Source organism: Sus scrofa, chromosome 7, assembly GCF_000003025.6.
Source record: "Sus scrofa isolate TJ Tabasco breed Duroc chromosome 7, Sscrofa11.1, whole genome shotgun sequence".
Taxonomy (NCBI): Eukaryota; Metazoa; Chordata; class Mammalia; order Artiodactyla; family Suidae; genus Sus; species Sus scrofa.
Window position 1 is genome coordinate 53008303 of NC_010449.5, and position 128177 is coordinate 53136479.

Below are 128177 nucleotides of genomic sequence, written 5' to 3' on the forward strand. Positions count from 1 at the left end.
CATACGTGACAAAGGAAGAGAGTATTTATAATGCCTCTCACCAAAAGTGTCTACTGATTCCCCAAGCAGCAACCCTTTGTACCAAAGGAAAGAGAAGGTCATACCCCCTGTAAGGATGGGACATCTTCTCAAAGAGGTACTGTGTGGACTTTTTTTTTTTTTTTTTTTTTTAGGGCCGAACCTGTGGCATATGGAGATTCCCAGGCTAGGGGTCTAATCAGAGCTACAGCTGCCGGCCTACACCACAGTCACAGCAATGCAGGATCCAAGCCACGTCTGCAGCCTGCACCACAGCTCACAGAAACACCAGATCCTTAACCCACTGAGCAAGGCCAGGGAGCAAGCCCGCAACCTCATGGTTTCTAGTAGGATTTGTTTCCACTGAGCCACAACGGCAACTCCTGCTTGGACTTTTCGAAGCATCATGTGGCCTCTGCTCTTTTTTTTCTTTAATATATATATATAATGATTTTTATTTTTTCCATTATAGCTGGTTTACAGTGTTCTGTCAATTTTAGAAGGCTGGAATGACATGAGCTAGGAAGTAAGCAGGGCACACACACACACACACACACACACACACACACACACGCCCATACATCATACATTTTCACAATTTCCTGACTTTGTTTACACTGTTTCTCCAACTTGTGCTTTCTCACCCTTTCCCCTGCTGTTCCCTGGAAGGCTTACTTAAATGACACCCATTCTAGGAAATCATCATATATCATCTAGTAAAAATCATTTGTTCTCTGACTGGTGCTACCTCTTCTGTCTTGATGTCTGAAGAGCTCCTTGGGAGTTGCTTTGTTGTATCTGTGCATCATTTCCTTTGACAGATGGGGCTTCACAAATCTTTCAGCTTGGCTCACGAGGTGGCCACTACCACGGACTAGGATGGGCACATCCACACACAGCAGTGTTCATATATATACACAGGCTTTGGGTCAAACGCAATTTGAATCCTGGCTATGTCACTAAGTATGTGTGTAATCTTTGGAAAATTAGTTTGCCTTTCTGAGTCTCAGTTTTCTCATCCTTAAATTGGAGAATTTTAGTATAATTGACCCTCGAATAACTCTCAGGTTAATCTTCATGCAATTTTTTTCTTTTTTGGCTGCACCCACGGCATGTAAAATTTCCTGGGGAGTTCCTGCTGTGGCGCAGTGGAAATAAACCCGACTAGTGTCTTATGAGGGTGTAGGTTTGATCCCTGGCCTCTCTCAGTGGGTTAAGGGTCCAATGTTGCAGTGAACTGTGGTGTAGGTTGCCGATGCGGCTCAGACCCTGCGTTGCTGTAGCTGTGGCGTAGGCCAGTGGCTACAGCTCTGATTCCACCCCTAGGCCAGGGATTGAACTGTGCTGCCACAGAGACAATGCCAGGTCTTTAACCTGCTGCTCCACAGTGGGAATTCCACTCTTCATGTAATGTACAGTTGGCCCTTTGTTTTTTTTTTTGTTTTTTTTTTGTCTTTTTGTCTTTTTTTGTCTTTTGTTGTTGTTGTTGCTATTTCTTGGGCCGCTCCCGCGGCATATGGAGGTTCCCAGGCTAGGGGTCGAATCGGAGCTGTAGCCACCGGCCTACGCCAGAGCCACAGCAACGCGGGATCCGAGCCGCGTCTGCAACCTACACCACAGCTCACGGCAACGCCGGATCGTTAACCCACTGAACAAGGGCAGGGACCGAACCTGCAACCTCATGGTTCCTAGTCGGATTTGTTAACCACTGTGCCACGACGGGAACTCCCCAGTTGGCCCTTTGTATCCCCGGTTCCTCCATATCTGAGGGTTCAACCAATCACCAACCATGTAGTTCTGTGGTATTTATTATTGAAAAATATCCACATGTAAATGGATCTATGCATTTCAAACCCATGTTGTTCAAGGGTTAACTGCAGCCTGCCTCATACACCTGTTGTGAAGAGCAAAAAGGTAAGGCACATCAAACATTTAGAACTGGACCCGAAGGGCACTCATTACAAGTTGCCTTTTGTTACCGATAAGCTATTGTCATCCTTGTAGATGTCTAAGTGTCATGCCATGACGGGATCCTACTCATGCAGGCTTGTTTCAGGATCCTGTCCCTTGAAGGAATGGCTTGTTTAGTCCTCTTTTCTCCATACTTTGATCTGGACACCTCCTGAGCTCATGGTTCCTAAAATTACTTTTTTTTCCTTTTTAGGGCTGCACTTGTGGCATATGGAAGTTCCCAGGCTAGGGGTCGAATTGGAGCTGCAGCTGCTAGGCTATGCCACAGCCACAGCAACTCAGGATCAGAGCCATGTAACGTCTGCAAGCTACACCGCAGCTCACGGCAATGCCGGATCCTTTACACACTGATCGAGGCCAGGGATCAAACTGACATCCTCATGGATCCTAGTTGGGTTCATTACTGCTGAACCACAATGGGAACTCCCCTAACATGACTCTTGATGTGTCTTTGTATCGCCCTTTGGCTATAGCTTTGAGACTGTAGTAATGCCTTGTGGCTTATTCTAACCCCAGCCAGGAAACCAAGGCCCCAACTCCTTTCTGGGCTGACTTCCTGGCTCTCTTCTGCAACTTCTGAGCCTATTGTTGTCAGCTATCCCTACACCAGGCCACAGGTGTGCAGCAATGTTTGTTGAAAGGTTTCCAGAGTCTATTAGGCATGTGCAAGAAGTGAATGAATACCTTCTCATTGATATGATGTCTATAAATGTGAGCTGGTGTTGAAAACTTATTTGCCAGTGATTTTTCTTTTCTTTTCACGGATATGCCTGGGGCATATGGATGTTCCCAGGCTAGGGGAACAGCACAGCCACAGCAAGGTGGGACACCAGCCTCATCTGCTACTACGCACCAGTTTGCAGCCACACTGGATTCCTAACCCACTGAATGAGGCCTGGGATTGAACCCAAGTCCTCACAAACACTATGTCAGGTTCTTAACCTGCTAAGCCAGAATGGGAGCTCCCGGAATGGTTATTTGCCAGAGATTTTAGAATCAGAAAGATCTAGGCTTGATTCTCAATTCTGAATCTTTGGAGTTCCTGTCCTGGCTGGAGTTCCCATCGTGGTTCAGTGGAAACGAATTTGACTAGTATCCATGAGGATGCAGGTTCGATACTTGGCCTTGCTCAGTGGGTTAAAGATCCAGTGTTGCGGTGAGCTGTGGTGTAGGTCTCAGACCCGGCTTGGGTCCTGCCTTGCTGTGGCTGTGGTTGTAGGCCAGCGGCTCTAGCTCTGATTTAACCCTAGCTTAGGAACCTCCATATACCTTGGTTGTGGCCCTAAAAAGACCAAAAAACCCCCCAAAACAAAACAAAACAAAAACCTAATTCTGAATCTTACAACCTTTAACAAAGTTCCTAACTTCTCTGTGCCTATTTCCTCATTTATAAAATGGGAATAACTATCTCTTTGTCATAGGGTTATTGTGAGGATTAAATGAGACAATATATATAAAATAACTAGCATGTTTTGGAGCATGCTGAACAGTTGGTAAATGGTTGCAATTATACACAGCTAAAAATTTTGCTTCTTTCTGAAAAACCATGAAGTCAAAATGTCAAAAGTCAAAATACCTAGCGCAAAATATGCTCAGATACAAGGTCCAGGATATCTGAATACTTGAAGTACAAGGCAAAACAAATTTTCTTCACATGAAAATGTAAAGAAGAGTTAAACAGTGATAAATAATACTTAAAGCTTAATGAAGATAGAAATTGGCTTTTAACAGAGACCCACATCATGGTATTCTGTTATTGGCTATATGTTGTCTCCTTTGTTCTAGCTCTAGCCTTAGTTTACTTAATCAGATTGTTTAGTCTATAGGAAGACAGAGAAAGGAGGTCAGAGACTGCATAGATCAAATAGAGTACTCACTTTATTAATGGTTACATCTGCTCAAAAGGCTCACTCACTATAAGGAGATGGTCTTGTCGGAGGATTAGGGTGTACAGCTAGCTCATAGTTCTTTTTTTTTTTTTTTTTTTTTTTTTTGTCTTTTCTAGGGCCGCACCCGCGGCATATGGAGGTTCCCAGCCTAGGGGTCTAATCAGAGCTGTAGCCACTGGCTTACGCCACAGCCACAGCAATGCCAGATCCTTAACCCACTGAGTGAGGCCAGGGATCGAACCTGCAACCTCATGGATCCTAGTTGGATTCGTTAACCACTGAGCCACGACGGGAACTCCTCATAGTTCTTTTAATGCAAAATTTTATAATCAGCAGGTTTGGCAATACTACCAAATAAGGGGAACCACCTTATTCCCCTCTGCATACACCCAAATGTCCCTGGGCCTGTGTATTAGTTTTCTGTTGATGTCTGAGCAAGCTTGACTGGATTCTTTGCTCAAGGTCTTACAAGACCAAAGTAAAAATGTCCACTGGACTAGGCTCTTATCTTGAGGATCTTGGGAAGAATCCACTCCCAAGCTCATTTAGGTTGTTGACAGAATCAAAGTTTCTTGCATTTATAGATTTAAGATCTCCGTTTTCTTGCTGGCTTTTGGTCAGGGGTCACTCTCAGCTCCTCAAGGATGCTTTCCAGTCCTTTCCACGTGCCCTCTCACTCCATCTTTAAAGCTGGCAATGTTCCATCAAATACTTTCAGCCCTTTGAGTGTCTTTGACTTCTGCTCACAGCTAAAGAAACTCTCTTCTTTTAAAGGGCTCATGTGATTTCCTGGATAATCTCCCTATCTATTTTTTTCAGTCATACTTATAGCAGGCAGAAATTCCTGGGCCTGGGATTGAACCCATGTCACAGCAGTAACCAGAGCCACAGTGATGACAATGTTGGATCCTTAATCCTCTGAGCCATCAGGAAACTCCTAGTCTATCTTAAGATCAATTGATTAGTAACCTTAATTACACCTGCAAGGTCTCTTCAAAATAGTACCTCGATTAGTGTTCGAATGGATAACCAGGGACAGAATCTTGGGCAACAAGCTTAGAAAACTGCCTACCACAGCATAGCCACAACCCCCCTGCCCCCCAAAAGGCAATCCCTCAAAGTCCTTGACATTTGATCTTTAAGAGTGCTGAGAAGCTATAGCCTCAAAATTTTCAGCCTCTTCTATGAGATGCTGAGATGCTGGTATCCAGAGCCCTATATGTATTCATACAAGACAAGGGACCAAATCAAACTGTTATTGTCTGTCCTAGGGAATCCATTCTTTTGTAAAATTTTTCCTTCTTTCTTTCTTTCTTTCTTTCTTTCTTTCTTTCTTTCTTTCTTTCTTTCTTTCTTTCTTTCTTTCTTTTTTCTTTCTTTCTCTTTCTTTCTTTCTCTCTCTTTCTTTCTTTCTTTCTTTCTTTCTTTCTTTCTTTCTTTCTTTCCTTTTTTTTTGGCTTTTTTAGGGCTGCACTGGTGGCATATGGAGTTTCCCAGCCTAGGGGTCCAATCGGAGCTGTTGCTACCAGCCTATGCCACAGCCACAGCAATGCTGGATCCAAGCCTCATCTGTGACCTACACCACAGCTCATGGCAATGCTGGATCCTAACCCACTAAGCAAGGTCAGGGATGGAACCCACATCCTCATGGATGCTAGTCGGGTTTGTTAACTGCTGAGCCATGATGGAAATCCCTCTTCCAGAAAATTTCTATATGAACTATATAAAAAGTAAATCTTAAAATTCCAACAGTAAGGATGCTACATTTGTTAACTATTCACACTGAGTTTATTCACCCAAATTTCTATCTTTGAGATGTTAATGATCTGTCTGGAAAGACGGACAGGTAAATAACTAATTGTAATTCTATGAGTTAAGTGCTGTAATAGAGCTATGTAAAGGTACACAATTCCTAGAATTGAAGACACTTTTGATTGTGTGGTGTGCAAATTCCAACAGCTTTTTGAGAACAATTATCAAATGTGTATATTTTAAAAATCTTTATTGACCATAGAGTACATTAATCACTGGGGTTATTTACTAGCCTCTTCTCTAAATCAAAGTTGGAGCCAAGCTTTTTGTGAAGAGGCTAACTCCATTTGGGACCACTTAGCCATTCCAAAAGCATGAATTTGTCATCAGTTTTAGTTCTGAAAGTTCTCTGACATTTCCTGAGAAATTAGTTAAATTAACATATCTGCCATGACAATTATATTACTTTCCCATCTACTTCTCCACCTGGCAGCTGGCTAGTTTCTTTTAATACTGATTATAAGTCTGTCCTTAAAAAAAAAAAAAGAAAAGAAAAACCAAACCACCAAAAAAAACAAAAAACAACCTAACTGGGAGTTCCCATCGTGGCTCAGTGGAAAAGAATCTGACTAGTATTCATGAGGGCACAGGTTCCATCCCTGGCCTTGCTCAGTGGGTTAAGGATCTGGTGTTGCTGTGAGCTGTGGTGTAGGTTGCAACACTGCTCAGATCCTACATTGCTGTGGCTGTGGCATAAACCTGCAGCTGTAGCTCAAATTCGACCCCTACCCTGGGAACCTCCATACGCCCAGGGATACAGCCCTAAAAAGACAATACATAAATAAATGAGGCTGTCCTGATTTCAGAAGTATTAAAATGTGGAAAAACTTGGTACTTATTTTTGAAGACATATGGTTTCTAAGAGCTATGGGAAATAAATGAGGAAGTGATTAATTTTGCTTAGGGAGGAGGTGACATTTGAGTCGAGGCTGGGAAGTTGAGTAGGAGTTTCCCAGGCAGATAAGAGGCTAAAAGTTATTCAAGGCCAAGAGAAATCTCTATTATGGTGCTTATCTGAAGCTATTCTGTCAGTATTGCTCCACTCCCATGAGTCTAAATTCCTTGAGGTCACGAACCAATTCTATCTCCAAAATGGCCCACCAGGTCATAATTTTGCCATTTAGTTTTTGTTTTTTCATTTCTTATTTACTAGCTTTATTCATATATATACTTATTAACAAAATAGTATTTTGATTAGCTCATTGTAGAAAACTTGATAAATACAAAGAAGCAAATAAACACATCCCCTATAAATCCACTGTAATTCCCCATTTGGAGAAACCGCTGTAAATATATTGGTGTGTATGCTTCAAGCCTTTTTTTCTGTTCATATATACATCTAAATCGGTCTACCTATACCTTTTTTTTTGCCATGTTCTTGGCATGAGGAGGTTCCCAGGCCAAGGATCTAACTCATGCCACAGTAGTGACCTGAGCCATAGCAATAACAAGGCGGGATCCTTAACCTGCTACGCCACCAGGAAACTCCAACCTATACTATATTTTAAAACTATACTATACTTTAAAACTACCTATACTTTTTTTTTTTTTTTTTTTGTCTTTTTGCTATTTCTTGGGCCGCTCCCGCGGCATATGGAGGTTCCCAGGCTAGGGGTCCAATCGGAGCTGTAGCCACCGGCCTACGCCAGAGCCACAGCAACGCGGGATCCGAGCCGCGTCTGCAACCTACACCACAGCTCACGGCAACGCCGGATCGTTAACCCACTGAACAAGGGCAGGGACCGAACCTGCAACCTCATGGTTCCTAGTCGGATTCGTTAACCACTGTGCCACGACGGGAACTCCTACCTATACTTTTAAAACAAAAGTGGTATCATAAGTGGGATGGACTTGGAATTTGGGGTTCATAGATACAAACTATTACATTTAGAATGGATAGACAATAAGGTCCTACTGTATAGCACAGGGAACTATATCCAATCTCCTGGGATAGACCATGATGGAAAATAATAAAAATTTATATAAAAAAGGATTGTATGTATATGTATGACTGAGTCACTTTGCTGTACAGCAGAAATTGGCACAACATTGAACATCAACTATAATTTTGAAAATATCAAATCACTGTATTGTAAAAAAAAAAAAAGGGAGCGAAAGATCTCTATGGAAATGCAAACTTGACCACAAAAAAGTAGTATCATAATATATTTATTAGTTGATAGTATTATTTTCTCTTAACTATCATATTAAAAATCATTGTTGGAGTTCCTGTTGTGGCTCAGCAGAAATGAATCTGACTAGTATCTATAAGGATGCAGCTTCCATCCTTGGCCCCCATGATGGGTGGGGGGGTTCAGTGTTGCCGTGAGCTGTGATGTAGGTTGACTATGTGACTCAGATTCCACGTTGCTGTGGCTGTGGGGTAGGCTGGCAGCTGCAGCTCTGATTTGACCGCTAGCCTGGGAACTTCCATATGCCTCAGGTGCTGCCCTAAAAATAAAAACAAACAAACAAACAAACAAACAAACCTTGTTTGTCTACATACACTCCCATGGAAGGAAAAAATGCCAGCTTCCAATTTTCTATTTTTATTTGGCTGATCTCCTAACCCCAGCTAATTGAGCTAGAGGCTTGGCATCTGATCCAAGGACAGCCCACCTGTAGGCAGTCAGAGACATACTCATGGGGTGAAAAGATGAACTGGGCCAATCAGATTTCACTGGATAATGCAATTGAGCAACATATCCTCAGTAGAGCTGATGCTGTAAGGATGCCAAAGTCTTGCCTCAAACAAAAGCCAGAGTTGTGAGAGGGCAGAAGATATTAGAATGGAGGAAGCTGGTTGTCAAAGAGAGGAGGGCAGAGCAGACCTGTGTAAAAGCAGGGATGCCCAGGCGGAGAGAGTCATGCCTTCAAGCTTCTGTTAATGCTGCTTTTTCTTGCTCCAGTTTCAGTCTATACATATATTTATTATAAATGCCTCTCTTCTAGACTTTTCCCACTAAAATAAAAAGAGTAGGTCACTATTCCTTTTTTTTTTTTTTTTTTGTCTTTTTGGCTTTTCTAGGGCAGCTCCCTCGGCATATGGAGGTTCCCAGACCAGGGGTCAAATCAGAGCTTTTGCTGCTGGCCTACGCCTGCGCCACAGCAACGCTGGATCCAAGCTAAGTCTGCGACCTACACCACGGCTCATGGCAACACCGGATCCTTAATCCACTAAGCAAGGCCAGGGATCGAACCCCGAAACCTCATGGTTCCTAGTCAGATTCATTAACCACTGCACCACGATGGGAACTCCTAGATCTCTGTTCCTTGTCAAACCTTTTCAGAACCACAAATCATCGCTCTTATGGCTGTATAACATTCCATCGTTTGGAGGTGCCATAACAGAGTAAAAAACAATACCCCTCCCTGCCCCCCAGGGATGGGCATTTAAGGCATTTCCAATGAGCAGCTTCATTACTAATTTTTGCATATTAAAAGATAACTTTGTTATGATACATTCCAAGAAGTGAAATTGTTTGAATGATGGCTGCATAATGCAAAGTTGGACTTCAGAAAGATTGTCCAACCAGAAGCGTCTTTCACCCTTTTGCCAATACTATCAATTAAAAAACCAAACCGTTACCACTCTTATGCCAGTTATATCCTTAATGTGCATTTCTATGAAACTTGTGTTTATTGATCTGGCATGTGGGTTCGGTCATTAGACAGACCTGGGTTTGAGCTCTGCCTCTTGCTATGTGTTCTACTTAATTCTCCATTTTCTCATCGTGGAGATAAGAATAGTTCTTTTTTTTTTTTTGTCTTTTTGCTATTTCTTTGGGCCACTTCTGCGGCGTATGGAAGTTCCCAGGCTAGGGGTCTAATCGGAGCTGTAGTCGCTGGCCTATGCCAGAGCCACAGCAACGCGGGATCCGAGCCGCGTCTGCAACCTACACCACAGCTCACGGCAACACCGGATCGTTAACCCACTAAGCATGAGCAGGGACCGAACCCGCAACCTCATGGTTCCTAGTCAGATTCATTAACCACTGCGCCACGACGGGAACTCCAGAATAGTTCGTTATAGGATCATTATAAGGCTCAGATGAGAAAATAAATACAAAACAGAGTCCAGTAAAGCCTCAGTACATCTCAGTTATTATAGCTATGCAGAATGACTTAATTTGTAACCATGAGATAAAGCTGTGTGAGACATCTGAAACTCAGTGGGATATTAATTTAAATACCTGTTAGAAATACAGGGTCCTAGAAATAAGAAAGAATGAAAGAGCCCATTCGTTTTACAACCTTTATGATTCAAGAGAAAGTACATTTACGTATTTGAATTTTATCCATTGAAAAGCTCTTTTGAATGAAAATAAGAACATATATATGTATTTTAAAGGCCAAGAAATATAAAATAAAATCAAAAGATAAGCTGGGTAGGACTCGCATATTTCTAAGAGTAGTCAGAAGAGGTAATGAGTTTTGAAGTCCATGGCATAATATAAAAAGGGGCTCAAAATGACAGTTGGTACAGTGAGAAGAATGGCTCTGAAAATCTGCAGCTCCAGAACTTATGTTTGGCAGAAATCTCTGATCAAAAGTAGTCTTAGTTAACTAGGCTGAAACTGTCTTTCTTAGCAGCTCTGTGTCTTTCAACTCAGACGCTTTAGAACTAAGCACTAAGTTTTTTCTTGGACAAAAACTATGGGATTAATATGTGGAATTTAGAAGAAATGTGTGCTTATTTCACATTTAATGCACTTGCGATGTTTAAGAAAGTTTGTCTTGTTTGGCTTATTATTATAATAAACTTATTAAATTTAAAAATGAGTTATAATAATTATATAATTGTTATATTACTATAATTCTTATTTTAAATAAAATTGAGTTAGCTTCAGACTTAAGATCTTGAGTTGGAATTTTACCAAGTTTACAAATGGAACTGGGTCATCTAAGAAAACTGAAGATTCATTATATTTGTATGTTTATTTCATTTATAGGGATTATTAAGGCTTGAAAAGATTCTAGGCTAAACAATTGAAGAAATTAAAAAGACAAGCTAATAAATTAAGTTTATAGACATAATTTTAAATGTTGGAAGATGTTGAATTAACTGTTTGTGAATGGGACCAAAAATCATTCAAAGTTTTTGAAAAGTGATTGGTAAAATATGCCAATATGGCAATATGACTTATAAACAGAATAAAATTTGTATGGTAAACTTAAGAGCTTAAGCACTAATTTCTGATTTTGTAATAAACTTTTGCCTGTTTTTCAATGAGGGTATTTTGTTTTCATAGGTTTTCAAGTATCTCACTTTAATATTTTGAAGGAAGAGTGGATAAACTAAAAATTGCTTGAGCAAAAAGCCCGGGGCCAGGTTGTGAAGTAGCTTATTTGGCATGCTAAGGAAGTTGGACCACATCCTGAAGGGAGTATTAGCAAAAGACTATAAAATGGAGGAACACGGCCGTGTTTGCACTTTAGAAAGAACAGGGAGTTGGTTGGCATGAGGGAAAACAGAGGTGATGACAATCTAAACAATGTAATCACAGTAGTGATGGAGACAAAATCAAGACACTTCAGAAAAAAATACCGATTGCCTGTAGGGCGTGAACCAAGCGCGAAGTTTCGACTGAGAACTGAGCACCATTAACAGATTTTAACAGGAGGAGGGTCAGTGTTTGACACGTTTAAAATGTTCGTGGGCTTCACAGGTTAAAATGTCCATTACACAGCGGAAAACGATGAGCCAGGGCTTCTAGAAAGTCTGGTCTGAGAATTACATTTAGAGTTCCTTAGCATTTTAAGGTGAGCGTGGATAAAGCGGGCAAAGAAAAAACAGAAGAGGGCTGAGCACAAAATTCCGTTGAATTCCAATATTTTCAGGGCAGGCCACAAGTTGCAAGGGAAGAGGCATCCCTAAAAGAGGCAAAGAGTGCCCTAAAAAGAACTTGCAAAGAATAGTGGCAAGGAAACTAAGGGAAGGAAGTCTGGACAATTCTCCTGCTCTAGCATCCACTTCTCAAATACTTAGGGGAGTTAAGCAGTTCAAATCTGGCGACTGCTGGCGAATCTGGGAGAAGACTGAGTCAGACTGCCAGACTGTGCAGCCCCTTAAGGCAGTTTGGGTCTTGCCTCTGTTCACAACAACACGCTGAGCCACTTCAAAGGAGGCCTTCCCTGAGCACTCGGGTGCAGAAGAGTTTGGCTAGGCAAGCAGGAGAAGGAGGGTGCCCACATTTTTTATTTCAAGCTACCGACACTGGTGGCCTTTTTGTAGGAGGTGCGGTTGGGGCGGCGGCCGGCGAGGGCAGGGATCCAGAACGGGTCGGGGCCTTGTCAGTGGAGCGGAGCTGACAGCAAGATTGGCGGGCAGGCTCCACCTTCTTCCTTCCGCCTCTTGAGGGCGTAGCGGGCGCAGGGCGGGGGCTAGTGGAGGCGTTGGGAGGGTCAGGCCCCGCCTCCTTTCGCTCACTCTGGTCAGCGCGGCAAGGCGGGGCCGCTGGGGCGGGGCCTGCGGGTGGGGCCGGCGGTGTGGGGCGTGGCCTTCGGGTGGGGCCGGTGGCGTGGGGCGGGGCCTGCGGGACCAGGGCAGCCCGCGCACTGTGCAGGAGCAGCAGCCGCCGCCGCCCTCGCCTCCAAGGTTTTGCTGCTTCCTGAGCAGAGACCCGGGCTCGGCCGCCATGTCCGCCACGGACGAAGTTGACGGACTGGGCGTGGCTCGGCCACACTATGGCTGTGAGTGCGGGCTCCGCAGCGCGGGGGTCTCGGGGCCGGGCTCGCTGCTTCCGAGGCGCCGTTTACCCGGGGGCTCGCTGGGCGGGTGGGGCAGGGTGGCTGTGGGCCGCGCGTACCCGGAAGAGCCGGTGTCGCGGGGTGGCGGACGGCAAGGACCCTAACCCGCGCCCCCTCGGTCTCCGAGGCGGCGGCGGGGGGGACCCAGGCGACCTCCCCGCCTTCTCCCGGGCGCTGCGGCTGGAGGGCCCCACCCAGCGCCTCCCGCTACTCAGCTTGGCCAAGATTGGGGAGACGGCCTAGGGTGAGGTGGCAGGAGGACGGGGCAGGGCGTGTCCCAGGGACCGGAGACGCGGGCTCTGCACGGGCGTAGTGAGAAGGTGCTGCCCGAGTGCTGCCTGCGAGGTAGACTCAGGGTCCAGACCTGCCCGGCCCCAGGCTAGCTGAAAGGTGCGGTCTTGGGCAGGTCACTTCAGCTTTCTCGGGATCCCTCTGCAGGATTTCAAAAGTGGAGGGGAAAAAACCCCAAACCTCCGACTTCCTCATTTTCCGAACCTCATTTTCTGTACCTGTCCCACTGAACTGCGGGCGGATTAGTTACCACTGGGCAAAGGAGAGGCCTTTGGAGTCTGGAGGTTTTCGATTTTATTTTATATTCTATGAATAATGTTGTGTTTTCAGATACTTTCACTCAACAGTTATATACGACGAGGTATTGTGTCACGTTGGTGACAAAGATGAGTAAGACCAGACCCTGCCTTGAAAGAATGTTTTTATCAGAGAGACAGGCAGGTGTACTATCTAATGATAATAAGGAGTGATAGAGATGCCCTGCACCAGCTGGACTTACACTATAAGGTGGGGGTGGGGGAGGGGCCTGGGGAAGGCAGGAGGAACCCAGAGAGGACTTTTGAACAGAGCCCTGCAGGATGCTGTGCGTTTTGACAGGGCAGGGTGGGGCCTGAGACGTGACCTGAAGAGGAAGAGTGTGAACTAAGGTATTGACGAGCAGAAGAGCCCTGTGCGGGTTGGGAACTGAGCGGTGTGGAGTGCACAGTGGTAGGGGGAGGGGAGGGAGAGGAGTTTCCCAAAGCAGTCCGGCTAAACTGGGACAGGCATTGAATGCCAACCCCAGGAATTTGGAGTTTATTCCATATCCTGGGTGCCCATAAAGGGAAGCAGATTCCTTTGAAGTTAAGCTCATAGGCTTTTGAGACAGACTGGGTGTGAATCCAGGCCCCACCATTTAGAAGCCATGGGGCTAAGATCACCCAGCCTCACTTTCCTCATTTGTAAAATGGGAGTGATAATCACAGGATTGTTGTGGGGCTTCCCTAAGAGAATGCATGTAAAATGCAGATCACAATTACACCACTTAGTTTCTCAATGACTGCTGGCTGTAATTATTAATACAAGAGGGAAAAACATGAAGAGCTCTGGATTTAGAAGGAGTCTGGCGGATAGACCAGCACAGATTTGGACCAAAATCTCAAGTCAGTATTTTTCAAGTCACCCTGAAATTTAGTACATGTTCATAATATTGTAGTTTTAAACAAAGATTAGGATGCATATGGTCGAACTCTGTGGTTCCTGTCTTAGGAAAGTCCCTGTAGGATGCCTGGCTGTGCACACATTACCCTGACTCTAGGTGGCTAGCAGGAATTTGATGCTGTGGCATTCTTTTATCACTCAGGAAGGGTACAGATTCTTGTGCTGACCTTCTTTCTTTCATGTTCTAGCTGTCCTGGATAATGAGAGACTTACTGCAGAGGAGATGGATGAAAGGAGACGTCAAAATGTGGCTTATGAGTACCTGTGTCATTTGGAAGAAGCAAAGAGGTAAAGATTGGCTGGCTGGAGAGAAGATTGGGAGAAGGGAGCTGATAATGGTGTGAACAAAAATAAAGATCTCTGGGTATGTTGTAGATGTGCCTGTAGGAGGCTGGTAGTTGGAAGAAATAAGTAAGTATAGATAGGATAGGGTATTTTTCTTTGTTTCTTTTTTTTTTGTCTTTTTGCCTTTTCTTGGGCTGCTCCCATGGCATATGGAGGTCCCCAGGCTAGGGGTCTAATCGGAGCTGTTGCTGCCAGCCTACGCCACAGCCACAGCAACAGCAACGTGGGATCTGAGCCTTACCTTTGACCTACACCACAGCTCATGGCAATGCCAGATCCTCAACCCACTGAGCAAGGCCAGGGATTGAACCGCAACCCCATGGTTCCTAGTCGGATTTGTTAACTATTGAGCCACGATGGGAACTCCGAGGATACGGTATTTTTCACAGGAGCAAGTAGCCTTCATGGCACTTTATCATGAAACAATCTGATGGGCACATACGTATCCTAAAAATTTCCATATTTGTGTTTTGCAGTTTTATGCTTATGGTGCATGTTTTGGGCACTACCAGCTCTAGGGGAGAAATAGCATTTTTAAGATTTGAAGTTTTTGGCCTTACCATTTCACTGGTTCTTCACCGGTTTTGTTTTATATATGAATTGGGTCTCTTCTCCCCTTGGTAGTGCTCTGGGTATAGGTCCATCCATTTGGCAATATTCAAAGGCTGTTTACCAAGGGCAATGTCCTCTGCATTCTTTGTGAAGTAAATGTACAACTGCTGTTTTCCTTTTTCACATGCTCCAAGACCTTGTGGTCTTATTCTTAAAAGTGTGGATTTGCTGTCAGTGGTTCATTTCTTTTGTTCTGGTGCTTAAGTTTCTTTCAAGGCCCCAGGGTAGACAGATGTAATTACAGATCATGTACCCTATAAGTGAGCTTTGGTAGAGAAGGCCAGCAAGGGATAGTGGGAGGTTTTTGTTGTTAAGTCTAATGAAAATCAAGGATGTTTCAAACAGTGCTAATAAACAAGAGTGTTTTTGTCTTATTTTGTCTTTTTAATCCTAAATATCTTAAAACGCTGCAGGAAAGTCCAGAGAACAATACAACAAAATCCATGTATTTCAAAACACGCAGATGTTAGCCCTTCAGATTTTTCCATTTTTCTCTCAAAAGACACAATTGGAGTTCCCTTTGCACCCTTTCCTGGTCCCAGTCCCCTCAGTTCCATTCCTGGAGGTACCACTAACATGCATTTGATGCATCTTTTTGAATCCAGGCTTCTTTTCTGAGCTTACAGTCCTTCCATTAGACTGGGGGCGGGTTGTGAGGGGATTAGTGGTGATTTAGGTGGAGAGAATGATAATAGCACTTGTTTCTCTAAATAGAAGGTTAGACCCTAGGAGCTGAATATGTTGTTAGAAACGGGGATGTTTCTCATACAAGGTTTGTAAGGGTCCTGTGAGCAAAAATATTAAGTCTTTTGCTACTTAATCTGTGGACTAGATAAAGTCCACAGTTTGGAAGGTAAAGAATTTGAAAGCTGCAGCTGATGTGAGAGGCCATCTTGTGCTCTGTGAAGTCTTGGTGTCTTTGTTGCGGTGACCTGGGAGTGAGAGAGAAGGTCCTCACCCTGCCTAAAGCATATCTATTTTTTTGGCTTTTTGCCATTTCTTGGGCCGCTTCCGCGGCATAAGGAGTTTCCCAGGCTAGGGGTCGAATCGGAGCTGTAGCCACAGCAACTCTGGATCTGAGCCGCGTCTGCGACCTACACCACAGCTCACGGCAATGCCAGATCCTTAACCCACTGAGCAAGGCCAGGGATGGAACCCGCAACCTCATGGTTCCTAGTCGGATTCGTTAACCACTGCTCCACGACGGGAACTCCAAGCATTTCTATTTTTAATAATAGATTTCCACAGTAAAATTTCCTTTCTACAGAGGGTATCCTGACTAACATCTCCTTGCTACCACTAATAGTTCCGTTTCTAATCTATTTCAACCATCCTATTTCAGCAAGTAAACTGAGGCCTGCCTTTTCATAGTCTACTATAGTTTTCTTGATTGAAGAATAGCTGTCAACATTTTATACAATGGTTTTTTTTTTTTAGTCTTTTTTAGGGCTGTACCTGTGGCATATATGGAGTTCCCAGGCTGGGGGGTCAAATTGGAGCTGTAGCTGCGGCCTACACCACAGTCACAGCAACGCCAGATCCAAGCCGCATCTGCAATCTACGCCACAGCTCACGCCAATGCCAGATCCTTAACCTTGAGCAAGGCCAGGGATTGAACCTGCGACCCTCATGGATACTAGTCAGATTCTTTTCCGTTGAGCCACAGCAGGAACTCCCAGTATAGTGGTTCTTAACTGGGGTTATACGTTAGAATCACCTGGGGAACTTTAAAAAAAAAAATAGACCCAGAATCTCTGGGTCTTGCCACAGAGATTCTGGTATAGTAGATCTGGGCTGGAAGGTCTAGATACCTGTATATTTTATTTGTTTACTCATTCATTTATTTATTTTTAAAATTATAGTTGATTTATGATTGCCTCCATAAAATAAACCTTGTATAATTTCTGCTGTACAAAGTGATCCAGTTATACATTTATGTACTTTTTTCCCCACATTATCCTCCATCCTGTTCCATTGTTAAATGATTAGATATAGTTCCCTGTGCTCTACAGCAGGATCTCATTGCTTATCCATTCTAAATGCAATAGTTTGCATCTACCTGTATGGTTTTTTTTTTTTTTGTCTTTTTGCCATTTCTTGGGCTGCTCCCTCGGCATATGGAGGTTCCCATGCTAGGGGTCTAATCGGAGCTGTAGCCGCCAGCCTCCGCCAGAGCCACAGCAACGCAGGATCGGAGCCGCGTCTGCAACCTACACCACAGCTCACTGCAACGCCGGACCCTTAACCCACTGAGCAAGGCCAGGGATCAAACCCGCAACCTCATGGTTCCTAGTCGGATTCGCTAACCACTGCGCCACGACAGGAACTCCCCTACCTGTATATTTTAAATGCGTTTAGTGGTTCCGATGGTCCCATTTCTCACCTGCCCCTCCCCCCACTCTCACCCAGTAGAGAAACAAGATTTAAAACATTTTTGGAACTCTACCTTATGCTGGGTTATGATAGCCTGAATAGGATGGTTCTCTTCATCATGTTTCCTTCAAGTGCTGTACTAGAAAGGTCGTTCATTTCCGTCTCCTCTAGAGCATGTTCCTTGCTGTCAGGTATAAAAATTTTTTGCCCAGAATAGAAATGGAGCCTATTTCTTTTAAAATCCATCCAGGGCAGTCCACAGTCCCCTGGGACTAAAAAAGTTGGGTGCTTTTGCATACTTAGGAAGTGACTAAGGCAGTGAGACATTTATGACTTATTTTTTATACTTTGCGTTTTGGCCTTGCATTGAGGAAATTGTGCCTGGTTTATTTTATGGAGGCAATCATAAAATCCGGATGCAGTGTTTTTGTTTTTGTTTAAGGCTTTGATTAGAAAATCAACTGGGGAAGCACCTATTTAGACTTTACAACCAGAGTGGGCTAGAACAAGAAGCCAAGGAATGTCATGCTGAGAAAAGAAGAGGGGGATTCCTCCTGGCCACCTGATGTGGCCACTGCCACTCTAAGAAGTATTGGAGGTGTACCACAGCCAGATCACATGCTCTTCCTTATTAGCTGGGGCTTCAGCACCCAGTCATGTCTCCTACCCTGGTGAGCTGCACTGTACCTTGTGTGCTGCTGGGTCCCCCTTTCCTCTCTAGCACAAGTCCATTTTGCCTTTTTGGATTGGCCCCATCTCATTTCCTTCATAACCTCCACCCCTCCCAAGTTGGAGGAGTCCCAAGGTTTGGAATTTATACCAGTTCCAAAGCCAGGAAGAAAGATCAGAGAGCTCCTAGGGAGAAAAGGTTCCCCTCTTTAGTTCTATTTATAATACTGCTACTCCTCCCACTGAAAGCTCCACCTTCTAGCACAGTGGCCCCATTGTGCGTCCTAGGCCACTCCATTTTCTCTGTACCTGTAACAGAGCCCTTACGTGGGAAGAGAGGAGAGTGTGGAGAAAAAGAGCATATAAATGTGTGCAGACAGGGAGTGTAAGTAAGAGTGTAAATAGAGAAATGAGAGTGTGCTCTGGTGTGAGTTTCTGTTTCCCCAAAAGGTCAAGTGGGAAAGTTTAGGAGTGATTCCGTAAAAATATGCACTGGGAGTGGTTGGGAAATAGAAAATGCAGATATTCTGCTTTTCTTTATCGTTTGAAGAGTAGCTTTAATATGGAAGTTAAGTTAGTCTAATGAAATATCATCTAAAGCTTCAGGGTTTTAAGCTAAGGGCTGCAGAGCAGACCAAGAACTTATAAGCAGGATATCTTAAATTATGTATTTATGTTTAAATATGAGTTTATTTTTATCCTTTGGTCCTTTCTGATTGGGCTTTATGTTTGGGCTAAGGAGCAGTTGTATTATAGAGAGGAATGGCATTTTCACTCAGTTGAAGGAGGCGAGGTTTAAATATGTGAGGCGTGGTAGGTGCCCAGGTCTTGGACAAGAGGAAGTAATAGATCAGCAGGTTCAGGTGAAAAGAACCAAGAAAAGACCATAACAGGTAGAGCAGGACAGGGCAGTCTGCAGGTGAGGAGAATTTATGTGTATTATTAGAAATGGAAAAAAATTCAGTTAAAGGTCCTAGTAGGAAGGTGAATTCCAGCACCCCCCAAATTTGACAATTTAGGATTCCTTCTTTCAGAGGCTGGCTAGTGTGCCTCTTTGAGCCTGTTATGGGCCACCTTCCTTCTGCTCAGTGTCCAGACCCCAGCTCAAGGGGCTGGACACATCCCCCTTATAGAAGGGAAAGTGAGGGCTAGGGCTGACTGGAGACTGTCAGAAACCACGTGATATTGACAAGCAGTTAGCACTAAATAGAGGCGCTTTACCTTCTGTAATTTAGGGGAATTAAAAAAGTATCTTGGAAAGAAATCATGGAAACAAATTCCCTTTTGTGCACATGTCTTTGTTACTGGCATCAAATGCTTTCCAGGATGGGCTCTTCAGATCTCTTTCCCTTTAAGTGGGGTCAGAATTCCAGTAACATCTGGATATATCCAGACTGGCACACCGTGATCATGAAAAGAGACGTTAAAGACATTTAACTAGAAGCTTGCCTACCAGCTCCCATAATTCTCAAATGGAGGAATATTGCTTAAAGATCGAGGAGGATCATTTTTAGGAGCTTGACTCAAAAGTTTCCTTTTACAGATGAGAAAACTAATTTAATTGCTTCATGAGATCCAGTGTGGTTAGTAAACATAGCTTTTTAATGGTACTTTGGGATTACAAGCTGGATGCATTTATGTATTTATGATTATCAAGGAGAAATATGGGGTGGGACTTATTTTTAACTTTTAAAATGGTGACAAAGATGACAATCTTTTTTTCTGCAACTTGCCTTAGTGCAGCTGCTTTGGACAGACTCCATGGTAAGAAGTGGGTTGTGTTTAAAAGTGATAAAAATGATTCAAACTAAGAGTGCTTTTTCACTTTGTAATAATGTTACAAACGGGAGGATTAGTTCCTAGTATGGCCATGAGAAGCTATCCTACAGTGTAGCTGGGACACTTAGCAAAATTTACAGTTAAGAAATGTGGAGACGGAGTTCCCGTCGTGGCGCAGTGGTTAACGAATCCGACTAGGAACCATGAGGTTGCGGGTTCGATCCCTGCCCTTGCTCAGTGGGTTAACGATCCGGCGTTGCCGTGAGCTGTGGTGTAGGTTGCAGACACGGCTCGGATCCCGCGTTGCTGTGGCTCTGGCGTAGGCCGGTGGCTACAGCTCCGATTCAACCCCTAGCCTGGGAACCTCCATATGCCGCGGGAGCGGCCCAAGAAATAGCAACAATAACAACAACAACAACAAAAAGACAAAAGACAAAAAAAAAAAAAAAAAGAAATGTGGAGAGTAATATGGTATACATGAGGCAGTCAACTAGTTAGTAGCTCTCCTAATTACTAACAAAAGTCACATGGCTATAAAACTTTAGTGAAACAAATTTTAAAAGCCTGAATAAAACGTCTTTGAAAATCCTGACTGTTGAGGTATATGAAGTGTAAAGAACAAAGACTTTCAGTTTTGGCAGGTGTGAGTTCTGATTTTGGTTTTGCAAGTTGCTTAACCTTAAGTAGTATAGCCTAAATTTGTACTTTGCAGAATGGAGATACTGTGCATCTTAGAGAGTAACTGTGAAGGTTAAGCACCTGGCACAGTGTCTGAAATACAGTAGGCACCCCATAAATGTATCTTTATCCTGGTCCTTGGGGCAAGAGCAGATTTTATATGAAGATGATGAGGCATGTGTAAAGTTTTCTGGGGAATTTTCTGGATACTTTCAAGGTCCTAAAGGTTGGTAGCTTTAGTTTTTTCACTTCAGATTTAAGCTCTTGTCTGAAAGGAAACACCAGAAACAGAGAATACCTCTGGGGATTGGAGGGTGCGAGAAGACTTTTCCTTTTTACTTACTGCTTTTCCTTATATTTAAAAATGTGGGAGGTCCTGTCCTGACTCAGTGGAAATGAATCTGACTAGTATCCATGAGGATGCAGTTTCCATCCCTGACTTTGCTCAGTGGGATCCAGCATTGCCATGAGCTGTGGTGAAGTTTGCAAATGTGGCTCGGATCTGGCATTGCTGTGGCTGTGGTGTAGGCCGGCGGCTACAGCTCTGATTTGACCCCTAGCTTGGGAACCTCCATGTGCCACAGGTACAGCCCTAAAACGACCAATAAAATAAAATAAAAATAAAAACATGCTTTTTAGGAGTTCCTGTTGTAGCTCAGCAGTTAACAAACCCGATTAGCATCCATGAGGATGTGGGTTCGATCCCTCACCTCATTTGGTGGGTTAAGGATCTGGCGTTGCTGTGAGCTGTGGTGTAGGCTGCAGACGAGGCTCAGATCTTGCATCGCTGTGGCTGGGAACTTCCATAATACTGTGGGTACGACCCTTAAAAAAAAAAAAAAATGCTTTTTACAACGATCATGAATGTTATAATAAAGAAAAAAGGAATAGAATAAGGAAACAGAAAAACTGTCCAAGTATATAACTTTTAGAGATAATCACAAATTTAGATTTTTAAATTGCTGTATTGTCATCTTAATTTTCAGTTGATAAATGATAATGTCTATCATTTATTTAGGCTTATCCCAAAAGTTATATTGCTTTGATTTCTGGAAGAATTAAACATTTCCCCATATTTGCTTACTGTTTTTTTATTTTATTATGCAAATTGTTGATGAGGTATGTCTGTCTTCTAGGGTCATGATGTTGACTTTCATGAGCTCTCTTATGAGTCTCAACCTGTCTTATTGCTACATTTTCTCTTGATTTTCCATTTTATTTGTTACAGTACAGAAGTTTTAAATTTTATGCAGTTTGTGTTAATCTTTCTCTGTGTAATTTCTTCTATCTATCTAGATAGTTTAATTTCTGTAAAAACCTTGCTAAAATTTGAAGTTTTATATTCTGTTAGCTTTTGATTTAGTTATTGAATTTTTAAAGCATCTTAGTCTTTAAAATTCCATGGTGTTTCTAAATTATTCTGATATACTTAAAAATAGTCTTTCAGAGTTCCCTTGTGTCTTAGTAGGTTAAGGATCCAGCTTGTCACTGCTGTAGCTCAGGTCACTGCTGTGGCGTGGCTTCAGTCCGTGGCCCAGGAATTTGCACATGCCACGGGCATGGCCAAAAAGAGGGGGAAAAAATCTACTACTTATTAGCATTTGATAACTACTAAGTCAAGTATTGAATTGCACATAGTTTTATTTTCAGACCTTTTATTCTGTTATGGCGAACTGTTTTTTCATTTTTCTTGAAAGAATGTGTTATTTCATTTTCTTGTACTTGCTATTGAGAAACAATGTTTGATTTTTAGCTCCAAGACAAGTAGCCTTTTTAAAATTCATTTTCACTATTTGAAACTTGTAAAATTCTTGTTTTTTGAAGTTTACCCCGTGTTTCATATTAGAGTTGATATAGGCTTACCTGTAAAGTGGACACTCTTCTTATTTATTTTTTTGTTTATTTTAGCTTTAGGAAATTGTTATGCTTTTAATAATTGGTTCTGATTCATTAGTTCTGTCTTGGGGAGTGGTGCCTCTTGGTAGGTTAGATCTGTACATTGTTTTATGGCTGATCTTCCTTTTGTGCATTAAGTCAGCATTCTAGATATGTGTTACATATATATTTCCTGTTTCACTAACTTGATTTTCTGCCTTCTTGATTTTTTTCCTTTGTTCTGTTAATGCTAGTTTCTTTGTCTTTTTACAGTTTTCGTTTTGAACTAACTCCTTTTTCCCTCTCTACTCTTGTTAATAGATCAAGTGTTCTCTGAATATTTCATGAAGAAAAGTGTGACACCTATAGGATCCTATCAGGTGGAAAAAAGGAGCTTGTAGCCAAGAGAGTTATTTACTTATTTTCCATTTACTTATTTTTCAGTAAGTTTTGGAGTGAATATGACTACAGGAGATCAGTATTAACTGGATTGCCCATCAGTCAAAGTTAGGAAAGTCTGGTTGGGCTAAGTAGATCATTAATTTGACCTGACGTATATTTCTTTTGGTCTTAGATATCTAAGCAATATATGTGTTTATATATTTTGATGTTGCCAGTTGAAAAAAAAAATACTTGAGGACCTAAGTTGTCTTGTTCTAGGGATGTGATTTTCTGGCTTTGCATGATGATCTGTCTCTGTTTATAATTCGTTCTCTTTCACAGTTTAGCAATTAGGGATACCTGTTGATAGCAGGACCTGTTTTAAACATTTTAAAGCCATGCAGTATTTGATTGACGCGCTGTTGTTTCCACCTAGGGCTGCTGAATAAACCCGTTCACAGGAAGTGTTTGTGTAAGAAAGTGCTGGTAGGCAAAGTGAGACCATCCGGAAGTGATTCATAAGACTGGGGTTGTTTGTTTAATTCCGGACTTGGTTGCCTAGAGACCATATCTTTGAGCTAGCTGAGTGAAGTGCTACTTCAGTGCAGAGCTCCCCATTGCCTTGCCTTTTACCTGATCAAATCAGGACTCTTCCATTTGATTTTTCTTCTGGAAGAGCTTCTGGTAATCTGATTGATGCCTGTGCTTTTGCAGTGTGTGAATCAAAAAATATTAAGTATATGAATGAGGAGTTCCTGCTGTGGCGCAGTGGGATTGGAGGCATCTTGGGAGTGCTGGGACGCAGACTGTATCCCCAATCGGGCACAGCGGGTTAAGGATCTGGTGTTGCCCCAGCTTCAGCTTAGGTCGCAACTGAAGCTCGGATCTGATCCCTGGTCCCAGAACTCCAGCTTGGATCTGGTGTTGCTGTGGCTGTGGTGTAGGCCAGCAGTTGCACCTTGATTCTACCCCCAGCCTGGGATCTTCCATGTGCCGCACCTGTGGCCCTAAGAAGCAAAAAAAAGAGAGAGAGAGAGAACAATGCTTACGTAAAGTTTGAATGTTTAACATTTTTTTTACTCTTGTAATTGTTGGCAAGAATTAATTTATTTTTCAATTAGGTATATTATTATGGAAACCTCAAAACCTCAAATACAACAGCTAAGAGGAGGCAAAACAGAACAAAAGCCCCCAAACCATAAACCAACCCTGCAGTTTGCAAGAGCATTATGATATGCATTGTTTCCTGTCTGCCCTAAGATCAGTGTCCTCCTGCTTTCTCCCTCTCCATCATCCTCATCATCAGTACCATTTACTGAGCACTTAGCAAGTACCAGGCACTGTGCTAAGCACCTTATATGCATTGTCTAATTAGCTATTCTAGAAGTCCCATGAGGTGCTTTCTTATCTACATTTAACAAAAAAGAAAGGAAAGCTCAGAGAGGTTGACTCACCCATCTCTTAAGTGGTAGATCTAGATTTCAGACTTGGTGAGGACTCCAAAGCCCTTGCTGTTCCCCAGATTAGTCTGTCACTGCAGTACTTACTATTTCTGCTTTTAAAAATAATAATGACAGCAACAGTAATTACCAATAATTAAGCAGAACGATCATGTACTTTATATGCAGCATTACTCTGCAATATGCATTTTTTTTTTTTTATTTTAAAGAGGGAGAAACTGACTTAGTATCACGTTTTGAGGTCATGTAACTGTCTGTGGAATTAAAGCCCAGACCAGTTTGACACCATTGCTACTGCTGTCAACTTCTCCAGGCACCGAAGGGACATTTAATACCAAAATTAAGTCAGGTAGATTCCAGAGACATTTAACAATTGCTTAGCTGTCAAGTGGGTGAGGGAACATGAGCTATTTCCTGCTTTTTATTGCAGGATCTCTTTTCCTTGCCATTCTGCCTATGCATGAAGGCAGTTCTCTGAATGGTCTCATGTATTTTTGCAGCTAACAAATTGTTGGACGCCCTTCTTAACTTTTTCTTACTGCAGAGCTAAAGATGGTGATAGATAAGTAACTGTTAACTGTTGATTGATGAAAAATTTGTGCATGAATCCTTCCAAGAAATACAGTAAATATAAAATCCAAGTTAAGTGATTTGTTATAGGAGTCTAGAAACATGACTGGTCTGTGATATATGTGTATATTAACTTTTTTGACCTGAGTCCTGCTCACTGAGACCGTCTCCTGGAATTGAAAATGGATGAAGAGATCATATGGTTACATATAGTGACTCTGGGGAGACTAAAGAGTGCCTGATTGGTTTTCTTCTTTATAACCTGGCACCTACTTTTGATTAAACTTACAAAATCTTTGCTTCTTCCCAGTTGCTTGTTTTTTAACTAGTGACCTCATGCAGACAGGAGTGGCAAATTGGATTGGAAATTGCCTTGGATTGTTTGGCAAGAATTGTACTTTTTGGTGTTGTGGGTGGAGGAAAGTCCTGTCTGAAGACTTCTATTTCTTCTTTACTCTGAATACCTTCCTGTTGACTCATTGGAAATCATAACGAAAAGCAGAAGGAGCGTTGGAGAGGCAGCTGCCAGGCCAGAGCTTGGCTTCTTTTGGGGCAGATGTTTGGGGACTGAGAGAACTCTGGCTTTAAGAAAAATTGCAAGACTTTAGTAGAAGGAAATGCTATTATTTTGATAGGTATTGTCCATAAGGTAGAAAGTATCAGCCTGTTATTAGAGATCATTAATCAGCAACATAAAAAACTAAAAATATTCTCGCTCGCTCTTTTTTTTTTTTTTTTTGTCTTTTTGTCTTTTTTTTAGGGCCGCACCTGGTGCATATGGAGTTTCCCAGGCTAGGAGTCGAATTGGAGCTATAGCTGCCAGCCTATGCCAGGGCCACAGCAACGCCAGATCCGAGCTGTGTCTGCGACCTGCACCACAGCTCACGGCAACGCCGGATCCTTAACCCACTGAGCAAGGCTAGGGATCAAACCCACAACCTCATGGTTATTAGTCGGGTTCGTTAACCACTGAGCCACTATGGGAACTCCTAAAAATATTTGCTTGACTAGGATTAATTAGTATTCCTAAAAATAGCAGCAGAGGAACTGAAGTATGAAAAGAGGGAATGGGGCAAAATTAGAAAATTGAAAAGAAGGAAAAAAACTATGATCATTAAATTAGAAAAATGATATAGGAGTTCCCGTCGTGGAGCAGTGGTTAATGAGTCTGACTAGGAACCATGAGGCTGCCGGTTCGATCCCTGCCCTTGCTCAGTGGGTTAACAATCCAGTATTGCCGTGAGCTGTGGTGTAGGTGGCAGACGAGGCTCGGATCCCGCGTTGCTGTGTCTCTGGTGTAGGCCAGCGGCTACAGCTCCGATTAGACCCCTAGCCTAGGAACCTCCATATGCCTCGGGATCGGCCCAAGAAATGGCAGAAAGAAAAAAAAAAAAAAAGATATAAAAATAAATTTTCGGAGTTCCCATTGTGGCGCAGTGGTTAATGAATCCGACTAGGAACCATGAGGTTGTGGGTCGATCCCTGGCCTTGCTCAGTGGGTTAATGATCCGGCGTTGCCGTGAGCTGTGGTGTAGGTTGCAGATGCGGCTTGGATCCTTCGTTGCTGTGGCTCTGGCTTAGGCCGGTGGCTACAGCTCCAATTCGACCCCTAGCCTGGGAACCTCCATATGCCTCAGGAGTGGCTCAAGAAAAAATGCAAAAAGACAAAAAAATAATAATAATAATAAAATAAAATAAATAAATTTTAAATAGAAAAAGTATCATAGTATAGTAGATCATTTTATTACAAATAACATATCTCAGATGACCTTTAAAATTTTTTTTATTAAAGTATACTTGATTTGCAATGTCAGATGACCTGTAAAACAGATAAAAGTAGACAAAAGTTACTTAGTTGCTTACCATTTACATGACTGTTATAACAAAATATTTTTCCGCCCTGAAGACATAATACTGTGTCATTACTTTGGACAGTGTTTTTTATTTTTGCTTTTTTTTTGCTTTTCAGGGCTGCACCTGTGGCCTGTGGAAGTTTCCAGGCTAGGGGTCGAATCAGAGCTACAGCTGCTGGCCTGCAGCACAGCTAAAGCAATGCAGGATCCTTAACCCACTAAGCGAGGCCAGGGATTGAACCCAGGTCCTCATGGGTACTAGTTTGGTTCGTTACCGCTGAGCCACAACGGGAACTCCTGGACAGTGCTTCTTAATCATTCAGAGTTTGAAGAGGTGGTGCTTGACAACAGCTTGACTTTGGGGATTTTCCTTTAAAAACTCAGGAATAACCACAAAAATGTTTTTAGACAGATTTAGTCTTAGTTTTTTTTAATTAAAACTTTTTCCCTTTATCATTTAAAAAATAGATAATATGCGGACATGATACTTAATTCAGAGGCTCTTCCCCGCAGACAGCCCCAAAACAAACAGCCCCCCCCCCCCCCCCGCAGACAGCCCAAAACAAACAGCACCCCCCCCCCCCCCCCGCCCCAGTCCTGTTTCCCAGCCACCCAAATTTCCCGACTGGAATCACTATTACGATTGTGTGTCCTTCCAGAGAGAGTCCATGCATATGAATACAAATTGCATTTGTTTCTTTGTGTAGCTAGCACTATACATTCTGCTTTGTATCTTGTAGCATATTCCAGGTGAATACATTATAATGCTTCATTTTTTTCCTTTCACAGTTACATAGTTTTTCAGTGCAAAGGTTTAGCCTGTCAGTGGAGTTTTTACTCTTTTTTTTTTTTTTTTGTCTTTTGTCTTTTTTGGTGGTTGTTGTTGTTATTGTTGCTATTTCTTGGGCCGCTCCCACAGCATATGGAGGTTCCCAGGCTAGGGGTCGAATCGGAGCTGTAGCCACCGGCCTACGCCAGAGCCACAGCAATGCGGGATCCGAGCCGCGTCTGCAATCTACACCACAGCTCACGGCAACGCCGGATCGTTAACCCACTGACCAAGGGCAGGGACCGAACCCGCAACCTCATGGTTCCTAGTCGGATTCGTTAACCACTGCGCCACGACGGGAACTCCTGGAGTTTTTACTCTTATAGTGTTATAGTTAGCATACAGTCTGCCCTCTTGCACTTATGAGTAGTGTAGGATAAATTTCTAAAAGTAGAATTTCTAAGTCAACAGGAATATATACATTTAATATTGTCAACTTGCTCTCTCTGGAGGTTGTACCAGTTTATATATCCATCAATCTATGAGACGGCTCCCTTCCCTATGATTTCACTAACCTAGAGTATCATATATTTTTTTTCATATTTGTGAATTTCATAGGTGAAAATGGTATTTTGATTATTGTTTAATTTTCAGATTATCTTATTCTGAGTGAAGCTGAACATCTTTACATATGTTTAAAACAATTTGTATTTCCTTTTCTGTCAATTGTTTTGGCAGAATCCTTTGCTCATTTTTCTATTATGTTATTGGTCTTATCCATATAAGAACTTTTTTTTTGCTTTTTAGGGCTACACTGCGGTGTATGGAGGTTCCCAGGCTAAGGGTCTAATCGGAGCTGTAGCTGCCTGCCTACACCACAGCCACAGCAATGCCAGATCCGAGCCAAGCAGGTCTGCGACCTACACCACAGCTCAAGGCAACGCTGGATCTTTAACCCACTGAGCGAAGCCAGGGATCGAACCTGCAACCTCATGGTTCCTAGTTGGATTCATTTCTGCTGCGCCCTGATGGGAACTCCAAAACTCTTTTATATTGAGGAGGTCAATCCTTTGGATGCCATACATGTAGGAAATAATTATTCCAGCTTATCTTTTAACTTTTGCTTTTAAGGTGTTTAAAATAATTTAGAGTTTTAAACCATATTTGATTTCACTGATCCTTTATTTTTAGCTTTGGAACTTTGTATCATTTTAAGAGAGATCTTATCTGTACTGAGATTATACAAAAACATTCCCCCAGGCTTTCTTCTAGTATTTTTAGGATGTAAAGAATTTTAACATTTGACCCTTTGATCCATTTGGAATTTATTTTTTTGTGAGGAATGAAGTAGAGCTTTTTTTTCTTTTTTTCTTTAGATGATGTTGGGTAGTGTCTTTAATATTGAGCATCAGCAAAGGCTCTCTTAGGAAACGTACTCTGGAGTTTGCCATACTCTCTGGTCTTAACTTTTTTTTTTCCAGAACAAAGCAGCTTCAACTTTTGAGCTTTTTGAAACATGTGGCTTAAGTATCCTTTTAGAAAAGTCAGCTAGAAGTTTCCAGAGTGCTTTCAAGCAAGTTGTATTATGTTAAAGAGATTAATAGTATAATGAAGTTGACATTGAGAGAACAGGTTTTGGATTAACAGCTTTGACATATGCACTGTGAAGAAATGAATAAACTTGTCAAACTAACATAATATATTCTTTGTGGTAAAGGAGAGTATAGTTTTGAAGAACTTTGAAATCTGTGTAGCTTACTCCTGTATCACTATTTTTCGAGGTGTGTTCTATTAATGTCACATTAAGGAGGAATTTGGTGGTCAAATGTGTTTCAGAAATAATTGGATTAAAACAAGTGCGACAGATTATTTAACCGATGGGCTATTTAGACTATCAGGGGCTGTAAATTCTGAATCTCCAAGGGAGAGGGTAGTATAAGCAATATTCCTCGAACCTAGTTTATTATCAGACTCTTTCCTCAAAGATCATCTTTCTCAGGACTAGTGTTCCAGGGTCTTCTTGTGTGGGAAACACTATTCTCTATCAGAATAGTGGATTTGAGAGGCTATTTCAGTAAGAATTTGAAATCTGTTCATGGTCAGTTCTTAACTGTTTTTTGTTTTATTTGTAGTTTCTTTCCTTTCTCCATTGAATTCCCATATTCTTGGTTTATAGAGCTTAAATTAAAGCCATTAGGAGTTCCCATTGTGGCACAGCGGAAACGAATCCGACTAGGAATCATGAGGTTGTGGGTTTGATCCCTGGCCTCCCTCAGTGGGTTAGGGATCCGGCGTTGCCATGAGCTGTGGTGTAGGTCACAGACATGGCTAGGATCTGGCATTGCTGTAGCTGTGGCATAGGCTGGCAGCAACATCTCCGATTAGACCCCTAGCCTGGGAACCTCCATATGCTGTGGGTACAGCCCTGAAAAGACAAAAAGGACCAAAAAAAAAAAAAATTAAAGCCATTATTGTACTGATTGTGTAGGTATAGTTGCTGAACTATCACCAGTTATCTTTAAGACATTGTGAAGCACAGGAGTGTGGTTTTTAAAAAAGAGGGATTGCAAATGTACTTGTTATTAAAAAGGAGAAGATATCACAAATTCTAGTCTAGTGAACTAGTCTCTGGCAAAATTCCATTGCATATATTTTGTGAAATAGATGGCTTATGAGCACTTGGTGAGAAAAGAAGGGATTCTTTGGAGTCAACCAGGATTCCCTGAGGAAGGCCCTGTCACAGTAGCATCATTGCCTTTTGGTCAGGGTCACCAGATTGGTGAATCAGAGAAAGGGAGTAATGTCTGGATTTCGGTAAGGCATTTAAAAGTATGTCTTGTGATACTTTTGCAGACAGATTGGATAAATATGGACTTCATGGTAATGTAATTAAGATTTGTAGCCAGTTGAGTAAATCATATTCAAAAAGACCTGCTAGATGAGTGACTGCTTACTGGGTGTGGGGTTCCTTTTTGAGTGGTGAACATTTTCTGGAGTTAGGTAGTCATGGTGGTTGCACAACATTATGAATACACTAAAAACCACTGAATTGCATACTTTAAAAAGGTTTAAAATAGTAGATTTATGTTTTATAAATTTTATCTCAGGAGCTCCCTCATAACTCTGCAGGTTAAGGATCTGGTGTTATAACTGTTGTGGCTCTGGTTACATCCACGGATCAGGTTGAATCCCTGGCCTGGGAACTTCTGCATGCCTTTGGTGTGGCCAAAAAAAGTTTTTTAGCTTAAAAAAGGAGCTGCTAGGTTTTCTTACTTCCTTCCTTCCTTTCTTTCTTTTTTTTTTTTGTCTTTTTAGGGCCATACCCACAGCATATGGAGACTCCCGGGCTACGGATCGAATCGGAGCTATAACTGCAACATCAGATTTGAGCCACATCTTCGACCTGCACCATAGCTCATGGCAATGCCAGATCCTTAACACACTGAGCTAGGCCAGGGATTGAACCCCCATCCTCATGGATACTACTCAGATTTGTTTCTGCTGAGCCACAATGGAAACTCTGAGCTGCTAGGTTTTTAACTCAAAAGAGTTCTTCAAGGCATGTTACATGTAAAACATTTGCATTGGTACTTATGAATCCATATACCATCAGTGGTATATGGATCAAACTTCTTTTGTGTGGTTGGGATGGTTAAATAGACTGCATGACATAGTTTGCTTTCAGAAGAACTTGACTCTAATGATGAGATTCAATAGTGATAAATGTGACATCCTGCATTAGGATTCAAAAACTGAAGTGTCTAAATACAGAATAGAGAGAGAAGTAGCATTAGTGGGAATAGGATTAGTGGGAAAATAGGATGAATCAAACCATAAGATGTTTATTAACTCACTAATAGAAATGTGGTATATGCAGCAAAGGAAGAGATGGTTCCATTGTCATTGGAACTGATCAGAGCCTGGTTTTCAGTTCCGGAGGCTATGCTTTCAGAGGAACCTTGATGGTCTAGAGCAGGGGTCATAGGTGTGTGGTGGGATTCTTTCACACCCACAGCAGGTGCTGCTAATAGTTCAGAATCCTTACCTGAGGAAGCATTCCCAATTAGTGGGTGTCCATCCACTAGTTGAGACTTGGTTATTGCTCCAGGCCTAGAGCATATTGGATGAGCATGACCAGGATTAAAAAGGGTCTATAGATGATGATGTGTGAAGAATAATTGAAAAGACCGAGATTATTTAATATGGAAACAAGATTTAGAGCGAATCAGAATCTCAGATCAGTCTCTCATCCAGTATAGGAATTCATTCAACTGTTAACATTTTGCCTATATTTTAAAATTCCTAAGAAATGGAGGAGGGTTTCAGTTTATCATGTGTGGTACCGAAGGAACAGAACTAGGCAATGGAAATCTACTTAATATGAGGAAAAACTTTATAGCAATAAGAAATTTACAAAAAAATTTCTCCAAAGCTTGCTTTGGGAAAACCCACGTTGCAGAGATTTTCAAGCACAGACTGCATAATAGTTAATGGAAGATTATGTTCTAACCTAAGTGCTTTCTCAAGTTACTTAAAACGGTTTTTTGTTTTTATTTTTTGTCTGCCTCCATGATGGCATGTGGAAGTTTCCAGGCCAGGGATTGAACCCAAGCCTACAGCTGTAACCAAAATCATAGCAGTGACAACACCAGATCCTTAACCCACTGTGCCATGAAGGAACTCCTTAAAATAGTTTTTATTTATTGTATTATTAAAAGAGTATTTTTAAATTTTTAAAATTTATTTTTATTAAAGTATAATTGATTTATAGTGTTGTGTCAATTTCTGCTGTAGTGATCCAGTCATGCTATCTTCCATTATGTTCTCTCCCAGGAGATTGGATATAGTTCCCTGTGATTGAACATAGTAGGACCTCATTGCTTATTCATTCTAAAAGTAATAGTTTGCGTCTATTAATCCCAAACTCTCAGTCCATCCCACTCCCTCCCCCTTGTCAACCACAAGTCTGTTCTCTATGTCTGTGAGTGTTTTCTGTTTTGTAGATAGGTTCATTTGTGCCATATTTTAGAATCCACATATAAGTGATATCATAGGGTATTTGTCCTTCTCTTTCTGACTTAGTTCACTTAGTATGAGAGTTTCTAGTTGCATCCATGTTCCCACAAATGGCATTATTTCATTCCTTTTTAATGGCTGAGTTGTATATATGTACCACATCTTCTTAGTCCATTCATCTGTTGGAGATTTTTATTTTGAATGATTTGATACTATTCCATTGCTCTTTTTTTTTTTCTGACTTGCCAAAAAAAGTTGGAGAAAACACCTCCAATACAGTAAAGCAGGTAAAAAATGTTTTAGTACCTCTGTTTTTTAGGTCTCTTTAGTGGAACTAGAGAAGATGTGAAAGTATAACCCAGTCCTGCCCTTATGGGGCTTACAGATTAATTGGACAGACAGGGCATAACCATTTGAAAAGTTACTCAGCATCAGAGGATGAAAAATCTAATGTCACAAGGCAATATAGATTGCCAAGGAAATGATGCAAACCGCTCATTTTTGAGGGTTTAGCTAAGGGAAAGATTATTTTATGGCTGAGTTTTGAAATATAGTCTGAAATTATATGGGTGAAAAGGGAAGGCATAACAATATGTGTATTTGTCTTGTTCTTGTGTCCTCCTTTGGAGGTGAGACTGTCATTTTCTACTTCTTGGTATCCAACGGCACCTCCTTCCACAGTGCTTTCCCCAAAGCAGATGCCTAGAATATCAGTCAGTTGAATTGGTGCAAAGTTGTGTGGAATGTTGGGGCTGTGTGGTTGAGAGAGTTTCAGTATTGATGGTGATGAGCGTTTAGGGTAATTTCTTTTTCTTTTATTACTTGGTTGTAGTTGAGACCAGGATTTTGGTCCTTAAGAAAGAAGAGTTTGTGTCATTCAGCTTCAAATTAAATCAGAAAAGGATTCCACTCTTTTACTTTAATAACAAAAAGAGGTAAAGAGATACAAAGTGCCATAAGAAAGCTTTGAGGAAGTCTGGAGGAAGAAGAGATTATTTCCAGTGGTAGATTATGGAAGAATTCATGGAAGAGGTGATTTTTGGAAGTAGCATTTGAATTGTCAGAGATGGGTGGGCTGATCAAAAGTTTTACCCACCTTCATTCCTAGTAGACATCTTCGTCCCTAGCTTCTCATATCACAACTCGATGACCTCTAATTTCTCTACAAACTCCCTCAATTTTTCTGGCCCTAACAAATTTATCCCATCTCATTTAACATGCCGACTTGACCTCCTTCCCTGTAGCAACAGGAGAACTATTTTTCTTCCTTTTTCTTCTCTCTGTGGGCTGCATCCTATCCCTTCTTGTCTTCTAGGATTCTTATCTGCTATTATTTTCTTAACTATAACTTGAACTTTATCCTGACAATTCGGTCTCTTTAGCACATAAACATCATCACCCATTCAAGATATATTCCCTTAATCCTAGACCCTTGCCTGGTTATTGTCCCTTCTTTTCTCCTTCAAGGAAAACTTGTCTTTATTCCCTCTATCCACTGTTTTATCTTAACTCTTGTGGGGGTGATTCATGGGCCCTGCTTTCCCTCGCTGAAATCTTTCTTGCACAGATCTCCAGTGACTTAATTGCTGTGCCCATTGGAAAACTTTCAGTACTTATCTTACTTAATCTCTGCAGCACATGACACTCTTATCTATTCACCTCCTGAGGTTTTCTTCCTTTTTAACTATCTTTTTATTTATTATTTTTTTGCTTTTCACTGTTCTATTATACTTCATTCATCAAGTACATGTTGAATATCTATATATATCAGGCACTGATTTGGTGCTGGGCATGCAGCATCCATTATTATTATTTTAAATTATTATTTCCGTAGATCCCAAAGTGGCTCAGTGGTTAACGAATCTGACTAGGAACCATGAGGTTGCGGGTTCGATCCCTGCCCTTGCTCAGTGGGTTAACAATCCGGCGTTGCCGTGAGCTGTGGTGTGGGTTGCAGACGCAGCTCGGATTCCACGTTGCTGTAGCTCTGGTATAGGCCTGCGGCTACAGCTCCGATTCAACTCCTAGCCTGGGAACCTCCATATACTGCAGGAGCGGTCTAGCAATGGCAAAAAGACAAAAAGACAAAAAGACAAAAAAAAAAAAATTATTTCCCCAATACAATTTTTTTTCTACTGTACAGCATGGTGACCCAGTTAAACATACATGTACACATTCTATTTTCGCACATTATCATGCTCCATCATAAATGACTAGACATAGTTCCCAGGGCTACACAGCAGGATCTCATTGTTAATCCATTCCAAAGGCAATAGTTTGTACCTATTAACCCTAAGCTCCCCAACCACCCCACTCCCTCCCCCTCCCCCTTGGCAACCACAAGTCTATTCTCCAAGTCCATGATTTTCTTTTCTGTGGAAAGGTTCAATTGTGCCTCATATTAGATTCCAGATATAGGTGATATCATATGGTATTTGTCTTTCTCTTTCTGACTTCACTCAGTATGAGAATCTCTAGTTCCATCCATGTTGCTGGAAGTGGCATTATTTTGTTCTTTTTTTTTTTTTTTTTTTTTTGTCTTTTTGCCTTTTCTTGAGTGCTCCTGCAGCATATGGAGGTTCCCAGGCTAGGGGTCTAATCGGAACTGTAGCCACCAGCCTACATCACAGCCACAGCAACGCGAGATCCGAGCCATGTCTGCGACCTACACCATAGCTCATGGCAATGCTGATCCTTAACGCACTGAGCAAGGCCAGGGATCGAACCTGCAACCTCATGGTTCCTAGTTGGATTCATTTCCACTGTGCCACAATGGGAACTCCTATTTCGTTCTTTTTTAATGGCTGAGTAGCATTCCATTGTGTATATATACTACATCTTCCCAATCCAATCGTCTGTTGATGGACATTTGGGTTGTTTCCATGTCTTGGCTATTGTGAATAGAGCTGCAGTGAACATGTGGGTGCATGTGTCTTTTTTAAGGAATATTTTGTCCAGGTATATGCCCAAGAGTGGGATTCCTGGGTCATATGGTAGTTCTATGTATAGATTTCTAAGGTATCTCCATACTGATCTCCATAGTGGTTGTACAACTATCTTTTTATACTTTTAAAATTTTGACCTGTGTAGATATATTGCCTATATAAGAAAACAAATCCATGCGGTACCTCCTTTAGGAAGCTTATCTGGACACCCACTCTTACCCTAGGTCCTAGTTAGATACCCGTCTCTTGTGTCTCTATAGCCTATACACCCCACCCTGGCCCATATATTTTTATTGTAGCTTTTCACAATATGTTGTAAGTGCTTTATATTTTTCTCTTCCCTAATTTACTGTAGGCTTAGAGGGCAAGGGCTATGTCCTCAATGATTATCATAGTTAATCCCACTTCCTGACATGTTCTCACTAAAGACTAGATCTGGAAAATTAATTTTTTGGCATATTTCTTGCTCTACAGGCTTTCTTTGTTTCCCCGGGCTCTAGCAGCTGTGGCATTTGGCAGTGACTCAGAGAATTGTTTTTTGCAAAGGAATACGTACCTGTTTTCCACCTAGTTGGGGACGCTCACCTTTTCTCTCCTCAAGATCTGCTCACATCCAGCAGTTGTGAGCAGATAAAGGCTTAGACTTTTTTTTTTTTTTTTGTCTTTTTGCCATTTCTTGGACCGCTCCCACGGCATATGGAGGTTCCCAGGCTAGGGGTCTAATCGGAGCGGTAGCTGCCAGCCCACGCCAGAGCCACAGCAACATGGGATCCGAGCCACGTCTGCGACCTACACCACAGCTCACGGCAACGCCGGATTGTTAACCCACTGAGCAAGGGCAGGGATCGAACCCGCAACCTCATGGTTCCTAGTCAGATTCGTTAACCACTGCGCCACGACGGGAACTCCAAGGCTTAGACTTTAACTCACTTTGAAAAAAAAATTTTTTTCCCCGTTTAGGGTTAAAGGGTCTTTCATGCTTCTTGATATGGTAGAGAGGGATGGGATGGATTGACCGTGGTAATGTCTCACTAGGCTCTGCACGTGAAGACTTGGTCTGGGAGTAAGTTAATCCTGTTTACCCAGGGACCTTTTTTTAAAAACTTCATTGAAGTGTAATTTATGTATCATAAAATTCTCTCATTTTAAAATGTAACTCAGGAGTTCCCGTCATGGCGCAGTGGTTAACGAATCCAACTAGGAACCATGAGGTTGTGGGTTCAATTCCTGGCCTTGCTCAGTGGGTTAACGATCTGGCGTTGCCGTGAGCTGTGGTGTAGGTTGCAGACGTGGCTCGGATCCAGCATTGCTGTGGCTCTGGCGTAGGCCGGTGGCTACAGCTCCGATTGGACCCCTAGCCTGGGAACCTCCATATGCCGCAGGAGCGGCCCAAGAAATAGCAACAACAACAACAAAAGACAAAAAGACAAAAAAAAAAAAAAATGTAACTCAATGATTTTTAGTAATTTTACCAAGTGGTACAGCCATCATCATAGTCTAGTTTCTACCACTCTAGCAAGACCAGGGACTCTTTTTAAATATGATAGCAATTAGACATTTAATTTTGGCAAATAAATTTGACATACTTTATCCAACTCAGCAGGGTGAGATGATTTGCTTGGGAGGGTCTCTATTTGGTAACAAGAAGCACAGAGGTTAAATAAGTTGCTTAAGATGAAGAAAAAAAAATTCCCTTCCATTTCTCATTTATTCCTATAACTGTTCAGATTGACTTAATCATACTCAGAAGCTTCTTGTAAAACAGATTCTATCAAGATTTCCATTTTGGAGTTCCCTGGTAGCCTAGTGGTTGAGGATTCAGAGTTGTCACAGATGTGGCACGGGTTTGATCCCTGGTCTGGGAACTTCTGTATGCCGGGGATGTGACCAAAAAAAAGTTTGTTTGTTTGTTTTTAATGTATCTAGGATTTGTTTTAAAAAAATTTCTCATTTTGCTTGTATGGCTTGAAAGAACTAGCCTTTATCATTTCTTGCCTGAATTTCTGCCACTCTTTCTTTGGTACTTCCTCACCCTGTGTAGTCTCCCCTCCTTATCCATTCTGCTTAGAGGGATCTTTTAAATCAGATCTGATTACTTCCTTCCCATTTCAGATCCTTCAAAGGGTCTGTACATTCTCTTCCCTTGGCTTGACATGTTCTCCCCTGTCAACACACACACACACACACTTCAAGACCTAACACACACACACACACACACACACACACACACACACACCCACACACCCTTCAAGACCTAAATGCCATTTTCTCTGGGAAACCAGCCCTAATTCCTCTCCCTTGTCATGTGCTGGGGAATGCTTTATTGAATATTGTACACCTTTTTCTCAAGACTTAGTCTTACCACACGATGTTGCAAACACTAGGCTGTTTCTAGTCCTCAGATGTGTTACTGGCTAGTAAAATCCTTAATAATGAGAGACGGCCCAACTTGGGGACTTTTAGCAGTGAGTAACGCTGGCATGAGGGGGCATTTGGTCTGCAAGCTGGGTGTGGTGCCCGCAGAGCTGCTCCTGGAGGAACTGAATCTCGGTGGTTTGGAGTAGTCAGTTCCGGCATTGGTGTGTTCCTCTTCTGTATTGCACAGAGCTGGGAAACCACTGAGGTCATGTGCTCTGCAGAACTTGTTCAACTGGTTTCCTCTTCACAGACCCCTAATTCAGATTCCCACCCCGATTCTTTTCTCCATATGCTCTTGGTCTGGGCTTGTCTTAAGGCTTACCACACTAGGATTCTCTCAAGAGTCGTTTCTTTGTCTTGCTGAGTGGTGGAATGGGTAGGGCTGAGTCTATGCTCCCTTTGACAAATGTTATCAGTGAGACAAGGTAGACAGATATTACGCAAGTTACTGAGTGTCAGACTGTAGAGGCAGGTTTATTTCTGGGACCTAGCTGTCCCACACATACATAAACACATGTTGTTTAGAGCCTATCAGTGCCTCGTATAGGTTATCTCAGTTAATCTTAACAGCAATCTGCTGAGAGTAGGTGCTGCTCCTAATCCTGTTTTACAGACAGGAAACTGAAGCTCAGAGAGGTTAGTTAGATATCATTGTTGCTCATTCTTATTTCCTTCCCTCTTTTCTCAAGGAAGAAGCAGGTATGTTCCTCTCCATAGCTGACTGCCTACTGTGTTCTTCAGAACCTTATTATTATTTTTTTAATTCCCTATTTCTTGTGTCTTTAGTCCCTCATTCTTTTCTTGCAGGGTGCAAATGTGTGCCTGTTATTCAATTATTTAAAAAAAGAGACAGAGACACACCTTCCCTTAGATTGTGAGGCCAGGGATCAAACCCGCATCCATGTGGGTACTAGTTGGGTTCTTAACTTGCTGAGCTACAACAGGAACTCCTAGATTTCTTTAAAAACTCTACATTTGCTGTCTCTAGTTGCCCAGTTGTAGTTACTCTTTTGGTTTTAGTAATCTGATCCTCCTTCCTCACTGCTCCACTGAGACTCCCCCACTGGGGTCCCAGAAGACTTTTCTTCCTTATTTGCTGCCCATCCCTCCACAGCATTTGAAGTTGAAGTTGACCTCTCCTAGCTTCCTAAAAATTTTTTCTTCCTTGATTGCCATCATGTGATTCTTTCATAGTTCTCATTTTACCGTAGTAAACTGTTCTTTCTCTGTAATATTTGCCTCTGAATTTTGGGTATTTTCTAAGGCCAACATTAACATTTTTCTGTGCAGTCTTTCTCTAGTGAGTTCATCAACTCCTGTGGCACCGCTTTTCAAATCTGGGTCTCCAACCTGGTCTCTCTCCTGAGTTTTTCAGACTTACATTTCTAACGGCTTGCAGAATGTCTTTACCTGGATGTCTCATTGGCTTTTCAAGCTAAACATGTTTCAGGCATGAATTTATCATTTTGGCCTCCTTCTCCTGGTGCTCCCAGCCTTGTTTAATGACATCATCTTTTAGCCATCCATGCCACAAGTCACCAAGTCATCTTTTAAAACAACTTTTTTTTTCCTTATGTAGAAGTTTTTGCAAGTTTGCTATAGAGGGTACATGTTGCCAGATTTTCTTCTGGAACAGTGTGAGAATGTGGAGTTTCCCCACATACTGCACAATAAGTTATAACATTCTTTTTTTTTTTTTTTTTTTTCCTTTTTTTCTTTTTTTCTTTTTAGGGCCACACCCGAGGCATCTGGAGGTTCCTGGGCTAGGGGTCCAATCGGAGCTACAGTTGCTGGTCTACACCACAGCCACAGCAACTAAGCATCCGAGCCACATCTGGGATCTATACCACAGCTCACGGCAGCACTGGATCCCTAACCCACTGAGCGACACCAGGGATGGAACTGATATCTTCATGGATCCTAGTCAGGTTTGTTAGCTGATGAGCTACAAAGGGAACTCCAATTATATCATTTTTTTTTTTTTATCTTTGCCAGTCTCATAGCTGAAAATAGTGTTATTGTTACTTTAATTTGCATTCCTTTGATTAGTAGTGAGATTGAGAACTTTTCCTATAATTACTTAGTATTTATATTCTTTTGTGACTTGCCTGTTTGTGCTTCTAGTACATTTTCCTAGGGAAATATTTGTCATTTTATTTATTTCAAGCATTAAAATATCTACATGTACACACAAAGATTATGGGACATTATTAGCTCCTTGTTGTGTGTTGCAAAAATTTCCTCCTATTTATCCAATTTATTTCCCTCTTTTTATTGTTTAAAATGATTTCTGCCTCCACAATACTTTTTATTTTTTCCTTATTTTTTTTTCTTTTTTGGCTGCCCTGCGGCATATGGAGTTCCCAGGCCAGGGATCAGATCCGAGCTGCAGTTTTTTTTTGTTTTTGTTTTTTTTTGTCTTTTTGCCATTTCTTGGACCGCTCCCACGGCACATGGAGGTTCCCAGGCTTGGGGTCGAATCGGAGCTGTAGCTACCAGCCTACGCCAGAGCCACAGCAATGCGGGATCTGAGCCGTGTCTGCGACCTACACCACAGCTCACGGCAACGCCGGATCCTTAACCCACTGAGCAAGGCCAGGGACTGAACCAGCAACCTCATGGTTCCTCGTCAAATTTGTTAACCACTGCGCCACGATGGGAACTCCCCAAGCTGCAGTTTTGGCTACACTGCAGCAGTGCTAGACCCTTAACCTGGATGTTGAACCTGCATCTTCGTGCTGCAGAGATGCCACTAATCCTCTTGCACCATAGTGGGAACTCTGTCCACCGGCTTTTTTGGAAAGGCCTTTCTCATTTCAAGAGTATACAACCATTCATTTATATTTTTTCCTCCTCTTTTTTTTTTTTTTTTGTTTTTATTTTTAAATTATTTATTTTTTTCTTTTTAGGGCCATACCTGTGGCATATGGAAGTTCTCAGGCTTGGGGCTGAATCGGAGCTGTAGCTGCCAGGCTACATTACAGCCACAGCAATGCAGGATCCGAGCTGCATCTGTGACCTATACTCCTGCTTGCAGCATTGCCAGATCCTCAACCCACTGAGCAAGGCCAGGGATCAAACCCGCATTCTTACAGACATTATGTTGAGTTCTTAACCTGCTGAGCCACAGCTTCTTTTTATGTTTTTAAATCTCTAATCTACTTGATGTTTAATGTCAGTAGCAAAATGTGAGGTCAGGAGCTAACTCTGCTTTTTCTATTTTTTCTTTTCCTATTGTCTGTTAACTCTTCATCTTCCCTAGTGTCCTTCTGACCCCCACTCCCAGCCATCTAACAGATTGTCAGATGGGGTCAGTTCTTCCTTTGAAATTACTCATTTTTCTTTCTTTCTCTTTTTTTTTTTTTTTTTTGCCTTTTTTTAAGGGCCACACCCACGGCATATGGAGGTTCCCAGGCTAGGGGTCCAGTCGGAGCTGCAGCTGCCTGCCTACACCAGAGCCACAACAATGCAGGATCTGAGCCATGTCTGCAACCTACACCACAGCTCTTGACAATGCCAGATCCTTAACCCACTGAGTAAGGCCAGGGATGGAACTCATGTCCTCATGGATGCTAGTTGGGTTTGTTAACCTCTGAACTACGACAGGAACTCTCATTTTTCTTTCTTTCTTTCACCGTTGTCCTAGTTGAAGACCTTATTATCTCTCTCACCTGGATTCCTGAAGTAGTTGCCTAATATTTCTCTCGAATCTGTCTTCCCTGCTCTTGTCCTAGTTACTGTGTTAATCGTTATATATGATCAAGCCACTTTTCTGTTGGAAAACTTTTGTGGTTCCCATTGCCTGCAGATTAAAATTCTAATATTCTGGGAGTGTCCTGGTAGCCTAACAGTTAAGGATCTGGTGTTGTCACTGCTGTGGCTTGGGTCACTGCTCTGGCGTGAGTTTGATTCCTGGCCCGGGAACTTCCCCATGCCTGGGGTTACAGCTAAAAAATAAAAAATGAAATAAAATTCTAACATTCCAGATACCACCCCCCCACTCCTCTACCGTAATGATTTGTCATTCCCTAAATAAGCCTTGTTTTCATGTCTTTTTGCTCTTTTTTATGCTGTCTCCATTATCTTAAATGTCTTTTTCCTATTTTCACCTCTCCAAATAAAATTTATCTTACAAAGTCTAGCTAGTAATTTAAGCATCTCTGTTCCCATAGAGTGATCTCCAGGTATTCAGCACATTTTATGTCACTGATAAGTGTCGCACAGAGTGATCCATTAGAAATGTCTCCTGGAGTTCCCATTGTGGCGCGTTGGAGATGAATCCGACTAGGAACCATAAGGTTGAGGGTTTGATCCCTGGCCTCGATCAGTGGGTTAAGGATCTGGCGTTGTCCTGAGCTGTGGTGTAGGTCGCAGATGTGGCTTGGATCTTGCGTTGCTGTGGCTGTGGTGTAGGCTGGCAGCTGTAGCTCTGATTGGACCCCTAGCCTGGTTACCTCCATGTGCTGCAGGTGCAGCCCCCCTCCCCCCAAAAAAAGAAAAAAAAAAGAAACATTTCCTATGAATGAATATGTAGCTGTCGGAGTAGAATTTTTTTTTTTTTTTGGAAAATTGCTTGAAAATAGATATAAAACAAAGCTTTTTCAACATAGGTTAAATATGAAAGGTATATCAGGACTATTTATAAGAATTATTATGCAAATAAAGATAGGCTTTTATATGCACACTCATTTTTCACACTACTGTGTCACCTTCAATGTTTAATGTTAATAGGCCTCTCTCGGTACTTGAGGTCATGTGATGTAGTTTAGGGTGCTTCAGGAAGCCCAGCTTCAGAATGTGAGCTTTTATTAGTGAGTATTAAGTAGGTGGTAGCTGTTATTATTTCTGAAGGAGGCAATATATTGTAGCAATTGAGTTTAGGCTTTAGAATTATACCAACTTGGGTTCAGGTGTGAGCTTAGCCTTTTACTAATGGAGTAATCTTGGACAGGTTGTTTTACTTTGAGGAGCCCCTGGTTTTCTTGTCAGTAAAATAGGAATAATGTGACTACTTACCTTATGGGGTTTTTGCAAGGATCAAGTGAGATGATGCATGTGAAGTATTTAGCTTAATATCTGCCAAGTGGTCTTTTAGTGTTATTTATATTGAAAACAAATCACTCCAATGTTACTGTTTTCCTCTTTGATAGTTGTATTTCAGATCAAATATCACTTAACATTTTTAAAAATAGTTTTTATTTGAGTAAGATTTGTTAAAGCAGTTCTGGGGTTGAACTTGAGGAGAACTTTTTGTGAGAGGAAGGACTCAGGACCCTAGTTTCCATTTCCTTCGTGTGAGAGTTTTGTTGCTGAGTTCTATTTGTGGCCATGGCTTGTCCTGATCACAGATATGGTGTGCTGATGTCACCACTTGGTATCATATTCTCAGAACTTTTTTTTTTTTTAAGTGACTTATGTGTTAAAACTTTTGTGCTTGTCAGAGTTCCCGTCGTGGCAGCGGAAAAGAATCCAACTAGGAACCAATGGTTGGCGTTGCAGGTTTGATCCTTGGCCTCGCTCAGTGAGTTAAGGATCTGGTGTTGCCGTGAGCTGTGGTGTAAGTCGCAGACGTGGTTCGGATCCCACATTGCTGTGGCTGTGGTGTAGGCCAGCAGCTGTAGCTTCAATTCAACCCCTAGCCTGGGAACCTCCTCCATATGCAGCGGGCATGGCCCTTAAAAGCAAAACAAAAACAAAAACAAAAAACCCAAAAAACAAAAGCAAACAAACAAAAAAACACTTTCGTGTTTGTAGAAACATTTGTTCTTGAAGAAAAAAATTTAAAACTCCACATTGTTGCTAAGGTGATTTTCTGAAACCCACAGATCTGATCAGGTCACCTCCCACTTAAAACCCTTCAGTGTCTCTCATGACAAGGGTGAAGGAAAGGTTTCTTAGCATGACAGACAGGCCTTGCACCATCCAGCCTGATCATCTTTTTCCATCTTCACCTCCCATTGTTCCTCATACTTTCCCTTCCAGCAATGGCAGTGCTGGCGACTGGCCTGGTTTTCTCAGGTCTCCCTGCCTTTGTTCATAGTATTTCTTCTGTTTGGAGGCCTTCTTTGCCTTGGCCATTTAGTTAACTGATCATTCTTTAAAACCCATCAGTATTTGTAGATGATGTGGAACTGGAGGAGAAATTAATATTTTGGATATTAGACTCAGGGTCCGCCAAAGATGTTGGCATTCAGAATAATGGGCTGAATCAAACATGAAGAAATACAATAGATATGAGTGCAAATAATGGTTCTAATATGGAATTGTAGAGAGAGGGCTTAGCAGCTATGTATTTAGGAGAAAATATTAAGAACCTCTGTTGATTCTAAGGGTGTTATAAAATAATTTGAGACTTTGTCTGTGGTTGTGGAGTGTTCGGAATGAAGTTCAGGCCAGCCAAACCACACCTGAGACACAGTGTTCAGAGGTGAGTGAGAAAGAGGCGAGGGGAGTCATGTCAGACACTCTAGTAGTACCTGCTAATGTTCTGAGTGCTCACTCTCTTTCAGGCCCTGTCCTTAACGCTTTGTGTTATCTCTTTTAATCCTCACAGTGGTCTTAGGAGGTAGGTGCTTTTCTTCCTCCCTTTTTATGAAGAGTACTTGATGGAACTGGAATCATTTTAATGTGTCAGCATGTGACTCATCATATGAGGGGAAAGGAGGAAAAGCACAAATATTTTAAAAATATGTAGCCAAGCACTGTGCTAATTAGCACTGCATTATAGGTGTAATCTTGTTTAATCCTCAACAACAGACCTATTTGGAAAATACTGTTATTCACTTTTAACCAACGAAGACACTGGCTGAGTGATTTGCTATCTTGATAACTAACAGAGACAGGATGTAAATTTAGGTCTTTTAAGGTCCCTAGTCAGTGCTTATTTTTAATTCCATATGTTGTCTTGCTTCAGAAGGCACCTTAGGGTGCCAGTGGGGAACTGGTGCTGGCTTAATAAAAAACTTTCTGGCTACCAGAATCCAGAAATGAAATGGGTTAACTTGAATATGTGATTCCATGTCAGCATCAGTGTTCAGGGTCAGCTTACATTGTGATTTGGCCGAGATGTTTTGGGAGCATTCAGACACTGAGATGGGGAAAGGAGTGGTAGATGAGAGGGAAGTAGAGGAGTTGGGATAGACTGGGAGTGATTCTTTGTTTGTTTGTTTATTTGTTTGTTTGTTTTTGCTGTGCCTGTGGCAAGTGGAAGTTCCTGGACCGGGGATCAACCCCCCCCACAGCAGTGACTTGAGCCATGACAGTGACAATGCTGGATCCTTAACCCTCTGAGCCACAAGAGAATTCCTGGAAGATCTTTAATGAGCTTCCAACTATGAAATTCTATGGATATATGAAAGTTTTAAACATGAGAATTGATAACATGAGAATTGTATTGGCGAATGACTTTTGTGCATAGATTGATTTTTTTTTTTTTTTTTTTTTTTTTTTTTTGTCTTTTGTCTTTTGTTGTTGTTGTTGTTGTTGCTATTTCTTGGGCAGCTCCCGCGGCATATGGAGGTTCCCAGGCTAGGGGTTGAATCGGAGCTGTAGCCACCGGCCCACGCCAGAGCCACAGCAACGCGGGATCCAAGCCACGTCTGCAACCTACACCACAGCTCACGGCAACGCCGGATCGTTAACCCACTGAGCAAGGGCAGGGACCGAACCCGCAACCTCATGGTTCCTAGTCGGATTCGTTAACCACTGAGCCACGACAGGAACTCCTGATTTATTTTTTAATGTCAGCTTTATCAAGGTATAAATAGCATATGAAATTGTAAGATATTTGAAGTAAGTATGTTATGGTGATTAGATGTATGTATACATTATGAAGGGGTTCCCTCCATCTAGTTAGTTAACATATCCATCACCTCACATATTTATCTTTTTTATTTTTTTGGTGTAAGAACATTTAAGTTCTACTCTTAGTAAATTTCAATTATACAATACTGTTATCAACTATAGTCACTGTTTTACCTTAGATCCTCAGATCTTACTCATCTTTTTTTTTTTAAATGTTTTCAACCTTATTAGAAAGTTTATAGATTTTTATTTAGTTTAAAACAGAGGTACTACCAAATTCAATCTGCTTACCTGCTGATAAGGATTTTAGTTTTTGTTTGTTTTTTTCTTTTTAGGGCCTCACCTCTGGCATATGGAAGTTCCCAGGTTAGGGGTCAAATGGGAGCTATAGCTACCGGCCTATACCACAGCCACAGCAACGCAGGATCTGAGCCTTGTCTGTGACTTATGCCACAGCTCACAATAATGCCAGATCCTTAACCCAATGAATGAGGCCAAGGATCGAACCTGCATCCTCATGGATCCTAGTTGGGTTTGTTAAAGGCTGAGCCATGAAGGGAATTCCCAGATCTTCCTCATCTTATAGCTGAAAGTTTGTATCCTCTCACTACTTTCCCTACCCGCTACCCCTGGCAACCACTAAAAATTTGGCTTTTTTTTTTAGATTCCAATATAGGTGATACCATGTAGTATTTGTCTTTCTTGGTATGGTTTATTTCACTTGGCATAATGCCCTCAAGGTCCATCCATATTGTCACAAATGGCAGGATTTCCTTTCTCATGGCTGAGTAATATTTCTTTGTATGCACATGCAATGACTTTATTCATTTATCCATTTATGGTCAGTTAGGTTGTTTCCATATCTTGTCTGCTATGAATAATGCTGTAAAGAACATGAGAGTGCAGATATAGCTTGACTGTCCTGTTTTCATTTCCTTTGGCTATACAGTCATCCCTCCATAGCCATAGGTTCAGCATCTGTGGATTCAACCAACTGTGGATTGAAAATATTCAGGGAAAAAAATGATTCCACAAAGTTCCAAAAAGTAAAATTTGAATTTGCAGTCTGACATCATCTATTTAAATAGCATGTACATTGTATTTATAACTATTTACATCATATTAGGTGTTATAAGTAAGCTACAGATCATTTGAAGTATATAGGAGGGTGTGTTTAGGTTGTATGGACACACTATGACATTTTATATATGGGACTTGAGCATCCTTGGATTTTGGTGCCCATTCACCTGGAACCATCCCATGCTGATAACCAGGGGTGACTGTATACCCAGAAGTGGGATTGCTGGATGATATGGCAGTTCTATTTTTAATTTTTTGAGGAATCTCCATATTGCCTCCACAGTGGCTGTGCCAATTTGCATTCCCATTGTCAACTGGGAGAAAAAAGGAAAACCTAAAAATTGAGAATTGTATTTTATTTGATGGACTTGATGAAGACTTACACCCAGGAGGCAGCCTCTCAGATAGCTCTGTAGGACTGATCTGAAGCGGTAAGGGAGGAGCAAGGACAAATAGGGGTTTTGAAAAATACCCAAGTAGTGAACATCAAAAGATTACTGCTATTTAAAGAGAACCAGACATCTTAAGTTAATGAATTTAGTGCTTTTCTACGTATGGGAAGATGCAAGGGTTTATTGAAATTATTCCTTTGATATGCACCTAATCTAGGGCCAGTATCTCCTATTTTCTCTATCCTCAATCTCCTCAAGTTGTACGGTTGGGGGTGGCTGCAGAGGCTGATGGCTCGGTGGCAGGTAACCTGTTTTTCTCCTTCCTCAGTTCCCCTCAGGGTATAAGTCAGGGGTGGCTGCAGTGGCTGATGGCTCCATGGCCTCAACATTCTTTGTTTACTGAAGTGGTAGGTGATGTTCTTTGTCCACACCACCAGCGGTACACAAGGGTTCCCTTTTCTTCACGTCCTCACCAACACTTGTTTTCTTGATAATAGCTATTCTAACAGGTGTGAGGTGATAGCTCATTGTGGTTTTGATTTGCATTTCCCTGATGATTTAATGATGTTGAGTATCTTTATGTGCCTTTTGGCCATTTGTATGTCTTCTTTGGAAAATTTATCTATCCAGTTCCTTTGCCCATTTAAAAATTGGATTGCTTGGAAGTTTGTTTGTTTGTTTTTCTGTTTTGTGAGTTCCTCATATATTTTGGATGTTAACCCCTTATCAGATATGATTTGCAAATATTTTCTGTCACCTTTTCATTTTGCTGTAGTTTCTTTTTCTTTTCAGAACCCTTTTAGTTTGATATAGTCTTCTTTGTTTATTTTTGCTTTTGATGCCTCTGCTTTTGGTAACAAATCAGAAAAATCATCTCCACAATGGATGTCAGGGTCCTTTCCTCTGTGTTGTTTTTTTTTTTTCTTTTTTCTTTTTTCTTTTTTCTTTTTTAGGGCCACACCTGCAGCATATGGAGTTTTCCAGGCTAGGTGTCGAATCAGAGCTGAAGCCACCGGCCTACGCACAGCCGCAGCAACGCGGGATCCAAGCCACGTCTGTGACCTACACCACAGCTCACGGCAACACCGGATCCTTAACACACTGAGTGGGGCCAGGAATTAAACCCGCAATCTCATGGTTCCCAGTCGGATTCATTTCTGCTATTCCACGACGGGAACTTTCCCCTGTGTTTTCTTAAAGGGGTTTATTGTCTTGCATTCAAGTCTTTAATCCATTTCAGGTTGATTTTCATGTCTGGTTTAAGATAGGAATCAATGCAAAGATTTATTTTTTAATGTATTTATAAAGTTAAATGCTCAAATTTTATAAGGAGGCTTTGTATCTTAAGTTGAGAATGATGGGTAGGCTTAACAGTTAAATTTTTTAAAGCCCTATTAAGTGGACTGAACATGGAGAGATACCAACCTTTTTCCTGCATGTAATATCTGAAACTTTGTCCTGTTTAGATGGCTCTGGGGAGTTCAGCCCGATTAGGCTTCTGGGGTGATGTGGTAAGAGCAACAGTGGTACAGTAAGGATTCTAAACTGGGAAATCAGGGTCCTCTTATCCCACCTTTGCCACTAGCTAGCAGGTAACCTTGGATAGGCCTTACTCTTATTTGTAAAATGAGAGGGTTGCGCAGATAGGTACAGCCTCTGGGTAAGCATTTGGGCAAGACAATGTTTTGTTTTGGAGTTACACTTCTAAGATCTCTCCAAAGGAATTAATTATAGGTACAGAAGAACATTGTGTACAAAGACCTTCCTTGCACAATTATTCTATGATTGAAAACATTCAGAAGTGGAGTTCCCATCGTGGCTCAGTGGTTAACGAATCCAACTAACAACCACGAGGTGGTGGGTTCAATCCTTGGCCTCGCTCAGTGGGTTAAGGATCTGGCGTTGCTGTGAACTGTGGCGTAGGCCGGCAGCTACAGCTCCGATTAGACCCCTAGCCTGGGAACCTCCACAGGAGTGGCCCTAGGAAAGGCAAAAAGACAAAAAAAAAAAAAAATTCAGAAGTGATATAAATGTCCAACATAGGTGACTGTTTAAGCACTTGGTAGAATTTTAACATAACTTAGAGTCTTCATGAACTATATGATAACATGAAAAATATTCATAAAATATTGAGAACTGTTTTGTAATGTTCTTTAATGGATATGTGTTGCACTGGGGGGAAAACCCCAAAGAGATTTGACCTGGAAGTACATTTGGTTCCTCACCGTCACATTTTGTGGTTCTCTGAGTTAGTGGCAGAAGGGGAATCTCAGGTGTGTTACAGAGGACAGGAGGGTTTGTTGTACCTTCTTGGAGTTAGAGTAGAATCCAAACTTCTCTTAAGATTAAAAATTATAGTAATACAGCACCCTATGTAATGCTCTTAATTTTTCAAAGCAGTTTCGTCCTAATTAAACTTTTTTGGGGGGGAGGGGCTATATCCTCTGCATGTGGAAGTTCCTGGGCCACAGATTGAACCCATGCCACAGCAGTGACAATGCTGACTCCTTAACCACTAAACCACCAGGGAGCTCCTAACTAACTTTAGTCTTATAAACAAACCAGGTGATACTCTGTTGTGGAGCAGAGCTTAGTTAGAATGGAGGATGTGCCACATCTGGTAACTGGAGGGCAGTTTGGGGCTTGGCAGTTGTTTAGAGACACTTTGCTTCGACTCTTTCTTCTAGCTCTGCCTCTCTACTGATTCTTTTTCATCAGATCAAAGTTGGCTTTTCTTCTGGCCTGACATGTGTGTGATATCCAGGGTATTCTACTACACTGTAGAAAACTTGTCATCAGTCAGGACTCTTCTGGCGTAGCTGGACAAGAGAAGGCAAAGATGAGGGATTAGGGGAGATGTGATTCTGGTCCCTTGTTTTCTTCTGATTTTAGACTAGTGATCTTAGAGGAGAACCTAAACAAGCCTGGTAGCTGCCTCTAATTCAAGGCAAAACCACTGCTGTGCTGTTTTTTTTTTTTTTTTTTTTTAAAGGTTCTTACTTTTTATATTATAGTTGATTTTCAATGTTCTGTCAATTTCAGTTGTACAGCAGAGTGACCCAATCATGCATATGTATGTGCATTCTTTTTCTCACATTATCCTCCATCATGTTCCATCACAAGTGACAAGATATAGTTCCTTGTGTTACACAGCAGAATCCCATTGCTTATCCACTCCCAAATGCTATAGTTTGCATCTACTAACCCCAAACCCCCAGTCCATCCCCCCCCCTTGGCAGCCACAAGTCTGTTCTCCAAGTCCATGGGTTTGTTTTTTTTTTTTTTTTTTTTTTTTGGTCTTTTTGCCATTTCTTGGGCCACTCCCGCGGCATATGGAGGTTCCCAGGCTAGGGGTCGAATCGGAGCTGTAGCTGCCAGCCTACGCCAGAGCCATAGCAACGTGGGATCCGAGCCGAGTCTGTGACCTACACCACAGCTCATGGCAACGCCAGATTGTCAACCCACTGAGCAAGGGCAGGGATCGAACCCGCAACCTCATGGTTCCTAGTCGGATTCGTTAACCACTGCGCCATGACAGGAACTCCGGGTTTGTTTCTTTTAACAGTGCTGTGCTGTTAATCCATGATCTTTCCCTTGTGTTCACCTCATTTTCAGAGAAAAATAAGTAACTTTTTCTTCATACTAATATGTGATAAAGGACTGGTTTTGGCTTAGAATTGTTCTGTGTTTGTTCCTGTTAATGAGAATGCAAGTTAGACTGTCCCCTGAGAGCTGGGGTTGCCAGGAGCTATTTGCTGTATCCTTTCTATCAGTAAAATATTGGAGGAATGGTCGTATGAGATGTGTTCTTAGACTACGGCTGTTTCCCATACCATTGACCTACGTTCTTTTTCACATTGCCATTCTGGTCTTTAGGCTCTTGAAGGAGTACAGTTTGGACTTTGTAGCTTTTACAAATTGGTATCTAATTTAGTTACTATGGCAGTTCTTCTGGAAAATTCATCTGTTTCTTCTTTTTCCCCTTATGATATACCAGTTCTACTACCTAAAAGAAAAGCCGGAGGAGAAAAATGTGTTGTCATTGGGTATAGGAAATAACCAGAAAATTCTCTAGCAACATTCATCTATCCAGCCTGTATTTTTTTATTTTTATATTTTATTTTTATTATTATTTTTTTATGGCCACACCTGTTGCATATGGAAGTTCCCAGGCTAGGGGTCAAATCAGAGCCACAGTTTGCAGCCTAAGCCACAGCCACAGCTGCTCAGGAGCTGTATCTATGACCTGTGGTGCCGCAGCTTGCAGCAATGCCAGGTCCTTAACCCACTGAGTGAGGCCAAGGATAGAACCTGCGTCCTCATGGATACTAGTCGTGTTCTTAACCCACTGAGCTGCAATGGGAACTCCCAGACTGTACTTTTTTTTTTTTTGAGTACATACTATGTGTAAGACAGTCACAGAGCAGCTTTAGAAGTAGAATAGATTTGAAAGTGAGGTTGAGTAACTATTATATAGAGCTTGAAGAAAATTGTTGCTTATTTTTTAAAAGATTCTGAGTGGTAATCTCAGTTTGAAAAGATAGAATTAATATGAGAAATTTTATTCTGAATTATGAAAGTAATAATTTTTAAAAGTATGATACCTTCAAGCTCTATTGTAGGTCTTTCAGGTAAGTTTACTAATATAAATATTTATACAGAAACACTTATAAGTGAAATTATAAATACATTTACATATGATTTGGCCTGTTTTTCTATTGCATATTAGTGTTTTCTTATAATTTTTCAAGGATGCCTGTGCGTGTATGTATAAAGTATATGGCATATTTAAATGTTTCTTCCAGTTTTATTTGTCTTAATATAAACTTCTGTGTATCAGTGAACATTATAAGTATTTCCTTCTTATGTTGTCCTACCCTATTTGGCAGTTACTCCAGAATGTCGTATGTTTGAATGTTTTTTTTTGTTTGTTTGATTTTTCAAAGATTTATCATCAGTGAAACAGACCAGGCATCATTCAGTGGGTTTGCCTTTTTGTTTTTTTCCCCCAAGTATGGTGAAGAGTGTGGGGATAACAGAAGCCTTGTAAAATTGTAGTAGAGTAATTTTAAATTAGGAGGTTTTAACTGAGATCAATGAAATCTCTGAAATTATATATTAAATGTATAAATATATATATTTATACATTTGGGGGGGTTATCTGTAGCTTTCCTTAGATAATCAAATGATTCTGTGACTGAAGAGAAGTTTAAAACTATTACCCTAAATGATTTTTTAGTTACCTGTGTTTTTGTTCATAGAAAATATTTGCAAATAATCTTTGCTTTGTTTTATCTTGGGGTTCCCTGAAAATCTTGTGAGAGGTGTTCTAGGGGAACAATATAGTTTTCTTTTCCTTTACAACTTCCTCTCCCCTCTAAAAAAAACACTTAAGAATTCATTTTTAGGAGTTCCCGTCATGGCGCAGTGGTTAACGAATCTGACTAGGAACCATGAGGTTGCGGGTTCGGTCCCTGCCCTTGCTCAGTGGGTTAACGATCCGGCGTTGCTGTGAGCTCTGGTGTAGGTTGCAGACGCGGCTCGGATCCTGCGTTGCTGTGGCTCTGGCATAGGCTAGTGGCTACAGCTCCAATTCCACCATATGCTGCAGGAGCGGCCCAAGAAATAGCAAAAAAAAGACAAAAAAAAAAAAAAAAAAAAAAAAGGAATTCATTTTTACTGCTTCCATTGGAGTTTCCTTCAGCATTTTAGGTGAGATGATTGACTATTTTGGTAACCCCAAAACAACTTTAAAATCTGAACCTAGGAATTCACTGTGGATGCTGAATTCTCAAACCAGAAAAGAACATCAGCTACAAATTTAAGTTTCTGAGCAGATGGTGTCTTTAGTTACAAATGGTTTTTCTTAGGTGTTCTTGAGGAACCACCGAAGGAGTGAGGGAGGGAGTAGGGGTCATGAGGCAATTAGGACCTGGGGAGCCAGTTGGCGCTCTTGCTGCAGGAGAGGAGAGTAGGGTAGAGAAGAGAGTGGCATTTATACAGCTTCCTGCCTCTGAGATCTGACTGGGCCAGGACAAGAATATGTGTGAAACTGAATCTTTTTTTTTTTTTTTTTTTTTTTTTGTCTTTATGCCTTTTCTAGGGCTGATTCCCATGGCATATGGAGGTTCCCAGGCTAGGGGTGGAATCGGAGCTGTAGCCGCTAGCCTATGCCAGAGCCACAGCAACGCTGGATCCAAGCGATGTCTGCGACCTACACCACAGCTCACGGCAACGCTGGATCCTTAACCCACTGAGCAAGGCCAGGGATCGAACCTGCAACCTCATGGTTCCTAGTCAGATTCGTTAACCACTGAGCTACGACAGGAACTCCTGAAACTGAATCTTAAAAGAGTATTTCTTATGTTCAATTTAAACTTCTCCAAGGAAAATAGGTTAAGGTTGAAACCTCTAAGGAAGAGGTCTGACCTTCTCTCTCTTTTCTCATCTGCAGGTGGATGGAAGCATGCCTTGGGGAAGATCTGCCTCCCACCACAGAACTGGAAGAGGGGCTTAGGAATGGGGTCTACCTTGCCAAACTAGGAAACTTCTTCTCCCCCAAAGTGGTGTCCCTGAAGAAGATCTATGACCGAGAACAGACCAGATACAAGGTGAGTCCTTCCTAGCTTCGTGCTTAAATATCTGTAAACTTGAGAGAGAAGGTTAGCATACTTTATTCTGTGAAAGAGTTATTGAGAAATATGTATAAGTGTGTTTGTTCCGACAAAATAAAGTACCTGACAGAATGGAGAAAATAGTGCAAAGTCAAGATACAGTAATAAAAGAACTTCAGCTGTATGTATTTCTGGCTCAATTCTAATGAGTACTTTGTATCTAGAATTTTCATGGTCCTTAATGAATTTCTTTATTTCCTAGAAGGTAGAGGAAGTAACTTGGGGAACTGCTACTTTACATCTAATTTTTTTTTTTTGGCTGCATCTTCAGCATGTGGAAGTTCCCGGGCCAGGGATAGAACCTGCGCTGCACTTGTGGCCTGCGCCTCAGCTGTGGTGATAATGCCAGATCCTTAATCTGCTACGCCACAAGAGGATGTCTACTCTAAATCTAATGTTAACCAAGCACTGAGATTTGTTGACAAATTGAAAGCAATAGCAACTTTGGGGGGAAAAAATCACCTCATGATATTAAAGTTCAAGATAATATGGGAAAGTCATCTGATTTCAGGAAAATTGAGATAAGTGAAATAGTTTGATTCTTGTGGCCCAGGGCCCTCAAAAAGAAGACTGCTTTAATTAAGCTGGGAGGTTGATGAGGACCAAATTCCATTGTCTGCAGAGCTTCTGTGGGGAAGCTCTTTCCTAAGGACTCTTATCTGAATAAGGATGAGTTTAAAAGATAGTGGAAGATTTCGAAACCAAGAGCAAATGCAAGAGGGGTCAACCATAATTGGGCCAGAGCTCAGAATGAGTTAAGGACGAAGGCAGAATTAAAAGAGATTTTTGTTTCATGTTTAAATTCAAAGAAAAACAAAGAGAGTGTAGGTCTTAAGCCAAAATGAACACCCTAAACAGAAACTTTTCTTCATCAGAAAGCAGAGGCTTATGTATTGAGTTTTATTTTTTATTTTTATTTTTTTGCTTTTTAGGACCACACCTGCAGCATATGGACATTCCCAGGCTAGGGGTTGAATCAGAGCTGTAGCTGCCGGCCTCCTCCACAACCATAGCAATGCCAGATCATCAACCCACTGAGCAAGACCAGGGATCAAACCCTCGTCTTCGTGGTTACTAGTTGGGTTCATTAACCACTGAGCCATGATGGAAACTCCATATTGAGTTTTAAATAAGTGGTTATTCTCTCTCTCTCTTTTTTTTTTTTTGTCTTTTGTCTTTGTTGTTGTTGTTGTTGTTGTTGCTATTTCTTGGGCCGCTCCCTCGGCATATGGAGGTTCCCAGGCTAGGGGTTGAATCGGAGCTGTAGCCACCGGCCTACGCCAGAGCCACAGCAACGTGGGATCTGAGCCGCGTCTGCAACCTACACCACAGCTCACGGCAACGCCGGATCGTTAACCCACTGAGCAAGGGCAGGGACCGAACCCACAACCTCATGGTTCCTAGTCGGATTCGTTAACCACTGCGCCACGATGGGAACTCCTCTTTTTTTTTTTTTTTTTAGCTTTTTTGCTTTTAAGGGCCTCACCTGCAGCATATGGAGATTACCAGGCTAGGGGTTGAATTAGAGCTACAGCTGCCGGCCTATGCCACAGCCACAGCAATGCCAGATCCGAGCCATGTCTGTGAACTACACCACAGCTCACGGCAACATGGGATCCTTAACCCACTGAACAAGGCTAGGGATCGGACCCACAACCTCATGGTTCCCAGTCGGATTCATATCTGCTGTGCCACGTTGGGAACTCCTAAGTGGTTGTTCTGAAGACACCTCCCGTGCTGTTCTGTGGAGAGTCTACAAAATGTGTGGCAGAACAGGCAGACATCAAAGAGGAGTGGATACTGCCGCAACAGTAAAAATAGTAGCCCACCCCCTACCCCTCTTGAAAGTGAGCCTTCCCTCAAAATAACAGGCGTAGAGGTTTAAGGAGGGATATTTAAAGTTGGTATGAAAAAACCCTTATTTGGGGAGTCTTCTGCCTGCCAGACACCATACTGAGTGCTGTATGTACATTTTCTCAGTTAATCTTTCCATCATAGAGTGCTGTTAAAGTTGGGGAAACTCAGACTCAAATGCATCCCCATTAGATGGCTGAGTCAGGTGTTGAATCCAAGATAATTGAATTTCAGTGACTGTGGCGATGTTGAGCACAGGACCCGGAGGATTCTGCAAATGGTTCTCTGTTTTTGTTTGGTTTTTTTTTTTTTTTGGCTGAGCCACATCAATGACAACACCGGATCCTTAACTCACTAGGCCACCCAGGAATTCCTTCCAAATGGTCCTGAAATGAGAAGAGCTAAGATGCGGATTTGGCTTTTTGGGATTAGAATATGAACATAATGTTACTGATAGACTTTAAGCGGACCATGTAAAGTATCACAGGGCAACTTTTATGAGGAGTTTTCATTGAGTATTTGCTTCAGTATCACCAACAGTGCCTAATGGTCTTTTGTTTGTTCTAGGCAACTGGCCTCCACTTTAGACACACTGATAATGTGATTCAGTGGTTGAATGCCATGGGTGAGATTGGATTGCCTAAGGTAATTTACGTGATATTCCTAGTTCTGGGTTAATTCTGGCTATTTTGGCATACTGGTTCCCATTCTACCTGTAAAATGATTCTCAACTGATTGATTCTTTGGTGATTTTTTTCCTTTTAATATGAAAAGATCTCTTTCTTCAGTGTGTTTAGGGAAGTAACTTTGTTCTTTTTCTCTTATATATATTTCTCATCTCTGCTTCACTTTACCCTAGAAAAATTCCCTATGATATTATTATTTTTACTATACCATATTGTAAACATTAAAATTCACATACTGTGACATTCACCATTTTAAAAGGTATATATAATTCAGTGGTTTTTAACTGGTTGACAGAGTTGCTACGTTCATATTTGATTCTAGGAAACATGAAAGAGCTACATAATAACCAAATCTGTAAGGAGTTTGAAGCATTATTTTATTTTTCAAAGAGTAGATGCAATGTAATAATCTTTACTTCTTACATCTAGTTTTGGTGACGACTGTAATTTTTGGTTTCTTTTTCTGACTGTTTTATTGAGGTGTAATTGATTACAGAGGAACCACACATATTTAGACAACTCGATGAGTTTGGAAAGATGACTGTAGTTTTGATATGAGAGTGTGCATCCTTGAACATTTTGCCAAGAATTTATTTAGTGCTGCTCTTAGTGCAGTTGCCATCTCTAAGTGTTGAGCTGCACCTCACAGGCCTGCAAGCCTTATAGTTCCCCCCTGCTTGACATTGAGGGAAAAGCCCAGAGCCAGCAACAGAGACGTCACTGGTTTATGGGGTAGGGAATCTTACATGTCCAAAGCAAGGCCCTGGAGTGATGCCCCACTGTGGATGATGGATGGCAGGAACGGCAGGCAGAACACGGCCTCACTCTTTGCTACCGTGGGGGCAGTATACCAGTAATGGGAGAATTGACGTCAGTTTGGCTCATCAGTTACTGGGGAAGCAGCAGAGGGGCTTTTCCCTCATGGCCCCCAGGCAGCTGTCTCCCCTTTAAATAAGCTATCGTAGTGGAGCCATGCTGATCTAAAGATTAGAACAATCACTAGCACGCACTGATCAGGTTCTGTAATTAAGAGGGAAGGCCACGCATGTGAGGAGGGTGTAGGTGAAGCAGGGACTAGTTGAACAGATGTACAGAGAGCAAGAAAACAGCCATCTCAGGGGGCCTGACCATGTGTCCAGCTACCTAGTCTTACCTTGAAGCCATAGAGGCCATGATGTAATGTCAGTCTTAGAGCCATGGTCAGCTTTCCCCCCTCCCACTCCATATCCTTTGACCTAAGAATTCTACTTCTAGGAACTTATCTCTCCCCTACCCCACTGAAAAAGAAAAAGAAGCAGAAAAAATTGGATAAGCACAAAAAGATATATATGTAAGGATTTTTTCAGCATGGCTTATGGTAGAAAAACTTGAGTTTTTAAGCCATTAAGAAGGGATAATGTCAGCCTTTGTTGACAAAGGAAGTTGTCTGTGATGTGTAAGTCAAAACAAAACAAAAATAAGCTAAGATTTTAAGAGTTTGTGTCTGGCTAAGATGAGATCACTATTGTTGTCTAAAAATAAAGTGAGTATTCTTGGGGAAAACCTGCAAGGAGAAATTGTTTTCATTTCTATGTGATCGGTGAAGGGGAGGTTTTTATTTTCTTTATACTTTCTTGTGGAATCTAAATTTTTGTAACCAAAAAAAAAAAAAAAAAAGATTAAAAATAAGTGAGACATGGAGTATCAGAAAATGGCTAAAACCAAAGGGGAATGAACATTTGGCATTTAGCAGAGTGCTCTGCTCACTTTTGCATACATACCTGTTGAAGTGAGTTAAATTCAGAGCTAAGTCTTTGCAGAAGACTAGCTTTTGTCCTCTTTTTTTCAGAGCAGAGTGCTGAAGTTCTGTTCCTTGCAGTGGTATGTTTGAGAATTAAGCCCCTACAAATGTCAGAAATGCAGTGCAATAAGTTCTTACAGCTACTTGGCCTTTCTGTGCACCTGTAACCTCCTGTTCCTGTTTTGTATGTAGTATGCCCAATGGGCAATGATGATTTCACCTCTTTTGAATGGATACGAAGAGCTTTGTTAATATTTGCTGTTGCTAATAGTATTGCTACTATGAAATGCCTTTTTAATCATTTATTTTTATTACCTTTTTTTGTTTACTAGCAGTCGTGCATTGTTCTGCTCCACAATCTCAGCAAACATACAATTTCCCAAAGGCTCTCAGGAACAATAGGATTATTATAACTGTCAGTCTTGAATTGTCTGCTCTATATGATTGAAGTCCAGAACTCTTCTGAGTAATGTAGACTAAAGATGCTTAGCCTGAAAATGTGTTGTAGTCCATAAGATAATGTGTGATCTATAAATGACATGTATAGTATTTATTGGGATGTCTTCCCTAATCTCTTTATGTGGCACCTAGAGATTAATTATAGAAATTTAACATGCTAATATTTTTGGATTTTGTCCATTTGACTCTTTATTATAATTGGTGCTGTTGGCCAACTCCTCCATGAGAGGTTATTCTGATTTGTAAAGTTGTTTTTAATCTTCAGCTATTCTACCTTCTATATCCTAGTGGTGGGCCTTCTTTAAGTTACAGTTCTTATTTTAGCTACATTCTCTCATTTTCATGGTTTCAGTTGTTTTGAAGGCTCTTTGCTATAAGATAAACACAGTGTCCTCAATTGGCTGTCGGACATATCTTCTTGGATAGCTTTCTATCTTCTATAATTTCGCATGTCAAAACTAAACCTACCTCAGGAGTTCCTGTTGTGGCTCAGCGGTAATGAACCTGACTAGTATCCATGAAGGATGCAGTTTCTATCCCTGGCCTCGCTCAGTGGGTTAAGGATCCGGCACTGCCGTGAGCTGTGGTGTAGGTCGCAGTTGCAGCTCGGATCCCATTATTGCTGTGGCTGTGGTGTAGGCTGGCAGCTGTAGCTCCAATTCCACCCCTAGCTGGGAACTTCTATATGCCACATGCCCTAAGGAAAAAAAAAAAAAGTAAAAAACTAAACATGCCTTTCCCCTCATGTGAACTTAGCCTCCTCTATAATAAGTAGTACCATGTCATCATTTTTCCAGTCATTCAGTCTCAAAACCTTGGAGTTACCTTGGGCTCCTAAATGCAGTCATTCCCCAAGCCTCCTCAGTTATTTGAAATGTCTCTTTTATCTGTTGAAGCAGCCTCCCAGCTTGCCTTTTTAGCTTCAGTCTCTTTGCTATTCGGTATATCCTGTGTCCTGTCTCCAGTCAGATCTTCCTGAGGCTCTCGTTTTAGCCTTGGCTCCAAACCTAGGACTTCTCTAAGGCCTGCATATCAAGTTCATACTTTTTCTACTTTTAAGGTCCTCCTGATCTCAGTTCCGTCCTACCTGCCTAAGCTTATTTTTCAATTACCTTCTAAAATGTATTTTGTACTAATTTTGGGAAAAGCGATGGACTTTGATCATGATTTTCACCTTTCAGGAGAAGACATTTCAATCTTAGAATTTGAAAAATAATCCAAAAAGATGATTCTGTTACATGCATCTCTCTTGTTGGGGTGGGGGAGTGCAATTCTTTCTCATTGGGAGTCATAGGTATTGTGGAGGAAACAAGCATAAAAGCAAGTAATTAATGTGTTAAATGCTAAATAGAGTTAGATACAAAGTGCTGTAGTATTCTTCTCACTGCCTTAGTTAAGGCCTTTTATTGCTGATCCAAATTCTTCTAATCACCTCATAATTCAGTCTCACTTCTCTAATCCACTGTTACCCTCTCTCTCTCTAAATTACAGATCGAGTTGTGTGTTCAGCACATTACCATGACACTAGGTCTTGAAATTCAAGGCTGTTCTCCATTTAAACCTACCCTGTCCTATCCTACCTCATTCATTGATTCACTAAGTATAGAGCTCCTTCCATGACCTTGACTCTGGGGTTGGCATTGACGATAGAGCTGTGAACAACATAGACCTGGTCCTTGCTTTCAGGTGACTTAGAGTCCATTGGAGAAGCCAAATTACAGCACACATAACTGATTAATTGTAGTTAGTGCTTCCAAGGAAAATGACCCATCTCTCATTTCCATACGCATCCTCTATTCTTCCTACTTCATCTGTGTATCTTTCCACTTCCCCTCAAGCATTTATAACTCATTTTAATATTTTGTAGCTTTTTCAACATCTAATAGTGGTGATTTACACATTCTGAAGCACATAGTAGATATTCGTTGTTATTATTACTCTGTCTAGGCATGGAGATAGTAACTAGGAAGATTGCAGTCCTTCAGAGCCTAGTACCCTTGCCAGTGATTTAAGCTGGATAGGAACTTGGGTTTCGTTTGCCCAGGTCTGTGTCTGCAGTAAGTAAATCACTTTCACACACTTAATTGAAATGCAGTGTGCTGACCAAATAAGGCTTTTCCACATGGTGCTTTTCATTGTGTAGTGTAGCATTCTATTCCTTACATTACTTATGATGAAATGTCTGTTCACCCTAATGAAGTTATTTGCCAAATGCCAATAATATTTTTCTGTCTGAAGTTTTACTTGTATTATTGATGATGGTGAATGATTAAATGGATCCTAGTGGGTGGATACTTAACTCTACTTTTTTTATTTCCCCTTAGATTTTTTACCCAGAAACTACAGACATCTATGATCGAAAGAACATGCCAAGATGTATCTACTGTATCCATGCACTTAGGTAATCAGATTTTCCTGGTAAAATAAGCAGTAGATAATGGATTAGTAGTTGTCAGAGATAGAGATTTGGGAGTGGGCAAGTGGGTGAAGGTGGTCAAAAGGTACAAGCTTCCAGTTATAAAATAAGTCCTGGGACTACAGTTAATAACACTGGATTAGTATTTGAAAGTGGCTAAGAGAGTAGATCTTAAAAGTTCTTATCACAAGAAGGAAAATTGTTAACTGTACGTAGTGATGGATCTTAACTAGACTTATGGTGATCATATTATTGTATACCTGGAACTAATATTATATGTCAGTTATATCTCAGTGTTTAAAAAAATATATTTAAGAGTTACATCTGAATTGGAGTGTAGCTTTTTGTCCAGGGTGTAATGAAAAAGTTTTTACATTTGCTTCAGAATTTTCAGATAGAATAAGGCACTATTATCTTAACAAAATAGGGAGAAACAGCTGGTTTTTCTAGGGAGTAGGGAGAAGGGATTTATTTATTCCTATAATAATAGAAAATTTTGCTCTAAAAACATAGTGCAATCTTTCATTATTGATCTAGGGTTTCTGTGAACTCTGCAGTTCTCTTGGGATATAGTCTGTTTCTTTTTAATTAAAATTGCTTAAAAATGATAAAAACTATATCCATTTGAAAACTTTTATTGCTTACCATTTTGATTCAACCGATAAACTGAATTACAAAATACTGTCTTGATACTTTTTGGTATAAATTTAGGCAACATCTTCAGATAACACCAGTAAATATCAAATGGTTGGTTGATAATTTATTTAGTTGTCTGGGTTCTTTTTTTTTTTAGGGCCACGCCTGTGACATATGAAAGTTCCCAGGCTAGTTAGGGGTCGAATGGAGCTAGAGTTGCTGGCCTATACAACAGCCACAGCAGCACCAGATCCGAGCTGCATCTGTGACCTACACCACAGCTCCCGTCAACACCAGATTCTTAACCCACTGAGTGAGGCCAGGGATTGAACCCGCATCCTCATGGATACTAGTCGGGTTCATTTCCACTGAGCCACAGTGGGAGCTCCCATTATTTAGTTGTCTAGGTTCTTGACAAGCCATTTGTTCATTAAATAATTTTATGCCTATGCAAACATAATAAATAGGAACTGAACAGGGTGTAATTTTTTCACAGTTTCATAGTAAATTTGGGAGATAACTTAATTTCAGATCCCCAGCTCTTAGAATCAGCAAAGTACTACATTGGAGGGAGGAGGGGATATCTGGAGGGAAGGTGGAGTGGGAGGGAAGTAGGTGCTACTGGTCTAGCATTTCAGAGTATGCAAATTTACTTGATGGCCACAAGACTAAAGCAGAAGGTAGGGGAAGTGAGTGTGAGAAGACATGAGTGTGCGGTTTCTTTGCTTGGGCCGCTCTTTTTATATAGCATCCTATATATATGTATACTTAATAAATGTTAATTATATATTTGAATGTATGTATAATATTAACCCATAAGAATCCTGTCGTCTCCAGTTTCGTGATCAATTGTGTGCTGGGTCCTTGGTATCACTAGAGTCAACGTGAAACCCACAAAGGAATGAATATAACTGAGGACTAATAGATCTCTTGTTCGGACTAATGCATTCACCTCTTTGGAGGGTTCCCTCTCTAGGCTGTTTCCCTTCTGGTCCATCTGTCATGCTTGTCATCTTTCCCAAACAGCTATAATCACATTGGGTACTTCATAAAATGTTTTGATGGCTCCTTTCTAATCTCACCTCCAGCTATTACCTCCTGTTGACCTATGCTCTAATATTTTCAGTAAATGAGAGGCCATGTGCTCTCGTGCAGTTGGTTATGCTGTTTCCTCTGCCAAAGTGCCTTTTTCTCCCTGGTTTAACCTATACTCTTCGCCAGTACCCCTCAGGATGCTACCTCTTCATTAATATCCTCTCTTTTTCTCTCTGGGAGGGAATTAGCTACTTACCATCTGTGTACTCCTTTAGCATTTTGTAACATACCTCTTCAATATAGTGCTTGTTACATTGTACTCTGGTTACTATTTGTTCTTAAAGCTTGCTTTTTTTTTTTTTTTTTTGTGGACTTGCAGGCAAGAACTGTTTCCTTGTTCTTTATCTTTGTGTCTATAGTACTTAGATGCCTAGCATATAATCACAATAAATGTGTCCAAATTATACATCGTAACAAATCTTCCCCTTCCTCCAACTTAAGGGGATATTTTATTCCCTATAAATAAAAAAGGAAATGGTAGTTTCTCTTCCTCAGACAGCTCTTCATGTTTGTCTCTACTTATCCAGTCCTTTTGCTCAGTTTCCATCTTCTTGGTGAAGTTTCTCCAGTGACTTCAGCTCATTCCTTTGTCTAAACTCCTAGAGTTTTTTTTAAGTTATATATTGCTTCTTTCGTATATTTAATCTTTTCTCCCTATTACATTTATTAGCATTGTAGGTCAGAAGTCATTTCTCCCCCCCCCCCCTCGCCAAGGTGCATAGCATAATGTTGGACAAACAGTGGTAACATGAGAATTTTTAAAAAATTGTTTAGGAATAGGTGATGTATAGGGAATTTTCAGAATGTATCAATTTCAAATGCGTATGTCTGAGCCAAAATCAGATTAATTCTGAGTATCGTGATTGGCTTAGTGTTCTGTGAGTTCTGTCTCTGTTGATAACCTTGCAAAGGCTGTACCTACCATGGGTATCTGAACTTGGTAGGCACAGAAACTAAGTTGGCAGAATTTCTCTGTGCTAGTTCTGCAGCACTACTCTCTGCAACATAGCCAGGGCCCAGGCCCTCTCATTCTCTAAAGAGAGACTGAAGCATTAACTGCCTTTCTAATGATGGCGTCAGAGTGAGAAAGGGAGGAAGCCTGCTATTGTTCTCCATTTCTCTTCAATATACAGTTTGTGCTTAGGAAGTTTATACTTTCTGGTCAGTGATTTATGATTTCTTCCTCCCTCGCGGTGTTTTTCCTAAAGGCTGGGTTGGCAACACCTGATAATATGTAGGAAGTGCTTCTACCTGCTTGAGCCTCTTCTTTCCCTTTACATAACAGTGTTCAAGGCAGGCTCTTTACGCCACTCTCTTGGGCTAGCCCCTTTCCTTTTTGGATTAACAGTTTCAGAGAAGCATTATTTCCTGCTGTCTTTTTTTTTTTTTTTTTTTTTTTTTTTTAAGTCTTGACCGGCATTATTCCGGATAGTCACTGTACTTGAGTCATACTAAATTACTCTTGTAGTTTACATTTCACCCTCAGATAAGACCTCAGTTCTCCATTATTCTGAATATATATGTGTATTTCCTTTCCATTTCCTCTGATATTTTATCTTTCTAAGAATCGGTTTTGGGACTAAATAGGCCCAAATTCCTTTATTCCACATTTGAAAATATCCTAAAAGCTCTGAAAGTTGAGTTTAGGTTTAGTTCAGACTCTATTATTAGCAAAATCTGATCAGTATTAATTGAGGTTACTTGGAATGTTTATCTGCTTAATATGATTATTCATGTGTCTCTGTAGGAAAATAATGAATTTGATTAGGGCTCTGCCCCAAAGCTTGCTGGGTGCTTTATAATACTACATAGACAATAAAACCTTTTATAATATCTGAGAAGTCCTAAATTCATATTTGCCCAAAGAATTTAGGTAAGGGATGTGGGCCTGTACTAGATTCTGTTTCCTAATCAACTGCTGTATTTAAAAGAATTTATTAGTAATCATTGAGGTTAGCATAGTGATTCTTTTCATGGGTTGTTCTGCAGTCAGTAAAGATGGAATCCAGATAGGCTAACACAACCTCTTTTCTCCCATTGCTATAAATAGAGAAATATTTATTATAGAAATATTTATTATACAGCTTAAATAGAGAAAAAGAAAGAAAAGAAAAAGGAATTTAAGCTCAATTACAGACTGTTATGGGTACCTAACAGTTTATTTGCAAAGGCTGACCTGAGAGACTAGCAACAAAGATTGAAAGTTATGTTTCAGTTTCACCTGTTAGGATTTTTAAATTTCAGCTGTCAAGATTTTTAAGTTTGAGTTGTGAGGTTAAGTACTTTTGATTCTGGGGAAGAGGATCCAAGTGGCCATTATGATTCCATTTATAACTTCAGAATATCCTTAAAATATTCCTAGTAATTAAAATGAGATAAAAGGGAAATGGTGCCCACCTGCTTTCTGCTTACCTTCTCTGCTTTTTATCACAGGTAGTGATATCATTGTAACACCTCTAATTTGCCTAAAGACACTAAAAGACATTAAACACCAACTCACTCTTTTTGGGGCTCTGAAAGTGACATGCTCAAGCTTTTGTTAAAGTGTGGCAGTCACTTTTCTGTTTTAAAATAGGAATAAAAGGGAAGAAGCTTCTGGAGATAATTTTTTTCCCAATTTAGATTGCAGCTGCAACAAATTTTATGTGGGAAAATATATAAGGAAACATATTATATGTATAGAAGGTAATTAGCTATTTGGCTTTGGGAACTTTATTGAATGGATATAAAATCTTTGGAGAGAGGAACTTTATATATTTCCATTTTGAGCATTTTATTCCAAGGAAAATTCTCTAATCATATAAATATGATTTGTATCTGTTTATCTCAGAAAATAATCAAATTTACTCTGGGTGTATTTCAGAATACCTGATTCTTTTAAATTGTACATTTGGGTTTATTATATACAGTTGGAGTTCTTATAAGTTCTGTGAGTGCAGTTTGCATGATACATATTTGTATTTGGATGATATTGAGGTTTATAGATTATTTTCAAAAACTGTAGGCCACTCTATTGAGTTTCTGTGATTTGTTTTTTAGATAATTTTTATTTCCTCCCTCATTGCTAGGCTGTCTGTGTTTTGTGCCTATTCATCCCTGTGGAATGCCCTTCTGATCTCTTCTAATTTACTGAGTCTGACTTCCTAGAGCCTTAGATTCCAGTTAACCTAACTCAGATTTACAGACATCTGTCCATCTGTCTATGAGCTATTGATTAACGGTTATTAATAGATGCTAGGCCCCGGGTAGCATTGGTAAACAAGACTTTTACTGTCCCTGCCTTCATGGAGCGTAGAGTCCAGGAGATTTTTATTTAAAAAGTAAAGATTTTTAATTTATACTTTTTTATTTAAAACTCTTTTAAAGTACCCAAATTAAATTTTTCCATCAGTAATATGAATTCAGCTTAAGTGTGTCTGAATCATTTTCATGAGATTTTCTGAAATGTCTTGTTACTTAAATATTTGATCACAGGAAGGTAAACGGAAGTGAAGAGACTTGGCTTATATTCATTATATCAACATTTGATCACACGTTGGACTTGTGCCAGAACTGGGATTTGAAACTTGTGCCTGCTGATTCCCAGTTCTGTGCTTTTTGCATTACATCATGTGACTTTTTAGGACCTCGTAGTTAGGTGAAACTAGAAAAAGGCTCTGGGGTGAAGTATTGTAACTGCAGAGTGGAATATGGTAGAGTACTGGGGGGTCTCTGTGTTCAGAATGTTTCTGTTCTTTATGCTGATGTTCCCCTTTGAACTAAGAGCCTCCGCGAGTTTCAGTTGGGAGGCCTAACTCTTTTGCATATTTTATTTTCTAGTTTGTACCTGTTCAAACTAGGCCTGGCTCCTCAGATTCAAGACCTATATGGAAAGGTTGACTTCACAGGTAAGAAGTTACAGACTTGGCAGGAAATGCTTGATTTATGTGGAAATAGCCTGGAGAGTCAAGAATACCAATCTTAAAGATGTTGGGCTTTAAAAACACTGTACCAACAGAGACAAAAAAGTACAAGCAAGTTGCTTCTCCTGGTGTGGTGGAAAGAACACTAACCTTGAAATTTCAGGCTCTGTTCTCTCAGTTATGACATAGTTTTCTTGTATGTGGATTAGAATAATAACATACAGTATATAAAGTAATAAAATATGTCAACATCTAACATTAACTGTTCATGTATGGTGGGGAAACTTTATAACAGTTTTTCCCCTTCCCTTCCAGTGAGCACCAACTGCAGGCAAAGGAAGGGAAGTGAGGTGATACAAAGATGACAGTTTACTAATTTTAAAACTTTAGCTTATTTGGGTGGCTGTTTCTCTGTGTATTTGCTGCAGTTCATATGCTTGAAGAGATAGGGGCTTGGGGAGTGAAAGAACAGTGGTAAAATTAGGTGTAAGATAGATTCAAATCTTTCGAACCAGTGATTATTTTGTAGGCCTGGGAATTTAAAAAACTGATAATATAAGTTTTATCAGTGATATTTTTCCTTCCAGGGAAGTTGTTTCCTAGACTTGGGGCAAGGGCCAAACCTTACTTGTTGTTTTCTTTATCATTTGGCTTCTTGCCTTGGAAATGAAATTATTTCATAGTAGCTTGTGACTTAGATTGTAAGGACTGAGATGGCTTGTGATTCACTTGTTCACGCTCCCTTGAAAGCTGCTCCATTCATCAAGAGGGGAAAGGAAAAGCTGCTCTGATCTTAAGTCCGTTATCAGAAATGCCAGAAGTAGCAGTTTTGAAAAACTGTTTTCTGTAGAGTCATTTTCAAGTTATAGTTATTTTCGATGCTCTCGATAATACTAGTATTAGTTACTGTGCCTATTGAGTGCATGTTATGTGCCAGGTATCATGTTAAGTGCTTTCAATATATTATCTTATTTAAATTATTATCTACCCTAAGAGGTAGATATCATTTTATCCAGTGCATTTTATAGTTGAGGAATCTGTTTCCTTCTCTGAGGTTTTTTTGTTTTGTTTTGTTTTGTTTTTTGTCTTTTTGCCTTTTCTAGGGCTGCTCCCACAGCATATGGAGGTTCCCAGGCTAAGGGTCTAATCGGAGCTGTAGCCACCAGCCTATGCCACAGCCAGAGCAACGCGGGATCCGAGCCGCGTTTGCGACCTACACCATAGCTCATGGCAATGCCGGATCCTTAACCCACTGAGCAAGGCCAGGGATGGAACCTGCAACCTCATGGTTCCTAGTCGGATTCGTTAACCACTGCGCCACGACGGGAACTCCTTCTCTGAGTTTTTGAAAGGTGTTCAACTTGTTTGTTTGGGTCTTAATTCTTTCCTGTAGAAGAAGAAATCAACAACATGAAGATTGAACTGGAAAAGTATGGGATTCAGATGCCTGCCTTCAGCAAGATCGGGGGCATTCTGGCTAATGAACTGTCAGTGGATGAAGCTGCATGTAAGAAAAAAGAAATTTTGTGGGTTCAGTTGGGGTTGTTGCTACCACTTTCAGGCATTAATACTATAATGATGGTCTTGGACATTAGGAATTTTGCTAGCAAGTTTTAAACACTGCTATACAGTCTTCTATGCTATTGTTATTTGGAAATAAGTGATTTCAATTAAAATAAAAGCACTACCCAGCTATAACAGAAAAAATAAAAATCACTTATTAAAAAAGTAAATAAAATAAAAGTACTACAAAGTGAATTCTACATTTCAGTGACCTGTTGAATTTCTTACTTTTTGATGATTTTTACATGATGATTAAGGGTGAACATTTCCATGACAAATGTTCAAATGCTCCTTACTAAGTCTCTTAAGGATATTTCCCTGAGAGATTCCAGTCTCAGCATTTCAGACTTGGATCACAGGCAAAGCTGTAGCTTTGTGCAAAAAGTCTGGGCTTGCAAGATCTGGGGAGCCATTCTTCTAACCCCAGTCATTTCTCTGTCTGTGAAAAGGAGCTTCTCTCTGTAATAGAGGGTGGCAGTATTGTTCTGAATGTGAGTAATACACCCATTACTTTGTATAACCTCAGTGTTCTATGTTTTGAAATTTTTTTTAGTACATGCTGCCGTTATTGCTATTAATGAAGCCATTGATCATAGAATTCCAGCTGACACGTTTACAGCTTTGAAAAACCCCAATGCCATGCTTGTGAATCTTGAAGAGCCTTTGGCTTCCACTTACCAGGATGTACTTTACCAGGCCAAGCAGGACAAAATGACAAATGCTAAAAACAGGGTAAAAATGGAACATTGTTCTTCCTGATTTGTATTCTTTCATTGTTTGATATGACACTTACAAAATCAGTTTTATTGAGGTAAATTTACATACAATAAAATTGGTTCATTTTAAGTGTACAGTTTGATGGGTTTTGACAAATGTATACACATATGTAACCATCACCCCCAAAATTTCCATGTCACCTTCACAGTCAGTTTCTGCTGTTCCCCACTTCCTACCCGTGACCATGGCAACCACTAATCTGTTTTCTCTTACTGTGGTTTACTTTTAAAGAATTTTATATGAATGAAATGGAGTTACCCAATATGTAGTCTTTTGGTACTAGATTCCATTTTTGGACCTACTTTCTTCTTAAATTTTGTGCAACCCATTGAGGGGCTCTACTCTCTGGATCCTGGATGTGTCCATTTTTTTTTTTTTTTTTTTTAGGGCCTCACTTGCAGCATATGGAAGTTCCCAGGCTAGGGGTTAAATCAGAGCTGCAACTGCCAGCCTATACCACAGCCACAGCAACCCCAGATCTGAGCTGCATCTTAAACCTGTGCCACAGCTCACAGTTACACCGGATCCTTAACCAGCTGAGTGGGGCCAGGGATCCAACCTGTGTCCTCATGGATACTAGCCACAGTGGAAACTCTGGATGTGTCCATTCTGCTCAGGTCTGGGGCAAGGATGCAGGTTCATAAGTGAGCAGGGCAGACTTCACCAGTACCTCCCTTTCTTGCCCCACTCTGGAAGAACCCCTGGGTTTGACCTTTGCAGAAGGATTTGCTCTCTGTTTTTAGTTAAAATTGTGTAGCATTCCACTTTGTCCTTTACCAAGGATTTTTAAGCTACACCCTTACTTGCTCTAGGTTCTGTCTTCAAGGGGGAGGAGCCCAAATGTATTTCTTTGGTCTTCTTCAAGACTGAGCTAATTTAATTATACTTTTTACTCACCTTCAGACAGAAAGCTCTGAGAGAGAAAGGGACGTCTATGAAGAGCTGCTCACTCAAGCTGAAATTCAAGGCAATATAAACAAAGTCAATAGTAAGTATGTCCCCATGTCAGGCACCTAAGGGAATGTTACAGGATAATGTGACTGTTGATCTGTTCTTGGACCAATGACCTCATTTAAGTTTATTTCAGACATTCAAGGATTTGCTTAGGAACAGTTGCCTAAATGAACAAAAAATGGTAAATATGCAGTCGTTCTTAAGCAAATCCAGTGGGCTACCATTGTCCTCAGGCAGGCCCCTTACTCCTCCATCTGCTCATCTGTTGTAAGTTCCAGACTGATGTTTTTGGCTACAGTTTTACTGTTTTCATATTTTTTTAGACACCTGAAAAAAACTCTGAATAGAGATTTTGTTTTCCTATTTTTACAGTAATAATAGTTCTGTTTTTCTTTTAAAGAGTAATACGAGTTATCCAGAAATAGACAACAAACAAAAAATTAGAGCCCCATCACCTAGAATTACCACTATTGATATTTTTAAATATCCTTCAAAACATATATTTAAACAAAAATGAGATTATACTGTTCATATTGATCTTGTGTGTTACACACCTTTGAGAAATTAATTTCTTGAAAACGTCATTTTCATTTTGTCACTCTTCTGCAAAGGAACCTTCATTAATTCCTTATTACTTGCCAGACAAAATGCAGATCCCTAACCTAGTGGAGTTCATTATGGAGTATTTTACGAACACAACTCTCAATAGAAACTCATGTGCCAAATTTTCTCCCATATTCATTGTGCTCTTCTCATAACTCATGAAGAGTAGCTCTGGGAGTTCCTTTGTGGCTCAGTGGGTTAAGGATCTGGCATTGTCACTGCTGTGGCACTGGTTACAGCTATGGCACGGGTTCCATCCCTGGCCTGGGAACTTCCACATGCTGCTGGTGTGGCCAAAAAAAGAAAAAGGTTGACTCCTGAGTGGTCAGACCTGGAATTTGATCTCTTGCCCCTGTATTAATAGCTGTGGGAATTAGGCACCTGTGGCATAGAGTCATTATTCAAATGATGAGATAATGTATGTAAATTACCTAGTATTTAGTAAGCATCCAATAAACAGTATTATTATCACTTGTGTTAATCGTGTAATTTTACCACTGTGATGCCCTCATGCCTCATGTCTTACCTCACCCACATCATACCCATCATTCAAGGTTTAGCCCGCTTCTCACCTCCATGCCTGTTCTAGCTTACAGTAGCCTGGGAATGCACCCTAGCCTGGGGATCTCCATGTGCCACAGGTGCGGCCCTAAAAAGCAATAATAATAATAATAATAATAATGACTGATTGTATATTCCAAGTATGCTTGCCTTTCACATCTCCTACAGGCTTTATTTGCTAAGCTGCACAATTTTGTATTTAATTATGATTGTCTTACATTGCTTGCTTTTTGTTTGTGACATCTTTATAAACATAGAATTTACTTATGAGTTCTGCTTCTTTTCAAACCCTCATAATTCCTAGCATAGGGATAGACATACCAGAAGAACTAAAAACGCTTATTTGATTCGTCCAAACTTGATCTTATCTTGCTCAAGATGATGATGATGATGATGATGATGATGATGATAATTGGTGTCCTCTCTGCTTATTTGAAGATCGCAGTTTCTAACTTGAATACTCGGAACAGCTGGAGAGAATTTATAAGATTTTGCCAATTCCGTATGATAATGAGATCCAAATCCTAACCAAGAGTCTTTGTATTCTGTTCCGTTCTGGTTCATTTAGGAAAATGACTTTCTGAACAGAGTAATAGTTCGTTCAGCGTGGGTGATTTGTGCTATATCCGTATGAATACCACTTAAGTCAGCAAGCGTAAACTAGAATGTCCTTGAACTTACTCTCTGTGTGAGAAGAAAGTCCAGCACATTTCCTGTTGCATACTGTGCATACAGTACTCTTTTTAATTTCCTAAGGGATTTTTCCCTACTGTGCTGTTTGGGATTTTATAGCCTTTTTAGCTTTACCTGGCTAATTATATGAGAGTCAGTTGTAAACGTATAAGGAAAGAACTATATATATATATATTGAAAGTATTCCATGCGTACTGTTCTCACATGGCCAGAGGAGCAAAATAGTAAAATTCCCTCAAATAGCTTTCAATATAGTGAGGAAGGTAGTCCAGTGACTAATTTTATGACAACTTGATTAGAACAATACAGTGAGTAATTTCAGTGCAGCCAAAGGTGTGTGAAGTATAATCACAAGACAATGAGAACTTCTGCTGCAGGTTTATATGTGCACCTTCACAGGGATTCTTAAGGTAGATAAGAAGGTGAGGATAAGGCACAGTTCCCCATAAAGGGACAGTCTTAATACTAGAGAATGCCTGAGAAAAGGGAAATTTGTAAGCTAGGAAGATAGGAGGCTTTATGTCCCAGGAATCATCTGAATGTAATTATAAATAAGAATCTTTCTCTAGGGCTTGAGAACCAGTAGGGAAGCCCTTAACCCTGCCCCAGAAGAAAGCTGCAGGCCAAAGAGTTAAAATGAGAAAAAGTTTTTATTTTACTTTTTGTTAAGTAGAATAAAAATTAGAGTTAGGTAATTAAAACGTAGCGGGAGAAAGTATTTCAATAATGTTCTAAACTTTTTCATCTTTATAGTACAAATGTTAGTAAATGTTCATTTAAGTATTTACATATTTAGTTAAGTATACATTTATGTTTCTAATAAAAGCATGATTGACTCCATACCTTTGCAGATAGGTAGTCTGAGATTCTGCCTTGTATACCTGGAGGAAGCCTGGATATTATCAATATTGCATTTATTTTCTGTCCTCCACTAGTACAAAAGCTCCCTGAGGAGGGAGAAAACCTGTCTGTTTTGTACACAGTTCCATCTGCAGCAGGTGTGTGGTCCATGTTGAAAAATGCTTGGTTAGTTGGCTGATGGCCACAGAAGCCTGCAGCCATGATTCAAGGAGCTGCTCACCACCTTCGTGTGGTGATCAGTGAGTAAAATGATAGGGGAGAATGTCGGGAAGAAGAGAATAGTCTCTTAGAAATCTAATCTTTGTATCCTTTTACTTCTTGGTGTTATTTATTGTTCTACTCTTCCCCATTGTCTAGTTTGACACTTCATTTTCTCTTGGGATATTTTGTTTTCTTTCTAACAGTTTACATTAATCCATCCATCTTCCTCCCTCCCTTCCTTCATTTTTTTAACCAATGAAAACGTTTTAAATTGATTTGTACTACTGTGTCCCAAATAGTTTGGTTTTTTTAGTATTCTGTTATTGATTTGTTTTGCTACTTTGGTGATAAAATCAGGTGCTGATCCCTGGGTGGAGTGTGGGAGGGAGAACTATTATTTTCTCTTCTAAAAATAGAAACTGAAAATAATAGCAATAATTATGACTTTCCAGTGGCTGTCATTTCTGAAATGAGAAGAACTTTAGCAGTATGTTATTTTACAATATACAGAGTGTTTTCATGTCTATGATTTCGTTTAATCTTAACAACCCTATGAGGAAGTTATCATTATTATCATTTTCAGATGAAGGAAAGTATGCATTTTTACTGTCAGATGATGTATTAAGAGACCTTGTGTGACCTCAGGTCCTGTGACTAGAAGTGGAGAATACTGAGGGGGCATAGAGAGCCCTTTCCACTCTACGTGATCAGACCAGCCTTGCTGTCTGGGCACGGACTGCCTTGGGCAGAGGGTGTTCAGGAGGTGCCAGGATAGTGAAGGGATTCAGAATGATGCTGTATAAGAAATAGCTGAAGGAACTAGGGCTCTCTAGTCAGGAGTAGACTGTCACAGGGAAAGGGGGAGTTGGGTGTATTCAGGTAGCAACTCTAAGGGTGAGAGCTTTAACAATATTTATTTTGGAAACAAAATTGTCCAAAGATGTAGTGAGTTGCTGTGGGAAATACCTTCTCCTGTGTAATGGTTTAGCCTGGACAATGACTTGGCATTTTAGAAGGAATTTACCCATGTATCATTGGTGTCTTGTATGTTGCTACCCGTGTTGGTGCCAAACTGTCTGCATCTAGGAGCTTTTAAGTAGGCCTGGGATGTGGTCCAAGAACCTGTTAAAATCTGAACACCCTGGGAACCCCTGGACTTGATGACGTCAAGGTTCTCTTCCAACCCCAAGGTCTTATGCTTCTGTAACACTCCAGAGTAAAGGCTGTCTGAATTATATTTCCCCAATCTAGAACTGAGATTGGTTTGGGGGAAGAAAAAACATTCTAGGCTAAAAGATTAGCATGTTTTTTTCTTAAGCTTTTGATTTTTTTCCTCCTTAGTGATTGCTGCATTAGCAAATGTAGACCAGGCTTTGGAGCAGGGGTCTGCACTGGCCTTGTTCAAAATTCTGCAGTCCCCAGCTCTGGGCCTTCGAGGACTGCAGCAGCAGAACAGTGACTGGTACCTCAAGCAGCTCCTGAGTGACAGACAGCAGAAGAGAGAGGTAAAAGTATCCTGCATTGCACCTGCAAAGGTTTATGTATATCCGTTTGAATCATCGCATGCTACTGTGTAAATCTTTACGGGGCTTTTTCCCCCTAGATTAACTTTTTCCCCTGCATATACATGAGGTTGTTTAACATCCTCAGGTAAAGTATACATTGACTTCAGCTCTTTTGTTTTTAGAGTTGTAAATTCTCTTTTAAAATGAGTATTGTCTACCCTCTGAATCTGACCACCCCTTCACTTGAGGTCCCTTGAATTGCTAACTAAAAGCCGTTAGGGAAAACCTGAATTTTTACATTCTTACTTCAGGAATTTCCACTTAAAAAAACAAACTTCCTCACTAGTGTCTTCAGGCCGACACTGAGAAAGTACTTAATGTGCAGTAAGAGTAGACTGTGTGGGATTGTACTCTGTGTTTTTTTTTTTTTTTTTTTTTTTTTGGTCATTTTCTAAATAAGGACAAGTATACATCTTACAGATTGCTAGCATTGGCCAGAATAAGCAGCATTAATGTGCTGATGTTTCTTATAAACATTTTATCTCAGAACATTTTGATGCTTTTTACAAAATATTTTTTAAAATGTGCTGGTACCTGGAGAGTCACTCTACCCCAGATCTGACACAGGCATTTGGCTCCAGCTCGGGCTGCCGCTTTGGCTGCCTATCGCCTGAAGCCATCGCTGTGCCTGTGGCTCTCTGTCGCTAGTGACTGCTCCTGAGAAGCGAGCACTGTGAGGTCTGGAGGCACATGGGCAGGAGTCATCTTTACCTAAATGTCTTTTGCTTTTCTCAGAGCGGCCAGGCCGAGCCCCTGCAAAAAGAGGAGCTACAGTCCGGAGTGGATGCTGGAAACATTGCTGCCCAGCAGTATCAGAGAAGTAAGAGTCCTCTCAGCTGGTGTCCCCTGAAATACTGAGTAGGGGAGGAAGAGTGGCTTGATGTCATTGAGGGATCTGAGGTCCCATTCTGTCACTCCTCATCCCACCCAAGCCTATTAGCCAGGTACCTTTTTGGTGGCAGTAGTGTTCCTCCAGTTTCAATGTGTAACAGGAGTCATCGTAGGCACACTTTGACCAGGAAGCACAACGTGCTTGCATGGTTGGTTAGGGAAACACCTGGAGGAGGTGAGGCTCTGGAGGTGAGACTTAAGGGACTGCTAAGATTTGGATGGTGAGAGAGGAGAGAGAAGGATCTTCCTAATACAGGGCATCAGAGCGAAAGGAATTGGGAGCAGAAGGATGGAAAGTGACAGATGTATTTAAGGAACAGTGATTGGAATAAAATTTTTGTAGATATTTTAGGCTGAATTATGTAAGATAAAGGTTTGGAAAGATCGAGGAAAGCTTTGAATGGCAGCTTAATAAGCTGGTATTTTATCTGCTGAGCTGCAGGGGAAGGTTCCTTTGGGTAGAGCCTAGTGGTGGCACGCAAGACGATTGTGGAGTGGAAACGGGTGAGGAGAAGAGGAGGCTGTATTTTACACAGATTTATTGAGTTGTAGTTCACATACTGTACAGTTCACTCTCATACAAAGGAGGCTGCTTTTAAAGATGAAAGATCTACTTGAAATGTCATGGCTAATAGTTTATACATAGAGTGTAACTTTCTTCTGTGAAAATTGCCATCTACTTCCTGTTGGGGCTCTCGAAGCCAGCCCCCTTCCTGACTTCTGCTTTCTGCCCAGGATTGGCAGCAGTGGCAGCAATTAATGCTGCCATCCAAAAGGGAGTTGCCGAGAAGACTGTTCTGGAACTAATGAATCCCGAAGCCCAGCTGCCCCAGGTGTACCCGTTTGCTGCCGAGCTTTATCAGAAGGAGCTGGCTACCCTGCAGCAACAGAGTCCTGAGGTAAGTTAACTGGATCTGTGTGGTTTGTGAGCAAAGTGGGGTATACCTGACTTTAATACCTATTTCTTGGCAGAGTTAGGTAGAACTTTTATTTATTGATTTTTTTTTTTTTTTTTTTTAACCACAAACTTAGACTCCTTATGGCTTTATTAAACTTGTGATCTCCCTTGGTATTCCAGAATGCCTTTCCTTACGCTTTCCCCCACCGCCTTCCTTTCTGTGCAGCATAGCCTCACCCATCCCGAGCTCTCTGTTGCGGTGGAGATGTTGTCATCAGTGGCCTTGATCAACAGGGCGCTGGAGTCTGGAGACATGAATACAGTGTGGAGACAGCTGAGCAGTTCAGTTACAGGCCTCACAAATATTGAAGAAGAAAACTATCAGAGGTGGGTGCCCAAGTGATGGATTGAATACATTAGGTAGCTGTCCCTTCTGGTGTTTGTGTGCCAAGTCTTTTTTTTTTTTTTTTTTTTTTTGCTTTTTAGGGTCACAGCCATGGCATAAGGATGTTCCTAAGCTAGGGGTCGAATTGGAGCTACAGCTGCCAGCCGTAGCCACGTGGGATCTGAGCCTCATCTGTGACCTACACCACAGCACACAGCAACACCGGATTCTTAACCCACTCAGCGAAGCTAGGGATCGAACCCACAACCTCATGGTTACTAGTCAGATTAATTTCCTTGGTGCCACAATGGGAACTCCAACACTCTTATTTTCTTTGCAGGCATTGTGACTTAGTATGATCATCTTTTTTTTTTTTTTTTCTGTTTTGATTCATTTTATTTTTTATCATGCTGAGGAATTTGTAGTAAATTACAGATATCATAACATTCCACTCCTAAATTTATTTAAGACAATGAGGATATTTATTATACAGCCGCAATAACACTGTCTTATACCCTGACAAAATCAACAGTACCTCCCGAATACTTTCTAAACCTAGTCCAGTTTCCACACTTCTGCATTTGTTCCCAAACTGTTCTTTTCAGCCATGCAAATCAGGACCATGTGTTAACATCTGACTGTTGTGTCCCTTTGGTATCTTTTAATCTAGCATTGTCCCTTTCTTTATGACACTGACTTGTTAAGGAGATAGGGCCAGTGTCCTATAAAATGGCCCATCTTCAGTTCCGGTTTCTTAATATTTGGTTTATTCCTATAAATTGGAAATTAGGTCTAAAGGCTTTTTAAGATTCAATTAAGTATTTTTGGTGATGTGTGTTTCATATTTTCTCATATCAAGAGCCATATAAAATCTACTCTAATACTAAGTGAAGTAAGTCAGAAAGAAAAAGACAAATGCCATATGATTTCACTTATATCTGGAAACTAATATATGGCACAAATGAATCTTTCCACGGAAAAGAAAATCCTGAACAAGGAGAACAGACTTGTGGTTGCTAAGAGGGAGGGTGAGGGAGTGGGATGGACTGGGAATTTGGGGTTAATAGATGCAACCTGTTGCCTTTGGAATGGATAAGCAATGGGATCCTGTTCTCTTGCACTGGGAACTATGTCGGGGCACTTATGATGGAGCATGATAATGGGAGAAAAAAGAATGAATACATGTATGTGTGACTGGGTCACTTTGCTGTGCAGTAAAAAATTGACTACTGTAAACCAGCTATAATGGAAAAAATAAAAATCATTATAAAAGAAAAAAGAAAAAAAAGAGGCATATAAAATCTGCCTATCCCCACCATTAGAGATATGAAGATTGATCCTTGGATTAGGGAGACAGCTAATCCCACTATCATATACTTGTGCTTTTCCCTTATCACCAGAGCGTAATTTTTGATGCACCTTTCGTGCCATCAAATTGTCCAGTTTCCCATTAATGATTCACCTAATATTTTTCACCCCAAGTGATAATCCCTGCCTAAATCTATACTTTTGGGAAGAGTTGCTGAATGGTGATTTGTTGATCTATCATTCCTTCTAGGTTTATTAGCTGGTGTATGGCCTTGTTTTCTTGTCTTTAGAGGAATTGCTTGAACTGCTGCCTCTGATTCTAGAGTTGGTCTTACCTGAAGTTTAGAATAGGCTGTTAAGTATAAATGATATCCTTGCATTTTTACACTTTATCCAGGGTAACTCTTCGGCCCCAAAGCTGACCTCCAGAATACATTAGACTGTTGGGGGTATCTTAGCTGTCTGTGTTTCGTGGATCCTTTGCCCCCACATCTTCTCGTTGCTGTCCTCTGAAAGGATCCTAAAGGTTCCTTTTCTTATGTTGTACTTCATTATCTCTTTTGTTGGGGGAATGGCGCAGGTATCTCGATGAATTGATGAAACTGAAAGCTCAGGCACATGCAGAAAATAATGAATTTATTACGTGGAATGACATCCAAGCTTGCGTGGACCATGTGAATCTGGTGGTGCAGGAGGAACACGAGAGTGAGTAATCTACTTCCTATCCCCCCAATAATGTCACAAGTACAAATAGTGTGATTCTGTAAGCTGGTTCTAAACGCTACTCCTGGGAGGATTTTTGGAAATTGGAAAAAAAAAAATTATCTATCAATCTCAAAAAGCTGCTGTCGTGTATTGTTTTCAAAACACCAGACAATTGCTCTTAAGTATATAATAACTAAATTTTTCAGGAGGTAACTTGAACATGATCTTTTATTTTTATTTATTTACTTATTTATTTTTTGTCTTTTTAGGGCTGCACCCGTGGCATATGAAGGTTCCCAGGCTAGGGGTCAAATTGGAGCTGTAGCCCCTGGCCTTCACCACAGCCACAGCAATGCGGGATCCAAGCCGTGTCTGCTACCTACACCACAGCTCACGGCAAGCCAGATCCTTAACCCACTGAGTGAGGCCAGGGATCAAACCCGTGTCCTCTTGGATGCTAGTTGGGTTTGTTAACCACAGACCCACAACGGGAACTCCAAACACGATCTTTTATTTTTTTATTTTTTTGCTTTTTAGGGCAGCACCCAAAGCATAAGGAGGTTCCTAGGCTAGGGGTCAAATTGTAGTTATAGTTGCCGGCCTATACCACAGCAACAGCAGTTCCAAGCCATATCTTCGACCTACACCACAGCTCACCGCAACACCAGATCCTTAACCCACTGAGTGAGGCCAGGGATCGAACCTGCAACTTCATGGTTCCTAGTTGGATTCGTTTCTGCTGAGCCACAAAGGGAACTCTGATCTTTGATTCTTAAATGCTGTTATAACAAGTAGTTCTGACACTCACTACCTGGAGTTGGATCGTATTGCCCAGATTGAGGGTACAGTCCTCCCAGGACTCCTCTCACTTCAGACAGCAGCCTTAATCTCTGGAGTTCCCAGGTCACCACACTTCCAAGAAACTGGCTAGGTATTCGGGGTGCTCTCTTCCCCCTCAGATTCAAGAGTTGGCTAGAATGACTTATAGAACTCAGAAAAGCGCTATACCTATGATTATAGTTTTATTACAAAGAATACAAATCAGGACTAGTCAAAAGAAGAGAAGAGTTGAGCAATGTCTGGTAGAGTCTTAAATTGGAAGCTTCTGTATCCTTAGGGTATGGTACCCTCCCAGCCCATGGATGTGTATCACAACCAGGGAAGCTTACCTCAGCTTTGGGTACCAGGAGTTTTTATTGAGCCTTCATTACATACAAATACTGATTGAATTATTGGTCAGTTAGTTGAACTCGATTTCTAGTTCGCCTCCCCTCCCTGGGGAGGCTATCTGATATCCTGATGACATGGGGCTCAAAGCCCCAGTCTTCTAATCACACAGTTGGTCTTTCCAAGATGACCAGCCCTGCCTCAGAACTCTAGGGCCCACCAGGGGTTACCTGATTGGTAAACTCAGGTGTGGTCCTAAGGGCCCACTGTGAATAACAGAGATACTCCTGTCAGTTGGGAAATTCCAAGGGTTTAGAGGCTTCCCTTTCTGGAAACCAGGGACGAAGACCAGCCAGTTTTTTATTATACAATAGAGTCTTTACAAAAGTCGTAGTCCAGCTGCCTAAGATTCTTGAGGAGTTAACATTTCTAGTTTAAATTAGTATTTCCAGAGTTCCCGCTGTGGCCCAGTGGGTTAATGATAAGGCTTGTCTCTAAAGAGGCACCAGTTCAATCCCTGGCCCTGTGCAGTGGGTTAAGAATCTAAGTGTTGCTACAGCTGTGGTATACGTAGGTCACAGCCCTGGCTCAGATTTGATCCTTGGCCCAGGAACTTCCGTATGCCATGGGGGCAGCCAAAAAAGAAAAAAATAATAATTGATAAGTAAAAATAGTGTTTCCTATGAGAAATAGTGATTTAGTGGGAATAGTTTTGCTTTGGAGTGGGAAGCCCTGAGTTTTGATTCTCTGTCTGCCACTTGTTTGTTTTGTGATCTTAGATCTCTAAGGCTCACCTTTTTAAAATGAAAATGGTGAGCTAGGTGACTTTTAATATCCCTGGACCTCTTGACTTTTTATGAATCAAGAATGTTTTTGATCACACACTGGAATACACTTGAAAGCTATCCTATAAGGCCAGTCTCATCAAAATCCTCATCACTCTTAAGTTAGAGCAATTAACAAAACAAAAGGACCTGAGCTCTCAATAGGAATATGAACACAAGGGAGTTGACGTAGATGAAACAAACACTAAATTTAAAGAAAAAAAATGTAACTGCTGCTTAATATTATGAATGATAGTTATGGTTTGAATCATGATTACTCTTGAGTAGAGGATTTCTGATCACCCAGTGTGTTTAAGGACTGATTTATTTAAATAATTTCTTAATTAAAAAAAATAACTTTTTGTCCATTCCTATTTAGGAATTTTAGCCATTGGCTTAATTAACGAAGCCCTGGATGAAGGTGATGCCCAAAAGACTCTGCAGGCCCTGCAGACTCCTGCAGCTAAACTTGAGGGGGTCCTCGCAGAAGTGGCCCAGCATTATCAGGACACACTAATCAGGGCAAAGAGGGAGAAAGCCCAGGTGAGTGGCACAGAATTGTTCCTTTCTGTTCAGAAAACTTCATCCCTCCTAGAACCGAGATAGAGGTAGGGGTATTCACTCAATGGCTTCCTCCTGAGCATCCTTAGATTCAGAGCATTGGAGGTCCACACAGCATGAGAGACAAATATTCTACCCTCCAGAAGCTTATGCTCTTTTACACATTTGGGTTTTTTGGTTCATTGTTGTCATTGATGTAGACACATCTCTGAGTCTCTTGTTTTGGTTTTGGTTTGTTTGTTTGACCATGCCTGTAGCATGTGGAAATTCCTGGGCCAGATATCAAACCTGCGCCACAGCAGTAATAGTACCAGATCCTTAACCACTAGGCCAACAGGAAGCTCCTCTTATGTCTCTTTAAATATTTTTTTTAATATGCACTTACATCCACTATTTTTTCAGCTTTTTTGAGGTATAATTGGCAAGTAAAATTGTAAGCTATTTAAAATCTGAAGCATGACGATCTGATACATGCTAACTCATCTGTCATCTTACATGTGTATATTTACTCTTTGTTTTTTTTTGTTTTTTTTTTGTCTTTTTGTCCTTTTTTGTTGTTGTTGTTGTTATTGTTGCTATTTCTTGGGCCGCTCCCGCGGCATATGGAGGTTCCCAGGCTAGGGGTTGAATCGGAGCTGTAGCCACCGGCCTACGCCAGAGCCACAGCAACGCTGGATCCGAGCCGTGTTTGCAACCTACACCACAGCTCACAGCAACGCCGGATCCTTAACCCACTGAGCAAGGGCAGGGATCGAACCCGAAACCTCATGGTTCCTAGTCGGATTCGTTAACCACTGCGCCACGACGGGAACTCCTACTCTTTGTTTTTGATGAGAGCGTTTAAGTTCTACCCTCTTAGCAGATTTCAGTTATGCATTACAGTGTTATGAACTTGGCTCACCATGTTATACATTAGCTCTTCAGAACTTAGTCATCTTTTATTTTTTTGGCTGCACTTGTGGCATGAAGAAGTTCCAGGGTCAGGGATTGAGCACATGCCATAGGAGTGACAATGCTGGCTCCTTAACCAATAGGCCAGAAGGAAACTCCTCTTATGTCTCTTAAAAAATAAATTCTGTATTGAAATATATGGTCCAGAAAAATGCTTAAATTATATAAGTATATGGTGGTATAAATGTTTGGAAGAGAGCGTATTTATGTAATCGGTGCTCAGATTATAAAAAGCATTAACAGAAACTGCTTAGATCCCCTTCCATCCTTTTTCACTCCCCCCAGTCTAATGTTAACCATTATCCTAATTTCTAACACTGAAGTTGATTATTTTGTCTGATTTTAAACTGCATGTGAGTGAGATCATACATTATATATTGTGTCTGGCTTCTCTTGACCAGCATAATTCATGCATGTGGTTGCCCACAGCAGTAGTTGATTCACTCTCGTTGTTGAGCACCATCTCTTTTGTGGTTATATATTCTATTATTGGTGAATTCTGGTTGTTTCTCACTTGGTGGCTATTGCAAATAGTGCTGCTGTGAATATCCTAGTATATGTCTTTTGGTAAATATATATACATTTATATTAGGTATTCATTTACAAATGGAATTTGTGGGTCATAGAGAATGTATATGTTAAGCTTTAGTAGATAATGTCATAACTTTTTTTAAAATAATGGCTTTATTGAGATGTTATTCACATACTGTACATCTCACTATCTATAGTATACAATTCAGTGGTTTTCCATCTGTTCACAGAGTTGTGCAACCATCACCACAATCCATTTTAGAACACTTTCATCACTCCAGAAAGAAACCTCGTACCCATTAGTAGTCACTCCTCATTTCCCTCAATCTCTCCAGCCCTAGGTCACCGTCAGTCTACTTTCTGTTAATGGATTTGTCTATTTTGTGACTGGCTTCTTTCACTTAGCTTGGTTTATCCAAGCTGTAGCATATATTAGTATTTTCTTTTTATTGTTGAATACTATTCCACTGTGTGGCTATATCACATTTTATTTATCTATTCATGAGTTGATGGTCATGTTTCTACTGCATGGCTATTAGGAATAACGCTGCTATAAGTTTTCCAAAGTAATTGTAACACAAACCCACCTTCTAAAAAGCTCGTTTTGCCTTTCAGCTAATTTGTTGAGGAAGTGGACAAGATTTATGTTTTTTTTTTTTTAGTCCTCTTGCTGAATAGTAAGTTGCCGTGTATTTAGTAGGCCATCAGATATTTGTTCTGTGATTAAAGTATAATGAACATCTCTTTTTTTCTGCATTGTGATCCATCTCCTTTTAAGTTCCTTCTAACTAACAACAATTGGATAAGGACGACCACAGCTTTCTTTTCTGACTTACAAGATCCCTACAATGAGATTCTTGCAGCAAGGGGACGAACTAAAAGTGATTCTTAATTCAAGGGGTCAGATACTTTCTAGGAAGCCAAAGTTAGTAAAACAGACCAGGCCTTTTGTGTTACTGGAGCTTTTGTCCACTGACACTCTTGCTGGGCTCTAAGTTGGGTTCTGGGGAAGAGCTGTGGGTAATATAATGTTGATAGATCTCCTCTGGTTCCTTTGTCATTGCTGTGAACTAACCATGTAAATGTAACAAGTACCAGGTTCCTTTTAAGAGGTTCATTATTATGCATGTTGATCCTATGGTAAGGGTTGAATTGCAACTCCCATTTTGTAGCTAAAAACATTAACTAGTTTTACTTACTCAGGTGAGAAGCAGTTGGCTGTGGAGAAGCTGTAAATTGCAGTCTGTCTTTGGACCTCCCAGACTTGACTGATCACTAGAACACTTGAAAAGTCATTTTTAAAATACAGCTTCCTGGAGTTCCCGTTGTGGCGCAGTGGTTAACGAATCCGACTAGGAACCATGAGGTTGCGGGTTTGGTCCCTGCCCTTGCTCAGTGGGTTAAGGATCCGGCGTTGCTGTGAGCTGTGGTGTAGGTTGCAGACTCGGCTCGGATCCCGCGTTGCTGTGGCTCTGGTGTAGGCCGGTGGCTACAGCTCCGATTCGACGCCTAGCCTGGGAACCTCCATATGCTGCAGGAGTGGCCCAAGAAATAGCAAAAAAAAGACAAAAAAAAAAAAAAAAAAGATAAAATAAAATAAAATACAGCTTCCTGGAGTTCCCTAATAGCTCAGTGGGTTCAGGATCCAGTGTTGTCACTGCTGTGGCTCAGGTTGCTGCTGTGGCACAGGTTTGATCACCCTGGCCCAGGAACTTTCACATGCTACAGGTGCAGCCAAAAACAAAAAAACAAAAAAAACCCGAAAAACCAACCAACAAACATAAACAACCAGATTCTTAAGCTTTTTTTTTTTTAAATCTATTTAGAGCCACACCAGTGGCATATGGAGGTTCTTAGGCTAGGGGTCTAATAGGAGCTGTAGCCGCCGGCCTATACCACAGCCACAGCAATGCCAGATTCGAGCAGCATTCTTGACCTACACCACAGCTCATGGCAATGCCAGATCCTTAACCCACTGAGCAAGGCCAGGGATGGAACCTGCAACCTCATGGTTCCTAGTTGGATTCGTTAACCACTGAGCCACGATAGGAACTCCAGATTCTTAAGCTTTAACTCTATTTCTGCTGATTCAGAATCTCTATTCTGAAGCCTGGCTGCAATGATTCTGTGTAGGCCAGTTGTGGTAGTATTTTTTGCTGCCTTATTATTAGTCCAGAAGGAGTCTTATATCTGACTGACAGAGGAATGGGCTTTGAAAGACTAAGGTAGGTCTGAGTTCATGTCTAAAAAAGGAAAGTTAGAGTGAGGATATAACTTGTACCTGTTCTCACACATGTGATAGGCCTGGCTGCTCCTTTTGTTTGGGTCATGGGAGTTAAAGTTTTAGAGGATGTGACTAGAGTTTTAAGCATTTCCTTTGGCTGTGAAATAACTTTTCAGAGTTTATCAAAGGCAGAGGAAGGGTAGAGTTAGAGGAAAATTAACTTAGCACTGCCAGGTGTAACTGTCTTTTTTTAAGCCTCGGCTCAGCTTCTAAGTTCCTCTTGGGAGTAGTTATAAAAATAATCTTTTGAGTTCCAAATTTAGCAAGTGAAAGATCTTAATTTAAATTTGGTCTGTTTTTCTTGTAATATCTTTGTGTTTGGTTTTGGTATCACAGTAATAATGTCCTCGTAGAATGAATTGAGAAGTGCTCCTTCCTCTTTTATGTTTTAGAAGAGTTTGTAAAGGGTTGATATTAGTTCTTCTTTAAACATTTGGTAGAATTCACTAGTGAAGTCATTTGGTCCTGCATCTTTGGTTTGGTTGTTTTTGTGGGATGCGTTTTGGTTACTGATTCCATCTCTATATTTGTTACAGATCTGTTCAGCTGTTCTTCAAATAAAATGCTTCTTTCTCTTTTTCCTTGCCTTCTGGGAATTCCATTATGCCTATATTGGTGTTATTGATGGTAACCATAGGTCTCTGAGGCTTTGTTCATTTTTCTTCATTCTTTTTTATTACTGTTCTTTAGACTTAAACTGGATAATTTTGATTGACCTACCTTCAAGTTGCTGATTCTTTCTTCTTGCTCAAGTGTGCTGAATTTTTCATTTCAGTTATTGTATTTTCAACTCTGTAAATTTTTTTTTTTTTTTTTGTCTTTTTGCTATTTCTTTGGGCCGCTCCCGCGGCATATGGAGGTTCCCAGGCTAGGGGTCAAATTGGAGCTGTAGCCACCGGCCTACGCCAGAGCCACAGCAACGCAGGATCCAAGCCGCGTCTGCAACCTACACCACAGCTCACGGCAACGCCAGATCCTTAACCCACTGAGCAAGGGCAGGGACCGAACCCGCAACCTCATGGTTCCTAGTCGGATTCGTTAACCACTGCGCCACGACGGGAACTCCTCCTCAACTCTGTAATTTAATCTGGTTCTTAAAATACATACAAAATTTTTTTTTCTTTATTTGGTGAGGCATTGTTCTCATACTTTCCTTAAGTTCTTTATATGCGATTTCTTTTAGTTCTTGGAACATATTTAAGATAGCTGATTTAAGTCTTTGCTTAAAAGTTCAATTTGAACAATTTCTGTTGTCTGCTTTTTTGTCCTGTTTGGACCATACTTTTTTGTTTACATGTCTTGTAATTTTTGGCTGAAAGCTGGACATTTTAATATAATGAAAAAGTCAGATTCTACCCCCTCCTTAGGTTATCCCTGTTTGTTTCTCATGTAATTTGTTTAGTGATTTTCAGTCCTGCCAAATCTGTATTCTTTGGCTTGTGTGTCTACTGAAGTCCCTGTTTGGTTAGCTAGTGGTCAGCTAATGATTAGACAGAAATTTCCTAAAGTGCCTAGAACCACTAAAGCTCCCGGCCTCTGCTGAGGACTTTTGTGTGTGTTGGGGTATGCCCTCAACACTCAGCCAGTTTATAGTTTTGCTTTAGCCTTCACTTCATGCTTGCCCAGAGCCTCAAGGTCAGCCAGAGGAGAAAGCTTACAGCCTTATCACATCTTTTCTGAGCATGTGCACAGCCCACACATGCACTATGACCTTCTAGATTCCCATCCCAGGAATTCATCAGAGCTTTTCAAAGATGTCTGTGGATATTTCTTCTTTAACTTGCCCTTTTCAACTTTCAGGTTAGCCTATTATTTGCCTAAATTTTTACCCACTGCCCCAGATATCTGTGATGTGAAATAATTACTGTTTTGGACAAATGACTGTAAAGAAGAGGCTGTTTGCATTGGGCAAGCTCTAAGTCAGGTCAAATAAGGACAGCCTAGCTGTGTTCTCCCAGGGAACCACCTAACAGGTCAACTAATGTCAGTTCCCTGGGACTAGATAAGGCTTTGAAGGAGGTAGGGGTGTATGGGGTGGAGAACGGGGTGGGGGTAGGTTGGGCACAGAGCACTGACGGGAATAGAGTAAAGTGCTACAGAGCTCGTTGTTCTCAGTTCTTAACTGCAGCCACCTCATTGGTGCCTTGGCAAATTATATTTACATCAAGCAGTCTTGATGGATTTTTGAGCTATTATTTATCCCAGTTGCTATTAGCTCAAGCCTCAGGAGCACTTTTACTTTTGTTGGATCTGCCAAAATTACCTCAAACATGACACAACCCGGTCACTTTAAAACCCAAGGTGCCTCTCCTTTTCTGGACAAAAAGACTCCACTTCTATTTCACCTCTGTCCCTAGTATTCTGCTCAAATGGCTAGAGAGGCTTTTGTTGGCCATGCTGAGGAAATGAATCACCATTTATTATGTTTCTGCGTGAAAAATGTGTTCTTAAGTTTCCAACAACTGATTGATTTTAACTTTGAGGTTTCAGAATATAAGCCAGTGACAAGTTTAGATTGACTATAGTGACTCCTGGTTTACATGTGATAAAATCTTGGTAGTCTTGGAGTTCCTGTCGTGGCTCAGTGGTTAACGAATCCGACTAGGAACCATGAGGTTGCAGGTTCGATCCCTGGCCTTGCTTAGTGGGTTAAGGATCCGGCATTGCCATGAGCTGTGGTGTAGGTCGCAGACACAGCTTGGTTCTGGTGTTGCTGTGGCTGTAGCGTAGGCCGGTGGCTACAGCTCTGATTAGACCCCTAGCCTGGGAACCTCCATATGCCGTGGGAGCGTCCTTGAAACACCAAAAAGCCAAAAAAAAAAAAAAAAAAATCTTGCTAGTCTTAAAAACAGTTCAATATTCCTTTGGATATTGTTGGCAAAGGCTCTTTCTAAAAAGTGTTGCATATTCATATACATGCTGTGGTTCTTGTCACAGTATTTAAGTCTGTGGGCCCCTTCCCTGTTTGGACCTTTTGTCCCTTCTACCTGCTCTTGTCCTCCTGAATGAATTGAATTCATCTTCCTAAATCTTCTACTACATCGGAGGCATTTCTCTTCTGCGTTTTACCAGTTTTTTGGTTCCCAGTTTCTTCCAGTTGATGATTCCATGTGTCTTATATGACAGTGAGGAATTAATTAGCTCACATGGCAGAGCACTCACGTAGCACATGTCTTGTATGTTTGAAACTTCTTTCTCTAATTGAGTCTCGGAAGCCACCATAGTGACATGTACTCCAATTTCATGATTCTAATATTGTTTTGCTTTTAATGGTTTGTAGGAAACTCAGGATGAGTCAGCTGTGTTGTGGTTGGATGAAATTCAGGGTGGAATCTGGCAGTCCAACAAAGACACCCAGGAAGCACAGAAGTGTACGTATCAGTTGTTTTTGTTTTTCTGATGGAGAGTAGGGGTGGCGAGGTGCTCCATATCTCAGTACTCAGCTGATCAGGACAGAGAGATGTAGGGGGAACAGGTTGCCAGCAGGTGCATCTAGATGCTTCCTAAACTATTCCAGTAACAGTTCTCTTCTGGGATAGTTGCCTTAGGAATCTTTGCCATTAACGAAGCAGTGGACAGTGGCGATGTTAGCAGAACATTGAGTGCCCTTCGTTCCCCTGATGTCGGCTTGTATGGCGTCATCCCTGAATGTGGTCAGACTTACCAGAGTGACCTTGCTGAAGCCAAGAAGAAAAAACTGGCAGCAGGTGAGTTATGGGTAAATAAAGTTGTGCCCTGAAAGTAAGGACTTAAACATATGACTGTTCAGATGGAGAGGAAAGGGGCAAGCTGTGGGGAAGGGTACTTTGGAAGTATAGCATTAGGTTTATTTTAAAACCCAAGGAGATAATATTCCTATTTTTGAAATTTTTCTTTTTTCCCCCCTTGAGGACAGCTGTGTCCAAAAGGTCAATTTTCTGAAAATGTTTTTTTCATGGGGTGTTAGTGGTTTTGATTACCTAAGCTTATGGACAGTTAAAAGCAATTTATCTTCAAAAAGAGGGGAATAAAGATTTTTCACCCTATTTCATGGCCCTCCCTTTAAAAAAAAATTAGCTAGAGAGGCTGAAGGGTTACATGTATTTTATCGGAATGGTTTTCTGACACACAAACATCTTAACTTAGGTGTGGGCTTTGGAAGGAACAAAGGCAGTCACGGTTAATTTCTGTATTTGGACTTTGTAGGTATTGTTTTTTAATGTGGATGTGAATGGGCTAAATGAGACCTTACGAAGTCATAGTTTAAGAGGGACTTAGGATGCCCCTTTGCTCTCATAGACCCAAGGGACAGGTTTTTGGAATTGTTTAGATTGTTAAACCTGACTGGAATAATCCTGTAACATTAGACACATGAATGTGGAGAATGCGGCTCTGGGCGTCTTTTATCTTTCCCTTATCTTCTGTCAGGAGATAATAACAGCAAGTGGGTGAAGCACTGGGTGAAAGGTGGATATTATTATTACCACAATCTGGAGACCCAGGAAGGAGGATGGGATGAACCCCCAGACTTCGTGCAAAATTTTATGCAGCTTTCTCGGGAGGAGATCCAGGTAGGTCACATTTCTCCACAAGAAGACACTGAGAGACAGTACCTGAATGTTATTAGTTAAGAGAAATATTAGCAGGAATAAGGCATGTGGTCAGAAGCCCTAGACTAAAATTTAAGCCTACGTAACTAATTTAGAGTGGTTTTTTTTTTTCCTAGGGGGAGTGTCTTAGGCCTAAATTGGTAAAACATCTGGATTATAAAATTAAGTCAGATAAATTGTGTTCTTATTAAAGAAAACTCGGATATTCCAGCAAAGAAGAAAAATGAAGAGTTGTTCTGATTCCTCATTAAATGCAACTACTCAGTCTTTCCCAATTTATAATTTTAATCTCTTTTCTGAATATTTCACAAATTCCAAACTTTGCTGTATTAGAATATAACTTGCAGAGTTCCTATTGTGGCTCATCAGGTTGAAAACCCTACCTGGTCTCCGTGAGGATGAGGTTTGATCCCTGGCCTTGCTCAGTGGGTTAAGAATCCCATTGCTACAAGCTGTGGGGTCGGTCATAGATGTGGCTCGGAGCTGGTGTGGCTGTGGCTGTGGCTAGGCCTGAAGCTACAGCTCTGATTTGACCCCTAGCCTGGGCACTTCCATACACTGCAGATGCAGCCATAAAAAGAAAAAAAAAGCAAAACCAAAAGAATATAACCTACACTTTCACATAAAAATAGTTTTTTTTGGAGTTCCTGTTGTGGCTCAGTGGTTAACGAATCCGACTAGGAACCATGAAGTTGCTGGTTCAGTCCCTGGCCTTGCTCAGTGGGTTAAGGATCTGGCGTTGCCGTGAGCTATGGTGTAGGTCACAGACACGGCTCGGATCCCGGATTGCTGTGGCTCTGGTGTAGGCTGGCAGCTGTAGCTCCAATTAGACCCCTAGCCTGGGAACCACCATATGCCACGAGAGTGGCCCAAGAAATGGCAAAAAGACCCCCCCCAAAAAATAGCTTTTTTTTTTGTCTTTTTAGGACTGCAAACACAGCATATGGAAGTTCCCAGGCTAGGGGTCAAACTGGAGCTACAGCTGCCAGCCTACACCATAGCCACAGCAACCCCAGATCCGAGTCGCGTCTTCGACCTACACCACATGTGTCCTCAATGTTCCTAGTCAGATTTGTTTCTGCTGCACCACAACAAGAACTCCATGGCTTCCATTCTCAAAGTCACGTTATCATCCAGAAGGACAGCAGGCAGGAAGTAGGAAGAAGGGAAAGAAAACAAAACAGGCATGATGCCAGCTGTCGGTCTCTCTCAAAGAATGTTCCTAAAGGTCTTACCAAGCTGCTTCTGCTTGCATCACACGAGCCCTCCCCAGCTCAGAGAGTCTTAACTGCACATGTTCTTGCCCAGAAGGAAAAATCAATGCTCTGATACCAAGGACAAGGGGGATCAGGGACATTACATTAGGTGGGTAACTAGGTGTTCTCACCAGCCATTCTCACTGCTCCTGCCCTTACTCAAGCCCAGGTGGTCTCTCACTTGGATTACGACAACATCGTTCTGATTCACCCACTCATGCTAATCTGTCAGTTACTCTGCTAACAGTGCTGCTTTTCTCAAAGTAAATCTGATAGTTTTATTCCTGTTTGGAAGTTTGCTGGTTCCCAGTACTTGTAGTAACAGTCCAAACACTGTAGGTTACTTCTCAAGAAGTCTGACCACTCCCCTGCAGGGCTCTCCTCTGTGGTGGTTGGGGCTCTGGCCTTGTGGTTGGCACCTGTCATGCTGTCTTCTTGTCAGTAATGGCTCCAGATCAGCAAGCACAGTTCTGGCTCAGTCAGTGTTGAGTGGATGAGTAAATGAAGAAAATAACCAATGAGGTAAAAGAAGATAAGTTTTTTGTTGATGACTTTTTTGGGGGTGTGAAGACACCTTGGCCTTGAAAAATAAGACCTGAAGTCTTCATTCCTGTTTCTTGGCTAAAGATCTGCTATAGACTTGGAAAGCAGTGAGTGTGAGTTTGTGCACTCTGGATGATACTGTGTTAAAACTCCTGTCCATTCTCATCTTTGCATGTCTTCTCACGTGACCGATGGTTTTTCAGAGTTCCATCTCTGGGGTGACTGCTGCGTATAACCGGGAACAGCTCTGGCTGGCCAACGAAGGCTTGATCACCAGGCTGCAGGCTTGCTGCCGGGGATACCTGGTTCGACAGGAATTCCGATCCAGGATGAATTTCCTGAAAAAACAAATCCCTGCCATCACTTGCATTCAGGTATTTCAGAGCCTCTTATGCCGACAGCACTTTGGCTTCTAGAGCAGGATAATAAACAGTCGGCTCCTCGGATCAGATGTCCGAGTGTATTTTTTGCCTTCTGACCTCTTAGTCTCTCCCTTCTTCTGAAACCACTTCCTCTGTTAACCATTGTAATCACCGTGTGCTTAGTGGTGTTTAGCGGTGAGCCATCCAGCTCAGTGGCAATTTTTCTTGGGCACTTCATTGTCTTCTAAAGCTGTTCCTTTGTATCAGATTTGAACACTGGGAGAAGCAACTGTGATTTTGCTTCAATGACACGGTAGCACGATGTCACAGAGAGAATTCTGAGCCAGGAGTTAGGGCTCTACCGCTGCCAGGTAGTGGTGGGCCTCTTCCCTAAGTTGGTTTCCTCCTCTATGAAAGGGATACCTATATTTTATCTTCTCTTCCTCACCTGATTTGTTGTGAGGAGCCAGTAACAAAGTCCATGTGGACACACTTTGTGCTCACAGCAGGGAGGTAGAAGTTAGCCAGCGTCCTCTCCTGGGGGAAGAACAGTCCACCCTCCCTCCCCAACCCTGGTGGACACAGTCCTTTTTAAAGCTGCTCTTGGATAACATTTCGAGTCGAGATTATTTAACTACCTCTGACCCTTAAGAAATAATGTGTCGACTGTAATATTTGATGGTTTCAGTCGCAGTGGAGAGGATACAAGCAGAAGAAGGCGTACCAAGATCGCTTAGCCTACCTGCGCTCCCATAAAGATGAAGTTATAAAGGTACGTGGCAGGATGTCTCAACGCGGGACGTGAGTATGACACCTGTTGAGATGCAGGGGCTTTCCTAATTTCCAGCATCTCTCTTCCTTTTTCATAGATTCAGTCCCTGGCAAGGATGCATCAAGCTAGAAAGCGCTATAGAGATCGCCTGCAGTACTTCCGAGACCACGTGAGTACCCCTGGGTAATAAGGACCAACAGCATCAGTTTTGCTGTGTTCATGGTGAACAAGTGAACAGAGGAATTTCTTCTGTTTTGTTCCTTAGATAAATGACATTATCAAAATCCAGGCTTTCATTCGGGCAAACAAAGCTCGTGATGACTACAAGACTCTCAGTGAGTAACTGGCTCGGCAGAGAAGAGTTGAGGCCATCAGGTTCTGTGTATTCTCCACGGATCTCTTTTCTTGTCCTGCAGGCAAGGCTTGGGGGGTAGGGTGCTGCTTGTGACTGAAGCCCCTTTGCTAACCTGTGGCTGGATGTCTTGTGGCTTGCCATGTGCACCTTCCACATAACAACCTAGCAGTAGCATGACTGGGAAGACTGCACTTGGTGTCTGTCTTTGCACATCTCAAAAATAAACAGATGTCTTACATGTGAATAGAGGTTTTTTTTTTTTTTTAAGACAATGCTGATGTTTTCCAAGACACGGAACTTTTTTTTAGCAATTCCATTCTTCATCTGACACATGCTTTCTTTCTGTCAGTCAATGCTGAGGATCCTCCAATGATTGTAGTCCGAAAATTTGTCCACCTGCTCGACCAGAGTGACCAGGATTTTCAGGAGGAGCTTGATCTCATGAAGATGCGGGAAGAGGTCATTACCCTCATTCGTTCTAACCAACAGCTGGAGAATGACCTCAATCTCATGGATATCAAAATTGGACTGCTAGTGAAAAATAAAATTACACTGCAGGTATGGTCCAGTGCCAGCAGGGGCCTTGGGACATTTTTTCCTACCTGGTACCCCCACCTCCCTCTTTATGACCGGAGTGGCTGGCTTTCTTCTCTGCTAATGCCGTAGGTTTTTTCAAAGTTATATAGGAAATGAAATGATTTAATAGCAAAATTTTAAATAGAGAAAAATAGATAAAAATCATCCCGTGATTCTACCACCCCAATAATCATTTTGTATCCTACATTCTTATTTAATGTAGAGGATGAGGTACTTTCTCTATGTGAAGTCATCATAAATATTGTTTTTAATGGCAATATAATAATTCATCAGGAAATAGTCTATGTTTTACCTCTTTTTTCTAGATGATTTGACATTTTCAAATTTTTATTATTACAAAATAACACTGCAGTGAAAGTTTCAATGCATGCATAACTTTTATTGTATTTAAGACTTTGTAAGATAGATTCCTGGAAGTTGGTTTCCTGAATCAGTGGACATTTTTATGGTACAGTTTCTTTATAGGAAGATGAAAGTAGAAATAGATTTGATTGATATACGGAAAGTAGAATATGATGTAGTGATTATAAAATATTTAACGGGTCAGTTCCCATTGTGGTTCATCAGGTTAAGAACCCAACATAGTATCCATGAGGACACACATTCCATCCCTGGCCTCGCTCAGTGGGTTAAGTATCTGGTGTTGCTTTAAGTTGCGGTGTAGGTCTCAGATGCAGCTGGGATCCCTTGTTGCTGTGGCTGTGGTGTGGGCCAGCAGCTGCAGCTCCAGTTCGACCTGGGAACTTCGATATGTCACACATGCAGCTGTAAAACGAAAAAAAAAAAAGAAAAAGAATTTTTAATGTGGATCTGTCAGTGCAGTAGACCTTCAGAAGAGAGTTTTTAGGTGCTAAAAGACCTTATTTCCATAGTGACTGGAGTTTCATCTTTAAAAGCTATTTTTATTTATGTATATGTGTTTGTTTATAGGATGTGGTTTCCCACAGTAAAAAACTTACCAAAAAAAATAAGGAACAGTTGTCTGATATGATGATGCTAAATAAACAAAAGGGAGGTCTCAAGGCTTTGAGCAAAGAGAAGAGAGAGAAATTGGAAGCATATCAACACCTGTTTTATTTACTGCAGGTGAGTGGCTCCTGGAATTATTATTACAAAATGTAAGTTAATTTACTTTTCCACAAGAAAACCTTATGCATAGGTCTCGATGGAAGTCTTACTGGTTTTCGCTAAGGGGGAGAGCAAAGAGATGTCTTATTTTTTTTGATTATTCAGGTACATTTAGTCTTTTGGGCTGAAAACTCGTGAATGTTTGTGTCATCTTCTGTATTATCTACAAGTTATCTCGTGGTTTTATTTCAGACCAACCCCACCTATCTGGCAAAGCTGATTTTTCAGATGCCCCAGAACAAGTCCACCAAGTTCATGGACTCTGTAATCTTTACACTCTACAACTATGCATCCAACCAGCGAGAGGAGTACCTGCTCCTACGGCTCTTTAAGACAGCACTACAGGAGGAAATCAAGTACGAACAGAGTTCTACGGAGCATCGGGCCCTTCCCACTAGCTCACACGCTCAGAGTCTGAGAGTCAGGCCTGCCCGTGGCTTTTCGTGGTCTCAGCACCATGAAGTGTGTGAAATACTTACTCAAAAGAAGCATCTACCAGAGTTTCTGTCATGGCACAGCAGAAACGAATCTGACTAGGAACCATGAGGTTGCCAGTTTGATCCCTGGCCTTGCTCAGTGGGTTAAGGATCCGGCGTTGCCGTGAGCTGTGGTGTAGGTCACAGACATGGCTTGGATCCAGCGTTAGCTCCGATTAGACCCCTAGCCTGGGAACCTCTATATGCCATGGGTGCGGGCCTAAAAAAAAAAAAAAAAAGAGGACAAAAGATGAAAATAAATAAATAAATAAAAGAAGCATCTACCTTTTAAAATGTAATAACAGGAACTCCTGCTGTGGTGCAGTGGGTTAAGAATCTGACTGAAGTGGCTAGGGTCACGGCGGAGGCTTATTCAATCCCCAGCCCCCACCCTGGTGCAGTGAGTTAAAGGATCCAGTGTTGCCACATTTGTGGGCATAGGTTGTGGCTGCAGCTCAGATTCAGTCCATGGCCTGGGAACTTCCATATGCCACAAATGCGGCCATAAAATAAATAAAATAAAAGTGTAATAGTATATATTGTACACTAATACAAATGAATTATACTATACACTAATAGAAACTAATATATGCTAAGTGTAAAATAATATAGGAGTTCCCTGGTGGCCTAGTGGTTTAAGAATCCAGCGTCACTGCTGCTGTGACATGGGTTCTGTCCCTGGTGTGGGAACTTTTTCATGCCGTGGGTGCAGACAAAAAAAACTTGTCTAATGCTAATTAAATTTTATCTAAATGTTTGCTCTGTATTGGCTATTGTGCTCAGGGATAAAGGAATAAACAATTCCAATACAGTCTTTCCTTTAAAAAAAAAAAAAGAACTAGTATAAACACTAATATAAAGTGTCACTTTCTGGGGAGGTAATAGGATAAGAGATTTGCTAAATTAATTTTAGGAACATTCTGTATTAAGATAGACTTTTAAGTTTATACGATTTTTATTTTTTCCATTATAGTTGATTTACAGTCAATTTCTACTGTACAGTAATGTGAGCCAGTCATACATATATATATATATCCATATATATATCCATATATATATTCTTTTTCTTACATTATCCTCCATCACATTCCATCACAAGTGACTAGATATAGTTCCCTGTGCTGTACAGCAAGACAGAATTTTTCAAAGCTGATCTAAACATGAAGATTTCACATTTTTAGCTAATACAAGACCTGCTCATGTTCCTATGATTGCTATATGGCAGGAAGACGCTGTGTTCAGATGAATGTTGGGGGTGTTTCTAGAGAAAGAGCATGTATGCCTTTGCTTCTAGCTGTTTCTGCTTTTAGCAGACGGGATCTTTAAGGAGGAAGAATCTTGATTTGAATTTGTGTCACGTTTTATAGGTCAAAAGTAGATCAGATTCAAGAGATTGTGACTGGAAATCCTACGGTTATTAAGATGGTCGTGAGTTTCAACCGCGGTGCTCGGGGCCAGAATGCGCTGCGGCAGATCCTGGCCCCGGTGGTGAAGGAGATTATGGACGACAAGTCTCTCAACATCAAAACTGACCCTGTGGATATTTACAAATCTTGGGTTAATCAGATGGAGTCTCAGACAGGAGAGGCAAGGTATGAGAACCACACCTTTTTCTTTCATGTTTTTCTTATTTTTCTCTCTCTTTTTAAAGCAGTTAATGTTTCTGTGATTTATAAATTAATAATTGTTCAAATAGCTTTTCCTTGGAAACTCCTTTAAAGAGTTGACCTGGTGGTCTCTTCACTTATTTAGCACATGTTTATTGAGTATCTCTTGTGTGCCAGATACTGTGTTAGATACACACATAATAACACGATAATGAATGAGACATACAGTGATGAATGAAACAGCCATGCTTCCCGCCCTCTGTTCAGTGTTTATTTTGTGGGTGAGATGACACCCAGGTACACAAGAATAAAGCCACAGACTGAGGGAGGTTTTGTAGGGAACCTCCCTACAAAGAGGGAGCCGCTTAGAATGGTTGGGGAGAGCCTCCCTGAGAAGATGAAATGTAGCCGAGGCCTGAAAGATACGTCAGGGCCAGCCTTGCTGCAAGCTGGGTGCGGAGTCTTCATGTCTGAATTCTCTCAGCTGGAAGGAGCTAGGAGAGTCTAGGAACTGGAAGGACACTGGTATTGCTTGAGATGGGGTTGGATGGAAAGACTGCACAGATCTGAGTTTTGCTGTGCTTCATTAAAGGACGAGGCGACGGCCTGGGCAGATGATGGAACACTGAGAGTTAGACTAACGAAACTGACATAATTCAGGAGAGTTCTGTGCCAGGGCCTTAGTTTACCGCCACCGTTGGCACATCTAACCAAAAGTGTGTCGGTAGAGTATGAGTACTGCTGGGAAAATATAGTTCCTACAGCCAGAATGTTTAACATGTCTTTATGCAGTTTGGTGAGGACAGAGAAGGGTGAGAAGACATGTGAGCAATTTAGTCTATGGTGGTTTTTTCCTTGTTGTTGCAGAGTAAGGTTAGATCATGCATGATGCTCTCTGGAGCTTAAGTGGAGTAGCTGTCTCTGTGTGATTGCTACTCAGCTCAGTCTGTGGGCCAGTAACTGGAAATCATCAGTGGCATTAAGCACACTGTACTGACGTTTTTTTTCCATAGGAAGACCTTCTCGGTGAAGGAGGCAGTGTGTTGATGATATTCTGGCTCAGGCTCCTTATCCCGTCTTGGTATAAGGATTGCTGCACAGAGACTGGCCCATGGGTTACATCACTCTGGTTTCCAGATACCTGGACGCCAGGCAAAGGGAAGAGATTACTTGGTTAGAGAACAGAACATTCTGCTGACTCCTAAAGGGCTTAACTCCCCTCTTGGGAATCATTTGGCACAATGATTTGGTTCTTAGTAATAGGTAAGCCTGTCACCAGGAGGCCGAGCATTGCTGAGTATGATGGAAAATCCATTTTTGTTTTGACCTGCACATCTGAGGCCCACATCCTGGAATATGTTCTGTCAACTGCAGTACCTGACTGGGAAGGTCTGCCTGCAACCCAGGGCATCCCTAGATGACAGCCCTAGGCACACTGGCTCAAAGGTCCTGAGATATTTCCTCTGACGGTCCATGAGTCAGTCAGTTATAGGTCAAAATTCTAGGCAGTATTTCAAGATTTTTTTCTTTTATCTGTCTATCAGAAGGTAGAGTCTTATTTTGCTTTCATAAAATGGAAATTGATTTCAACACCTTTTTTTTTGATAACTGGGAAGTGTGGTGGGAGCCCAGCCATCATGTCCACATTCTTGAGCTTCGGTCATCAAACACATAGCAAACTGGGACTTCATCACCCTTTGGGAATGTTCACCTCTAAATTCTTAGAAATTTAATATTCTCTTCTCTGACTGCATCTATTGTGTTTGGCACTTTATTCCCTTTGCTCATTACTAGTTTTTTAAAATTGTCACGTAGGAGTTCCCATCATGGCTCAGCGCAAACAAACCTAATATGTGTGAGGATATGGGTTTGATCCCTGGCCTTGCTCAGTGGGTTAAGGATCCAGTGTTGCCATGAGCTGTGGTGTAGGTCGCAGACGAAGCTTGGATCTGGTGTTGCTGTGGCTGTGGTGTAGGCTGGCATCTGTAGCTCCGATTCGACCCTTAGCCTGGGAACTTCCATATGCTGCACCTGCAGCCCTAAAAAAAAAAAAAAATTAAGAAATAAAAAATTAAAAAAATAAAACTCTCACATATACGTAAGGTTGTAAATTTTACTTATGTAAAAGATGTGTAGCATGTAACTTAAATGTAATAAAATATATACTGCCTTTATTATAATTTCATATAGCCAGTTGTTTCAAACAGAATGCTTTTGTTAATTTCTGCTGACTCCTTATGTTCATAGTATTTCAGCCACCATATGACACATGGAGTTGTATCCATATCTGCCGGTATCATTTTCCTATTCCTTCGAATTACCACAGAGCTTAAAACAGCAGAAGTTTATTCTCTCACAGTTTGGGATCAGGAAGATCAGAAATCCGAAATCGGTATCACAGAGCTCAAATCAAGGTGTCGCAGGGTCATGCTCCCACGAGAGGTTCTCGCCTCCTCCAGCTTCTGGTGGCTGTTGTCATTCCTGGGCTTGCGGCTCCAGTCCGCTCCAGTCCCTGCTCTGTGGTCACATCATCTCCTCTCTGTGTGTTGCACAGTCCCCTCCACCTCGCTCTTATTAGGACACTTGTGATTGGATTTAGGCCACCAAGGTGATCATTACTACCTTTTGACCTTGTTGAAAGTACCAGACCTGGATCCTGAATTTCATGTTTGTCTTTCAGCTCCTCCTGTTCTTATTTCCTTTCTCATTTAGCCTGGGCGCAGTGTTCCAGCACATCTCCTATTCTCTTGCCAGTTTCTTCAGGCTTAGTGCCCTCTCCTCGAGTGATCTTATCAGCTCCTCTGGCTTCAGTTCCTATATATAGCTGTCACCTCCTTCATTAACACCCAAAGGGTCAGTAAGTCCCATTGACTGTGCTCCTTAATGTCTCTCAGGTCTGTGTCCTTGGTTCTCACTGCTGCATCCTTGTTCATGCCCTCATCATTTCTTAATCAGACTGTGGCACTAATCTTGCAGCTCCTTCATCTGTGACTGTCCATCTTTAATTCATTTCCAGTGGTGGGCCAGTACTATCACCCCCAAAATTCAGATCTCTTATTAATGGTTCTCCCTGGCTCCTAGGAAAGTCCAGACTTCTTAACATTATGTAATAGAGAGAGCCCTCTACGACCTGGCCGCTTTTGCACCCTTATTTCTCCGTTCTCTCCCCTTTTTTGCATTTGACCTTCCTTCCTAGAAGACCTTTCTTCTCCCTTTCTCCTGAGTTCATATGTCCCTTCCTTATGGAGGTCTTCTTTCATTCGTCCTGAGTAGAGGAAGGTGGCACTGTGGCACCATGGTACCTCTGGTCAGTGTCTTATTTGTAGCACTGTGGGTTTCCAGATACTTATTTGTGTGTGTCTCCCACCAGACTGTAAGAGACTCAAGAAGCTCTCATGTCTCTAGTACCTTTTATCCCAAGTGCCTGTCTTAGTGCCTGGCAGTAGTTCCAGGCACCCAATTCACAGTTGCAAACCTGAGCCCCAATTCTTGCCCCACTGTTTACCAGCTCTTTGACCAGAAGAAGCTCACTTAATCCCTCTGGGTCTTTCTGTTTAGGAAAGTCTTGCTTCAGGCTCTTCCTGGCTGTTAGTCTAACATGGTTGGGGATCATTTCTCCTTTTCCAGCAAACTGCCCTATGATGTGACCCCAGAACAGGCTCTGGCTCATGAAGAAGTCAGGACACGGCTAGACAACTCCATCAGGAACATGCGGGCTGTGACAGACAAGTTCCTCGCAGCCATCATCAGCTCTGTGGACAAAATCCCGTGAGTGCCATCAGCTGTGATCCCAAATAGCCCCCAGCATTAGTGGCCCTCTGCTCCCTGGCCCTTCTCACTAAGTTTTGTCCATCCCACAGTTACGGGATGCGCTTCATTGCCAAAGTGCTGAAGGACTCATTACATGAGAAATTCCCCGATGCTGGTGAGGATGAGCTGCTGAAGGTAAGACTCCGAAAGCTGGCACATTCTCGCCCTTCCAATAATAGCCCTTTGAGGAAAGGTTACAAGACCAGGCCTGACCTTAGACCTTTAGTAAGTGCCTAAGCATAGATTTTGTCAGTTTTGAAAGCGATTATAAATAGTACCTGTGTTAAATGATACCTGTCCTAGTTCCCATGTAGTTTGTATATTGTTCGAATGGCACACAGACATCACACAAGTAGAGAAGACAGATTTTCTTAAGATAAACTTCTTTGAGTCCTGTCTTTTCGCTGAAGAATTGCTCCCTCTGCTGGTGGCGAGGTGAATGGTAGCAAGCACCATTGTTTCTGCTAAGGCTGTTGCTGGTAATTCTTTCTTACTCAGCTATGCTCCCTCCTCTTTTTTTTGTTTTTTTTCCTTTAATCTGAAAGCTTTTTTTCTTCTCTCCTAGTTCTGTGCTTTCCTACACTGAGGCCTCGATTCTAGACTTTCTGTTCAGGTGAATTAATTTTATTTTTTTCTGAATGAAACTCTAGGGGAAGTGCGACTGTCCCTGAATTCTTCTGTGGAAGAGATGTGTGTTGAGTGACTTTAATTTCAGAGGCATGAACTTGTCTGCCTTTGAAGTCTGCAGCATGAGGATGATGGGGGTTGGACGTGCTGTGCTGATTAAGTCATGTTTAAGGATGTATTTTTAGCTGTGTTTGTTAGTTTCTTAGAATGAAAGCCCAGCTACATAAAAGTGAAAAGTGCATGTGGTTGACAGCAGCCTTATTTGCTGCCCTATTATATGTGAACAAAGAATGCCCTAAAAGGCTCAATAACAGACCTTGAGTCTATCATTTTTACCTTCTGAACCTGCTCTTTCATTGTTGTGATTTTGAGTTCCGTTCTCATTCACTTTTTTCCCTGCAGCCAGCCAGGGGATGTTCGGCCATTTTAGTTTCAGGGCTTGAGAGAAAATGTGTGTGCATGTGTGCGTAGTGTTTGCTTTTTCCTCACAGGACCCCATTTTCTGGTTTCCTTTGCTAGCAAAGTCATTTATGGTTTACTCGCGGGAGTGGTTTTTAATACCCATTTCTTTTTCCTCTGTTCCTAGATTATTGGTAACTTGCTTTACTATCGATACATGAATCCAGCCATTGTTGCTCCCGATGCCTTTGATATCATTGACCTGTCAGCAGGAGGCCAGCTCACCACAGACCAACGCCGAAATCTTGGCTCCATTGCAAAGATGCTGCAGCACGCAGCTTCCAATAAGATGTTTCTGGGAGATAATGCTCACTTAAGCATCATTAATGAATATCTTTCCCAGTCCTACCAGAAATTCAGGTAGGAGGAAAGGAACAAGGCACTCAAAAGATTCTGTGGGTGTGTTTCTGACTCTGAGGGGAAAGACAAAGTTAAACTCCACATCCAGCATGCTCTGAACTCCAGGGTGGTAGGATATATGTTTCCTGGGCTCACAGCTCCAGATGAAAAGGATGTCTGAGCCATTAAGATATATTCCTGGGCAATAGACAGTCCTTAATGTAAAAAAACAACGGTCTGCATTAGACATGTGTCACTCCGTAATCAGAGAAGAACTGGAGAGCACTCTTAATGTGTGTAAATTGAACACTGGCTTGTGAGTTCAGGGTGCTGCCTTAGAAAGTTGCTTCTGCTGACCGCTAAGGTCTTGGAGAACTTTGAGGTTTGAAATCATGGTTGAGCAGCTCTTGTGGATAGAACTAAAACAACGCGGAGAGAGGACCAGCGTCCCAAGGCTGTCGGGCACAGCAGACAGCCACAGTTTCTCTGGCGTTAACTGGCCTGGCTGGCTTCTGTCTGAACTCACTGCTCCAGAGGCTTGTGGGATGTCCCCTCTCCAGCTTCTCACACGTGTCACTTTTGGGGCCTGGCTCCTGTGCTTATTTTCAGACGGTTTTTCCAAACTGCTTGTGATGTCCCAGAGCTTCAGGATAAATTTAATGTGGATGAGTATTCTGATTTAGTGACCCTCACCAAGCCTGTGATCTACATTTCCATTGGCGAAATCATCAACACCCACACTGTAAGCATTTTGCTTTAATTACTTAATTTCATCGCTCTGTCTTAATTGCCTTCTCTGGCTACTGCTTGCCATCTCTGGAAGCCCAATATCATACCATCCTTTGATCTTTCTGATATCGCATCTACCTGTTGTTTATCCTCCTTGGCTCATTATTCTTAACATTCTTGAAGTGGCCCCTAGGCCACCTGCAACTGCCTCAGAATCATCTGGGCTGGTTATTAAGAAGGAAGTTTCCTGAACCCCACCGCAGGCCAGCTGGATCAGAATCCCCATGGGTGGGCTTCAGAATCTCCATTGTGACCCCTCTTGTAGTGACTTGATAAAATACTCTTTTTACTGCTCCTTCTTTTTACCCTGGCCCTTTGTGTTACTTTTCTAACACGCTCTAGAATTCTAGGGTTTTTCTCTGAGTCACCTTAGAGTGGATTTTTCTTGTAGGTGCTTTTTTTTTTTTCCTTTCCTAATTTTTTTTTTTTTTTTTTCTTTTTAGGGCCGCACCTGCAGCATATGAAAGTTCCTGGGCTCGGGGTCGAATAAGAGCTACAGCTTCCGGCCTACGCCACAGCCACAGCCACGTGGGATCTGAGCCGCGTCTGCGACCTACACCACAGCTCATGGCAACGCTGGATCCTTAACCCACTGAGCGAGGCCAGGGATGGAACCCATATCCACATGGATCCTAATTGGGATCGTTAACCCCTGAGCCACGAGCAGAACTCCATTTCCTAATTTTTATAATTCATTCCTTTCCCCTTTGGTGGCATATAGAGCAGGAAATGAGGAACTATATAAAAAGTAAATGAAATGTCAGGTATTTTCACTTCTGATGTCACCTGGGATAATAGCATCTTAAAGGCTTTGCTGAATGCCACTGAGATAATGATAATGCTAATCAAGTGCATTTTTCTCTGGATTAAAACATATACTGAAACATTAAGAAGAAGTATGAATGTGAGTCATTTGAACTGGTTGTAGGGTACATTCATGACTTTGGATTTTAAAGCCTGAGAATTTCATTGTTCCTTTATAGGGCACGTTTAAATCCTTCAGGAATTCACTGGCGGCCTAGCAGTTAAGGATCCAACATTGTCACTGCTGTGGCTTAGGTCACTGCTGTGGCTCAGGTTCCATTCTGGGCCTGAGAATTTCTGCATGCCACAGCCGTGGTAAAAACAAGCAAACAAAATCACCTTTATATCTGTAAGGGTGAGAGAATACCAGTGTTTCCTCTTTATACATTGTAACATATATCACTCATCACAGGCCACAAGTTGCTTTCTCTATTACACTGTTTATTTGGGTTAGTTTGTTAACGATTGGTTTCTCAGTTCCCTGAACGGGAGAATTTTTTTTTAACCTCACCTCTTCTGTGCTGGTAGGCTGGGGATGGGGGCCAGTGGGTTGAGTGTGTGCGTGGAATTGATCTCTGGCTGTTCGATGCAGCTCCTGTTAGATCACCAGGACGCCATTGCCCCAGAGCACAATGATCCGATCCATGAGCTGCTGGATGATCTTGGCGAGGTGCCCACCATCGAGTCCCTGATAGGTAAATTCCCACTAAGTGCCTGGAAGCTGAGAGGGGAATTGGGCAGGAGGGCCATAAGTGTCCCTTCCTCTTTTTCTGCACTGTCCAAGCTCTGAATATACAACAGGGAAGAAAACAGATGTGATCCCTGTCTGTTAGGAGCTGAAGTCCAGTGGAGGAGACTCATTTCAAGTCCATATATACATATAGTCATGTAACGAGAAATAATAAGTCCTTTAAAGGAAATGAATAGAGAATTTTGAGAAAGAACTATGACAGTGTTCAAATGACTTGTTAAACATTTGTTAAATTATTTTATTTTTTATTTTATTTTTATTTATTCATTTATTTTGCTTTTTAGAGCCGCACCTGCTGCACATGGAGGTTCCCAGGCTAGGGGTCCAGTTGGAGCTATAGCTGCTGGCCTACACCACGGCAACGCCAGATCCAAGCCGTGTCTGTGACCTACACCACAGCTCACAGCAACGCTGGAGCTTTATCCCACTGAGCGAAGCCAGGGATCAAACCTGAAACCTCATGATTCCTAGTCAGATTTGTTTCTGCTGCACCATGATGGGAAGGTCCTATTAAATTATTTTAACATGGCTCCTTTGCCTTTTTCATTGGGCAAAATATTTTATTTCTCAGTAAAAGGTGTCCTTGCCACAGTGTACATATTGGCTTATTCAACTATCTTAACTTATCTTTTGGTTGAGTTATCGTCTCCTCTCCTTACTGTATTGATTGTTTCTGCTCTCCCAAAACTTTAGGAGAAGGCTCTGGCAACGTAAATGACCCAAATAAGGAGGCACTGGCTAAGACAGAAGTCTCTCTCACACTGACCAACAAGTTTGACGTGCCTGGGGATGAGAATGCAGAAATGGACGCTCGGACCATCTTGCTGAAGTGAGTATTGGAAGCAGGAGGGGTGGAAGAAATGGAACCCGGTGAAACTTGTATCCCTGGGTCTTGGTGAACGAGTGAGTCCTCTTGTTCATGCCAAAAATGATCATCTTAGCCATTTAAGTGTTTGATATAATTCTGATCACCTCATGTATTATACTTGGCAGAGGACTTACCTTATTTTACCTCATCTTATCTGCTAATAAGATTGTGAAATGAATTAGCATCTTGGAAGTCCTGACATTGGTACCCACTCAGTTATAGTTGCGTGAATAAGCCTGGGGCCTTGCATATCTTGCGTTAGAGCTGCCCAGTGGGACTCTGAGGTGCTGGCGTTCTCTCCTACTGAGGTCCATCCAGGGAAAGTAGAACACCTGCTGATGTTTAAGTGCTTCCCACATCTCCTTTCAGCACAAAACGTTTAATTGTGGATGTCATCCGGTTCCAGCCAGGAGAGACCTTGACTGAAATCCTAGAAACACCAGCCACCAGTGAACAGGTAAAATTTAGGGGTTAAAAGTATACCATCGAAAGGTGGCTAGGTTCTTCTGTGATAGGCACATGGCAGGGGTGAGGAGGTGGTGAGAGGTGGGTCTGGAGGTAACTTGAGACTGGTGGTGGTTAGGGCTTATCGAGAAGGTTGTTGGTTCCTAAATCCAGAGGTGGATGTTTCTAGGGCACAGACCTCACTGACACGTGTGTAGTCCCTGCGTGCATGTGTGTGTCTGTGTGTGGCGGGGGGGGGGTTGGTGAGGTGGGGGGAATATCCATAGCATATGGAAGTTCCCAGGCTAGGGGTTAAATTGGAGCTATAGCTGCCAGCCACAGCTACAGCCACGCTGGATCTGGGCCTCGTCTGTGACCTACACCACAGCTCACGGCAACACCAGATCCGTGACACTCTGAGCAAGGCCAGGGATTGGACCCATGTCCTCATGGATACTAGCTGGATTCATTTCCACTGGGCCACAACGGGAACTCCCCATGTGTGTTTTAATTTTACCCGAGGCAGAATCAGTGAGTCTTCCCAATAATTTATTGAAGATTATATAGTTCAGATTTTGTTAAGTGTCTTGGTAGATAAAAGTATAGACTGTGTCTCCTAAGTTCAGTGAACTCATGATCTAGTTGGAGACACATGAGGTACATGCCCCAAACAATTAGAAGACCATCAAAGATTCACTGTGGTATTAGCTCTAAAAATGCTTGAAGTTAAGGAAAGAGGCCAGTGAGGAGCAAAGCGTCAGGAAGGTGTGGGACTTGAACCAGACGTACAAAGAACGGCAGCACCTGAGTGTGCATTGCAAGAGGGACATTCAGAGAGGGGAGTCCATGTGAACAGAGACACGAGGGCTGGAAGAGCATGATGTGACCAGACCTGCGTATCTGGTGTGAAGACGTAGGTAAAGTGAGTAGGAGAAGTTAAACATGAGGACAGACTATGTAGAGCCCAAAACTTAGACAGGAATTTGGCACCAGAGAAGTAAAAGAGTAAAGGGCCTTTGTAACCTTTGGAAACATTTGATATTGATTGACTTGGCAGTGCCATGGGAGCAGATGGTAGATGCATCATCGTAGCTGTGTGATAAGGTCCCAGGCCCAGTTGGTTGAGGGGTGGCATAGCAGTAGGGGGGAAGATGAGTCCCTTCATATTGAAGACTTCTGTTCCGTGTCTGCAAAATGTGAAAAGTAAATCAAGTCATTCCTTTTCAAATTTTGAGCATGGGAATCCTTTTCAAAGCCCAGTATATAAAGCAGGTAAAATTGGAGCTCCTCTGGTGGCACCAGGAATGGGGCCCTTGGAAGCCTGCCCTCTAGGACTCATGGTACCTCTGGGAAACCCTTAAGGTTGCACAGAGGACTGTTTGAAAACTGCTACTGTACATGGATTGTCAGCTTTTAGATGCTATGGTTGATTACTCATGCGATGTGCATGAGAGGAACGAAAAGAGTCATAGCCAATAACTGCGGCTCTTTCAACCTGGAAGGAAATTTAAAGGAAGAAGGAGGAGCTGGTCTTTCCTGAGAACCTGCTGTTAGTTTGATGCTCTCACCGTGTTCTCTCCTGCCGCCTTTGCACTGTCCCTTTGAGTCTTTTCATCTTCGTTTTACAGGTGATGAAACTAAGACCCCTAGAGGTTAAATAACTTGCCCAAGGTCATTCACTTGTAGTGGCAGAACCAAACCTGGATCTAATTCTGACTCCACAGTTTGTGCTGTTTGCATTATATGATAAAGAGTAGTCTTGACATTAGAAGAAAAGGGAATATTGGGAAAGGAATTGCTCCAGGTTGGGAAAAACTACACATTTGAACTATAAGCCTTTCCAAATGTGAACATCCCCAGTACAAACAGTTCAAGATATGGTACCAGAACCACAGGCTGGGGTCTGTTAGCATAGAGGTAATCATGGAAGCTTTGAGTGAGAACAGTTACAGAGAAATGACCGTGGGTCACTTGGAGGTACAAACCCTGCTAGGGGCAAGGAAAAAGTGCAGAAAAGATGATAAAGGCAACAGCTAAGAAGAAGCAATGGATGTGGGTGGGGGAATGGCAATGAAAATTGGTGATGAGAGCTGCATATGTGGAAGCCAGGTTGCGAGGAATCAAAGAGAAAAGTGCTGAACCAGTGGAACAGCAAGTGTAGATCATTTATTGGGTGGGAATGTAATGGATAAACATTGGTTGGTGACTAGGAGAAAGATCAGATAGGAGGGTCTTTTTAAGATCCTGGCATTTGTAGCACGTTTGAAAGCAGAGGGAAGACTTGAGCTGGGATGAATTAGCAAGAACACGGACCACTGGTGTGGCATTGGTGTGGTTGTAACATTCATCAGGCTGGGTTTCAAGTAAAACCAAATGATTCCCATGTCTCAAATGTGATCGGGAAAAAACAAAGGATTTTACATCCAGTAGAGCCCAGTCTCCTGATTATACCTCAGAGTCCAGGAAAGAAGCCCTCAGAAGCCGTGTGACTTCATAGATGTATCACTTCTGGGTGAAAAGAGAGCTGCCCGTTTCATGCTCTTTCTCTGTCAGTTGTCAAAGGGGTCAGTTTGTTCCCCCTCCACCCGCGTTTCGAGAATGGAGTTTGGTGTGGACTAGTGGAACCCCTGCCACAGTCTTCTCTTTCTCTCTGTAGGAAGCGGAACATCAGAGGGCCATGCAGAGACGTGCTATTCGTGATGCCAAAACTCCTGACAAGATGAAAAAGTCAAAATCTGTAAAGGAAGACAGCAACCTCACTCTCCAGGAGAAGAAGGAGAAGATCCAGTCGGGCTTGAAGAAGCTCACGGAGCTTGGCACCGTGGACCCAAAGAACAGATACCAGGAGCTGATCAACGACATTGCCAAGGTACACACTGGGGGATAGCAGTGGCCCAGCCATGTCAAAAGCTGTCTCAGAGGCTTGTGAGGAGACAGAGCAGTTCAGATGACGAGATGTGTTTGGTTCATGGGCAGATTAGATTCTCTGTTCTGGAGAATCGTTTCTGACTCATCCAACATGAAGTCCTCACCTGCCTTTGATGGTTTATTCCATGGCCCAGATCAGTAGGGGGAAGACCCTAATTAGAGCTTTCCGTGTCTCAGTTTGTCTTTGGCCTTAAAGAATTCTTCCAGATCTTTTAAATGATTACTGTAAAATATATATTCCCATCAAGTTGATCATCAAAGCCTTGATTTGTGTGAATGCTTCTCAAGTAAGGGAATCTGGTGCAGGCTGAGGGGCAGGCGTTCTCTGCTGTTGCCCTGAGAACATAACATGCACCACGAGAAGCTTGGTGATTGTTACATCAGAGTTAGCTTTCTGGAGTTCCCCAGTGGCCCAATGGATTAATAATCCAGTACTGTCACTGCTGTGGCCTGGTTCGATCCCTGGCCTGGGAACTTCTGCATGCCACCGGCATGCCCCACCCGCAAATTATACTTTTTTCTCTCTCCTGACAACATATTTAAGAGGTTTAAACCAGCTTTGCAAATCAATTCTGAGAATGTAGAGGGCTTTAGAAGTAAGTTTCACTACATCTAGGAAATAGAAAAGGGGGAAAAGAATTGATGAGATCTGAATTTCTTTGTTAATTTTTGAACATAAATTGTGTCTATTAAGAATGTTTGGTCTAGACAACTGAACAGACCGATCACTAGAAATGAAATTGAAGAGGTCATAAAATCACTCCCTACAAATAAAAGTCCAGGACCAGATGGCTTCACAGGTGAATTTTATCAAACATATAAAGAGGAATTGGTGCCCATCCTCCTTAAACTCTTTCAAAAGGTTGAAGAAGAAGGAATACTCCCAAAGACATTCTATGAGGCCACCATCACCCTCATTCCAAAACCAGACAGAGATACCACCAAAAAAGAAAATTATCGCCCAATATCATTGATGAACATAGATGCAAAAATTCTCAACAAAATCTTAGCCAACCGAATCCAACAACATATCAAAAAAATTATACACCATGACCAGGTTGGGTTCATCCCAGGTTCACAAGGATGGTTCAACATACGCAAATCAATCAGCATCATACACCACATTAACAAAAAAAAGGTCAAAAATCATATGATCATCTCAATAGACGCAGAAAAAGCATTTGACAAAGTTCAACATCCATTCATGATCAAGATCCTCACCAAAGTGGGTATAGAAGGAACATTCCTGAACATAATCAAAGCCATTTATGATAAACCCACAGCAAATATAATCCTCAATGGGGAAAAACTTAAAGCCTTCTCACTCAAATCTGGAACAAGACAGGGATGCCCATTCTCACCACTGCTCTTCAACATAGTTTTGGAAGTCCTAGCCACAGCAATTAGACAAACAAAAGAAATCAAAGGCATCCATATAGGAAGAGAAGAGATCAAACTGTCACTGTATGCAGATGATATGATACTATACCTAGAAAACCCTAAGGACTCAACCCCAAAACTCCTTGAACTGATTAATAAATTCAGCAAAGTGGCAGGATATAAGATTAACATTCAGAAGTCAGTTGCATTTCTGTATACCAGCAATGAAACATTAGAAAAGGAATACAAAAAAATGATACCTTTTAAAATTGTACCTCACAAAATCAAATACCTCGGAATACACCTGACCAAAGAGGTAAAGGACCTATATGCCGAGAACTATAAAACCTTAATCAAAGAAATCAAAGAAGATGTAAAGAAATGGAAAGATATTCCATGTTCCTGGATTGGGAAAATCAATATTGTAAAAATGGCCATACTACCCAAAGCAATCTACAGATTCAATGCAATCCCTATCAAATTACCCATGACATTGTTCACAGAACTAGAACAAACAATCCAAACATTTATATGGAACCACAAAAGACCCAGAATCGCCAAAGCAATCCTGAGAAACAAAAACCAAGCAGGAGGCATAACTCTCCCAGACTTGAAGAAATACTACAAAGCCACAGTCATCAAAACAGTGTGGTACTGGTATCAAAACAGACAGACAGACCAATGGAACAGAATAGAGAATCCGGAAATAAACCCTGACACCTATGGTCAATTAATCTTTGACAAGGGAGGCAAGAACATAAAATGGGAAAAGGAAAGTCTATTCAGCAAGCATTGCTGGGAAACCTGGACAGCTGCATGCAAAGCAATGAAACTAGAACACACCCTCACACCATGCACAAAAATAAACTCCAAATGGCTGAAAGACTTAAATATACGACAGGATACCATCAAACTCCTAGAAGAAAACATAGGCAAAACACTCTCGGACATCAACATCATGAATATTTTCTCAGGTCAGTCTCCCAAAGCAATAGAAATTAGAGCAAAAATAAACCCATGGGACCTCATCAAACTGAAAAGCTTTTGCACAGCAAAGGAAACCCAAAAGAAAACAAAAAGACAACTTACAGAATGGGAGAAAACAGTTTCAAATGATGCAACTGACAAGGGCTTAATCTCTAGAATATATAAGCAATTTATACAACTCAACAGCAAAAAAACCAATCAATCAATGGAAAAATGGGCAAAAGACCTGAATAGACATTTCTCCAAAGAAGACATACAGATGGCCAACAAACACATGAAAAAATGCTCAACATCGCTGATTATAAGAGAAATGCAAATCAAAACTACCATGAGATACCACCTCACACCAGTCAGAATGGCCATCATTAATAAATCCACAAATAACAAGTGCTGGAGGGGCTATGGAGAAAAGGGAACCCTCCTGCACTGCTGGTGGGAATGTAAACTGGTACAGCCACTATGGAGAACAGTCTGGAGATACCTTAGAAATCTATACATAGAACTTCCATATGACCCTGCAATCCCATTCTTGGGCATCTATCCGGACAAAGCTCTACTTAAAAGAGACACATGCACCCGCATGTTCATTGCAGCCCTATTCACAATAGCCAGGACATGGAAACAATCCAAATGTCCATTGACAGATGATTGGATTCGGAAGATGTGGTATATATACACAATGGAATACTACTCAGCCATAAAAAAGGATGACATAATGCCATTTGCAGCAACATGGATGGAACTAGAGAATCTCATCCTGAGTGAAATGAGCCAGAAAGACAAAGACAAATACCATATGATATCACTTATAACTGGAATCTAATATCCAGCACAAATGAACATCTCCTCAGAAAAGAAAATCATGGACTTGGAGAAGAGACTTGTGGTTGCCTGATGGGAGGGGGAGGGAGTGGGAGGGATCGGGAGCTTGGGCTTATCAGACACAACCTAGAATAGATTTACAAGGAGATCCTGCTGAATAGCATTGAGAACTATGTCTAGATACTCATGTCACAACAGAAGAAATGGTGGGGGAAAAAACTGTAACTGCAATGTATACATCTAAGGATAACCTGACCCCCTTGCTGTACAGTGGGAAAATAAAAAATAAAAAAAAAAAAAAAAGAATGTTTGGCCTAGGGATTTCCCACTGTGGTACAGCAGAAACAAATCCAACTAATATCTGTGAGGATGCGGGTTCGATCCCTGGCCTCACTCAGTGGGTCAGGGATCTGGAGCTGCTATGAGCTGTGGTGTAGGACACAGACATGGTTTGGATCCCATGTTGCTGTGGTTGTGGTGTAGGCCGGCAGCTGCAACTCTGATTCAATCCCTAACTTGGGGACTTCCATATGCCACGGGTGCAGCCCTGAAAAGCAAAAAAAAAAAAAAAAAAAAGTGTGTGGTCTGGGAGTTCCTGTTGTGGCTCAGCAGGTTAATCTGACTAGTGTGCATGAAGATACTGGTTTGATCCCTGGCCTTGCTCAGTGGGTTAAGGATCTGGCATTGCCACAAGCTTCGGCATAGGTCGCAGATGCGGCTTAGATCTGGCTTTGCTGTGGCTGTGGTGTGGGCCGACAGCCACAGCTCTGATTCCACTCCTAGTCTGGGAGCTTCCATATGCCACGGGTGTGGCCCTAAAAAGACAAAAGAAAAAGAATGTGTGGCCTGGAGTTCCCAAGTGGCCTAGTGGTTAAAGATCCGGTGTTGTCACTGCTATGGTGCAGGTTTGATCCCTGGTCCAGGAACTTCTGTGTGCTGTGGGCTCAGCCAAAAATAAACAAACAAACAAGTATGGGTGTGAGTCAAAGGATCCGGCATTGCCATAGCTGTGGTTTGGATTCAGTCCCTGGCTGGGGAACTTCTATATGCTGCAAGTAGGGCCATTAAATAAAAGAAGAATGTGTGGTCAAGCAAGGCAGAGTTAAGCAAGGCTTGGTTCTAGTGTTCCTGAATCAAGAAGCACATGATACCTATCATTACTTTCCTAATTTTAATAATTATATTTCAGGATATTCGGAATCAGCGGAGATACCGACAGAGGAGAAAGGCTGAACTAGTGAAGCTGCAGCAAACGTACGCTGCTTTGAACTCTAAGGCAACCTTTTATGGAGAACAAGTGGATTACTATAAAAGCTACATCAAAACCTGCTTGGATAATTTAGCCAGCAAGGGCAAGTGAGTATTTTTTTTTTTTTTTTAAAGAATCAGTGTTGGGGGGAAAAGATGTAGAAGCAACTGAAATGACGTTAAATTTTTTTACTTCAGACACACTGGATCTATTTATTGCATCTGTCCTTTATTTTGCTTCTAATTGTTTGTATAATTTCCTAGTTCTGTTTGTTACAGTCTGATATAAATAAATAATGTGTGTTGGGGAGGAGGTTCAAGGATGCTTATTTCTAAGCATGCCATGTTCCAAAATACCTTCTTGGCCCTAGAAAGTAAAGAATCTTGGAAAGGGATCATTTAGTGGTTCCTCAACCAGGAAGTGCCTCAAAAATCACTTAAGGGATATTAGGAGCAATTCACTTTCCTGGCCTCTATACTTCCTGGGCACAGGCTCCCAGACCATGATTTGTTCTCAGCTGCCAAGAAAAGTCTAAAATGCAGCCTTTTTGGTGCTGGCCACAAACCATCAGCCTGCCTGGTTTACAAGGAGAGAAACTGAAAATCCAGAGAGGCGAAGTGGTTAAGCACAGGTCCTACTTATTAAAAGTGATAGTAAACTTTTCATCTTAAATATTTTCAAACCCCAGAAGGGCTGAATGAATAGAACGCTGAACATCCATATACCTGTCGCCTAGATTCACCTGTATTTAACACTTTGCCACATCAGCTTCCTCTCTCTCTAGCTTGCTTGCTCTTCCATCTGTGCTTTTTCTCTCCCTCCCTGAAAACTTCCTCGAGTAAGGGAGAGCTGATGTGAAAACCCAACTTGCAGAGTTGGCTCCTGTGTCCTTTTAAAATGTCTCCATCGTTCTTTTAGCACCTCTTGACTTTGTGGCATAATATGTTTCTGGTTCAATTTGTACTTTCCCTCCCTAAATTTGGATTTAGCTATTTTTCCAAGCATCCCTGGTTCCTTTTAATGAAAAACGGTATTTAGAAACCAAGATCTAGGCACTAGATGTGCTCATTGCCACACAGACATCATTGTTTCAGGCCTTCTAAGCGGACAGAGCTATGTTCTTTCTTTTTTGATGGCTTGGTGGTATTCCATTGTATAGGTAACTATAAGTGCTTAATTCTCCATTGTTGAGTATTTACATTATTTCCAATTATCATAAAAAATTCTGTAACAAATAACTTCTTGTACATATTTTGCAAATATAGGCATGTTTTGGAAGATAAATTTCTATAAATGTAATTGCTGGGTCAAAATTTTGTACAGTTGTGATTTTGATAGATATTTCAGTTGCCAGCCTTAGGGATTATTCTCTTATACACAACTACCAGCTTTTCTGTCCCACTTCTTTGAGACCCTCCCCTTGAGAGTACCAGGTCTCTTCTCACTCGTTTCTTTTCTTTGCTTATTTTTCTTACCACTTCTTGCTTTGGGTATCCCAATAGCCTTCCAACATCTATTTCTTTTTCCTTGCTCACATTCCTCTATAATTGCTATGCTGGCTCAAACTCTTTTAAAAATTACATATTCTAGGAATGCCCTAGTGGCTTAGCACGTTAGGATCTAGTGTTGTCACTGCTGTGGCCCAGGTTCGATCCCTGGCCCAGGAACTGCCACATGCTGCAGGCATGACCAAAAAAAAAAAAGTTAAAAAAAATGATGTATTCTAAGACATTTTTATTTTTTTTCTGCACAGCCAAGAGGCTTAGAGTCATTCCCCTGGGGTTCAGTACAATTCCCTCAGGCTGGCATTAAAAGCCCTCACACTTACTTTCACTTACTTTAGATGCTTAGGTTCTAGGGGGGACATAGAAGGATTAAGATATTGTTGCATTCATGGTGTGTCCTCAAATATAATTTAAATCAAAGTAAAAGCAACGGAGTAATGTTTCTCTGTTTTGCAGAGATGTTGCTTTGTCAAATCCTAGCATTTATTTGCCATTCTAGAACTGGCTTGTTTCTTAGGCTTGTGTATGGGAAGTTTGTTTGCTGATCTCATATCCTTGAATTATCAACAAAGATTCATAATTGATAGTTATTTATGGAAAGTGACATGATGTGATTTTTTACAGGGTCTCCAAAAAGCCTAGGGAAATGAAAGGAAAGAAAAGCAAAAAGATTTCTCTAAAATATACAGCAGCAAGACTACATGAAAAAGGAGTTCTTTTGGAAATTGAGGATCTCCAAGTGAATCAGTGAGTATTTATGTTTTTATTGTTTTATATATTGATTTTTAAATTTATGCATTTGTCATATCTTTATCTTATTGACTTTGTTTCTCTGGATAATCATTTTTATATTTTATGTGTATAATTAATTATGTGCAGAATTTGGCCTAATATGCAGTTAATTTGTCTCTCATGGAAAAGAAGGTATTTCTTTTCCTTGTTTGTGGAACATTTGTCTTGGGACATTTTACTTTTCCTTTTTAAAGCAGGAAGCCATTCCTTCCATTTATTTCTGTGTCCAAACTAAGAATAAATAAGACGGATGAGAAGAGCAGTGCCCTGCATTTCACCTGAGGCTAGGAACCTGGGACTTAGCTCATCTTCTTGGTTTTACTTTTTTTTTTTTTTTTTTTTGTCTTTTTTTGTCTTTTTGTCTTTTGTTGTTGTTGTTGTTGTTGTTGCTATTTCTTGGGCCGCTCCCGCGGCATATGGAGGTTCCCAGGCTAGGGGTTGAATCGGAGCTGTAGCCACTGGCCTACGCCAGAGCCACAGCAACGCGGGATCCGAGCCGTGTCTGCAACCTACACCACAGCTCACGGCAACGCCGGATCGTTAACCCACTGAGCAAGGGCAAGGACCGAACCCGCAACCTCATGGTTCCTAGTCGGATTCGTTAACCACTGCGCCACGACGGGAACTCTTGGTTTTACTTTTTACATTATCACACATGTGTTATCACACATGTGATAACACCTTTATCTGTAAACCTTTGTTTTTTTATGGTGGATGCTTAAAAATGTAATTTCTAGTCAGAATATTAAAAAAATGTTTGTTGTACAAAAACACAAAACATAAAATTTACCATCTTAACTATTTTTTACAGTGTACAGTTCAACAGTGTTAAATATATTCTTATGGTTGTACAAAAGAGCTCCAGAACTTTTCCATCTAACAAAACTGAAACTGTGCCCTTCAGACATAGTTTAAAGCCCCAGCCCTGGGCAACCAACATTCTCTTCTCTGTTTCTATGAATTTCACTCCTCTAGGTGCCCCATAGAGGTGGACCCACACACTGTGTAAGGTCACTTTTCTTTCTGTGGTTCCTTCACTTTTAGCGTGATATCCTCTCAAGGTCCATCCATGTTATAACCTGTGACAGATTTCCTGCCTTTTTAAGGCTGGCTAATTTCCCATTGTATACATGGCAATGGGAATGTTTTGAGACCCTACTTTGAATTCTTTTAGATATATACCCAGAAGCGAGATTGCTGGATCATATGATGGTTCTATTTTTTATTTGTTTGTTTGTTTGTTTAGGAACTGCCATACTGTTTTCCATAGCAGTTGGGGGAAAAAAAAGTAATAAAATAAAGTATTTTCTTTATTTTATTAACTAAATAAAACAAAGTATTTTCTAGGAGTGTCTGAGAAGTGTGTGAAAGCGCTTACCTCACTACTTCTTTGCTGTCATTGAATAGTAAAACAAGTTTTGATGTTTTTGAATCAGTGCATTAAAAATGGTAGTATTTTAAAATTTTGCATTTTTTAAAATTCCAGGTTTTTTCTTTTTTGGTGTATGTGTGTTTAAATGTGGCTTATTATCTATATTTTCTCTGGTCACTTTTTCATTCGGGAACCTTGGTCTTTTGGGATTATTTTTTTAGTTGAGCACTTTATGCATTTTTCAAATCTGTTTCATAATATTTACCATCTCCTCCCTTCTTTTTGTCATTATTTGCCACTACTGTTCAAGTGCCTACCATTATTTTGACTCTCTCACTACTTTTTTTTTTCCTTTTTTTTAGGACCACACCCACGGCATATGGAGGTTCCCAGGCTAAGGGTCTAATCGGAGCTGTAGCCACCAGCCTATACCAGAGCCACAGTGACGTGGAGTATGAGCTGTATCTGTGACCTACTCCACAGTTCACGGCAACACTGGATCCTTAACGCACTGAGCAAGGCCAGGGATCGAACCCTCAACCTCATGGTTCCTCGTCAGATTTGTTAACCACTGTGCCACAGCGAGAACTCCCTCTCACTACTTTTTAATTTGCTACTATGAGTTTAGAAACTAAATGGCAAACCAAACCAGTTAAAATAAAGTTATTTACCACATAAAAAAATATCTTTATAACCTGTGAGGATTTCCTTTTGGACAAAATGCATGCATTTTAGTGCATGGCTATTGTGACCTCTCTTTTAGCTTCTGAGTGGCCTCTTTTGCATCCTTCATGGTTCTCAGCTCTGTTCACAGTAGATCAGTTTGCTCCATAGCTGAGTTCTGCAGATCTGGGAATCTGATTTTGATCACTGGAACAACACATCCCCACTTTTTCCTGGTGCCATAAAATTTCTGGGCTTGTAACACGCTAAGGATGAGTGATACTTTGGTAGTACTCAGTATGTTTATATCCCCAGAACCTACTCCCTCCAGAAGACCTCCTCTCTAGGTTCTTTCGTTCTGATCCCCCCTTTTGTTTACTTATTTCTTCCATTCCTCAAACATGCATGTATTCAGGGAGTTCCCATTGTGGCTCAGGGGTTATCGGACCCCACTAGTATCCATTAGGACATTGGTTCAATCCCTGGCTTCGCTCAATGGGTTGAGGATCCAGCATTGCCATGAGCTGTGGTGTCGTTTGCAGATGTGGCTTGGATCTGGTGTGGCTGTGGCTGTGGTTGGTGTAGGCCAGCAGCTACTGCTCCAATTCAACCCCTAGTCTGGGAACTTCCATATGCCGTGGGCACGGCCCTAAAAAGACCAAAAAAAAAAAAAAAAAAAAAAAGCATGTATTCAAACGTCCATCTTTTCTGCCCCTTTCTAGCCCAGTTTCCTCCTGATTCTGCTTTTATCACTAGGTTTCAGCAGTGGCCACATGGAAGGCCAAGAGCTTTTCTGACCCCATTCCTTCAGATGCCATGCATTGGCGGCCTTCCTCGATGGCTCCTCTTTCTGAGAAAGCAAGCGCTCCTGGGAGAGGATGCCACTCTTCCATCCAAATCCCAAGCAGATGGTACTTAGGGTAGCGATCCCACACCGCCACACCCACAGGGGTACTTTGCACCTTTATTTTGTACCCTTGTCACTCAGAGACGCTGTTCATCTCCTTTCCGTGTTTCAGAGAATAATTTTCATACGAGAAGATAAAAATCATACTCTTGTGATGTCATGTTTCAACAGGTTTAAAAATGTTATCTTTGAAATCAGTCCAACAGAAGAAGTTGGAGACTTTGAAGTGAAAGCCAAATTCATGGGAGTCCAAATGGAGACGTTTATGTTACACTATCAGGTGGGTTTGCACCAGGTAAAACCAAAAGCTCTGTGCATGCGGTTGTCGTGTTCTTGTTGAGGGAGAAGGGGATGAAAAGGAGACCCGCGTGGGGAAAGCCGTCCGCATCCCACAGTGAGGAGTTCTGTGTCTGTGTGGTCTGTACAGGCTTTTGCAGCTGTGTAAGCCTTCCAAAAGCTTAGCTAAAGCATCTTAGCATTGTCTCTAAATTGAGCCAATACCTTGGACTGGAACAAAATGCTTAGGTACAAATCTTTACTCTTCAAAATTGTAAGCCTTCTCAGTAGCTTGAAATCCGCCCCCCCCTGTTTTGATTTGATGTAAGAGCTTAAAGGTGTATTTCTGACAGCTGTATGTAAATTGCCTCTTTGTAAACCGAATCCCATTTTAAATTCCAAACCAACTCTGCAGTGAATCACCTTGTAACATAATTATCCCTAATTTTTATTTTGAAATATCTCCGTATTTTTGGCATTAAAGAATATCAGGGCACTGAGAGGATTCCTGGGTGATGTCCAGCCTCCATTAGTTGTGTGTATAAGGTGCTTCATCGCTGGGGCCGTCTCATCCCTCCCACTGCTGCACACAGCTGTGCCCCTGGGCGGGGTCTCTGAACATGCATTTGGGCTCTTGCACACATTGCCCTCCCTAAATTGGAGGCTCTCCCTCCCATCCCCCTGCTCCTTTCTTCCTCCATCATTTATTGAGGACTTTCATGTGTCCTCCCGCCCCTAGAGCTTCTCCCACCAGCCAAGCCACAGTTGGTTTCTCCTTCGCCTCCCTAGCCTCTAGAGACAGCCTTTGCCTCCCTAGCCTCTAGAGACAGCCTCCGTTCACCATCAGTGTGGGCTTGTTTTCCTCTCAGCTTCCAAACTACAAGCTCCTTAAGGACAGGTAGTATTTCTTTGTTTCCTTCTCAATGCCTAGTAGATCCTCAAAACACGGATGTAAAATGATTGTGTGATGCACATGGCTAACTCAAGTCCTCACCCAGAAAGGATCCTATTATTCTTTCGATTTCACCAGATTTGTGAGGCCCTGTACAGTCTGCCTCAGGTAGCATGTTTCTCCACGCACAAATTCATTAACTCTGGACTGACTGCCAGGTGCAAGGTGTGATGTAAGGCCCAGGTGATACACCAGGGTCCTTGTCCTCATGGAGCTGCTAGGATTTTTCCAAAAGATGAATCAGTTGACCTTTGGGGATCCCTTCAAGCCCTTTGACTCTTGCTTTCTCATCACTTCTCTTCCAGAGTTTAGGGGTGAGACCACTCAGATTGCCTCAGTTTGTTCTGGGTGGCAGGGAAAGCAGGGCCTTTGCAGTCAGATCCAGATTCACTACATCCATTTGTGAACTGTTGGGCAGGTCTTTTAATATCTCAGAGCCTCAGTTGCCTCGTCTTTAAATTTGGCATAAACACACCCTGTAGGATTTTTGACAGGACTTAAAAAGACACTATATAAGGTGCTTCCACATTGTGGAGCACATAGCAGGCACCTAAAAAAAGTTTCTCCTCTCCTTCCCCTTGCGTTCAGAATATAAACGCTTTCTCATTTGAAATAGAAATTAATACTCCAGTAGACAGTGCTGAGACAGCATTACTGGCCTCGTCTTGTTTTCGGTGGTTAGTGTATTTCCTCACGGATCGAAATGTCTCACCTTGTCCAGGTGACATATCACTTAGCCTGGGCAGTGGGCAGGCAGTCCACAGCTGGGGCCTTGTCTCTCACCCCGGTGCACATCTGGCACACCGGGCCTGCCTCATTCCTCCTGCATCCCTCTCTACATCATGTCTTTCCTTTTCTTGCGGCACAGACCTGATTAACCATCAGAATGTTTTTTTGGAACAGGACCTGCTGCAGCTACAGTATGAAGGAGTTGCCGTCATGAAATTATTTGATAGAGCTAAAGTAAATGTCAACCTTCTGATCTTCCTTCTCAACAAAAAGTTCTACGGGAAGTAATCGCTCACCTGCTGCCAGCCCAGAAGGATGAAGAAAGAAGTGCCTCGTGGCTACCTTTCTAGGGTCCTTCTTTACTCCTAGGAAGCAAAGACCCAGCCCACACCAGTGCCTTGACTGGATACACCCCCAGTCCACGTGTTTAACTCTGCCCGCTGCATGGGACATTCGTTGCCCTTTTTTCATAGTGAAATTATATTTCAGGCTTAGTCTGACCCTTATTCCTTCCTTTTCTTCTGTCACTTAGGAAAGAGGGGGAATCCCCCTGACTCTCTCGTGTTGTTACAGTCATAGAGGTTGCTTTACTATATTGTAAGCTTTGGTGTTTGTTTTAATTAGCAGTAGGGATGGTGGGATTGGAATTCTTGTCATTTAGAAGTGGAAGCTATTAGCACCAGTGACCCACATACGTAGCAGACACACAATTAAAATGTCAGATTATCCTTAGTTCTAAGGTTGTCATTTAAAAGTGAAGTTCCTTTGTGTTTCTGTCCCATCGGTAAAATTGAAGGATATGGGGGGTCATTGGTTCTCTTCCATCCCGTTTTCCTTTCTGGGCAGGAGCCTAACACAAATCACGGTTCTGTGTTCAAAGAAAGCGTTTCTAGAACAGGGGAATGAATTGTTTTCCCACTCACCATTAAATTCTGGCAGCTCTGTTAGTGTAACTCTCTCATCAGTGGGTGGGAGAGTGCCCTTGAGAGAATTGAGCTATTTAGGCAGATTCGGAAAGGTCTGAGGCACCTCTTGTTCGTGGAGGCTGCGTGTTTGGGACGGTGCAGAGATTGACGAGGTTCAGGAAGACAGTCCACTCCATCCCCATGGCAAAGGAATGGGTTAGCCCTAGCATAGAATGTAATTGTTTTCAAAACTGTTTTATATCTTAAGAGTGCCTTATTAAAGTGTAGATTTATTTCTTAAAATGTGGGTGATAGGAAATTTAAAGATTTATATAATGCTGCAAAAGCCTTTAGAATACTGTAAGAAAAGGGTTTTTAAAAATTGGCTTATCTGTATATCTGAACTCTTAAAACTTTCTTATAGCCAAAACACTAGGATTTATCTGCAGGATTGCAGAGAGAGCTAATCCTGCCTTAAATAGACCGAAACAAAAACAAAACCAGCCAATGATACACTTGCTGTTAAAATCTATTTTCCCCCATTTCTTTTACTTTTCTCTTGCTGCCCACACTGTGCCTTTAGGAGCTCCAGGTTTTTGTTTTGTTTTGTTTTGTTTTGTTTTAAATTTAGTTGCAAACAATCCAGTTCTAAACATTGGACTTGGGAAGCTGTCATTCTTAGATTAAAAGTCATGTACTTTTTTTTTTTTTTTTTTTTTTAAAAACAAACCTCTTTTTATCCAGGAAAATACATTGGAATCATGCTACTGGGCCTCCATTTTCTCTGATGTTTTGGTTCAGTATTCTCTTATCTTTAAACTAACACTTAAAAAATCTACTGATGTATATTTAAAGCTAATAAACTGTTTCATTAATAACAAATCATGTGATGTGTCCCTATTACCAATGTCAATATTGGCGATGTGTTTTTCACGGGAGACTGTTTACTCCGTCAGGTCCGCGGGTGCAGATAGATGTCAGAGCTGCAGGCATCTGCACACTCCAGCAGCCCACAGGCAAGTGGAGAGGTGAGGTGTGGAGGGCCGCAGCAGGGGTCTCCGCTCCCCTGACCTTGTTTTTTGTTGTATTCTGGAAGACCATTTTTTAGTAAATATTTTCCTCAGATTCAAAGAAGAGACCATTCCAAGTAGCACTGCCTCCAAAACTGAGACCAAGCAGAGTGTCAACTCTTTTACCTTCAAAGATGATCCTCATCCCAAATGCACGTTGGGCCCCAAAGGCCACATTCATGAGAGACGATGAGTAAAGGTTACAGCTCCTCTAATAAAATAGGACGTTTCAATTATCTGTAAGGATTTTAGTTCCCTTGACACCACTTGTAAAATAGCACAAAATGCACTTCAGGAATTTTGATGGTGACTGTGTAGAATTACGGTTTTAACGGCATTTAAGATGCCAGGACGAACTCGAGCCATGGGCGTTGAGACCTTGTAGCTCTTAATCATCTTAATTTATTAGCTATAGCATTCTCTGTCTCACCTCTCCCCTTTGACCTTCTCTGCCACCAGCCACCACGACATTTACCATGAATTTACTTCCTCTCAAGAATTTGGACTGCCCGACAGATTTTTGCTGCACACAATTGCCTTTGTATCTCTGGATGAAATAAAAGGTCATTTGTTCGTGTTTGTGTTTATTTTTCTCAGTTTCATTGTTAGCAGTTCCTGCAAAACAGTTTTGATTAGAGTGAGATTTAATAATTGAAAACCACAACAAAAAACAACCCCTTCCTAGTTCTTTTTTGAAGGAACAAAGGCAGTTTTCAACTTGTGAGTTTAGCCTTTTTATCTTTTTTTTTTTTTTTTTTTTGGCTGCACCTATGACATGGAATTTCCCAGGCCAGGGATCTAATCCAAGCCGAAGCTGTGACCTATGCTACATCTGTGGTAATGAAGTGCTGGATCCTTAACCTGCTGCACCACAGCAGGAACGCTAAGCCTTTTTTTTTTTTTTTTTAATGGCTGCACCCACAGCATATATGGATGTTCCCAGGCTAGGGGTGGAATTGGAGCTGTAGCTGCCAGCCTACACCACAGCCACAGCAACATGGGATACGAGCCTTGTCTGCGACCTGCACTACAGCTCAAAGCAACACTGGATCCTTAACCACTGAGTGAAGCCAGGGATCAAACCCGAATTCTCACAGATAACTAGTTGGGTTCTTAACCCACTGAGCCACAAGGAGAACTCCAAAGCCTTTTTAAATGTAAAATGCTTAGAGTAGCCTCAACTTAAAGAGAATGAGAGAGGGGGGAAACAATGTCACTTAGTTCTTTTTTTAATCACCCAAAAATGTTAAAATTATTGGTGGACATTTCAATGTCACTTAGTTCTAAATGGCTGGAATTTTCACATTACAGCAGCATTTAATGTTTTATGACAGCGCCTTAGGTCACAGTATGCCCCTCAGGGGACTTCTGTGTGTTATACACAGGTCACCAGAAAAGGGTAGGGGAAGTTAATATGGGAAAAGTAAACAACAAGAGGGAGAAAAAAATTGGCTTCCCCAAGGGGCAGCCTTACTTAAAAATACAAATACCAGGAGTTCCCTGGTGGCCTACCAGGTTAAGGAACTGCTGTGGCCTGGGAACTAATGCATGGTGAGGGCACAGCCCAAAAACAAATAAATATAGAGGCATCCTGTTGTGTTTGTAAACTGGCCAGGCTATATTGGAAAAGCAGTGACAATATGAAATAAGGAGAAAACAGAATAATTCTAAAGTAAACGTACGTGAAAACTTGGAGGTGACGGTTTGTGTGGGTGGCTGGAGATGACACCACACGCCTCTGAGCAAGAGTGAGGCGGTAAGAACCTGGGCCTTCCTGGCAGTGGACCCTTGTGGAAGTTTGCAGCCCCCCCACAAGCCTATTTCCTCATTCTGAACTGGGGAGATGTCATCTGGTACATGTGTCACTGAAACCTGAAATATATTTTAACAACTTAAGTTCCACTTTGTCCTGCAAAGAAATTAAGGGAGTTAGGAAGGTGCTTATTAAGTATAATTAGGAAACCAGGACAAGAGGAAAATAAAAGCAAGACAGATGGTCCCTGGAGCGTTGACGGCAGGCTGTCAATGCCTGGCGTCCCCACGCTTCTGGCTGGGTAGCCACCTCCTCGGTGCTGCAAACACTTAGCGTTCTATAAAGCGGGGAAAAGACTATGCTCCTCCCCACATTTTAAATTTGATGTCTAAATTTTTTTATGTTGAAGTTGAAAAGTGTATAATTGCCAACATACTGTGATTTTCCAGCCAAAAATTACCTCACTCTGAAAGGTATCCAAGGGGACCCCCTATTTGAACAGGCACAAGAACGAGAAACTCTTTGTCCATTGGAAATGTTGTCTTTTTCCTCTTTAAACTCATGTTTCTATTCCACTTCCCTCAGAATTTTATCCTAATGTAATACATTTTTTTTTTTTTTACCTCCCTCTAGCTGATTTCAATCTTGAGGCCATTGGTCACCGAATGTAGAGTTGGGGAAAGATGCTAACAATCAGCTCTCATGAGCTAGTGCTAAACTACTGATTTTATTCCAGGAATAATAGGGAGCAATTGACGGATTTTAAAAAGAGCAAAAAAAACGATCAGATTTGGGCTTTGGAAATGTAAAGGATGGATGAGACTAAGGAGGCAAAAGTCAAGACAGGTTGTGCTAGTAAATCAAGGATAATATAAAAAATAAAAATCTTCCAAAAAAAAAAAAAAAAAAGAAAAGACAGGTTGTGCTAGACAGCTCCTGTTTGTCACTCCAGATCTGCTCTCCACACTCCCTCTCCTCTGTGCCCGGGGAAGCTGGCCACAGTCTGCATCACTGTCCCCCTCCAGCTGCGGGTTGGGTTTGGCCAATGACAGGCACCACAAGGAGAGTAGAGTCTAAAAGAAAGTGAGGGCCAAAACAAAAAGAAAGGAGTTCCCAGATGGCCTAGCAGTTAAGGATCTGACACTGTCACTGCTGTGGCGTGGGTTCAATCCCTGGTCCAGGGACTTCTGCATGCTGTGAGTGTGCAACAAAAACAATTAAAGAAGGTGAGGTTAGGATTCCTTCTACATGTCTTTCTGAATTGGCTGCCTCTCCTGACCAAAGGCCAGAGCTTCTATCAGGTTGCTCTCTTCACATAACCACCTTCTCCCTGTTACAGGGAGCAGTTCCTCCCCAAGCCCCTTCAGGCTCAGAGCGCTAATGATTCCTGCTGTAACTGGCCCCAGGGGTACTGCAATATCCGTAAACCTGGTCCTGTTTCTTTATTAACTTTTCTTCCCAAATTCCCAGTTTGACTGTGCCACCTGTTTCCTGCTGGGACCCTGACTGACAAATAAGTAGACAAATTAAGATCTCAATTAGGGAGAGACTTGGGGGTCTGAACTGGCTAGTAGGTGTTAGGATGAGAAGAGGTGGGTGAATTCAAGAGATATTTAGGAAGTAGCGGTAATTTACTGGATGTTGGAAGAGAAGAGTGGACCTTTGTAGGACATGGGGCCAGCAGGTACTCCTCAAGGAAATACTCCATGATCAAGAAGGTTCAGGATGTGCTATAGTCCATCATTCTACGTGGAAGCCCCAACACATATGAACATATTAAAAAAGCTCTGAGAAGTCCCCACTGTGGCTCAGTGGTAACAAACACGACTAGTATCAATGAGGATGTGGGTTCAATCCCTGGACCTGATCATTGGGTTAAGGATCCCGTGTTGCCATGAACTGTGGTGTAGGTCGTAGACATGGCTCAGATCCCATGTTGCTGTGGCTGTGGTGTAGGCTGGCAGCTACAGCTCCAATTCCACCCCTAGCCTGGGAATTTCCATATGCCACAGATGTGGCCCTAAAAAGACAAAAACATTAAAATAAAAATAAATAAAATTAAAAAGCTTTGAGAAGTCCCATAGTCAAGAGACCAACTTAACTTTATACAGTCTAGCTTTCCCTAAGTGTACTTGAGTATGTAACCCCATGCCACCTACATTTCAGGGAGCCTCTCTCAGCATCTATAAAACTCATGTTCCATGGAACACACTGTGAAATTCTGAAGAAAAGGCTAGAATAGAACCTAATTTTAAGCTTTCATTAACTATTACTTAGGAAACAAAAAACTATGTCATGTTTTCTAAAAAATTTTGGATTCCATTCAACAACTTGAGTTTGGTGGTATTATTTGCAAAACACTTTTAGCCTTAAATTGGAGAAATTTATTCTAAAATTGCCCTGGAGTTCCCACTGTGGCACAGTGGGTTAAGGATCTGGCATTGCAGCAGCTGTGGCATAGGTCATAGCCATAGCTCAGATATGATCCCTGACCTGGGAACTTCTATATGCCACAGGTGTGGCAAAGAAAAAAAAGAAAGAAAGAAAGAAAAAGAAAAAAGAAAAAATTGTCCCTATTTGTCTAGAAAACAAATTTGCTATGACTATGTAAAAATGTGTAGTGGATAAACTTACTATACTTGCTCACAGTCACTGGCCTTTATTTCTGGAGAAAAACATCCCTGGTTCCTATAGGTACAGTGGCACCAAAATCTAGAGGTGAGGGAAAATCTGGAGGTATGGGTTGAAAAAGCACATAATTGAAAGAATTATGTAATAGAAATTAAAGGATAATTCCTCTCATAAAAAGCCAATCAGAAAGACTAGCCTCCAAAAATAAAAAGAACCAGTGCCCAAACACTCTTTTCCATGAAAAGAAACCAGAACTACTTAGAGAAATGTCTGGTTCTCAGGCTGGGAAGAAAAAGTACAAGAAGGCCAGAGTATCTTGTTGTGCCCAGAAAGGAAAAAAAATACAAAAAAGTTGATGAAGACTATTAAAAAGACACAGAAACCTGTTTAAATGTTAAATCTGGGGTAATTTAAATACAAAACCAATAATGGTAATGGATTATAACCTAGTGGATAAAACAAGAATTCAAGGGAAAAGACAAGGATTGTCAATGGATGCTAGGACTAGGTGGGTGCACATTTACGGAATAATGAGATATTTATATAATCTCAGAGTATCTCTCTTCAAGTGTTGCATTGGTTACTAATGGAAAAAATAGAAACTTTGCAGTGGGGAAACCTGGCAGATCATCTTAACTAAACGATCTAAGCTTAACATCAGTAATAGGACAAGTTGACATCATGTGTCTCCTGACTGATAAATGGACACAGCATTGCTCCTGTGCTATTCCTACCCAAAAACGCATCATCTGAAGCTAATCATGAGGACATAGAAGACAAACCCTAAGGTTCTTTACCTAAGGGACATTCCACAAAATAACTGTCCTGTCACTTCAAACGCTTCAAAGTTTGATTACTTTGAAACTCTTCAAAGTCATGATAAAAACTGAACACCTGTTCCAGATTAAAGGACACTAAAGAGACATGACAACGGAATATTGAGAGTGATCTTAGATTTTCTTTTGCCATAATATTATATATTGGAAGTTCCTGGGCCAGGGATTGAATCAGAGCCACAGTTGTGACTGAGGGACCTCTAACCCACTGTGCCAAGCTGGGGATTGAACCTGCTCCCTCCACAGTGATCCAAGCTGCTGCAGTCAGATTCTTAACCCACTATGCCCCAGCAGGAGCTCTCTGATTCCATTCTTTGTGTGTGTGTGTGTCTTTTTAAAAAGGGCCGCACCCACAGCATATGGTGGTTCCCAGGCTAGGGGTCAAATTGGAGCTGTAGCTGCCAACTTATACCACAGCCACAGCAACAACGTGGGATCTGAGCCACGTCTGCGACTTACACCACAGCTCAGGGCAATGATGGATCCTTAACCCTTGTCTTCATGGATGCTAGTCATGTTCGTTAACCACTAAGCCATGACAGGAACTCCTGATTCCATTCTTTTTTTTTTTTTTTTTTTTTTTGTCTCTTTGTCTTTTTGCCTTTTCTAGGGCCGCTCCCGCGGCATATGGAAGTTCCCAGGCTAGGGGTCCAATCGGAGCTGTAGCCACCGGCCTGCGCCAGAGCCACAGCAATGCAGGATCCAAGCTGCATCTGCAACTTACACCACGGCTCACAGCAATGCCGGGTCCTTAACCCACTAAGCAAGGCCAGGGACCAAACCTGAAACCTTGGGCTCCTAGTTGGATTCGTTAACTACTGTGCCACGACGGGAAATCCCTGATTCCATTCTCAATGGCAACATTTCTTAAGGCTTGACCTGTAAACTCCCTATATCAAAACTACCCTCTATGATTTTGATCTTTTATGGGCCCTAAGCATTCCTGGACACTCTGGCTGGTTACACCACAAATACAAAGCTCTGATCATGCTTCACTGGGCCATTTCTCAGAGCTGTGTTTGCAGCAAGCCACTTGGAGGGATGAGGCCAGGTCTTCTGGATCAAGGAGCAAGTTTGTTCCTCTCCTGTAACAGAACCCTTGCATGAGTA

General features: G+C 41.5%; 1 protein-coding gene across 1 annotated transcript; it reads left to right on the plus strand.

Annotated features, from left to right (window-relative positions):
* Positions 12177-121662, plus strand: IQGAP1 (IQ motif containing GTPase activating protein 1). The gene is made up of 38 exons (XM_021098910.1): positions 12177-12383; positions 14120-14219; positions 53404-53560; positions 56045-56122; positions 60727-60803; positions 66369-66436; positions 67845-67958; positions 68568-68746; positions 69695-69779; positions 74006-74169; positions 74965-75049; positions 75856-76019; positions 76245-76405; positions 78292-78416; positions 80787-80950; positions 88015-88105; positions 88274-88441; positions 89142-89284; positions 91326-91496; positions 92173-92256; positions 92354-92425; positions 92522-92591; positions 92961-93169; positions 94139-94294; positions 94529-94692; positions 96180-96404; positions 100047-100187; positions 100280-100364; positions 101443-101675; positions 102264-102396; positions 103840-103942; positions 104692-104827; positions 105236-105323; positions 107967-108179; positions 112617-112783; positions 114806-114928; positions 118087-118195; positions 120047-121662. Exons 1-38 carry the CDS (start codon positions 12329-12331, stop codon positions 120158-120160), a joined length of 4974 nt encoding a protein of 1657 aa, XP_020954569.1. The 5' UTR covers positions 12177-12328; the 3' UTR covers positions 120161-121662.

Bases quoted from the DNA above. Each gene is read 5' to 3' on its own strand.
- IQGAP1 (XM_021098910.1), top strand. From the start codon at position 12,329: ATGTCCGCCACGGACGAAGTTGACGGACTGGGCGTGGCTCGGCCACAC. The intron at 89,285-91,325 runs GTAGGTCACATT...ATGGTTTTTCAG, and splicing joins TTTCTCGGGAGGAGATCCAG to AGTTCCATCTCTGGGGTGAC. The intron at 105,324-107,966 runs GTAAAATTTAGG...TTCTCTCTGTAG, and splicing joins CACCAGCCACCAGTGAACAG to GAAGCGGAACATCAGAGGGC.